Source organism: Peromyscus leucopus, chromosome 18, assembly GCF_004664715.2.
Source record: "Peromyscus leucopus breed LL Stock chromosome 18, UCI_PerLeu_2.1, whole genome shotgun sequence".
Taxonomy (NCBI): domain Eukaryota; kingdom Metazoa; phylum Chordata; class Mammalia; order Rodentia; family Cricetidae; genus Peromyscus; species Peromyscus leucopus.
In genome coordinates, this window is record NC_051078.1 from 33,217,928 (window position 1) to 33,339,823 (window position 121,896).

Consider the following 121,896-nt stretch of genomic DNA (forward strand, 5'->3'; position numbering starts at 1 on the left):
GCAGGGACTTGTGGAGGGAGTCTACGGTGTGATGGAGGCAGGCAGAACCTCTTCCGGCAGGCTTACGAGGAATACACAGCACGTCTGGGAATAGGACTGCACAGCTGAGGACGGCCACTGTGAACCTGACAGGATGCTTCCTGGTCTCTCTGCCCAGCTGGGGCTTCCCGACCAGAGGTTCTGGTCCATGAGACACAAAGGCTTCACAGTTGTGAACTGATCTTCATGCAAATTAGGGAGGGATGGGAAAGCATACAGGTAGCACTCTGTATTGACAGATGCAAAAATTGCCGAGACAAAGCTAACCCAGATAACACCAAGGTGAGCAGATCTGTAGGAAAACAATAAAAGACATATGCAAAGAGATAGGATGGTACAGAAATTTTCAGTGTTAAATCCTAGTCTAGGATGTTGCTGGGGAAAACCAAAGATGCCTGCTGAAAGAGATTACATTTAACTTCTAGAAATACAGTAGAGTTTTGAGTTTTCAGGTTCCTGTTTCAATATAAATCCAAATTAAATGCCAAAGCACACAGAATCCCCTTGAAGTCATTTGAAACAATCGTGAATTTTCATGTTAATCTGATGGATTATAGTCATTTGGGCAAATTTTAGTAGAAATATCCAGTAGTCAAAATGACTTTCAAGGTGCACAGTAATACGGCAAGATACTGTGTCTATTAAATGTTAAATGAATCCCTGCCTTTGACTTAGCCAATTTGATTTGCAATTTCTTTTTGCCTATATTTGATACATCATATATTAGCTGTGTTTTTATGTTCTATATTTTACTATGCTTTGACATCTTAGGGCCTTGCAGACCAGGTATGAATTTGTTCATTTCTGAGATCCTCAATAGTCTGGTTTTCAGCAAAAATCTTAAATGTGCAAACTGCCAATGCATACTGCATGACTCATGTGCCTCCCGGCATCAGACTCCCAAATGCTGCCCCTTCCTACAGCCTAGAGCCTGCCCGGAGAGTTCAAATTGCCTCTCTTACACACCATTTCCTATGAAAAGGTAAATAAGGCTGTTGCCCGTGGCTTTGCATGCCTCCTGAGAAACCCTGAGTCTTCCCATGTTCCCAGGCACAGCGTGCCTGATCTTGAGAAATGCAAGCAATAAACTCACCCTCCAAAGGCACTTGCCATCTTACCATAGTGAATAAAAATAAAATCCCGCGTATATTTTATTTTGTTATACTGCCAGGGACCGAACTCAGGCCCTGGAGCATGCTAGGCAGCCATTCCAGGCTGTCACTTAGTCACTGAGCTAAATCCCCAGCTCTTCCCATACACATTTTAGAATATACTCTGATGAAACTCAATAAACAAAAGCTTTGTTGGGTAAACAAATAAGGAAATCTCTCTTCTCAGAATATGTCTCCTTTTACCTTATTAAAACTGCCCCTCGTGTGGCTAAAAAACATAAGACTCTCGGGCAACTGAGGGCAGTGTTTGTGAGAAACCGGGGCTCAGAGTAACTCACACATTGCAAAAACAATACCAAGAAATTATGGCCTGTCAGACGGCGCTGTTTCTTGATTCCAGAAGAAATGAGGAGAGGGCTTTTGACCAGCCAACACACCTATTTTACTGTATCTTTCTGGGTAAAATGCTACCTTTGTTTGCCAGGGTGGATTAGCTGTTCTAATAAATAACTGTAAATTTCAATTACGTAAGATAATAAAAGTGTATTCCTTAATCACTGAAACAGAGTGCAGGCGTTCACAGCTGGACAGCTGTCGTAGCTACCTCCATGACTCAGGAATCAGATATTTTTTTTTTTTCCTCTTGTGATGCTGCCATTTTGAAAATATGCCTCTCAAGGTTGTTAGAAGACCAGGAAAACTGGAAATAATAGGACATAGACCCAAGTGCTAATTGGGTTTTCTATGTATGTTCTTTTTATCAGATGTAGTCACTACACACACACACACACACACACACACACACACACACACACAGATCCAATGGACTAGGAAAGGAGGTCTCTGTCATGTAGCACAAACTCTTCCCAAGGAAAAATAGCTAACCTCTGGCAGTCAAGCTTTCCAAACAGATCCACCTGTATCACCCAGGATTGCAGTCTAGGTGGTGATGGGGGGCAGGGGTGGTGGTGAGGGGGTGGAACAGGGACTGTGGGTTGGTCACGATGATAAGGTAAATCCATGCATCTTAATCTACTGGCGATCATAAATCTGATGTGCGAGCTGTCTCCTGCTACAGAAATTCTCATCTCCACCATTAGAAAGGTATTCTGTTGTCGTCCTGCTCTCTGGGTTCATCCAGGTCACAGCTACTTCACATGATGATCCAGAGTGACAGCTGAGGGAGCCACTTTGTTGTCTCATGTCTTCCTAGAGAGTTTTCCCCAGATACAGTCCCAAACCCTGTGATGGCAGCAAGTCCATGAGTGAACTGGCTCTTCCCAACTCTCACTTGGTGGCCTCTTGGTGTCTGTGTTCCCTCCCAGCTGGCCTTTCCTTGTCTCCTCACCCAGGAGACCTCTGCATGTGCCAGAAATGACTCCATTCTTCCTAGTCTGCTTTCCGGCCTCATATTTCTTCTATGTTCTCCAAGCCCTCTTGGAGCATCCTTCGTAATGTCCGTCAAGGGTTGTGACCAGATGTTTGTGTGATAACAACATTTGCCTGAGTCATTCCTATGAAAAGGTCCATCTGGGCAAGAACTTAGGGTGCCTAAGCCCTAGCTTAGCACCTGGCTTAGTTTGCCTAATAAGAAAGGGCACTGCGCTTTTATGTAAAACATGAATGATTGAATGCACGGATCTTGCATGTGCTTTCTCACGGTGCTGATGGAGAGATACATGACACCCAAATCACTTTCTCATTCTGGGAAATGAAGGCAGATGGAATAAATGAGTCAGGGTTTGGTTGCAGGCAGTGACTTCCCCTGGAGTATAGCTACCTTGCCCCTGAGATCATTCCCATCCAGTGGGAGAAGGAAGCTGTGAAACAGGTCACCATTCTCTTCCATTCTTGCAAGCAGAGCTGTTCCTGCATGGAGCACAGGGCTGGAGAAGGGAAGAATGGATGAGTATTATGGGGTAAATGCCCAAAGACTTCCTGGAGGACATCAGGTTTCGAGACATAATTTAAAGGTTTCTTCCTAACACTCATTTGAATTATATCAGCAGTCTTAAGTGCCAACAAAATACTGTGACCACAGATCTTGCTCCTTAGGTTTTGTGTGAGGATAAAGCTAATGAATTATGAGCTAGTCTGGAAGGGCTCAAGTTGGCCCAACATGTTAGTACTCCAGGGGAGAACAAGATATTAGACAGTGCATCTCATACGCTAACAAATTCCATTGCTTTCCAGAACATCTAGCATCTACAGTCTTATCAGCTGTAGACACATGATTTCCTTTGGCAAACGACTTGGGATTGAAGAGGAATGTCTAGAAGAGGCCTCTCTTCCCTCTGACGCAGGTTCATTTTATCCTTATTTAATTCCTCTGTCAACTAGATCTTAAAAGGAACAAGGAAAGTGGGCAAGGGAGAGAGCCACACCTAGCCTACAGTCAACGCGTGAACCAAGCAACACACCAGAGTTACTCTGGTGAGGTGTTGAGATATGAGGGTCATTTGTTACTGCAGCATAACCCAGCCTGATACACTTTGTTTCATGAAAAGTACATCTAGTTGGACTCACACTTTGAGCTAGAGACTTAGTGGAAAGAATGGCCCAATTCCATTCAAATATGTGAGTCCCCATGTTTATCCGATTGACGGGAAGGCATATCTGCAAGAATAAGGAGAAATGGGGAGAGACAAGCACCAAAGACAAGCAAACTCTGCATTCCTTGGCTGGAAAGAGGCAGGAATCACCTGCCTGGGAGTTTTCTTTGTTTCCTGTGGAGTCTGCCAAGAGAACTGCCTTACAAGGAAAACTAACTTTTAAAAAAATTCCTGTTATCTAGAAGGGATTTCCTTTTCTGGGAAGGAAAGTTCTAAGGAGAGCTCTATCTCACTATTTACACTAAAGTAAGATTAGGCAGAGCTCATGAGCGAATCATTTTGATAGTATCACCATATAGAGAAAATACAGAAGAAACTCACTGGAGACAAATATAGTTTACACAAACTATCTGTTAAGCCCATGATGGTGGGTTCATAAGATAGATTCTTTTTTTTTTTTTTTTTTTTTTTTTTTTTGGTTTTTCGAGACAGGATTTCTCTGCGTAGCTTTGTGCCTTTCCTGGAACTCACTTGGTAGCCCAGGCTGGCCTCGAACTCACAGAGATCCACCTGGCTCTGCCTCCCGAGTGCTGGGATTAAAGGCGTGTGCCACCACTGCCCGGCAGATAGATTCATTTTTAAAGATGTATTTATTTTCTATTTATTAAACAACAACAACAAATGAGTGTTTTGACCTGTGTGTGAATACAGTATTATGTAGCTGGTACCCTCCAAGGCCAGAAGAGGACTTTGGATCCCCTAGAACTGGAGTTACAGATAGTTGTGAGCTGCTTGTGGGTGCTGGGAACAGAACTCGGGTCCTCTGTAAGAGCATCAAGTGCTCTTAACTGATGAGCCCCTCTCCAGCCCCATAAGCTGTTCTTCCTTAGGCACCTACCTCTTCTGTTTCCTTTCTTCCTTGCCACAGATCTAGATCCTGACATTCTTTAGAAGATTTAGACATGATCGATATAGGTATAGATATCATCTATATTTATGTATGTAACACATTTATAACTGTATTTTATATTGTGAAAGATAATATAAATTAAACAGTTACTTCTGGGAGTTCCATTCATTCCTCTAAAATATCAAAAGGACTTGCTGAATGCCAAATCTTTAAATCTTGAAAAGTCTCTAAAAATTATTTAGAATTTGAAGGAGGTTCGACACTTTTTTTTAAAGCATTCTAAAGTATATTCCCATGTCCCCCAGGCTGCCTGGCCATCCACAAATTCAGTTCAACTTCACAAGCTTTCCTTCATGCCTGCAAGCATCATAAATTCTCCCATCATGTGCAACTCACAGCTTAAAAGTCTAGATTATCACACCGAAGAGGCTTTTTGTCATGGCCTTTCTATTCCAAGGTCAACCCCAGTTAAACGCTCCATTCTTCCTCCATATACTTGCATTCAAATCACAGCGTGCAGTATCAATTTTTATTATCTATTTTCAGGCAACATTTCTCTTCCCATAAATGTGCTGAATCTTTGAGATGTTCAGTAAAAGGTGTATGTACAAAAGCAGTCTTACTGTCTCATTCAAAACATCAGTTTTTGGATAGTTAAGCACTGATGCACAATTAGTCATCTAAGAGCTCCATTCGGAAACACACCTGGACAGGAAGTCAGAGCAGTGACAGTCACAGGTACGGTGTCTGAATCTGACAAGGTTTTCTGGAAATCTAAGGAGTTATATTGAGTTACTCTGCAGATAGCTATATATATATATATAAATATTACTTATACTGAGTATGTTTTATTTTATTACTGGTGTGTGTGTGTGTGTGTGTGTGTGTGTGTGTGTGTGTGTGTGCGTGTGAGTATAGATGCTCACAGAGGCCAGAAGTTTCAGATCCTCCAGATCTGGAGTTAAAAGCAGCTGTGAGTCACCTTGTATGGGTGCTGGGAATTGAACTGGGGTCCTCTGCAAGAGTAGCATGTGCTTTTAACCACTCATCCATCTCTCTGGCCACAGATTTAATCACAGGAAAGTGAGGGCCCTAAAATCAACTCAAAAGAAAAATCAAATGAGATCAGGGTTTGAGTCAGAGGTAATTTTACTCTAAGGCTTCTTTCTTTTGTGCCTTGCGTGTGGCCATCACCTCTAAAGAGTATTTAGAATGGGTGAAAGGAATGCCGGGGTGCTCTGAGTGGGGAATAATGTCTGGGGGTCTCTTGTTGTTTGATACATAAATAACAACTCAGTCTCCCTCCAGACACATCTTTTGACTTTGCAATCTGGTATCAGTAGACTCACAGAGATCATCTCTGCCTGATGCTGGATAAAGCATGCGCCAAAGGTAATAATGAATCTTAATTTAAAATAGTTAACCATCACTTAAGTATATACAGTGTGCATCTATAAAATACAAAATTGACTCTTGTAATCAGTATTAAGAAAATTCAGACATATAGAAGATGCAGTTTGGGTTGCCATACCTCATCACGCTATACATGGATGAAAAGGTGGCTTCCCCTTACCCCACAACTGCTTTGGTAGTTTTCTTTATGCTGTCTCAGGTCTAGAGCTGATTATGACTCCAGATATTTTTTATGTGTGTCACAAACCAGCAAAAGGCAAAGGTAATTCGAACCCAGGAGCTAATGCTAAATTAGAACAACAGCCACTTCACTGGGAAACCTACCTGTGAATGAAGTAGACGGTTGCAAGGGACCCGCCATCCTTTTTCTTAAATCACCCAGGAAACAGCTTGTCTGTAATCCTTTAAGAAAGAAGAATTCTCACAGATTAAGCACTTTTTGGCAACAGCTGCTACTGGTATTTCAACTTGATAAGCCATTCAACTTCAACAAATGAACCAAAATAATGACAGTAATAATGGCGTGAGAGTAGCCACGTGTCATTACCTATGGATGTCTCTCACTCAATGTTTTAACCGTGGTTTCTGACACACGAAATCTCTGTCTTCCCACCCCTACTCCTACGTTCCACCCACTCCGATAAGAAATCACGCTCAGTAACCCTGAGAACCGTCCAGTGGGATTACTTTGAAGGACATAATTGCAGGTACTGAGAATAAGACTCAGCATAATTAAAACTAAATTATGATCAAATTGTTTTCAGGAGATTGGTAATTGTACCTTAGGCCTTAAGATAACCAAGCATATGCCAAGTAGCCTCACCCAGACCAAAGGTAAGTTCATTTCCACCATGTGTCACCATGTGTTAGTTTATCTTGGACAGTGTCTAATAAGTTTTTTTTTTCACACTGACACACAATTGGATTTACCTATGACAGGTTATACGTTTGCCCATGACCAAAAAGTTTTACTGAGAAAACATAACTATGTGCCATTGTAGAAAATTCTGCCTTCTCACACTGGACTTCCTCCTCATTAAAACCAGTTAATCTTTCATGCTGTCTTTTAAACTCAACCCAAGCCATGTGCTTGTGCTCCTCAGCTGTCTACTGCCTTCTTCTTCCCTAGCATAGACCTTGAGTGCATTTCACAGTCTCCCTTACAGCTGGGTTGTATCTGCAACTAAGATGTGAACAGCAGAATATGGACAAAAGTAATGGATGCCACCCCCAGGCCTGGGCCAGCAAAACCTTCTCCCTGTGATCTTTATTTCCCCAGATGGCTGGTGAGGACCCTGGAATACACATTAGGTGGTAGACATGACAGATAGAAGGAAGACACTGAGTCCCTAGAAGACTGTAAGGATTGGGCACAATATTCTACCTTAAACTGTGATGTGAACAAGAAATAAGACCATAGTGTAGGAACCTGAAGATGGGTTTATGTTTTAGTCAGTGAGTTTGTTGAATAGAGTTGTTTTCCTGTTTGTTTGGTTTTTGTCGTTTCACATTTTGTTCCTTCATTTCCTCTTTCTTTCATTTCTTTTTCTTCTTTTTGCTTATTCTGCAGAGAACTGCTACACAGCCAGCATATGCTCTAAGAACCCACACAGAGCATGTTAACTACATCCAAAGCTGCCCAAGTGAGTGAGCAACCAAATTACAATAATTTAGTAATTCTTATATATCTTTATTTAAATGAGAAAGAAGTCAAGAGCTCTTTTCCAGGGTGAGAAGGCAGGATTTTCTACAATGGCACATAGTTACATTTTCTCAGTAGACCTTTTGGATCATGGGCAAACCTATCTGTCATAGGCAAATCCAATTATGTGTCAATGTGAAAAAAAAAAAAACTTATTAGACACTGTCCAAGATAAACTAAATAAATAGTAATTTAGATCTACGGATTCTGTGGAGCAGCATCAAGCTACATTCTGGCCTATTTTATAAACTGAGTAGTCTGGGAACTAAGCCATGCAGACAGACCCATTTACATCTCTCTTCCAGAATCGTTTTTTTTTTTTTTTTTTTTTTTTTTTTCCCGAGACAGGGTTTCTCTGTGTAGCTTTGCGCCTTTCCTGGATCTCGCTCTGTAGACCAGGCTGGCCTTGAACTCACAGAGATCCGCCTGGCTCTGCCTCCCGAGTGCTGGGATTAAAGGCGTGTGCCACCACTGCCCAGCATCTCTTCCAGAATCTTTCACATGGCAGCAGCCAGAGATATTTATTATCAGCCTTTTACTGAAATCTCTAAGATTTTGGAAAGGATTTTCAAAGGAGATGATACAGGAAGTGTGACCTGATGGAGTCCTCTGTCATAGAAACAGAGAACAAAGATGTTCTGAGGAGAGAGAGTAACAGCCAGAGCAAAAAGTGTGTGGTTCTCAAGGTTGCTCCAACAGCACTAAGAAAACAGAGATTATGACCCCGCCTCTCAGCTCACCAAGCTTCAGTGGGAATGAGCAACTGGAAGAACATCCAGAGAAGATGTTTTGAAATCTGCAGACGTGGTGGCCCAAGATCCTTAACTCTGCCTCGATGCCAAGTTTTAATGAACAGTGTTACATCAACACTAAATAGCACTAAATAACATCGACTTCAAATACAGGTAAATAAACTGTATTTCCTCCATCCCTCCACAGCTACACTAATGAGACACATTATAAAATGATGGATAGGTTCATCGTAGCCCTGGGAATGTCCCTCTGATGGTTTTAACCAGAAGCTCTCTATTCTAAAGAAGAAAAAATATGCAAAGAATATGAAAAAAGAAAACACACATGCTTATATGTCCCTTGCCCGAGTATCCTGAGCTTCTCTTAAACAAAAACAGACTGGATGGCTTAAACACAGGCATTTGTTTTCTTAAGGTTTTAGAGACTGGAAGACAGAAGTCTGCGTGCCAGCAGCGTCAGTTTTGTGGCTTATAGCTGGTCACTTTCTCAGTCTGTGTTCCCATGACAGGGAGATGCTGTGGATATTGCTCTGTATAAATAAAACACTGATTGGCCAGTAGCCAGGCAGGAAGTGTAGGTGGGACAAGGAGAGAGGAGAATTCTGGGAAGTGGAAGGCTGAGGCAGAGAGACGCTGCCAGCCGCCACCATGACAAGCAACATGTAAAGATACGGGTAAGCCACAAGCCATGTGGCAACTTATAGATTAATAGAAATGGGTTAATTTAAGATGCAAGAACTAGATAGCTGGAAGCCTGAGCCATTAGGCCAAAGAATTTAGATAATATAAGAGTCTGTGTGTTTATTTTATAAGTGGTCTGTGGGACTGCCAGGGCTTGGCGGGAGCTAGAGAGAAACTCTCCAGCTACAGAGAGAGACCTCTGCCTGCTCTTCATAATCTTAGAGTGTTAATTACACCATGAGGTACCACCCTTACAACCTCATCTGAACCTAACTATCTGCCCAGAGCCGGTCAACAAAAGACCTTCACTGTGGGTACTAGGGCTTTGACTTACAGGAATGTTGAGAGCAGAGAATGCTCTGATACAATGCTCATAATATAATAACACAAGATTCCAGCAAACATAAAATACTTACTCATTCAACCTATGCTTTCGACACCTGTCACGTAGTAGGTAGATATTTTCCTCAGCTTGGTGCTCTGCCAATGGCTGAAGCGAGGGGGGGTTTCTACTCTTGTGTAGTCTCAGAGACAGATGAGTAACTGACAAATAGGGAGCAGGGCTATAGCAGATTGGAAGAGGCATAAAGAAACAGACCAGTTTCCTTGGGTATAAAAACTGAGGAAAGATCTCACAACACGGTGGCATATGAAGTCACTCTGGAATCTTAGCAAGGAACCAAAGCTACAAAGGGTTGAACATAGAACACCCTAGGCCAAGGAGGCAACAGGGCTGGCTAGACATCCCTAAGCAAGAAAGAATTTCACACACTTGAGAAATATGGTCCATGTGTTTACAGCATCCAGTAGTCAGGGAAGGGTGGAGGTAAGAAAGCTAGTGAGGCAATAAGAGGGAACCATGCAAAGGGATTGTGGACATTAATTTGATGTTCAGTCTTATGATTTCAGGGGTAGGGAGATGCTTGCCATCCCCTGAGTTGGAGTCTCCAGAGCCTGCATGAAGCCAGACACAGTAGTGCACATGTCTATAACCCAAGTGCTCCATGGAAAGATGGGAGGTGGAGACCAGACGATCTCCAGATCTCCAGAAGGACTGCGGGCCAGCTAGCCTACTGTATGCAACAAAGAACAATAAGAGACATTGTTTGAAATGAGGGAGAAAGTGAGGACCAATGCCCAAGGTTGTCATCTGATTACCATATGCATGCTGTGGCACACGCACATGCATGCACATGCACACGCACACTCATGCACGCACACACACACACACACACACACACACGCACGCACACACACGCACACGCACACGCACACACGTACACGCACACGCACACACACACACACACACACACACGCCCATGTCCTGGAATATGCACACACAACACAACGATTTTTTTAAATGGCTTTTTTAAATGAATATAGCTTGAAGAAAAGCATATTTTCAATGCTATCATGATATGCATTGGTGGTACATGTTGGATAGATTTATAATGACTTCAGAATGTGACCCACACCCAACAATACTGTTCTAAGAAACTATTCTATGGAAATAATAAGTAACTTTCTTCTCCAATGGTGTTATTTACAAAGCTGTCTATTATAGATTTTGTAATAATTTTTAAATCAAAAATAAGCTTCAAAGGTGTAGATGCAACACTTGGAGACCTTGCAACATGGTAATAATAGTTCCCAGTGGATTAAGAAAATATGTCAAAGTCAAAGATTTAATCTATAGAAAGACTGTGGTTGTCACCTCAAAATTCATATATTAAAATTCTATAGCCAGTATGATTATGCCACGAGAGAAGGGTTTTTAGGAATTGGATTAGTAGAACAGAAAGAGTCTTGACATTCATACTGTGGAAAGCCATAAAAAAAAGGCAGCCATCCTTGGACCAGGAAGTGGATCTTTACCAAACATGGAGTCTGCTGGCTCCTGCCAGTCTTAGATATCTAAGACTCCAGCCCTCTGAGAAATAAATCGCTGTGTTCCTAAGTTATATATTATAACACAAAGAGGATAAGGACAAGCACAAAATGCCCTTACTCAAGGTCTGACAAGATAATAACTCCCACTACTTCCAGGTAAGTGGTCAGATAGACACACAGGACCTTTATGCCTGCAACAATACTAAGAAAAACCTAGGCAAAATAAAAGTCCTATGTTTCACTGGAACTAGCAAGATGTGGCAGATGAAAGCAGGCCTCAATGTGTTGAATTCCAGAGAAAAAAGACCTTTATTCCTTTTAAGATGAGTAGAGAGGAGGTATCTTCCCATGCCTGAAAGGGGGCTACCTTGTATGGACCCTGACATACACAAGTACCAGGGTGGGGTATCTTGAAAGGCTTGCAGAAGGAAGAAGTCAGCTCACCCATTTTCAACAGTGAAGACTAGAGTCTGGTAGGGCTCCAGGTGGAAAACAAATGCTCAGGCTGAGCCCCTCCCTCTACACTCCACCCTCCCCCATGATGACATAAGGAGAGAGTGGAGAGGAGGTTGAAGTAAAGATTGTTGTCACATGGTCTCTGGAAATCTTGACAGGCTTGAATTCCAAGGGCAGGTCAGATTTGCATTGTGCGATAGAAGTACAGCCTACCGCCTTCCCAGGTCAAGTATCATTGACATGATCACAAAGGGTGAAACCGGAGGGGGCAAGGTGAAACACGGGTACACTCCGTCTAATTACCTGTGCTCCAGCAGTGTCTCAGTGCCCCCGGGAGAGAGCTAATGATTAGTCTTTTACCCTAATCAAAGGTGGCATGATAAATCAAACTGAGATATGGATACTTCAGTCTTTGCCCTCTTGGTACATGATGTCCATAATGCAATAAACATATGAGACATGGACGGAATATCCAACCATGACCTTATTTAAGAGGAAGTACCGTCTGCAGAACTAGATCAGCAAACATCCTCACATTGCCCCCACCACCACCTCTGTGCAATGATTCACTTTTTGCAAATAACACTTTCTCTTCGGTCTGAATAAGACTTCCTCATTGTCCTGGAGTTTTATCAACTTAACCAGCATGTTTCTCACTACTGTTGGACTTACGTTGGTTCCTCTATGTACTTGCTGAATTTCTGGAGTCTTGGAGTCCATTTTAAATCAAATCTGAGAGTGTCTTGACATTGGTTCTCTGAATGTTTCCCCTCATCCTCTTCACCTGAGGGAGGCTTTAGTCACATCAGAACACTTGAGTTGACTTCTGGGGCCACTGAGGTACCTGCTGTTCTGTTTTCCTTCCTGTCAGCTTCCTCTCAGAGACACAGACAAGAAAATCTACTGCTTTCAAGTCCACTCATGCTCGCCTTTGATGTGCACAATCGTTCAGTAATAATTTGAATCCATCATGAAACAGGTGAAGAGCTGGGCAAATGTCTGTAACCCCAACTCTTGAGAGGCATCAGCATGAGGATCAGGAGTTCAAGTACACTCTGGGCTACATGAGAACCCTGTCTCAAAAAGGAGGAGGAGTGGGAGGAGAAGAAGAAAGAAGAGAAGAGAAGAGAAGAGAAGAGAAGAGAACAGAAGAGAACAGAACAGAACAGAACAGAACAGAACAGAACAGAACAGAAGAGAAGAGAGGGGTGAGGGATGAGGAAAGAGGAGGATGGGGGAGGAGGAGGAATATGAGGGGAGGAACGAGGGGAGGGAAGAGGGAAGGAAGGAGGAGGAAAAAGAAGGAGAAGGAGAAGAAAGGAAGGAATTAGACATCCAAAATATAAATTCAGGGTAATATTTGTAACAAGTAAAGATGAGAAAGCTGAACATAGTACACAGAACCCTCAAACCACGACTGAAGTTTGACATCCATCAAGAAAACCCAGGTCTATAAGTGTTGATTTGACAGATTTATTGGAATTTCTTAATCTAAAGCCACCTGCTGGAGAAATCTCACACAAATGTGTTTACATCAATACCCTGCCATGCTCAGCCATCATCTGGGAGCAGCCTAATAGAAGCTTGTTCTGGTTGTGAATGTTGGGATAAATCTAGAGAAGGAATAACTCGGCCTTCAGCTACTTCTGCTCCTCATTGCAGGAGACCAGAACAGTGCGTGTCCATGACTTACCAAATGCCACTAAGCCCATTTAATTGTTTTGAATTAGCTCCTATATTTAGTTTTGTAACTTCCCATAACTTTTCTCTTCATGTTATATTATGCTGTGCTCTGAAATATTAAAACATATTTACAATAACTGACATCAAACCTCTTAAGTGGCTTACAACATGTGGAAGTCAAATGCATGATATTCATGGCTTCCGTGGCTGGAGGGATAGGTGAAGATAGTCTTTGTGGGAGTGTCATTTTTATGTAAGGTGGTGGCCATGTCATTTCCAAAAAGGCCGTGGGAGAAACAGATGCATTCTGAACCATGAGAAAAATCAAACAAAATGTGTATTCAGCAAAAATAATAAACCACAATGCTGACTAACATTTTTTGGCCAGGATCCACAACAAGAAATATTTTGTATTGATACCCTGTACACTGTTCTCCACAAAACTTCCATTCATAGATGCACAACAAAAATTACTTAAAGAAATACTTACAATTACTAAATGCAATGAACATTCTCTGTTCCCAATTCCTTTTGCCATTACTTGGGACCCATAGACACCATTTACTAACAAGCGCCCACAGTAGATATCATCCACCCTTTGATAGCATTTGCTGTGTGTCTGGTCATTCCCTTTTTCAAATTTATTTTATTATTAGTTGATTTTCAGCAAAACATTCTATGCTGGTGTCATCCCTCATTTTAGAGATAAGGAAATGGACTTCGAAAATTGACCTGAAATTGTCAACCACGTGCTAGGGATCATGGCTTTGATCCTAGCACTCAGAAGCCTGAGGCAAAAGAAACATCATCAGTTCAATGTTATCTGAGACCTAGAGTGAGTTCTGGACCTAGGCTAGAGGGGACCCTGCCTAAATAAACAAGCAAATCAGTGGATATATATAAAATTCTTAGCGTGCTAAGACTAGAAGCAGAAAAGGGAAACTTTCATATAGATGTAAATATGAGGTCCAGCTAGTCTTCTCTCAAGCACTTAACACTGTACCTCCATTTTGACCACTACATTTGGAGCCCAGGCTGTTATAGATGGGGTTATGAACCTGCATACATTTTCTTGCAGTAAAAAGCTGGTTTTTCATCTGTAATCTGGAATACACTAAAGCATCATAGGGCTACAGTGTTCTGCCATAGCTTTATGTCCAAGTTTGTTTATTCAGATACTGTAACTAAGATCTGTTCATATAACCCAAGCAGATACTTTGAAAAACTCCGTTCATTTGACGGTGTTAGAACTCTGACCGTAAAGACTTCATATTCTACATGTTCTTTTGTATATGTAAACTATACAGTATACATATACAACTATATTAAGTAAACTATAGTAAGTAAAATCTAAAAACCATATAAATGAGAAACTTTAACCTAGTGTGGCTACTTTTTAGCTCTAAGCGTCTATAAACCTGTAATTCTAATCAAGGCCCCAGCCATCTACTATTCTATAACCAGGTCACATGACATGTGTCATTTAATTTGCTTAGAAACATACTAAGACAGGGGTCCTTTGTTTCTCTCTGTATCTACCCTGGAGTCTTGTGAGTGTTAATTAGAGAGTTTTGGATAATTTAACCATATTCCTTTTAGTTTATTGTCTGTCATAGAGATGGAACAATCATTTTGTCATTTACCCATTATAATTTAAGGTAACTATTCTCCATTCCACTCTTCTCTCTAGACTAAATAAACACGGTCCCTCTAATCTTTTCCCATTGGATTGGCTTCTCTGTAATCATTGGTGTAGTGCTTCTGGGGCGACCTGCCTAGTTTCTCTACATATATTACAGAGGGTAGAGATGCATCTTGATCACATACTGACCCTAATAGGGCCTGGCCAAGGCCAAGTATCTGAGGCTTTTGCTTGCTAAGTTTCTTTCAAGTGGAGAGTGAAGTGATTTGAAATGCCATGAGTCAATTTACCCAATACGGTAGATTTTTTTTCTTTTAAATTATCTCTTCATATGATGGGGAAAAGAGCATTAACAGGGCAGGAAGTTTAAGCAGGAAAAGGAGTGGCAGAGGGTAAGAGAGAGAAAGAGATAGGGAAGGATAGCTAAAATGAAGGACATTTGACACAGACAGATGGAAACCTACTATTTTATGAGCTTCATAGATAGATGATAGGTAGGTAGGTAGGTAGGTAGATAGATAGATAGATAGATAGATAGATAATACATAGATAGATAGATAGACAGATAGATAGATGATACATAGATAGATAGTAAGATAGATAGATAGATAGATAGATAGATAGATAGATAGATAGATAGATATTAATAGATGATAGATAGGTAGGTAAATAGAGATTGATACTTTCCACATAAGAGTTTAACTAGGGAAAATCCTCTTCTCAGAAAACATAGGTTGCCAAATAAAAAACCAATGCCAAGTGTTTGTACTGCCCCTCAAATCATTGGTCAGGGTGTCCCAGAGACCCCAAAACAACACAGTCTATTGTCATTGCTCTTGGCTGCCCACCAGAACTTGACAGTGAGACCCTATTCCTTAAGACACACGGACTTTGGCTGCAAAACATGGAGAAATCAAGTTGGTCCTAAACAGGAAGCTTTCTCCTGGTTGGTGAACTTGCATAGTACCAGAAGGGATTATGTAGACTATCATGGGGGGAGGGGAGTCACCAACAGTCTTACCCAGCTGAGCACTACAATAATGACTGGTGTGGAAGATATGCGTATGGGCACAATAGCGGTATGGATGTTATAGGGGTAACCAACCACTTTCTGTTTGAAGTTAAGGCCTGCTCAACAGGAGGAAATATATACCTGCTGCTGTAAATCTAGAACACATGACTGGGGAGCTCACAGGATGCAAGGGGAGCATCTGCTGTTATTACTCTGCTAAATAGACCTCGTATAAATTGCCCTCTAAATGTGTCTCTCTCTTCCCATAATGACCGCAGTTTTTTAACTCATCGGGAAGTTTTTGTGCAGCATCTGGTGGCGAGCACAGACACTCACCCCTGGTCACATTGCAGTGAGTATGTGTTAGTGGAGCGCTCGGGCACATAACGATGGGACATGTGTATCACGTAGAAACCCCCTAAGACTCAGAAACCATCATGGGAAAGGGGGCACAAAACGATTGTGAGAATCAGAAGTTATGGAAAACCAAGACATTGTCTTCTGGATGGGACAAGACTGTTGCACTCACGAAAAACTCACAGCAGCTACCATGCATGTCCTGCATCAGATCTGTACGAGATCAAGTAAGTCAACACTGCAGCGTGGCAGGACAAGGGGCTCACAGCCAACCCCCCACCCTGCTTCCCCTACTCCCCCCCATCCCCACTGAAGAACTACCAAAAGCTGATGGCTTCTGGGGAGACTCAGTTTTCGTTGATGATGAGGCCTCTGTTAGGTTGACTGTGCTCCTGTGGGTGGCCCACACCCACATCCACACCCACACCCACACCCACACCCACAGACACGGGCAGCACAAATTGAACTCGGCGCGTCATTAAACAAACGAACAAAAGCAGACATGAAGTTGGAGAGGGGATGAAAATATCAGGTGCTGGGCAGAAGAATGGCGGCAAAAAATCATCAAAATTCATTGTGTTAAAATGTTCAAAGAATGAATGAAATATTATATTAGAAACATCTCCTTACATGCTTTTGCAAATTAGGATTTCCCCTTTCATGACTTGAATTCACTTTCCTTTTAAAAAATCATATCATTCCTTTATCATGACTGTCAATTTCATTGATCTCAAAGGTCCCTTGTATTAAGGATTTCATCTCCACGGTGTTCATTAACGTTTTTTAAGTTCCTACACAACCCAATATATCAGCAATTGTTTCCACTGTCGTTTGTGTGGAAAGTCCTTTCCACTACAGCTCTGGTTTCATTTCTGTTGTGATAAAACACCCTGACCAAAAACAACGTAAGGAAGGAAAGGGTTTATTGGTCTTTTGATTTCGAAGTCACAGCCCATTATCGAGGTGACGTCAGAGCAGGAACTGGAGCAGCTGGTCACGGCACAGCCACAGTCAAGGGCAGGAAAAAAAAATCCACGCTGCCCACTTCTGCTTCCAGCCAGCTCTCTTCACTCACACAGTCCAGGACCCTGCTCACCCCACAGTGCCTCCCACAGTGGGCTGGGTGCCCCTCCATCAGTGAGGAGTTGGGACAATTACCCCAAAACATGCTCACGGGCCCACCTGATCTGGAGAACTCTTCATCGAGACTCTCTTCCCAGGTGATTCTAAGTCGTGTCGGTTAAAACTAACCTGGAGTAACCGTAGAAGCCAGGAAAGCAGACAGGGACTACGGCACTGGGGGGATGGGACAGGGGGCGGGGGAGGGGACTCAATAGAGCTAAAGGCACACAAGAGTCCTAAATGGAGAACAGCACCGAGGCAGGGGTCTTAACTGGGGAAAAGGAAGGGGGATGGTACAGGGGGAGACAGGAGAAAGGTAGGAGAGATGAATATCACTAAGGACATGTGAAAGAGACGTTAGGAAACATTTATAAACTTACTTTAAATATATATAATACGTTCGTGTGTATGTGTATGTGCGTGCGTGCGTGCGTGCGTGTGTGTGTGTGTGTGTGTGTGTGTGTGTGTCTGTAAAATTATGCCACACAGGGTGGTAATGCTTCCCCGAGGAACTATGGACTACCTAACAAGGGAGGGAAACCTTACTTTGAGCCGTTGGTCAGGTGGGTCCAAGGGATCCCAGTGTAGAGTCACTGCTCCGTTACCTCCAAAAGCCCAAAGTGAGGACTCCGCAGATGGAGACATCACAGCTTCAGAGACAGAACTTAGAGGACTAAGTGAAAGGCCTGCTGGTACCGACACAGAAGCCTCTTCCATGAGTGAGTCTGTAGCCACAACACTGACCGGCCCAGCAAGAGATCCCCAGTGGCACAGCAGCAATGGTGTGGACCGTTTCTTTCTGAGACTCTGTCCAGATGACCCCAGGTTGTGTCTCCCCATCCCTGTCAGTGTCCCAGTGCCTGCCTCTCAGGCCTCTCTGGAACGCCAAACTCCGCTGAAGCCTCTTTAACCACTTTACATGCACATGTACACACACACACACACACACACACACACACACACACACACACACACAATTAAGATTGGAATAAAACAGCCTGTGTGTGCCCCAGCCAGCTATCAAAGAAAACAGGGCTATTCAGCAAATGACTGCCAACTAAACCATGGTACCTTGTGACTTTATTGTTTCTCATTAATTCTGACATTGGGGAAAGACGTGAACATGTACCATGCTTTGGACATCAGTCATTTTCGTGATACCTTTCTACAGATGGATCATGCATTTATGTTTATCTGTTCTGCATGTTTAAACATGTAGAACAGAAGCATAGAAGGGCACCATAAAATTAGTATTTGTTTTTCAGAAGAATAAAAATGGTTTGCACATGATAAAGAAGATTATTAATGTTTTCTTTGTAAATTTTTGTGTATTTTAAACATGCTTATATTAGAAATTTCTGGAAGTAACACAAGAAATTGATAGATATCAATGTAGGCTGATCTTTGATTTTTCTTTCTAAGTGTAAAAACATAGAAACACTGTCAAATTAAAATGCCATATCAAATCACACTACATAAGAAGAACGATTGATTCATTTCAGGGGTTCCAGTTCACACTTGAGCGGTTTTTGTTACCGAAAGAATCAGGCATGTCTGGGCATGAGTAGCAGCTAGTAGGTCAGGTCCACTGGAGGCGGGTTTGAATGAGAGAAAGACTTACAGAGGTTCCTAAAAAAAAAAAAAAAAAATCTAATCTTAAACAGTTTAGAGTGAGGCCCAATCTTTTGACAAGAATATTGGAGAGAGGAGCTGGTTTTTGAGCACAATGTAGAAATAAACAGTAAACCACTCTAGTGTTTAATATTTTCTTACCCAGGCTCCATGTCTTCGGTCTAGAACCAGGGTCAGTAATGCTAGTGGAATTAACAGATTCCACCAAAAACAATAATATCAGAACAAAACAAACTAAAAACCTCTGTGATGTTGAAAAGTCAAGGGTTTGTGCTTCTGGGACCAGTTATGAGGCTTGTCATGAGAGGAATTCAGGTCCATGAACAGGACACTGTTCCAACAGCGGCAGTCACATACCTGGCGGTGGCTAAGGCAGCGTCATGATTGCCCTGGAAGCCATGTCAGGCATCCGCAGCTCTTTCATGTAGTCATGACATCAGAGGCGTTGGGGGGGATCCTCCACCTTCAGTTTCTGCAGTAGATGTTGTAGAAAGTGTTTCTCTACGTTCCCACAGTCTTCCTGACCTAACTTTAAAATGAATAAATAGTACTTTGTTATCATCATCATCATCATCACCATCATCACCACCATCACCATCATCACCGTCATCATCATCACCATTATCACCACCATCACCATCATCATCATTAGTATTATTATTATGATAGTTAAATAGTGTATGACATAAAGCATGTTATCTATTGTCTTAGTCCATTTTGACTACTACAACAGAATAACCTAGACTAAGTGCTGATAACAACCATAATTTTATATCTCACAGTTCTAGAAGCTAGGAAGTGGATGACCAGGCTCTAGCAGATTCAATGTCTGGTGAAGACACCCTTCCTGGTTCATATGTAGCTACATTTTCACTGTGGAGAGAGGGGAGGGTCTCCCTGGGGTCCCTGATTCTTTACTTTCTGTTGCTGTGACAAAATACCGTAACTAAGGCCACTTAAGGAAGAATGTTTATTTGTCTTATGGTCCTAAAGGGCTAAGAGTCCACCATGGCAGCAAGTCAATACACCAAGAAGCAGGCATGACATCATGAAGAGGAAGCTGAGAGCCCCCATCTTCAAATGCAAGCAGGAAGCAGAGAGAGTCACCTGGAAGATGCTCAAGGCTTCCAGTCCCCAGAGGCCACCTCCCTCAATGTACTTCCTCCTGCGATGGGACGTCTTTCAGCTGCACATTCTTGGCTGCTGTGAGGAGATGACTATTCTCTTCTCCTTTGCTGTGTGGACTGTTTATTCCCGCCTCTTTCCCCCATATATTAAATAAGCGTGTGATGGGAGGCTCCCGAGAGGCCTCCCAGCTACCGTTCTCTTTGAGTGGCTTTTTGAGTCCTGTATCATTGTCTTTAGAACCCACCATGCGAAGAACTTCAAGTTAACAAAGATCTGCCTGCTGCCAATCACAACTTCCCTGCGGCGTGCCCTCCATCTTCCCTGAAGTCTCCCGTGCCAGCAGAAACAGCCCATTTCCTCGTCAGAGACATTGAGTCTTGGGAAATGTTTCGCAATTCTTTCCAAATGCTGGCGTGTATCTGCGTGTGTCAGTAGCTCCTAAATCCTAGTGGTTCCACCTCCATAAACAAAGGTCTGGATGGCAACACTTGGATGTTCAGATTCCCCAGTCCCCAGGAAGTAGAGCGGCCAGCACCCTCTCCTTGTGCCCAGGGCGAGCAGCTGTTCCCACCTGGAGCTGGGCCTGCTCCATTCCTTCGGCACCAGCCATGTGGGAGAGTTTACCACCATGCTTGGCTCTTCTAGGAGCTTCCCCCACAGATGACAGCCCGGGTGTCACCTTAGATTTCATTCTCTCCCATCTGCTGGCCGAAGTTAGTTTGTTGGTCAAGTATTTACATTTTTTTTTTTTTGTAACTCAATCCGTCAATCTTTGTGTGTATGTGTGTGTGTGTGTGGTTCCTTCTGTCACTTCCAAGTTTAAAAGGAAAATGATGGCCTCGCCAAAGAGTTGATAATCGATCATATTTTCCCCCATGTTTCTAGTTATCTAATATTTCAGCCATCCAAAGTTTATTTTGGTCATGAAGTAGTAACTTGTGTTTAATTGAATTTTTCAAAAGAATTCAAGATAAGCATCTTAAATAATATCTACTAAATAGTTTCTTATCATTTTTTAGAAAATATCTAATGTTCATGTATGTGTGTGTATGAGAAAGAGAGAGAGAGAGAGAGAGAGAGAGAGAGAGAGAGAGAGTGTGTTTCCAGGGTGCTGAATCTCAAAGGGAAGCTAGAGGAAGGCTCCCAGGGTCCTATTCTATTGTCCTCTGCCTTAGTCCCCAGGCTGGTGGCCATCAAGCCCCGTGATCTTCTGTTCCCAATCTTCCCAGGTGTTTGGGATTATAGCTGCATGTGTGACCACACCTAGCATGTTACGTGGATTCTAGGGTTTACGTCCAGTCTCCACATTTCATAGCAAGAGCTCTTCCTGGCCCAGCCACCCTCCTCCCAATCTATGAAGCCTCCATATCTCTCCCATCCTTACGGAGTCATCCATGGGGATTAGTCCTGGACTCACTTCAGATAGCAAGATCTGCAAACGTTTGACTCCCTGGCACGGCACCATGTTTTCATGTAACCTATCAGAACCTGTGTGAACAGAATCATGGCCACAGATAAGGGTCTGTCTGCCGTGGTGACCTCTCTGCGCATCCTTCGGCTTTCCTTCCTCATGTACCGCCTGGAGGAGCTAAAACCTCCACTCAGTATATCTAGGAAGCACAACTTCAAGACAACAGCTTCCTCTGAAGGGGAGAGGTGGGATTTCAGCACAGAGGAAGGATGCAGAGGGACATGCAATGTGTTCACGCTGTTCTGGAGTCTGGTTTGGGGTGGCTTCCTAGGAGATTATTATTACTACCTTTTATAATACATATGTATATCAGTACCTTCTTTAGTGATACATCAAATTTTGAATAAAACATAAACTTTAAATAATAAAAAAATTCTCAGGGTCAATTTCAAAAAAACATAAGCATTCACTTATTAATTTCTGTTCTCTCTACCCAGTCTCATTCTTACAGTGACCAAAAAAATCCCTATCCAGCCCAGGCCACGCCTCCCCCAGCGATCAGATCTTGCCGGGAATAAGGTCTGGAGTTGGCAGATTCGTTTAGAGGAGTCTATTTGTGATGAAACTGTAACAAAGTGCCTTTCTGTAAGGGGTGGCCCTCCTTTTGTGAAAGCAAAGACGTAGGCAAATTCACAAAGCAGCCCATTTTCCGGCAGGTGCCTCATACACACGGCAAAGGACAAGGACCAAGCTCAGTTCTTTTTCCAATATCCTAAGGGAACCAATGCAAGCCCTTGTCCTTAGTAGGTGGACAAGAGATTGTAAATCAGTGTGTAAATGGAGAAGTCTGGCCTCACAGTTTCCATGAAGACTTGTAAATGTCACTCTTGAAATGGTAACATGATCCTCAACCTACTGAACATTTTATAATGAACCACCCACAGACACAGCCTTGTATGAATATCTCCTGTGTTCCCCAGATCCTTTGTGACCTATGGACACAATTGTTAAATGTGAGTCATGGTCCGACCACGGCTCCCACACAATGGATATTTTTAATGCTCCTGCATTTCCTGAAGTCAAGCTCTCAGGAAATGGTTTTTGCAATAATGACCTCACCCTCCCTCTGTTCCTTACCCCCACCACAGAATCCCAGAATAGCTGAACAGGTGTCCAGATACCTAGAATTACCCAAGAAACTTCACAACCTGCCTCCTGTTTCTGTCAAAGTCACAAAGCTAACTTGTTCTTTGGCGCTCAAGAGGAATGTGCCCATGAACCAGGCCCGCCCATATTTATGTGTTATTTATATCTAGATACAGTTTGTTCTCGATGCTGGCAGCATCTGCATAGAAGAGCTAAACAAGTAGAATAGTTAAACAGTAGGTTCCAGAATTCAACAGCGCAAGGAACCAAATTATGACTGTCACTGGGTACAGGGTCTTGGGCAAATAAACTAACCTTTCAGAGCCCCCATGGTCACATCTATAGGGTAGAAATATAGAAGACATTTCTTGAACCATGTGAATAGAGTGCATGTAAACCGCTGGCCTCCGGGTCTGGTACATAGTAGATGCTTGCTACTACTTACTGCAGTAGCTGTGTGTGTTGTGTGTCTCCCACCCACCCACACCTACCACCCACCCCACCCCCACACCCCACCCCACACCCACCCCACCCCACCCCCGCACTCCCAACCCAGTCACTCTCTGGGACATTGACAACCACACTGTGGACCCTGGGATTACTTAGCATGCTTTGGGGTGGGCAGCATGCCTTCAGAACCATCAGTTCCCAAGTCCAGTCTGGGGAGCACTACCTAGCCACTCTCTTAGAATCAAAACCCACAAGGAAGCCCAGATATGAGAGTTGGAGGAAGTATAGAATGACCAGGGCACATTCAGTTTCAAAGCAGAGGAGCCCCCACATGAGTGGAAAGAGGGGCATCTGTACCATGCCCTGAGCCCCCGGGTAAAAATCGTTAAAGCCTTAAACCACGAGGTCAAGTTAATTGGAAAGGATTATATTTTTCAGAGTTTTATTAACATGGGAGCCCAACAGCAAAGACTGTGCTAAAATGGCCATCTGCCTATGGGAAATGAAGTCCTGCCAGTCAACCAGGCCAACTGACAAGCTTCCCCGGGGTTTATCTGAGACCCTCCAGACAGCACAGGGAATAAGGTACTCAAGAGGAGCTCTGGGGTGCCCCCTCATCACAGTTTCCCTTGAAGTCAACCAGGGCACCTCAGCTCTCAGGGCAGAGGGTGTGATGTGTGCATCACAAGTGTCCCAAGTCACCAAGCATGAGCTCAACAGAGGAGGAGAAAGAAAGCTGTCAAGAACGCAGAGTGAGAGCCTCTGGGCAAGACCAGGGAACACAGTGGCCGTCATCATATAGGCTCTGACATTCACTGACCAGTTGGTCCAGGCTAACACAGACCTTTCTGCGGACAGGTCATAAAGGCAGACCCCTCGGGGCTCCGGCTTCATAAGATCTCAACTGCTGTTTCCTCTCCCTCCTCCCTCCCTATCTCCCCTCCTCCCCTCCCCTCCTCCCCCTACAATCCCTCTGCCCACCTCCCATCCATTCCTCCTCCATTTCTCTCCAGAAAAGGGAAAGGAAAAAAAAGTTAATGAAATGATTCCTAACAATATTCTGCTATACTCATAGATTGGTCCTAGTCCAATTGTCCTCAGAAAGGTTTCAGGCAGCAACTGATGGAAACAGATACAGAGACCCACAGCCAAATGTTAGGTGGAGCTCAGAATCCTGCGGAAGAGAGAAAGGATTGTAGGAGCCAGAGGGGTCAAGGACACCACACACACACACACACACACACACACACACACACACACACAATCTCACACAATCAACTAACCTGGCCTCACAGGGGCCCACAGAGACTGAACCAACAACCCACTCTTAAATATTTCACAACCATCAAATGGTCACCGCACGCAGTCTAGTCAAAAGAACAAAAGCCATCTACCTAGGCTGCTGAGAGATGCTTCCAGCCACGGCTGTCCCAGGGAGAGAACCATCTCTAAGTTCTCTCTCTAAAGGGCAGCACGCTACACAACAAATGTTCCATGCATAATCTTTACTTGGCTTTATACTTCCTGGGCCCAGTAGGGGGAACTGCCTTTTGCCCTAATTTAGGGGAAATAAAAAAATAAAGCAACTCATACTTCTACAAAACCACAAGGAGGGTTAGTGTGAAGTACAAGCCGTTCCCCACTTTTCATGAGGACACCTACGCTACATGACCCCCTGTGCATGGCACATTAACCATCGTGGCGCCACTTTCCTTACCCACAAGTCTTTCCTTGAATGAATGTTTTGTGGGGTTCTTTTTTTTTTTTTTTTTTTTTTTTTGATTTTTCAAGACAGGGTTTCTCTGTGTAGTTTTGCGCCTTTCCTGGGACTCACTTGGTAGCCCAGGCTGGCCTCGAACTCACAGAGATCCGCCTGGCTCTGCCTCCCGAGTGCTGGGATTAAAGGCGTGCGCCACCACCGCCTGGCTTGTGGGATTCTTTGAGTACCCCCACTCTAACTCACTGTTTATTCCTCCAAAACCGAGTGGTCGATGTTCAGCATGCTTGCTGTGAGTACCAAACGGGAATCACACTCTTCAATTTTTCAGGGGGAGAAAAAGAAAAGGGGTGCTGGTTCTCTCCTTGTGCCACTGCAGATTATCTAACAGAGAAACGGCAAGGGGATTCAAGGCAGAGAGAACACATGAGTCCTGCCATTCACATTAGAACCCCGAAGTCAAGACATGTGGTGTCTGATCATCGAGAGGGGCCTCAGAGTCTTCTACCCTGAGCTCATAAAGCAGCTCTTTCATGGTGAGGACAATGTTGCCTAGGTCAGGGAGGAAGAGGAAGGAATCACTGGTCTCTGAAGAGATGTTTAGGTCACCAGAAAATGCCTAGAAAAGATGGCACACAAATGTATCTGGGAAATAATAGTCTCCCTTTGGCCATTCAGGAGTGGCCATGATTGAATCCCTCTGACTTGTTGATGGCTGGCTGTGTGTCAGCATTTCATTAACTCCTCAAAATAAGCATAGAATGCATGATGGTATCATCCCACTTTTTAGAAAAGGCATCCGATTTTTAAAGACATGGAGCTACTTTCCCCAAGTTATAGACAAAATGGTTGAAAAGGGATTTGAACCCAAGCCTCCATGACTGAATAGAAAGGGAATGAAGGAAACACACAGAAAAGCTGGGGTCTGGGAGTCTGGGCTCTCCGATGGAGAAGTTGTAACACCCAGGAAGCTCCAAGTGTTTGTTGTATACAGTTGAACAGGAAGTAGGATTACACACAGATAAACAAGGAGGCTAGGTTATTATGTACACATATGAACAAAGAGCAAGGTAAACTGATCTCCATAGGCGTGGTCTCTGTGAGGGTCTTTGAGTCATAACCATCTGTAGGGGAGAGAGCTCCAGCGGGCATTTTCTGTCTTCGCCATCCTTCCGAGCAGCATCTGAGGAAGGCTTTGACACTCCCATGGGGCCGAGGCATTGAGCTCCTTGACATGGCTGTGTCCATGTAAACAAACACCAGCTTACTCCACGCCATTTTCAGCTTCCCATGAGCTCTTCTGCCCTCCTCTTCAGATGAAGTGCAGCTGTGCCCCCAAGATAGAGCACTTCATCCATGACTCTGAGGGTTAAACTTGAGACTGATGTGGTCATCACTTTTCACTATGTTCTCCAAACCTGTAAGACCCAAGATGCCAACTCTCTCATTTCCATCCACCTTGAAAACCCCTCTCCTCTGAATAAAAGTTGATATTCATCTCATTCATCTGGGGTCTTCATCATTGCTTTTAGATTTATTTTATATTCTGGACGTGACTATTTTGCCTGCATGTACATATGTGTGCACATGTGTGCCTGGTGTCTACAGAGGTCAGAAGAGATTGTCAAATCTTCTGGAACTGGAGTTAGAGATGACTGTGAGCCACAGTGTGGGTGCTGGGAACTGAACCCAGGTCTTCTGTAAGAGTAATAAAATTATATACAGTTGAACCAACTTTCCAGCCCCTTCATTTTTTTTAATGCATGTCTCACTTATTCATTCAATAATATATACATTGTCTTTTCTCCTCAAATATCAAAGGGCAGAAATCATGATGTCTATTTCTTCTGTGTTTCTCAAATGATCGTAGTGAAAACCTTATACAAAATATTAGTGTAAGTTTGAGCGACAGATATGAAAATGATTCCATTCCAGCTACACCCCACATTTGTAAACCACATTGTCCTCATTTATTTCCCAAGCATTTGCCCCGAGACAAATTAACCTTTGAAGGTTTTGTTTGGTTACATCTCCTAAGACTTTAGAATTTAGACTCTCCACTCTTTCTGTACTTGGACTCTGAAAACCATGTATCTATCTATACCTTAGCAGGTACGTGTCCATGTGTGGAAAACATGTGTTTTGATAAAGCACGGCCCACCAGACAAAAACCCACTGCAGTTTGGACAAAGCCAGCACCCAGTGCTGGGTTCCTGGTAACCTCTCCAGCACCCAGTGCTGGGTAACTGGCAACCTCTCCTGGGATGTGAGCAACATTCTCAGGCCACTGCTCAGCCCCGATGTGCTGACGGCCTTGGGAAAGCCAGCTTCGATTGCAGTCCTAGGGAAATCTCAGGGCCAATTCCCACTGGATGGCTTGTTTATCCTCTGAAGTGGCTGAGCTGGTTCTGCAGGATTTTCTCGTCCCTTCCCCGGGCTTCAAGCAAGAGTCCCAAGTTTGCTTGTGTGTAAACAGTTGCCTCCCCACGGTCACACTGGAGTGACTGCACAGCCACAGGAGGCAGAGGGATTAGGTTTCTGGATGTGACAACTGAGGGGAACTGTTCTGTCTATGCCGACATGCCCATTTTCACAGAACAAAAGGTGGCGAGAAATAACATTGTTATTTTCATGTTCAAACTCGATCACTTCCAGTTTTTTGGCAAACCACAAGATCAAGATCAACTTTTTGAAAAAAAAAATTTTTTTTTTTACTTCGGGCCCATGCCACTGCTACAAACCCCTAAAATCCTGCTGTCGTTGTACAAACATGAAATAACAAAAAAAAAAAAAAAGATGCATGGTCGGTAGGCTGCATACTAACAACAGGCACTTACGCGAGCTGATGAGCCAGTCAGGTTCACACTCCCTTGAAAGAAACCAGAAACCAGCTCGAAGGGCTCAGACTCCATATATCCCATCACCACCCATGGTGTGACCAAGCTTGCGCTCTGGGGGCAGGAGGTTTGCACGGATCTGTTATCATAACGCAACAGCAGCAGGTAAACAAAACCACGCCCTTAGAAAGATAACTCCAGCTCAACTCTTTCCATTTCAACAGCTCAAGCCAACTGTCGATGGGGTGAAGAGAACGTAAAAATGAACGCATTTTTAAGGAAGCTGCTGCTGTGGGCTGGAGAGAGGCTCTGCAGCCAGGGGCACACACTGCTCTTACACAGGACCTGAGTTCACCTTCCAGAACCAAAGTCCAGCGGCTCACAACTGCCTTTAAAGCTTGCTCTAGGGAAGTGGTTCTCAACCTGTGGGTCTTGACCCCTTGGGGGGATTCAACAACCCTTTCATAGGGGTCGCCTAAGGCCATTGGAAATCAGATCTTTATATTACAGTTCACAGCAGCAGCAAAATTACAGTTATGGAGCAGCAACAAAAATAATGTTATGGTTGGGGGTCACCACAACATGGGGAACTGTATTAAAGGGTCGCAGCGTTAGAAGGCTAGGAAGCACTGCTCTAGGGGATTTGATGTCCTCTTCTAGCCTCTGAGGGCATTGCATAAACACACACACACACACACACACACACACACACACACACACACTTTCAGAAAATTAAGATACCATTGTAGCTTTAAAAAATAGAAGTGAAAAATTCTCCCAATGCTTTTATACCTCCCTGGGTACATCCAGCCTGAATCTCTGGGCTTGGGGCCCTCACATCTGTATATTTAACAAGTTCTCAGATGGTTCTGAGGCAGTGCATTCTGGGAGGGTCAGCATTGAGCATCCAGGGTTGAGAATCAGGCTCTAGACAAACTGTCACACAGGGATTCGTGACACATAGAGAGCTAACTGTCATTTGGTTCCCATGTCTCCGTGTCTGTGACCCTCCACAGCCAAGTCAACACTGGGAACCTAGGACGTACTAGTAAATATTTAATACATTTAATTTAACTAAAAAGGGGCTCCTGGGTGATTTGATGCACGCGTGCGCAGACACACACACACACACAGAGAAGAGAGAGAGAGAGAGAGAGAGAGAGAGAGAGAGAGAGAGAGGAGAATTTGGGGTACCTGAGCTTGATCTTGAAAAAAAATAAGGATGAAACCTATATTCAGTCTTTTAAATAATACCAGCCTTCCCACACAGTTCACATATTTAAATGTTGCCTCAATCTGATTCTTAAAAAAAAAAAAGATCATGATTTTGAAATCCCAAGTCACGGCCGCTCCCTTAGCTACACTGAGGTTCACATAATTGTTTAAGTCTTTTTTTTTTTTTTTTTTTTTTTTTTCTTCTGGGAATAGATCTTTTGTGGCAGGCAGGCAGGGTGACTGCCCTATAAACCTACTTTCCGTCATTAGCGTTGACTGTTGACACTTGCAGTGATTAGACAGGGGCTGAGCCAAGGGTATTTTTGCAGTCTGTAGGGAAGAGCCTGGAACACAAACATTGCATCTCATTACAAAGTCCTGAATGTGCGGGACACGCTGGTCCAAGTGCTGTGATTAGATAAGTACCTGCCATGCCTATTAACTTCAAAGGGAAACTGAAGGCAAAATGGGGCCCATATGCCACCTGTCCTTGTACTTCAGAAAGCCACGTGACCTCGATTTCTGCATCAAGTTCATTTCTGGAGCAGTCTACATGATAGTTACTGCTACAGACTTAATAATTACCCCAGGCTGGCCTCCCTCAAGCGCATAATGAAATGCTTTGTACCTGCAGTTTCAAGAGGTTCTTGACCACACCTGAATGTGCCCTTCTGAAAGATAGGTCACTTGAAAAGACTCTGAGTGACAGTGTCGCATTGCCTCACAAAATGGTGAGGTGTGACGTTTACCCATCCAGTCACAAGCATGAAGATCCAGATGTTGATTCAGGTATTGTGTGTGGAACATGTTGCCAAACTGGCCAGAATTACAACCAAGGCTGACACTGGAGAATTGAAGAGATGAACCAGGACTCTCTGAAGAGAATATAGAAGCTGGGCTCCCCACTCAGACTGTGACACCCTGTTGGCAAACTCACAGCACTTTTCGTCCCGTGGCTGCAGAGGTCCATGGTAGGATCTCCGAGTCATTAGTCGCCAACCCAAGCCCCTTGTTTCTTCTGTCATTAGGAGGTTCCTTGTAGGTATAGTCTTTGTCAAAACAGAGACTTCTCGGCCAATGGAATGAGAGTTCCCTGACCGAATGTCAACCTGGGAAGAACGATGAAAACCCACATCAGAAAGCAAAGCAATTCACCAACAGACTCCAGGGAGACAGGCAAAGCTCGGGGGCTTCCTGGGAACCTTGTTCTTCAGCACCTCCTCAGGGCATGCATCAAGTTTTGATGAGTGCCTGAGGTTCACCAGTGAATAGGAGACCCTGTAACCCGCGTGAAACATCCTGCGTTTCGCCCTTTTGATAGGTTCTACGTTTTCTATGTGGGGCACCTGGGATCAGAGGGTAGCAACAGGCTCTCCACCAGGGTTTCAGGAAAGGCTGAGCCTGTGACTTGGAAAGTGAGACCTGAGACTGGATGTGGTCGTGAACCCCTGTAACCCTAGAGGTCAGGAGGTAGAGGCAGGAGGAACAGGATAGTCCAAGGCCAGCATGGTCAAGGGAGACCAACCAGGTCTCAAACATATAAACAAGAGATGCACTTGTAAATAAATAGATAGATGGATGGATGGATGGATGGATGGATGGATGGATGGACACACGGACAGATGGACAGTCAGTCTGCACACTGAGAAAGACTCTGCACATCACACAGAATATACAAAGAACATTTCAGGAAGAAAGAGGATTTTTATTTGGCAGAGATCCTACTGAGTGAGAACTCAGATCAGGCTGCAAGCCTCCGGGTGGCCTGGTGTCCTCCCAGAGCTGGGCCTACACCGCGAGGTGGGAATGAAGGTGCCCAGGGGTGTTTTAAGGAGAGAAGTTGTGGCAGGAACTGGGGATGGCATTGCAGGCAAATTTGTCTTAGCTATGATGGAGGGTGGAGGCTGGCTCTACTATTTTCAGCCAGTTGTATGGGTGACTTTCGGTTCCCATGCAAGCCCTAGCCAGCTCCCTCACAAATTCTCCACAGTCAAAAAGTTGACACTTTCTGCTCAGGCGTCTGCCTCATCCTCCCCTGACCCCTCCAAGATGACTAGTGTCTTAGTCAGGGTTTCTATTGCCGCAGAGAAACACCATGACCAAAAAGCTAGTTGAGTAAGGAAGGGTTTATTCGGCTTACACTCCCATATCACTGTTCATCATGAAAGGAAGTCAGGACAGGAACCCGAACAAGTCAGGATCCTAGAGGCAGGAGCTGATGGAGAGGCCATGGAGGGGTGCTGCTTACTGGCTTGCTCCCCATGACTTGCTCAACCCATTTTCCCTCGGAACCCAGGACCACCAGACCAGGGATGGCACCACCACAATGGGCTGGGCCCTCCCCCATCAATCACTAATTAAGAAAATGCCTTACGGCGGGACCTTTTGGAGGCATGTTCTCAACTGAGGTTCCCTCCTCTCAGATGACTCTAGTGTGCGTGTCCAGATGATATGAGACTATCTAGCACAGTCTTCTTGTTCAGCGCTAACATGGAAGCCACCACAGAAAGACTTCATCTTCTCCTTTCCAACTCCCTGTTTCTCTCCATCTTTACCCTCCATTCTCAAGGTAACTCCGCCTCTCCCCTCTGCAACTTGCTTCCTCCCTCACCCTGCCCCATCTATTACTAACCAAGGGTTACTCATGTCTCCCTCTCCTGAACATTTCAGCCTGGGTCCTGCTTCTCTTTTAAGTCAACTTCCAGCTCTCTGGGGTTTTACCTCAGAACTCCATTGTGGCAGGTCAGGAGGCTGCGTTTACTTCCCATGATCCCTTGCTGCTCCTGAAGCCTCAACCTCTACCTGGCTTTCAGATCTGCCTGTGGATATGCGGCTCCCTACACCCACTTCTTTCCATTCCAGAATAGCTCTTTCGCACCTCTGCTTGCTGTGGGGTGGTATACTTTCCATGTTTCTATGCCCAGCATCCCTCCTTTGGACTCTCTCCAGAAGCCCAATCCTACACAAACCTATGGAACCAATGCTGAGTCTCAGACAGCCGAGACTTGAAGGTAGTGAGCTCCACCCTCCCTCCGGGATGCAGCATTTGCATTGGCTTGGTCCAGGGCATCACTGTGTGAAACGATGTTCCCTCTCATGTACGAGCCCAGCTGGGGCTCCAGACTGGACGCTACATCCCATTTTCATGCACCCTACTTAGTGAGTGTATATCACGTGCCAGGCTCAGCAGCTCCCATCTCAACTCCTACCCATGGCCTCATTTCCTCCTCTCTGCTGATGAATGCTATAGACACCTTGTGCTACAGACGGTTCAAGAAACTTGCTCAAAAGCACATGAGTGTTCAATAAATAAGAGGACTGAAACAGGGCTTCTAACTCTAGAGTCTTTGCTTGGTAAGCAGCTATAACTTTTAGCAGAGGGGTGTGGGGGGTAAGGGGGGTGTGTCTGTGTGTGTGTGAGTGTGTGTATGTTTGGGGTGAAGGTGTGTGTGTGTATGTTTGGGGTGAGGGTGTGTGTGTGTGTGTATGTTTGGAGTGAGAATGGGTGTATGGGTAGGTGTGGGTGTGTTTGGGGTGAGGGTGTGTGTGTCTGTGTGTGTGTATATGTGTGTGTGAGTGTGTTTGGGGTGAGGGTGTGTGTGTGTCTGTGTATGTGTGTTTGGAGGGAGGACAGGTATGTGTGTGTGTGTGTGTGTGTGTGTGTGTGTGTGTGTGTGTGTGTATAAGGTAAGGAGTTATGGTAAGAAAGCTTTCTAAGACCTGACTTCTCGTGCTGGATTTTCTGTCTTGGTTAGCTGCTGCCTAGCTGCCAGGCACTGTTATTATCACACTCTCTCCTGGGCCTGTCAATAGGCCTGTGGGGACCTGCCCTTCCTTCCTGCTCCCTGTTGACAGCTACACTGGAAAATGACAGGCTGGCTGCCGCCATGCTCACCAGATGCACGCCGTCCATGCTGGTGCCGTACACGCCGGTGCCGTACACGCTGGTGCCGTACATGCTGACGTGCACTTCCTGAGGGATCCCCTCTGTCTGGTGCCTGGTTCTTCACAGGGACTGGTCTACTTCTAAGACAAGTTCTCAGTCTGTTTCATCTCTGTGTGGGCCACTGAGCCAGCTCTTCTCAGGAAGACTTCCCCCTGCTTTTTCTGACAGAACTCATCCTCACACACCGCTGCACTCCTTAACTCTGGGCTGATTCTCTGACTGATGCTCACTCTTCAGCCTAGGCTGTAGGGCTGCACTAAGTGTCCTGGAATACCTGTCACAGAACCTTCTAGTAAGACACTCATTCTTGAAAACCTTTAGATGTGTGCTATACTGAATTCAGTCATTAGAATACACTCTTCCAAAATAAAGATGATACCAGAAACCCAAACAAGTCTCTTAAGTAAATTCGTCCTTAGAAAGAGAAACTGGCCAACAGAATAAAAGCAATGATAACCAAAACAATGGACAGCAACCAGTATTTCCAACGTGCTTTACAGTCAGCAAATTCCCTGGCTCACCATTTCCTGTGGACAGATTTGAGGAAAGTCACACAGCAAGAATCTTGGGGACAGGACTCAACTTCCATGCTCTGACTTCAAAGCCTCTATTCCTCTCCAAATACTCTCTCTGGAGCGTCTGTCTCAATATCTGCTGGATCATTCAAAAACCACAAGCAGAAATTCCCCTGGTCGGTATTGGGCATTCTCTAAGAGCAAGCGTCTTCAAGCAGAAACCAAAACAGCGAAAATCAAGAACCAATGACTTCTGTCTTCCTTTAATGGCAGCAACTCTGAGTTCGTTCTCCTTCCTTTGTATGAAAAATTGTCATCCCCAGGAGGAGTTATGGGACTTCCAAGAAAGGAAGAAAATGAGGCACAGGAACCTCTGCTAAGTACTCCTCCATCTGCAACAATGCTAGGTGCACATCCATTTTCTTATCCTTTCTCTCTCAGGGCATCAAGGCTTTATTTAATACATGGCCTCCCTCTCCTACAACAAAACTAAATTCATGACACATAAACTCCTTATCAACCTTATCTCCGGTAAGAGAACTGGGTACATACTTTTTAAGACACTGGTTTATTGAGGACAATGAAACTGCTTGGGAAAATAATTTTCTGTTGACATTGAAGTCTATAGGACAAAAGGCATATAAATGTCGCATTTGTGACATGTTTATAAAAAGGTATAAATGATATAAACAGCAACATCAAGAAGTGGGAAATCATCCCTTTGTTGAACAGGCCTTACCTCTGGACAGCAGGCTAGCTGCCCTCTGATTTGAAGAAACATTTTGTTCCCAGGTTTTAGGAACAATGAGTCACATCCATTGCAAATTTTGAATAGCATTGTTCTTGGGGAAGAAGAAAACAGCTCATTTAAAGGCCAGAGTTGTCCATTCTAATGCATGATAGGTTGATGACTTTTTCCCCCTAAGAACTATTTGTCTGATGCTTCTGCGCATCAGGAACCACTCCAAGTTAAAATACATCCTTGCTTCCATTTTCCACAGGACAGTCAGTGCTCCTGCTGAAAGGCTAATTGCACCACATCGCGTCTCTCTCTCCCAACTCAAAGCTTTCCCTGGCTTCCCTCTGCATGTAGAGCATATTTCACCTCCTTTCTGTGGGGTAGGAGGCCATGTCTACTGCACTGGCTTCATCACTCACCCCTTTGTGCCACGAACCAGCCACACCCCACATTCAGTGAAGGCTCCATTTGAACCCCAGAGCTTCCCACTTGCTCCCTCCTCTGTATAACTCTCCTTCACAGGGCTGGGCCCTTTCTTTCTCCACCTGAGTACCATCTTCCCTCAGAAAATTAAAAATAGAATGACCGTATCTTCCAGCTGCTCCACTCCTGGTATGTGCCTAAGGAGATCAGTCAGCTCACGGCAGAGACACCTGCACACCAGTGTTTATCAAGACCCTATTCAAGACAGCCAGGCCGGGACATCAACTTAGGTGTCTATCAGCAGATTAGTGGGTAAAGAAAACATGGTGTATATGTAGACAATGGGATGGTATTCAGGGGTGAAGAATAATAAAATCATGCCATTTGCGTGAAAAGTAGATGGACTCTATCATGTTAACAGAAAAATCCCAGGTTCACAAAGACAGGAGTCACATGCTTTCTCTCCTATACGAAGTTTAGGGGAAGAAAATGACTCATGAAAGGGAAAGGGGAAAATAAGGTGTGGATGTGGAAGAGGATGTGATCAAAGCACATTACATGCTCAGGTGGAAATGTCATACGGAAACTCTTGACCTGCAACCCTTAATGCACATTAATAAAAATAATAAATAAATGGGGGGAAAGCCCAAACAAATGAAAAATAAACATCCGCTCCTGGAAGATGCTTCTTTCTCAAAAGTAGCATCTCTTTCATTACTTTCCAACTCCCTACCTCCTCTTTATGAACAGTTTTATCATTCCTGAGCATCATACCTATTGTTTTTTTTTATAGTTTATTTTCTCCTACTAGAAGATCTTTATGGGAATGTACTTCCAGAACTCAGTATCCAGAACCCAATGTCCTGATAAATACTCAGGATGCCACTTATAAGTCAAGTGCATTGGATTTCCTCTTTGCACGTTGAAAAGATCGGGGCATTTGGCGGTGTAAAGAGGGGACCACGCTGTTCTCATTGTTAAGTCTGTCTTATTTCAGACGCCACAGAGAAGGGTCTCTGCTCAGAGTTTTCTGTTTCCCTGGCATTCAACACCCAAACACAACATTTAAGTCAGGAAGAGGAGTTTAACAAGCATCCTATCTCAAATATTGAAGAAAGTAAAGCAAACATTTGTCCTGGCTCTGCTGAGGAGATTCCAATGAAGCCAAGGCCTCACACTCACCCTACGGACCGCTTCAAATGGTTGGGTTTGGTTAAGCCTTTTTCTAGAGCTAAGGGAGAAAGAAAGCTTCATTTATCCACTCAACAGACTGCTTGAATGCCTCACCCAGAGACGTTTTTCCCTCACAACGTTGTCTAAGGAGCCCCTGAGCCTCTTATCGCTTTCTAGTCCACTCTATTCTTTCTCTGTAGCGTTTATCTTTTTCTAAATACATACTTCTGTTAATGTTTGCCATAGCCATTGTCTAATTTGGGGAAGGGGTAGAATATAAGCCTGTGGACACAAGACACCTGCCTGTCTATACACCGTGGCTTCTCCTGGTACGTGTTCCTGGCACATGGGAAATCCCCACGTGTTGAATCTAGGAAGTCTCTGCTTCCCAGGAGTTAGCATGCAGCCCCTGCTCTCTGCAAATCTGCTTGGCTGTTGGAATGCTCTTTGCATCTATCAGCCCTGCCAGAAACAACCATTTTATCTTCCTGGGGTCCCTCCTCCAGCAGCCATGCAGCACCCCCAAACCCCTTGCTGCTCAGTTATACAAGGCTCACAGAAACGGCACGGACTTGTTCACAATGGCCACCACCACCCCACCTCACCCCCACTCCCACCCACCTAGCATTCAGACTTCATTTCCCCAGAGAAAGAATGTGTCCTAGGCCAGGGAATCAAGAAAGAGGAGACATTTTTGAATAATGAAGTGAGACTTCAGTACACTGAGTTTCAGATACCTACGGTATGTGTGGGTAGAAACATCCAAAGAAGAATTTATATATATATATATATATATATATATATGGATTTGAGTATCAGGAAAGGCTCAAGATGAACTCATTGGTTTGAACTCATTAACAGCTGGGTGCAGGCGCTCACACCTGGAGCAGAAAGAGACAGAGATAGCCCAGGCAGGTAAACAAGTGAAAAGGGCCAGCCAGCAGAATGCAGATGCTGAGAAATGACCATGTTAGTCAGTGTAAGAGAGCACCAGAAGGTTGTTGCTGTGGATACCAAGAAAGTTTAACACCCGCACCCCCCCCCACGCCCCGCAAAATAAATAAATAAATAAATAAATAAATAAATAAATAAATAAATAAATAAATAAAGACTGGCCAATGGGGGCAAATGTCAGAAAGAATCTGCATTTGAAAAGGCTAGACAAATACCCACTGGATTTGGCAGCTCAGCCTTAAAGAGCAGTTTCAACTGAGTAATGAGACTAGATGCCTGATTGAGAGGGATTGAAAACGGACTTTTAGAAGGTACGTAATTAAAGAGAGTTAAGGCAATGCCCCTGAGAGGCTCAGGTTGAAGAGAGAGGCAGACAGGCTCGTCCTCCCAAGTGGCTTCAAGTTGAAGCCTCAAGATTGGGTTCCCCACAGTAAACTCATAATAGATTCAGTTCATGGCATGCCAATTACATCACAATAAAGCAGTGTTTTTCAAGAGCACATTTTAGAGCTTCACAAGATATTAGAGCACATTCTCAGTTGAGAAAATCATGTTTCAATTTTATTATGACGCATTAAGACACTCCCAGTACATGAATGAGAAAAACCCAATATGAGGAAGAGTCAAAAACACACAAATCCACACTCTAGGTTGACAAAGAACTTTAACAAGAGCCATAGTAACCAGACAGCTTGTGCCTACTGTAGGAAGCAGGAAGACACCATGACTGGGATGTGGACCAGAGAAAAGGCACAGAGGGTCAAGGTTGGGGTGAATCTATTGCTGTATACTTCTTTGCAGAGTGTAGACATTGAGTAGGGTTAGGATCCACAGCAAGGCCAATGAAAATCAAATGAAGACTTCCAGGAAAGGTTCCAAGAATTCCCTGAACAGATGAATAGCTACAACTCCATCAGAACTTCACTTAGGGTCATAATGGAAAGCCATGTGGAGAGACACTGGGTGGAAGAGGAGAGGAACATCAAACTAAGTATCCATTCTACCAGTGTCCCATGAATTGAAGAGAATAAAATGCCACAACTCCTCAATGACTCAATGGTTGAGAAACCCAGAGACACAAGGAAAGTACTAACTTGGTAGAACCTGCTTATTCAAAATACAACCGCGTGGCATTTTCTCCATGGTGCCTAAACACTAATGTGTTCAATGCATTATGCTTTCTCACTGCGTGTTAAAATAATGAGAACAGTAAGCAGTATGTCGGGGTGTCTCTCCCACCTCTACCCCAGAGTGGAATTCGTCTTTGTGTCTGCATACAAGCATCACCAAAGAGGCAGAGTCTTTCCTTGGATTTGTCTGGCTTTCCACAACATTCTCCAGAGAAGTGGGTTCGTCCGTGGCTGAGAGTAGAACAGGGTGAACAAGGGAATGAGAGAAGGGCCATTTGATATCTGTTGAAACATGTATGGTCATCGTGTTCGTTACAAGAGGAAATGTAAGCATGAAGGGTGAGCAGTACGGTCACCCACCCACGAATGATGGAACTGAACAGAGAGGTTAAGGGATGTGGCCCTTAGCTCCAGGTGGCAAAGGTAAACACCTGTCATAGACTTGCTAAAGTCATTGCCATGTTCTCTCCACATGACCTCAGGTTGTGCAGTTGAAGTGACGGTCAAAGAATTATGGGATTGAGAGATGCCTCCAAGACAGTCGGCATCCATCAGGTATCCACTGCCGTCTTAAGTGTCCATCCCTTCCCCCACTGCCCTACCCCTCCTCCCCCGTCCAATCCTGTTTCCCTAGAATAGTAGGTAATATTTATAGAGGGCTCACTATGAATAATCGAGCAGCTCCACATCCTAAGTCATGTAATGCTCATGACCAAGCGAATAGGTAGGCGCTCTTCTGTTTATGGATGGGATAGCTATGACACAAACAGGCTTGGCCATGTATCCAGGCGACAGACACACAGCTGGTGAGTGTGAGGGCTGAAATCAAACCCAAGCCTTCGAGAATGAGAGCCTTTGTTCTCAGACCCTGGGAAATGCTGTCTCCCATCTTACTGCAGGTCAGCAATCTTCTCTCTCCTGGAATATGATAAGAGTGTTTATCTGGTCTCCATGAAATACTTACTGTGTTTTGTTTTTTTTTTTTAATTATAAGAATAGCATGGGAATACATTTTCTAAGGAAAATATAATAGCAGGAATAAAATTCCATTTGCTGTGAGCTGTGATTTCCCGGGTCCCTTCTCTGTCTGTGGTGCTTTTTCTTTCTAGACATTTTTTCTGCATGCATATAGACATTCAAAGACAGCACAATTTGGTAGATAGCTTCATGATATGGTATGTCAATCACCTGAAAACGTCACTCTAAACCCACCAGTACGTCTGAAATGAAATGAAGTGTAAGTGACATCTAGCAAAAACTCCTCAAAAGGAAGACTAAGAAGCGACTAAGCAGCCGCCTCAGGTCAGGTGGAACAGAAGAGGACAGCAACCTCCTCATCTGGGGCTTTGTCATGCTGTAAGGCCAGGCCAGTTCCTAATAATATACCTACACAGAGAACCACAATATTCAGCTCACCTGTTCATCTCATGTCTAGCCACCTGGAACTGGGTTCCACTGGGTCCCACTCACTGAATGTGACAGCTTGTCTCTTTCTTTGTGGAAAGAGTGAACAGAGGACGGTAAGGACAGTCAGCTCCAGGGTGCAAGTTCTCACAGACCGGAATCACATCTCTCTCAGCAGCTGAGGCAGGACCGGTCTTTTGCGAAATACCTCGCGGGTAACAACTGTGTGTTGAATGAATGAACAAATCTCACATGAGTGATTCTGGCTACCAGGGTCCCACAATGTCCTACAAAACAGGATGGTTCAATCAGCCATGACCGCGCAGAGTTAAGGTGACCTTTTACAGTTACAGAACAATAGCACTCACTAAGGGTGAGACATAGAAATAGTACCTACCTGTGATACACTAGCAACATTAGGTTTTAGTTAGACAACTGAGTTAAAAAAAAAAAAAATGTCTTCCCCATAGGCTTTTCGTGCAACCTGAGGTGATTTTCTTAATCTCTCTCTTCAGTTTCTTTACTTACAATAATGAAAAGAATAAAAACTTTGAGGCTTTAGTGAGGATTAAACGAAATAATGAACAAAAGCATCTAACAAAGTGTGAGATACACAGTGGAAGGGGAGTAAATGCCAACCACAAGCCTGTTTTTCCTCCTCCCACTCGCCGCCCCCTCACTAATAAGACTTTGGATTTATTGATGGTGATGAGCCTGTCTCTTTGCACATATCCACTTTCAGCAATCCAGGGAACAACTTCTTTCTATTGTCTGCAAGTCTTCGAGTCTCAGAAATACTCATGGATCTTTGGTCACATACGCACCCTAACAAGTCATCCGAGAGCAGTGGTTCTCAACCTTCCTAATGCTCCAGACCTTTAATATGTCTGTGGTGACATATTAAAGCTTCATGATATGGTATGTCAATCACCTGAAAACGTCACTCTAAACCCACCTGTACGTCTGTTGATGTGATGTGAACAGACATCATGCTGTGGTGACCCCCCAACCATGAAATTATTTCATTGCTATTTCCTAACTGTAGTTTTGCTACTGTTAGGAGTCACAGTGTAAATATCTGCTGGGCAGGAAATCTGACAGGTGACCCCCAAAAGGTTGTGACCCACAGGTTGAGAACCACTGCCCTGGAGGGTTAAAAATAATTTAAGGCAACATGACTAAACCAACCAACCCTCATCATTCCTCTGTGGTAACTCTGGCTTTTCCAGCAGTTAAAAATGGCCACCCACAGCAGCAAATACAATCAAAGATAAAGAGGCTATCAAACATGAGAGCGGGCAGCATGGGAGGGGCCTGAAGGGGGGCAGCGGGGAGGGAAAGCGATGTAAATGTATTTCAGTTAGAAAATTTAAAATCTTAAAAGAATGGCTACCCACAAACCACTGGGGCAGACCTATCGCCTGAGTGATTTAGCAGGTGGACACATCTTTAAAGGCGGCCTCCATTTCTTCCTATTCATCCCGAATTGCAAACTTGAGCAAGGTCCAGCCTGGTGAAGGCAGCGTTTCTGGGCTCTTTCTTGGGTATCTTATAAATCCTGTTTAAAAAAATAAATCCTTTCTTTGTTCTGAGGCCTCGGGAGCGTGAAGAATAATTGATGTATTTCTTCAGGTGCCCGTGGCCTGAAGATCACATCTTTCCATTCCAGACTTAGCAGGAGACACCCACTTAGAACTGTAGTCAACAGCATTAGCAAAACACACTACACCCAAAAGACAAACCACAGCTGCATTACTGGGGCCCAGCTCACCTACTGGTCAGTGCTGATCTCAGACTTCCTTATTCACACAAAGTTCATAACCCCGAGGAATCCACCAACTCAGGCATCACCTGGCCTCTGAAGTGGAAATGAACAGCCTTCAGGACCTTATGAGCAACCGTATTTTATAGACTCTCTATTCAGGATTCTTTTGTAGGGGCTCAGCCTGAAAGACTGGGCGAAGAGAGGCAGCTGGACCACATGGATTTCTGTGAGTTTTTACTGTGGTCCATAAACAACATGAGAGTTTCATGATGTCAATGGAGAGAAAGAAAAAAATGAGGCTTCCTTTAAGAGACTCGGTCGAACTACCCTGCTAATCGCAGACACATCACTGACCTCAGTCTCCTAGAAATAAGACACGTCTCTAAAGCTGACCTCCATATCTTCCTCTTCATCCCAAATTGTACACGTTAGCAATGCCCAGCTTGATGCTATGTATGCACACATAAGGCAAAGATGAAACTAGAAACATCTCAGACAAAATCCCAGCTAAGTTAAAGCTGCCAATTAAAATTTAGACTAATCTGATTCCTCCCTTCCCTGTTTCACGAAAGCAATTTTTCCCTAAGCCCAGCACTGGTTCGACCACTAAATCATCCAAATTACAGTGTCAAGACTTTGCTCTGCACATGAGGCATGTGAACCTAGCTTGCTGGAGGTCATGTGAACTCACACACCATGCAGGACGCTCACCTGCACCACTCAAGAGAGGTTTCTCCGTGAAAGCAAGTGGGAGCAGTCTGTTCTTCTCTCGCATCTGCTGTCCTGGTGGTGAGGAATAGACCGGGTGGGATGGGCCAGAGATTTGGAAATAGCAAGTGTAATAGTTTAATTTAAAAGATTAATTGGGCACGGCAGAGATACCAGGAATGCTAAAAAAAAAAAAAAAATTGTATCAAATTCTCATATCAAATGCTTAAGTTCAGGGGAGTGTGTGTGTGTGTGTGTGTGTGTGTGTGTGTGTATGTGTGTGTGTGTATGTGTGTGTGTGTGTGTGTGGTGTATGTGTGTGCATGGTGTGTATGTGTGTGTGTATGGTGTGTGTGCATATGTGTGAGTGGTGTGTGTGTCTGTGTATGGGGTCTATGTGTGTGTGCATGTGTATTGTGTGGTTTGTGTTTGACTATGTTATGTGGTGTGTGTGTGTGTGTGTTGTATGTGGTGTGTGTGCATATGTATGTGTGTCTGTGTATGTGATATATGTGTGTGCGGTGTGTGTGTGTCTGTATGTGTATGTGTGGTGTGTGTGTAGTGTGTATGTATGTGTGTGTATATGTGGGGTGTATGTGTATGTGTGTATCTGTGTATGTGTATATCTGTGTATGTGGTATATGTGTGTGTAGTGTGTATGCATGGTGTGTGTGTGTGTGATGTGTGTGTGTATGGTGTGTGTGTGTATATGTGTTGTGTGTGTTTGTGTATGGTGTGTGTAGTGTGTGTATGTGGTATGTGTGTATGTGTTGTATGTGTGTGTATATGTTGTGTGTGTGTATGTGTTGTGTGTGTTTGTGTGTGGTGTGTGTCTGTATGTATATGTGTGGTGTGTATGTGTGTGTGTGGTGTGTGTGTGTATGCATGTTCAGACCAGAGGACAACCTTGGGTGTTATCATCAAGGCACCACTGACTTCCTTGATGGTCTGGAGCTCACCAATGAGGTGATCTGGCCAGTGAGTCCCAGGAGTCGACCTCCTGGTTCTGGCTGAATTACCAGCACAGCAAGCATTGTGTTGACTGGGATATCCCCTCAGACCTCACTCGGAGTATTTAGATTTATTACTTGATAAAAGGAAACTAAAAGAACTCAGGGGTGGGGGAATCCAGACACTGCAAATCAGAACATCAGCAATTTTTCAAGGTTAAAAAAAAAAAATGAAACAACCACACAGAAGATGAAAATCTTCCCAGAAAGAAAAATCAGTAGGAAACAGTGCTGAGGGGCTAGGAGAGGGGTGCTCATGATAATTAACCCTAGAAATGCACCACAGCCATCGAGATCAGCAAAGCTTCATTCATCAGCTCCGTAGAAGCAACAAGATCCAGTTCTTCAGCTACTACAACTGACCAGGCACCCTACAGGACACCGAGGGCACCTCTCTTCCTAAGGGCACCCCTCTTCCTAAGGGCACCCACTAACCTAAGCAAACGCCATCTCTACCCAGAAGAACTGGGTCACACAGACAGCCTCACACTCCACAATGTCGTTATCACTGAGTTGTAAGGAAACAGGGTCCCCATAGGCCCGAAAGAGTTTCTTAAAGGTGACCTACATTCAAGCATAATTATCTTTCTTTCCCAACTGGCAAACAGACACTGCATGGCCTGTCATAAAATCCCATAATTAATACAGTTTTTGAATGCTGTAAGCCAAATTATCTGACCTAAAATGTGGCAAGATCTAGGAGACCGCAAAGCAATCAGAAGAGCAGGGCTGCACCTTAGCGCTTTGGAAATCGTAACTATCCTTTCTACAACAGGATGGATTTCATCTCCAGACGTCGTCCTCACCGTCCAGCGGCAGAAGATACAGCAGAGCCGCAACCATGCCAGGTATTCAGGGGCAGTCTTCACTAAAACACACCCAAGATTTAAACTAAAACATTCCCATGAACCCCCACCCCCACCCCGGGGGCAGTGGGAATTTATGCAGACAGATTAAATCATGCGTTTACGCTGTTGTATTTCTTAGATTTTATCAGTGGGGTAGTTCAGAGACGGTGCAGGATCAGACTAAAACGCACTGAAAGGTCGGCTCCAAGCAGCTCAGCACACCAGCTCCTTAAAATCTCCATTTCCCGCCTCAAATGAGACCGTGATAAGACCTCTGTCACAGTATTGTTATGAAGAACCAAAAATGATAATAATTGAAGTCTTTTCAACCTAACATGGATTAAACAGATGTTTGAGTTAGTATTATATATTCTGATATTAAGAAATCATCGGGGGGAAAAAAAAACCAGTTATGCCAAAAGGTGTCTTTGTTTTTTAATTGAGAATTTCACACATTCATAAAATGCATTTGCTCAAAACCACCCCATTTCTCTCCCATCCGGTTCTTCCCTCCCTACTCTGCTATCACCTCCCCTCCAAGTTCAATTGCTTTCAATTTTTTTAAAAAAAATATATATCTACATAGGGGTGTGTGTGTGTGTGTGTGTGTGTGTGTGTGTGTGTGTGTACCCACAACTTGTTGAGTCCATTTAGTGTTTGGGGCAGATCACCTGAGATGGAATAACCTATCAGGAGTCCACTTAGTGGAGTCTGTATAGACACATCTGTCCGACCATCTACTGGAGTTGGTCTCTAAAGCCTCACCCCTGAAGAGAACCAACTCTCCTGCCCCCCACAGTCCCTCCCCCATGCTGGGAACTGGGACAGCTTGCTCTTGTGCACATAGTCAGAGCTGATGTGTGTGCAACAGCCCTGTCATGTCTGGTACATACTGCTCCACTGAAGACACGGAATGCCTCTGAATCCTGTCATCTTTCTGTCTCCATCTGATCATCCCTAAGCCTTAGACCTGTGTTTGTGTGTGTGTGTGTGTGTGTGTGTGTGTGTGTGTGTATGTGTGTGTGTACATTTTTCAAAACGATGTGGGCTATGAATAATACTGACTACCTAGGTAGAAATTTCAGACAGAGACAAGGATGGTAGACTGTGCGTGTGTTTATGTTCTCTTCCAACCTGAAGCCCACTGAAGTGTTATGAAAGAACCCAGTGCCTGGGGAGCCGGCTCAGTGAATAAGCGTGCTCACTGAGCCAGCACCATGGCCTGGGTTTCAATCCCCAGCACTCACAAGAAGACAAGTGTGGCAGAGCATGTGCGTCACCCCAGCACTGAACGGGCAAATTTTAGGAGTTCAGTGGGTTGTCAGCTTAGCTGAAACACGGAGCCTCAAGTGAGATTGAATCTGTCTCATGGAACCAGGCAGAGAGGCATAGGGGACCCGACATACTCTTGTGACCTCTGTGGGCATGTATACAGGCACATGCATACACACAAACAACCCCCTGTGCACACACATGTGTACATTCACACACACACACACACACACACACACACACACACACACAGAGAGAGAGAGAGAAGAGAGAGAGAGAGAGAGAGAGAGAGAGAGAGATTGACCAGAATATAAATATAAGTAACAGCAGCAAGAGTCTCCTGTGAACTGTGTGAACATGCCCCACAGCAGCAGGAAGTGTCCTGTGGACTGTGTGAGCATGTCCCACAGCATCAAGAGTCTCCTGTGGACTGTGTGAGCATGCCCCACAGCAACAGGAAGTGTCCTGTGGACTGTGTGAGCATGGCATGTCCCACAGCTCATGAAGGACACAGGAAATGAGGATTGCAGAAGACAGACATGATCGATGAAGTCCAGGATGAGTCACTGTGGAGCAGTCACAGAGGATGATGACAGAGTGGGAAAGCGCTCATGCTCTTCTTAAAGCAGTCTCATCAGGAGAGAGATGGCTCAGTGGTTAAGAGCACTGACTGATGTTCCAGAGGAACCGAGTTCAATTCCCAGGTCGTCCAGTGTCTGATCACACCAGGATAAATAAATACATAAATACATACATACATACATACATACATACATACATAATAAATAAATAAATAAATGGAGAAGGAAGTAGTCTCAGATGAAATTTCCAGGAAAATAAAATCTTATAAACCAGATCTCTAACTGATGAATAGGGGGGAAAAAAGGAAAGGAAAGAAAAGAAAAGAAAAAAAATGTGGACATGAGAAAGACAAACAACATTTAGAAAAATAACAGGTGGGGAGCTGGCACAGTGGGTAAAGGGCTTGCTGTGCAGGTGTGAGGACCGTGCAAAAGAAGAAAAGACACGCGGCAGGGGCAGGAAGCAGGTCACGGAGCCAGTGTCAAGTTCTCTAACAACCCTCTCCAAGAGGAAGTAAGCAGTTCCCTACCTACAGCTTCGATCCCTGTCCTGTGAAATCATCACCTGGCTCTCACGACCCCTCTTTCTCTTAAAGGTGCCCATCTCCAGCATCACCACACTGAGGACCAAGCTTAACACATGAACCACGGGCAGCACGCTCATGCTGTCCCCAAACCATAGCAAATACCTAAAGGTAGGAGCTCAGAGAAGAGCGAGACAAGCCGACTAGTTCAGAGATGGAGAGAGGTGACTAAAAACACAACACGCTCCAAATTTAAAAGTTACACCTGAGCAGACCCTGGACGTTGGAGACATGTGGACTGGAACTGTGGGATGTCTGCTTAAGTGTGGTTTTCATTGTGAAACTATGTGGTTCCCACTTATACTTTGACATAAAAAGAAATTTAAAAAATAATTGCTATAAAAGTACCAAGTACTTAAATCACACTATAAAACATGCAATCCAATATTATAAACAAGCTGACCAGATGTGCATGGAAGTCGTGGGAAAATATTCCACAATATACCTGGACACGGAGCTGACACACTTCACTGTGACTAATTCTAAAGTGTTCAGGCCCAGTGAGCGGGAAAGACATCGAGGCTCATCCATTAGTGTGCAGGGAATGCCCGGTGGCTCTATGATGTCATTCGCTACTCCAGAAATTATTCATAATGCTCCCACAGCAGGCTGAGCTCCTGGGGGGCTGACACCTTGGTTCAGAATCCGAAACCTAAAGCGGTGTGAGCACTTGTGAAGTGTAGATGCGGATCCACCCCAACACCAGCGCCTTCACCCAGGTCCAGAGCATGCATTTCCCACCAGGAACGACAGGCGCGCTTTGCAGTGAGCATCCCTCCAAGCAGCCTGGAACAAAGGGAGATCTCTGCAGAAATGACGTTGGAGCACTCACTCATGCTGTCTGTCTCCCAGCGTCTGTCTGGAGCAGCCTTGCCCTTGGCTCAGACCCTTTTCACGTTGGAAAGACAGAGGCAGCCGGCTGCGTAGACGCTCTGACGGCGCCCTCTGCTGGGGGGATGGGATTTTATTTGCAAAAGCGCTTCATCTCAGGGACAACAGAGGGAGGTTTAAAAAATGGGGGAGGGAGGAGGGGGAGAGGGGGAGAGGAGGAAGAGGAGTGAGAGGAGGAAGAAGGGGGGGGAGAGAGGAGGAGGGAAGGAGGAAGAGGAGGAAGAGGAGGAAGTAGGAAGAGGGGGAGGAGAGGAAGAGAGGAAGAGGGGAAGGGGAAGAACAGGAGCAGGAGGAAGGGGAGGGGGAGGAAGAGAGGGAAGAGGAGGAGGGGGAGGAAGAGGAGCAGGAGAGGAGGGGAGGAAGAGGAGCAGGAGGAGGGGGAGGGGGGAAGAGGAGCAGGAGGAGGGGGAGAGGGAGGAAGAGGAGCAGGAGGAGGGGGAGAGGGAGGAAGAGGAGCAGGAGGGGGAGAGGGAGGAAGAGGAGCAGGAGGAGGAGGGGGAGGAAGAGGGTCAGGAGGAGGAGGAGCAGGAGGAGGAGACACAGTTGTAAATAAGGCAAGAAGAAGAAAGAAAGAAAGAAGAAGAAGAAACCCAGTGGGTTTTCTTTCTTTATAAAGAAACAGACACTGGAAGCATCTCACACAGAAGATGCTGATGAACTTTTTTAAATCCTAATGCGACCCTTGGCCCTCTCCAAAGCATAAGTAGCTTTTCAGCTCCTGTTCTTGGCTTTGCTAAGTGACTCATCACATGCTCCCCTGGGAGGGTCCCTGGTGCTCTGAATGTGTGACATCATACACACTCAGCCTTTGGGGAACATTAATTGTATCACACTAAAGTGTTTCTTTAGGTCACAGACCAGGGCTCTTACAGGGTCCCAGAAATGCCTGGGGCTGTTTGAGATATTTGTAAATATTTACGAAAAGTTTCGTGTTGATTTTTTTTTTTTTTTACTGTCCTGCTTCAATATAAGAAGTGGTTGCTCAAAGACAGCAAAATCAGCTGACTGAATGGAGGAAAAAATGAGTGAGGTGCATCCTTCACACCAGGGGATCTGGAGACATCCTCACACAATACATTGTTAGTCAATGGAGTAGCAAATCAAATTAGTTACAATATTTAGGAGAAAGCTAGTATTTTTTCATATCTTTCATTAAAAATCAGTTGGCTACCCGCCAGAGGAGTGGGATTCACAATGTAAAGTCTGTTCCGTTTTCAATAGGCATCTGCAGTAAACAATACAGAATGCTTATTTAAGAGATGTGATGGAGCCTCATAGACCGTAAGTCACGACACCTACACACGGTTGTTTTACTAAATGTAAGGGTTCCAAAAATATTGACTGAAGCAAAAGATTCCTGGATGACCAAAACTAAATTCAAAATAAAATGTGTAGTGAATCCAAGGGGTTTCAGGCTGTGCTCACGTGGTTTACATCATACAACTTCAGGGTAGCCTCGGCTCTAAACACACAGGTGTCTTGCACACCATACATGCCGTCACTCATCCCAACAAGTACCCCAAAACACCGTGCTCAGGTACACTGTATGCTGGGACTATGGTGTCTTTACTGTAAACACGGTTTTCTGCTCTTATAGAAAGTAATGGCTTAACTATAGAACACAAAGACGTTTCGTGTTTGCCTATCATCATGCCTCAGCTAGGGAGTGTCATATTAGTATGTACACTTGGACTACACTGTGTTTGAACATTTGATTGTAAGAACTGCTTATCTGAGCTGCTGAGAAGCTCATTAAAAAAAATAACCATTAAATTAATTTTAGCTTGGGATTGGGGCAGAATTTCCAACAATTTTTACAATGTCCTTACACAGATTTCTGCCATTTTGTACTGTATATTTATGCAACACGGCCTTCTCGGCATGGATGATTATAGATTCAAATTACCAATCAATTCTTAAAAACATCAAAGATCTTCTACGTCCTGCCCTATTCGATATTCAGACAAGGCTTAATTCTTGCCTTATTTACTATTGATATACAAATCCTTATGAAAGAGTCTGGGAACCCAAATAAGTCCTTGGAAATTAACGTTCTGGTGAGGTGTATAACCACACAGGCTTGAGTCCTCTTCTCAAGGCCAACGTGCACACCCTGTGTGCTGTCCACAGTTTCTTCTCCCGGTTCCCCTGCCTTCCTCCTTAGGACTGGGAAGCTTCCTCTGATGGTGACTTTATTGCTCTGGTCATGCCTCCCCAACCTGCTCCACGAAGCTAATACTAATATGTTTCTACTCTTTTTCCAACCAAGCACATGGCAAAACCAAAACAGATATTTATTGCTTCATCCAAAGTCTTTTTCTCTTTTACCATGAAGACAGTATCCATATCACTTATGTTCAGAATACACATAAATAAATAGGTCATGGTGATTGATTCTTGAGTGAGGGTAACAGCTTAACTCTTCTTGGGTGTAGCTGGATGTGCTTGGTTAATACTGTATACGCCCTGAGATTTGAGCTTTAGAGGGGGAAAGTCGCAGATTGAGTCCTTATAGATTATCGGGTCTGTGATGCTGGGAAAGGCCTGGGCCCTCTCAAAGTTTGCCTCTTTATTTAAAAAGTCAGGCTTCAAAGAGAGGACTGTAGATGATACAGCTTAGTCCTTACACAATACTTATGTGTCATGGGTGTTCAGTAAGTATTTGTCTTCATATGGACCTACAGCACTAATCAATGTTCTCACTCCTGACTTGCCCACACGTCCTCCATGTCCACTGGTGTGGCTTGGCAGATCTGACCCACGGAGTCCACTCTACACTTGGATCTCAGACAGCATCCTCCCACCCACCCCAACAGTAGCTGGACACAATGTGCTCTCATCTGTGGGAGAGATCAGGCCTAGGAGGGTTATACAACCCAATGTTTTCATGATGGAATTTGTTTTTAGGTCAGAAGGCTTTATTCCTGGCTGATATCTTTCTTGATCATGTCACTGACCTTAAACAACCCCGGGAGAAAGCTTGGGACTTATCTCTAGCCCCACAACGCTTCTCATAGGGAGCTATGATGAAGACAGAATGATGGGCAGCTCCTCTCTGGGGCAGGACATGTGACTCGTTGACACAGGATACCCTCCAAGGAGACAGGAAAACCTGTTTCATGGAAAGCAAGAAGGACTAGAGCCAGACCACCCGAGGCCAAGCTTTTCAACTTGTAGCTTAGCTGAGTCCTTAGCTTTGGCCTATAATACTGGGCTCATCATCTCTGCTTGGAAGATTGTTTTGAAAGCAGAAGGTATCCATGTGTGGGAAGAAACTAAGTCTGGAAGACAAGCTCACCGATGGTGGCTATAACGAAAGAGAATCAGGGCTTGGAACTCCTCCTCCGTCTCTACTTCCCCAAACACCTTCTATTTATTTAGTTCATACAAAATCGAACAAACCACACCCATTGGCATGATGTTCTGGAAAACGTAGGCTTTCAAACTTATAGTAGAAGAAATAGAGAATTCTTTGACAAGATAAGCCGGGCTTCGGATTCAGTGGCCGAATGAAGCTCAATGTCCCCTGTGGAATCCCTGCTCCATTGTTTGCAACTCTAGGGATACAGTTCTCATTCCTGCCCCATACTGTAACAACAACAGCAGGAAATCCCCTTTATTTATTTTTAACAAGCTGCTTGATCCTGCTGAGATGCTGAGCTGCCTCATTGGTCTGAATCATGTCCACCGTCACTTACCATTCCCTATCCACAGCATCCATGAGCCACACTGCAGGGCCCCTGAGGCTGGCTTGGGTACATGTCTGCCTTCACGACTTTAGTCTGATTTAACCATCTTACAGCCGTTGGCACACAGTAGTTGCTTACATCTGCCCACAAAAGGGACTCTTTGTAGCTGACGCAAGCACGAGAGGAATTTATTCCAAGGATGTTGAATAATTGCCAGAATCTCCAGGAAGCTTGAGGGGATTTGGCTTTTAAATCTATGTGTCTGGAAACCAGGCCCATGAAGAGCATTACAAGTGATACCCAAAGAGCATCCCACCTTCAGCTCGGTCATCACTGGAGAAGAGATGGTATTCTTGACAACAAACTCCTCATCCTTGGGTCCCTAAAAGCTGCCACTGCTCAGTTACTCCACTGTCCCCAGAAGCCAGCCTCGCTTCTCTGACGGAGTTTCTCCCTTTCTCAATCCACCCTTGAGCAACTACTCTGTAACCAGAAAACAGAGCATGTATCCAGGCCTGCCTGCAAAGGAGCCTGGGAAGTGTGCTCAACGAGACTTCTAAGATCACGAACCCCTCCATAGGACCAATTCTGAATTCCGGATGGTCCAAAGGATAACAACAGTTCCTGTACCTACGGATAGCGAGGACCTGAGTCCAAATCATCTCCTTCCGTTTGCTCAGATGTACACCTAACATCAGCAGCTGTTGAAATAACTAAACGAAAATGAAACCTCCTGTTAAGTAGCCCCGTTCGCTCTGGGTTCCTGGGACCTCCCTTTTGATTCTTCCTTTTGTTCTGAAGTTTTCACGGCCGCCAGACACAGGCACCCTCTGCCCTGCAGAATGGCTGCTAAGAGAGGCCATCTCTGTCATTCCAGGCCCTTCAGCCTGGCTGGCACCAGCCCTAGAGCTCTCTGGCTGCCCTCCCCCTCTCCCCCGTCCTTGGCTCTGACTTCTTTTCACCCTCCTCTTGCCCTTTGGACCGCTGACTGCACTTGGCTCACTTTACTTTTTGACCCTGGGCACTTTGTAGTGTTTCTCAACAGGGGCGCTATTAGCATTTGTTCAGAACTGGTTGTTTCTTTGTCTGGCGGGTTGCGAGGCCTTTTAACATCCCTGGCTAGGCTCATTCAGTGTCCCACTAGTTTGCCGGACACAGTGACAGCCCAAAATTGGATGTGTATTTCCAGATCGTTTTTTAGTTTCCAGTCAGGAGCAGGAAGAAGAGCCATCCCAGTGAGGAAGGAGCTCTTTCTGAAGAGGGCTCCGTTTTACCACCCGGCTCCTTGGTTATCAGCTCCCCCTTCCTGCTCTCTTGCTGGACTCGAACCCAGCTGCTGTCTATCCGGACATCTATCCTACACAGCCTTGGAGGGGGAAAACCGGGTGACCATGATTAGCATTGGGGGAAAACTTGGTGCCATAATGGAACAGAGTGGAGCACAGCTTATGTTTGCCGTAGGATGCAAAGCACCCAATCACTCTGCACGCTTGTTCTTGGTTGTCCAGTGAGGTATGTTTTACAGAACATGCCCCTGCGGGTAGAACCTGAGCTCATGAACTTGGGGTGGGTGACAGACTCTGAGAGTGAGCTCAAGAGATGTGGGATCGAGAGGCAGGATGGAACACGAGAGAAACCGAACAGAAGCATGGATCAGAGCAGAACCCATCCCACCTCAGGACCAGAAGCTGGCATCTGGGACCCTAGAGTCAGACAGGCCTTGGCTGAGGTCTGACGGGAGGGAGCTCCTCTTCCCACACAAAGGACGTGGGCGAGTTACCATCTGCCAATTGACACAGCTGCCAGGACATGGGTGGAGCAAGGAAGGAGGCCTGGGCAGGGTGCTCAAGCATCCGTGGCAGGGACCTGAGTTAGGGCAGAGCGTTTGCGGCACAGTAAGCAGCCACGGAGTGTCACAGAGTGAGTGTTTGCTATCCCTGAACGTTGACAGGAGAAGATGGCACTGTCCGTGTGCCCAGGAGCCAGAAGGAACTTCTCCAGATACTAGTCACTCTCAGGTGCTGTGGGATGTCGTTCTGTAGGCTGTGAATATGTGTGGCTCTGATTGGTTGATAAATAAAATGCTGATTGGCCAGTAGCCAGGCAGGCAGTCTAGGCGGGGTGAGCAGACAAGGAGAATTCTGGGAAGAGGAAGGGCTGAGTCAGGAGTCGCCAGCCAGACACAGAGGAAGCTAGATGTGAAGGCAGAACCGAGAATAGGTACCAAGCCACATGGCTAAACATAAATAAGAATTACGGCTTAAGTGTAAGAGCTAGTCAGTAATAAGCCTGAGCTAATGGCCAAGCAGTTATAATTAATATAAGCTTCTAAGTGATTATTTTATAAGCTGCCCATGGGACTGTGGGGACCTGGTGCAACAGGAGAAAACTTCCAGGCTACACACAGGAGCCTGCAGCTCCCCTGGCCATCATCCCCATTCTGAGGGGTGACCCAGCCTCTGCCATTGTCTCTTTTCAGAGTGAATAGAAGGACCAAGCCAGAACAGCAACATCAAAGTGAGGAGACATTGAAGGGAAGCATTCGTCCAGGCCCTGGTTAGAGATTTTTGGAGATCCAGGGTTACTGGGGTTGTACTCCAGGTACAGAGGAAGAAACTTGTAGTTGTTGGGAAACAGAGAAAAGGAAGGGGGGGAGAAGAAAAAGACAGGCAAAAGGGAAGAAGAAATGGAGGAGAAAATGGAGAGAAGAGAGGGAAGGAGGAAGGAGAAGGGAGGGAAGGAGAAAGACGTGGAGGGAGGATGGGAGAGAGGGAGGGAGAGGTGGAGGGAGGGAGGGAAGAGAGGTGGAGGGACAGAGGGAGAGGTGGAGTGGGGAGGGAAGGAGAGGGGGAGGAGGAGTCGGAGAAGAGTGAACAAGAGAGAGAACGAAAACCATCGTGGGACATTGAAAAAATCACCAGTTTATTGTCTAATTTCTTTGTTACAGAAAGAAAAGAAATTAGAGCCAATCGACACAGACTTGCAGAAGAACTACTTCCTCCGGGCTGGGCATTGTGTTCCTCCCTGAGGTTAGCAGCAAAGTGAGCCCTTCTGTCGGGCCACACGCTCTGACCAATGAGGAAAGAGAAATGCAGAATTAGTGAAAGTCGAGCCTGTTTTCCAAGGACTAACAGAATTCACAGAAGTTGGTGTTGTGTGGCAATCTTTTCCTGGGGAGGTACAGCACATGTCTACTCCCTCCAAATGGGGAACCCGGGACAGACCAATGTGTGGATACTACCAAAGTCCAATTTGGTGAGCCAATGGGGTTTTACTGGGGTTACTTACAGGAGTGTGGCTGAGGGGTCACTTACAGGAGCAGAAATGACTCACAACAGGACTAGCTGCATCACCTGACAGCCACAAAAACCCCTACAGACAATGTGGGCGAGGTCGACAACTTTGCTCCCCCGAAAAGCTACTGGGATAGAGCGCTCATGGAGCACACTGTGCATCACAGCCCTGCAGGCAGCTCACTCAACAGAGTCGGGAGAATGTGCCTTTCTTTTTTTTTTCTCCTGTTGCCTGCTAGGTGTTGGTCTAGAACTCCTCCAGGCAGCTCAGCTGGTTTCTGCTCCTCCCAGGCAGCTGGCTTGATCTCACACACTTCTTTGCAGCTCAGCTAGTCCAAGAGTCTTTTCTTTATATCTTAACTCTGCTTATCTTGGCAAGGAGGGGCCCGGGAATCTGGTCAGTTTCAGGGACTTCCTGAAGCTATTTTGAGTTGTTCACCATTGAGGGCTTCTTGCCGGTATTACCACCAGCAGGAAAGCAGACTGCAGAGAGATAAGCATGTGAACTCAGGATAGTGCCATTTTTGCAGGCACTGGGTCAAGACCTCCAGGGACTGACCCTGTGGTCTATTTTCCTTACACATTTAAACATAGTAGAATTTGTGACCTGTGACCTTTACAGTGTGAATGAATTTTATTGGTTGATAAACTGAGCTTGGAGCTAGGGCCTAGAGAAAAGTATAAGGATGGATTCTATTGGTGGAGGTTACAAAGTACATGGTGCCTGTTTTATAGGGATGAGTTCTATTTACTTGAGAGATGAGGCCCTAAACAATGCTCGGGATATTGGAGGATCCAGGAAGGCTGCTCATGAATAGTAAAAAGATCATGTGGGCGTGGGGTGGGGGTGGAGGGTGGGGTGGGGTGGGTGATTGGCCACTTTTCACTCTGACATTCCAGGTGAGTAGGTGCCAGTGACTTCCTCCCACTGAAGAAAAGAGGCCCACGCCACTGGTCACCTGGTTTCACCGTCCTGCTTAAAGAGTGTCCCTGCAGGATGGAATGTTTTGGTCTCCAAGGAAACCATTACACAACAGTCGATCTGCACTGTACAACAACATTGTAAGACATGAAGATGGTCTTGAAATTGAACTGTCTTATGTGTGGATGCAACGACAGAGGGAAGAACCAGGGTGCAGCTTTACCAAACTGGCTGGGAGCCTCTTACATGTGGCTGTCAACTACCCTTGCTTTCTGTTTCCCACCAGCAGGTGCCTTGCTTAGGACCAAAAGGATGCTGAGCTGCGGGTGAAGAAGCCTACCTGCCCTCAGCAAGCAGCTCCTGTTCACAATGCCCTAAATTTCTTTTTAAAAATTAAAGTTATATTTCGAAAAAAATATAAAAACAACAGCATAGATAGGAAAAAAAGAGGGGATAAACTTTTTACTGTTCCCAAATGACTATTAACATCGTGTGGTGCGTGCTGATGGACATATCCATCACACATGTGATACATACATGTAAACACATATGTATTGACACTACACATCCTAGTGGTCAATATGGACATATTTTTGGTAAACTCTCTGTTCACCAAAAATAGAAATGGCACCTTTTTTAAAAATTGATTCTTCGTGGATTTCACATCATGCATCCTGATCCCATTTATCTCCCTGATGCTTCATATCCACCCTCTGCCCTTGCATCCCCTCCCCCCAATACAATAAAATTTGAAAACAAAAACAAATCAGTGTACAAAAAGAAAAAAAAAAAGTTTTGGCATGGAAGCTGCAGTGTAGCCCAGTGAGTCACACAGTAAACCCTTCCTTCAGTCCACACATCTTTACTTACAAATGTTCATTGCAATGAGTCATTGGTCTGGTTGGAGGCCTCTGGCTTCTGCTGCTCCCTCAATCCTGGGCCCCCACTGGGACAACTGTCAAGTACTTCTTGTTGCCCTGTGTCGTGGAGATCCTGCAGCTTTGGGTCTGCAGGTCCAGTCCCTTCATCTGCTTCAGCCGATCATAGATGGGGTGGATGTTGGTGTGAGCCCCTTTGTATTCCTGGGTGGTAGGGATATGGGCCTGGGTGGTAGCTGGGTCAGTCAGCCTGCCAGCTGTCTGTGTGAGCTCTCCAGGCCTGCCCTGGCTAACTCCCTCACTACAGCAGGCAGCAGGGAGTTCGGCCAACTCTCCTGCTCTCACGCCCTCAGGGCCAGCTCACCCGCACCCACTCCACCAGGGCCAGCTCTACTGTAGAAATAGCATCTTTTACATTGATTCATATGGAATGGTGTACTCCCCATTTAATAGCAAGGTAGGATTCTATTATATGGTTATATCGTAACCTTCTGAATCTATTCTATTTGGCCCATGAGCTATTTTCAGCTTTTCTGTCATAAACAACACTGTGATGAACATCCTGAGCTTGAGCAACACGAAGCACATTCGTAATTAGTTTCCTGGGATTGATTCCTGGACGCGACCTTACTGAGTCAGGGGATCTTCACATTTGTAGTTTTATCCACATTGCTGAATGACCTTTCTGTGACATTTCTAAGCTCACAAACTCCACATGAAGGTACGGTTGGCACTTCTGACACGCTGCTCAACTGTAACCTTAGCAAACTTGGTAGCTGCAGTGGTCATTTTATGCTGCTATAACAGAACACCGTAGGCTGGGTAACTCATAAAGAAGAAAGGGGTTTTTTTTTGTTTTTGTTTTTTTTTTTTTAGATGATGAGAGCATAGCCTCTGTTAAGGGCATATTTTACACAGTATGCCAAGCTTCTAGTGCATCAGCTTGACATCTGGAACCAAGGCTGTCTACATCTGGGGCCTCCTCTGCCCTCAGGTGTGTAGGGACCTGTCTTGGCGTGCACTTCCGGCATGCGAAGTGCCTTTCCCTAACTGGTCAGCTGCAGGGCACAGTCTCCAGCATGGAGTGGAGCCCTGGAGGCTTCAGGAAAACATCACCGTGTCACATCTGGAACCTGACTTTGTCAAATAGCTCTTTATGTGTCTCCCTCCTAAAATGCCCATTACAACTAAAATCTGACAATGGTCCTGCTTACACCAGGAAACAATTCAAGGCATTTTGCAATTTATGTAACCACATGATTGGAACCCCTTACAAGCTACAAGGGCAAGCTATCGTGGAACAATGCCATCAAACACTTAAACAACAAATTTTAAAAATAAAAAGGGGGCATATACACCCACATAGCTCCCCGCATATTATGCCACATTTAACATAGTGGTTTTGTTTTTGTTTGTTTGTTTGTTTTTTAGTATTAGCATTTTTTTTAAAGCTAATGTTTCTGCTGCCCCACAGTATTTTGCCCTAAAGGAGACACAGCCTAAAGTATGTGTTAAACAGAAAGACACTAATGAATGGGAAGGGCCCAGCGTTCTTTTCATGTCAGGATGAAGTTATGCTTCTGTGTTCCCAGGAAATGAACAAAGTCCCAAATCGCTCCCGCTGGGCTGCATCTGACCAGGACAGCATCCCAGAGACCATCCGGCCAATGAAGCGTCAATAAGGGACAATAAACCCAAAGAGGAGAGGTCCCAAGAGGAAGAATAAACCAATGACTTAGGGAGACAGCAAGGACACAATACTGACCCAAAATGATGCTGTCATGTTTACTAACTATATTACACGTTAATTCTTAGCTTGTCGGTGCAGAACCCAAACGCTTTTTGTCAGGGGGCGTACAAGGCACCTGTGGTAGGAAGGAGACAATATCATGTTGTTTTGCCATCCTAAGGATTTTTTCCATTACCAGTCCCAGGAGTGATTACCGGTATACAAAGAGAGGTCTCAAAAATGGCCTGCATGATTAGTAAAACTACTAATATTACAGTAAAAATATTAGTAGAAATTAATCGGGAGATGGGCGAATTGAGAACTACAGTTTTACGAAATAAAGCGACTATAGATTATGTGTTGCTCAAGCATTAATCTTGGTTGTCAACAATTTCATGGTCTGTGTTGCATTAATGTGTCTGCCAGATTTCTGTCAGTGGCCAAATTAATAATCTGCATAAAGATATAGACAAAATCTCTCAGTGACCTTTGAATGGTCAGCACAGTTGAGATGGTTTTCCCTGTTCCTTGGTCCTTTGTTAACTAATCTTATAATTCTGTTATGCTTGCCTATACTAGTTAGACTAGCTTTGCATGCAATGTTTTCAACCTTGGCCTCTATTACATCCACAGTTTTCCCTTAAAAAAAATAAAAAAGGGGGAGATGTGGGAGTCCCGGAGGTCACTGGACTCGCAGATAAGCACTAGGGGAGCCAGGAATGTTAAACACACAGAGTTGTTCCTTCAAAGAAGTGGATACACAACCTGTTATCCAGCCAGAAGGCCGGGAGCAGATGTGGTTAATAGCCTGGTGACCTTTGCACCATCTGTGTCGACAAGACCACACCAGATCCTCCTCCAGACCTTTATCATGAGCTTGTTATTTTTTTTCCAGGCAATCTATAGAACCCATCTTTATGGAAGGTGCCACGTGTACTTTCTGATGTAGCACGAAGAGTTCTGATGTAGTCACATCTTATGCTTTATGGAACACATGGAACTGAGTCACCAGGAAAGTTTTCAGCAAATTGTGCGGTGCCTAAAATAAACCCTGCGGGGTTAGATTCCCGAAATTTGAACCAACACCAGCTACTTCATTGTATTGAACTGAACTACCTTCTTGCCTCCCACAGATATCACTCTGCTGACCATAGTGATGGCAGAGACCCCAGCCACAGTTACTTTTAAAAGCTGTAAGTCCTAGTCAGGGTAGCTACATATGATGGAAAGGCAAGCAGGTATGTGTGGAAGAACTGACGCATGGAATAGGTAAACTCCTTTTCTAGTAGCCTGCGCTGGCTAGAACTAACCTACTCCCATGATAACAGCATTAATTTGTTCCTGAGGGCTTCATCAAGTTACCCAGCACTTCCTATTAAATCCTAATGCCCAATAGGGCTCACTTAGGAATTCATCTCCCAATATATGGCTTCTGGGGGCGGAAACACTCAAACCAAACAGTAGTAAAACTGATGTATGATGTTATTATTAAATATTTCACTGCATAAAGTATCCCAACACATTTGCAAGTGACCATAATTTCTCCATGACTAGATTTTCTCCTATACTTATAACATTGATGAGCATAGACAGTCTGACAATATTGACCTAAAAATAAATTTAAAAACCAATACGCAATGTATCCTGTGTATAAATTTTGGGTCTATAAAATAAGTTTTTCAGAGTAAAAACAAACATCTATAGTATTTCCTGATGTTTAAGTTTGAACATGGCTTACTCAATATACAGATTGCCAATCCCATCTACTCATAAAGCTTGTTGACAAATGAGGAAAATTTAGTAAATGTTGAAAATTTGTTTGAGTAAATAGAACAGAAAGGAAGAAAATACCCTTGGTGAGGCAGTGATGGACTGAACACGTAAACAAGCAGCTTTGGTTTTGGGAAATACCAAGTTTGTCCCCAGCCACGGCAGTGATGTGCTGGCCTGTGAGGGGAACCAGAAGCGCAGCAACAGCTCCTGCCCTCCAAGTCTCCTCACCCCCCAAGTCTCCTCACCCCCCAAGTCTCCTCACCCTCCAAGCCTCCTCACCCTCCAAGTCTCCTCACCCTCCAAGCCTCCTCACCCTCCAAGTCTCCTCACCCTCCAAGTCTCCTCACCCTCCAAGTCTCCTCACCCTCCAAGCTGTTGTTTATAGATTTTCAAGTTTATTAGAAGCCAAATGCTAAGCCCTTTGAACTCCTTCTCGAGGGATACTTTATAAATAGAATTTGAGCCTGTAGGGTCCTGTGCCAGTGAAGCCAATTTCTCATGTTTCTTTAAAAAAAAAATTATTGCACAAGTGACCTAATTAATATGAGACAAACAGCAACTCAGATTCACAATCTATCGGTTTTGGGGAAGATTTCCCGGATTTATGCATGACTTAAAACATTTATGTTTTTTGTTTTTGTTTGTTTGTTTGTTTTTCCCAGTTAAGTGGACTAACTGCTCTACTGGAGGATCCAAATTCAGTTCCCAGAACCCATGATGGGCAGCCTATAACTCCACCTCTAAGGAACCTGCTGCCCTCATCCAGTCTCGTTAGACACTTGCACACGCGTGGTGTGTGTGCAAATACACACACATATGTAAAAATAATAAAAACAATCTTTAAAAGGCAAAATAAAATAGGTGACCCTGTAAGAAACAGTTCCTGAAGAAACAGTTTTCTTTAAAGCACTGTTCATTTATGCTAATTCAGAGACACTGGTGTCTCTAGAATTTGTCCTTAATTTAATGGTAGTTAAGGGAGACACTACAACAGCTGTCCACAGAGAAGAAATCTGCCAACCATTTAGTGAGCAAAGGACACAATCCAAACTATTGTTGCTGTACCAGGCGACATCGTGAGACCCAGCTCAGCGGAAGTCTCTGGACGCCAGGCCAGGGTCTTAGGCCCTGAGCTCAGCTCCCCAGTACCTAGTGAAGGTCCCATTCCGGAACCACCACTCTGCCTTCATCCAGGCCACCCACGGGAAGGCCGGACTTGAGGGTCCTGACTGTTCCAGGATGGCCCTCCAGCAGCCACGTTCCCTCTGCTCAGTCTGTCAGCCACCTCATCTCAGTGACGGGGTAGCATCTCAGTGAGGGGGTAGCATCTGAGAGTTGTCAAAAAAAGAACCCGCTTGTAGTACACTGCTGGGTGAACTGTCAGAGAACGTGAGCCACACCCACAGCTGGATTCACTGGTTCATTCTGTGTGTCTGTCCCTCTCCTGGAATAACACGATGGGCATCCATGCCAATTGCCATCAGTCTGTTAAAGACAAACAGACGGATGCAGTGTATTCAATACACAACGGGTGTCTTAGCCTTGTCAGGCAGACTAGGCAAAGCCTTGATGGAGAAAACAGCATCTAAAAGGTGATGAGGAGGGGTGGACCTGTGTGCACTAAAGGCACGGAGGTAACTCAGAAGAGGGAGCAGAACCTGGGAACGGCCAAAGGTGAAAAAGAAGTCAACACGAGTGCCCCATGGTCTCAGAGCACTGCGCAGGTGCATGCCCTCCCTGGGAGCAAGGTTTCCTGTCAACAGTCGCCCTATCTTTTCTCTTCTCCCCTTCTCAGCAACAGCGGTAACCACCACCACCTGCAGGGAAGGCTCACCACGCCCTGGGCTGTGTTCCAAGCTGCACCTGTTGACTCTCATTTCCGGGAGGTAGGAATTGTGGATCAGTACGTTTTACAGACTTGTGAACTAAAGAGGAGATCCTGGACCCCGTTAGTGAGTAGAGAGTTGGATTGGAACATTTTGTTTATTACTGTTCTCGCGAATGGACCCTAGGGTCCCTCTTTCAGCAGGCAAGAGTTCTACTACCCGGTGAGCTGTGTCCAGCGCTGTGCCCATTTTTAACCAGTGCTCCATCCTGCCTCCATACAAGGCCTTCCTGTGACGACTGTCATGTGTGTTACACCTGCTAGCAGATGACAAGCTCTGAGAGAAGCAACTAAGGGAAATAACTCGTCCATTCAGTCACTATCATTCGCTTCATGACTATTGTCTGCCAAGTATTGTACCCCTTCACACACACACACACACACACACACACACACACACACACACAGGCCAGTGCACTGCAGGATGAACAAATGAATGGTCATTGGAGGACCTTCTCAGAGGTGGGCGGAGCTCACGGAGTCATTAATGGGGGTCAGAAACACAAAAAGGCAGACCTCACCTGTATCTCCAGACAGCCCCTCTAGCAAGAAGTTCCATTGCTCGGCCACCTGACAATAAATGTTCGGGGTGGTGGTTACCTCACACCCCATAAAGAGCACTGTGGGCAGAGGCTGTTATCTCAAGCTGCGTAACAAGGAGATTACATACAGGCTGCAAGAAATCCACACAGCTAGGAGAGAAAAAGGCAGGTAGCTGCCCAGACTCGAGTAGCCTTCAACTGCCCTTCCATGCCGACTCCCCACTTTCTGCCGTGGTCTTCATCTGTGAAGCTGATTTAGGGTAAAATGCAGAAGTAAGCGCATAAACTCCAATGTTTATTAATAAGTTACCAACACACACAAAGGTGTATACAAAGAAAGAGACAGACAGACAGACAGACAACAAAGACACACAGAGAGAGAGAGAGAGAGAGAGAGAGAGAGAGAGAGAGAGAGAGAGAGAGAGAGGGAGAGAGAGAGAGGGAGAGAGAGAACATCCCCAAGCAATTTGGATAGGGACTATCTCTAGAGAAAAAGACCCTCTAGGGACATCATCTGGGGCATTTTCCATCTTGTATTCTTTGCCCGGAGTGGTAATAGCATTGAGCAACTCATTTCTTTAGTACACCTCCCTGTACTTGTGTGGTGTTATGCTGTGGATATCACTCTATGTAAATAAAACACTGATGGCCAATGACCAGGCAGGAGGTAGGTGGGACAAGGAGAGAGGAGAATTCTGGGAAGCGGAAGGCTGGGGGAGAGAGACTGCAGCCACCGCGAGGAGAAGAGCATGTAGAGACGCCGGTAAGCCACCAGCCACGTGGCAAGCTATAGATTTATAAAAATGGGTTAATTTAAGATAAAAGAACAGTTAGCGAGAAGCCTGCCACGGTCATACAGTGTATAAGTGATATAAGCGTCTGAGTGATTATTTTATAAGTGGATTGTGGGGCTGCGGGGCTTGGGGAACCTGGAGAGAAGCCCTCCAGCTACAGTGTTATGTCACCATATAAAGGTTTTCTATATTTCACCATTTCTTCCAGCAACACATAGTCCGCCATACTTTACAGTGGTCCTGGTGAGAGAGGAGTTCACGTGGATTAGTTTTCTTCAAGACCCAAAGGACAAATTCTTGAGAAAGTGGCTTGAAGGAGATAAGATCATCTTCTCCCTGGCCCTAGGTCTAGGACACTACGCTCCCTTTAACCAGTCCTTGTTTGAGCTCAGAATGCAGGAAAGAGGGAACCGAGATCTAGGCAGTGGTCGCAGTCAGGGGTCCGGCAGTAAGGGAGGCTTCACCCAGGGAATTGACCCTTCTGGAAAGTCACCAAGGATCTAAGGCACACTGGCAACGTCACCACGGTCTGCTGCCAGGTGCTCTTGCAAGTAACACCTCTGTGCCCAACCCCATGGGCTATTTCCTGGAGCCATTGCTCTGGGAGGGGGGGATGGTGTTAGGAGCCTTCTTTACATCAGTCAGGCAAGACAGCAGGGGGAGGCAGCCAAGAGTGAGGAAAGGACTGTACACACTACAAGAGGAGACCCAGGGGAGAGCAAGCAGGCCAGACCGTTGAAAGGCCACTGAAATAAAACATACTGTTGTCCATACGTCTCCATTTTCTTCTTTTTTTTTTTTGGTTTTTCGAGACAGGGTTTCTCTGCGTAGCTTTGCACCTTTCCTGGAGCTCACTTGGTAGCCCAGGCTGGCCTCGAACTCACAGCGATCCACCTGGCTCTGCCTCCCGAGTGCTGGGGTTAAAGGCGTGTGCCACCACTGCCCGGCTTACGTCTCCATTTTCCAAATGTCCTTATATTTCAGCATCATTATATTTGGTTCTCAGGCCTATTCTGGTTTCCCCAAAGCAACACATCTGTCACCTTAGTCCAGGTGCACCTGTTCACTGTTTTGTGACAATATAGACATTGACCCTGTATAGTACAGACCTGAAATGTGCAGAAGGCGTGGATTTTAACATCATTGCCCGAGTACCACATACACACTCACAGATACGCATACACAGACATAACCACACACTTAAACTCATACTCAGTCTTATATGCTCATATACACACTCGCACATGCTCACATACACTCAGACATAATCACACATACACACACACACACACACACACACACACACATCTTATTCTTCCTGAAAAATGTGATGTGTGCTATGACATACATCCCAGAAGGAGACATGAACTGTTTTATTTCCTTTTAGAGTTAATTTTCCTCTTTGCCACCTAAATTGCTTCTGTAATTGCTGCCAATGTTCTCACCGAACAAGCAGCAAAATTTCTATTTTTTCCAAAATTACTATTGAACTTTCCCACTTTCTTTACTGTCTTTAAAAAAAAAAAAAGGAATCAAACTCTCAGCATATCTAAGTGTTTCAAAAGGCTGGGCCGTTCTAGACAGGAGAGACCTAGACAAACAAATTAATCTCTCTCAGCCTCAGTTTCCCTGTTTGAACACAGAAACAGTGACATGTGGTTCATAAGACGTTAGAAGAAGTAAGTGAGTGGAAATACGGGAAGCCATGCATGGAAAATAAAGGTGACGATCCACACGAACCCCTTCACCTTGTTTCTCAGTTGGCTGACATCACTGGAGGTCATGGCAGACACACAAACGACACCCTGGATTTAAAGCGTGGCTTCTGAAAGCACAGAGTGTTCCAGTTTCTAAAATATCCACCACACATCCCAGGACAGCTCCATTTACAGCCATGTTTTCTCCATTTGGGCCCACCCAACCTTCAATGTATCAGAAAGTCTCTCACGTTGTTCAAATTTCACTTCCCCAAGGAAGACTTCCCCGGTCCTTCGGCTCACCATGATCTTGGCCTCATAACAGCCATCCTAAACCCAACTTCACTGTGTCTATGTTTGGATGTGTATATTTTTCCTTGTCGAGTTGTACACTTCTAAGGATGTAACCAGTGCTCATTGGTCTTCCCAGAGCCCAGCACAGCTTCCTGTGTCCACTCAGATAATAAACTTATTGGTGGATTGACAGACTGAAGGATAGCCGCTAGGTAGACAAAGACTTAAGTCCTTTCTTGTGATGGTGTCACAAGCCTGGGTGACCTGTAGCCTCTGGGGGTGGGAGTGGGGCGCAGAATTTCCCTCAGGAATCTAGGAAGACATTCTCCAGCTGCCCCAAAGGCTCCCACTTGGAGTAACTAAAGGGAGATCACTCAGACCCGGTGAGTCGATCTGGTGTGAGAGCCAAAGACTTCAGCTGCTCCCCAACCCCCCAGCTAAGCAGTGAGCCGGGTTCCTCCTCCACTGAAAACAAAAACATTTGCCAGGTTTAGCAAATGTCAGCCCAAGCAGCACGAAGAACAAAATATTGAGTGTCATTTCCATGAAGTAAAGTGACTGGGCCAGCAGCAGATGCATCCGCTGGCACTGACTGATGCCCATTATGTTGGCAGCCAGAGCACCAGAGATCAAGAGCGCACAAAGCCGGAGCTTTCAGGGCTGTGAAAAAAAAAACCATCTATTGTCTCTGGCAGACAGTGCTGGAGAGAAAGGATCCCAGAGACTCCCAGAAAGCAGCCTGAAAATGCCTGTGCCCAGCCAAAACGAAAAGAGCGGCCGCACAATGGTCGCTGCTGAAGGAGCAGCTGGTCTTGGTGGCACCAGACTGAGTCTTTCAATCCATGTCATCAACAGTTGTCCACACAGTAAACACTTTCTGAAGGGGTGGCTGTCAGTTTTCATTTATTTATAAATAAGTAGATGAATAGCATCCAACTTACATTTTTCATGGTCATTTTTTTCCCCTCTTTAAATTCCAAAAGCAGAGGAGAAAGGACACCACACAGCAACGTGGTAACACAAGGAGACTTCAGCTCTGTCCAGGAAGCAGATCTGACGGCTGACAGTCGATGCTGCTGGGCCAGGGCTCTGGGGCAGTTGGAGACTATTGTCGGGACAAAAGAAGGTCAAGTTTTATTCTTTTCTCCTGCTGGGACACAAAGAGTTGGTCACAACTTGTCTTTTAAAAGAAGGAGAAGAATGCATTCCTAAATCAAGGCAAGCCAGGGCTGCAAGTGCACCCTAACACTCCTTAGCTACAGGAATTGGTTTGTGTACAAACACTTCTGTCTTTTTAAGTTGGGCTCCCCATCTTCTCTGCCAGCTGCTGGGCTAACAAGGTTCTTTTGAATGCAAATGAGTTGTAATCATCTCATGGATCCACCACCTCTTAGAAATAACAGAAGGACCATCTTTATATTATCCTCTGTGGAGTTTCATTAAGTTCAGTGGTGACCAAGCAAGTTCCTATCATTAAGAAAATGATAATAATTGTCTTGGACTTCTTCCCTCCATCATTTCCATCAAGTTCATTTGTCTAAAGAAAAGTAAAATTTTAAATTATAAATATGTATATAAATTGAGTCCATCTTAGACCAGAGGGTAAGTTGGGAACAAATTCAAAGACTTGGAATATTAAATAAATGTATCTTGTTTGAAACCAATGGGAGCATATGCAGCATAATTCACAGCAAAGACTTGGAATATGAAATAAATGTATCTTGTTTGAAACCAATGGGAGCATATGCAGCATAATTCACAGCAAAGGCCTGTCAGGGTGTCGGGCTCCAATTTCAGTTGACATCTGCTAGCCAAGGGTAGATACAATATGCTGTTCCTCAGTTCTTCACATACCTGCACCCCAAATTCAAGTTCAGAGTCCAGTCTCAGCCATAGGCTTTTCTCTAGCCTGCTGGACATTGCCAGACAGACTGCACACAAACAGTAGAAGAAATGTTTGAATTGCGAATAAGCAAAGGCTAGCCCACCAGAAGATGAGAAGTAAGAGGAACACAGTCAAGGTCGTCCACTTCCCTCAGCCAAAGCTATTCTAACCTGCAGAGACCCCAGTCAAGTGTGTAAGGAGCCCAGCCTACTTGAAAGAGCTACCCAGCAGAGCCCCATCCATATCACCAGCCCCCAGACTTAGAAGCCACATAAATACTATTCTAAGGAACTACGTTTTGTGGCTATTTGTTATAAGGCATTATTGTGGCAAAAGATACTTGATATGGTAGATGTTATATAATATTGTACAAATCCCTTTCCTTGACAAGATTTCATTGTCTGCAGTATTTTTTACAAGCAAACTGCACATACAATAGTTTCTTCATGAGGTGTTTGTCACGATTAAATTCATGAAATTAGACAAGGTATGGGGAATCATTCGGCGCTGTCCCTAGCACATGATTAACACATGGTCATTACTAGTTCCTCCCATGCCTCAGATGCGGCTTTTACATCTGACCTTTTAGAGAGGGACTTTCTGGATTTTCTCCCTGTTGGACTCTATCCACGGGAGGAGCTGTGGGCTGTGAGGAGCACCGTGGTTAGAAGATTGAGTGCTTCTCCAGTCATACAAGCACACCCTGTAACAGCAAGAAGATCCCATCCATGGGCCTAAAATCCCCCAGAAGATCATTGGCTTCTCCCTACCTGAGTCTTTTCCTACAGGTCCAAGTCCTCACTACCTGAACTGTGCAGATCTCCAGTAATAGCAAAATTGTCGCTCAACAGGAACCTTTCCCCCTAACCCAAGCTAATTTTCGATTCTGGTCTCTACTGTCTTCCAGAGATCCAGGAATGGACTCTCCCTGGTCCACAGCAGTGAGCCTGCCTCCAATGCTGTGAGACTTGGGAGGCTGAGAGATAAAGGTTCTAAGTTCATGGTCTTCATCGAGTATGTTCAAGGCAGGTGTGGTGGTTTAAAAAGACAATGCCCCCTCCCTCAAAAAAAAGTGGCACTATTAGAAGGTGTGGCCTCATTGGAGGAAGTGTGTCACTGTGGGGGCGGGCTTTGTGGTCTCTTTTCTCAAGCTTCCCTCAGGGTGACAGTCAATCGACTTCCTGTTATCTGCAAGACGTAACACTCTCTGCTCCAGCACCATGTCTGCCTGCACGCTACTGTGCTCATGATGATAATGGACTGAATCTCTGAAACTGTAAGCCAGCCACCAGTTTGTCAGAGTCGCCATGGTCATGGTGTCTCTTCACAGCAATAAAGACCCTAACTAAGACAGCCGACTTCCTTTCATAAGTACCTCCCTTCGCTGTTCGCTCTCCACTTCCTTAGGGACACTTCCTAGTCACAAAGAGACTGTGGGAAGCTCAAACTTAAATAACCCCCAAAGAGCCATATTTGTACGGGATCCATCTACAAAACCCAGATTCCAAGAGACAGCCCTACAAGATGTAAGACCAGAATCACCCCCTCATAATTAGTGTCTCCTTTCTGGGACTTCTGTAGCCTAGGTTCAAGTAATCTCACTCATTTCAGAGTTTTCCCACCTGACCCCACCCCCATCCATCCATCCATCCATCCATCCATCCATCCATCCATCCATCCACCCACCCACCCACCCATCCATCCAGAATCCATTTTCTGTACACCAACCACGCAGCTCTTCAGTCATCCTCAACTGTCTTTGCGTTGAGTCTACTAGTCCTAGAACGGCATTTAAGACCTTTGATGAGCATCCCGCCTACATCTTCTACTTCACTCCCTAGCGTCCCTGTATCTTCTACTTCGGCCACAATAAACAACTGGCAAATCCTGACTCTTATGGGATGTTAACAAGCAGTCATATACACTGTCTCGCCTCTCTGGATTTCATTCCTCAGATTTGCTTCTCCTTCTTCGCCTCCTCCTTCCCCATTTCCCTGCTATCTTCTCTCCTCCCCCTCCCTCCTTCATTCCTTTCCCCTTCTTCTCTCTTTCTAGTTCTGGAGATCAGGTTTAGGGCTTTGCACATACTAGGCAAGCATCATTCTGTCACTAAACAGTCCTCAATCTTCTTTTGACTTTTTTTTTTTCTTTCTGGAGCCAGACTTTCACTATGTAGCCTAAGCTGGCGTGGAAGTCCCTAGGTAGACCAAGCTGGCCTTGAATTTATGCACATCTGCCTGTCTCTGCCGGGCTGAGTTCTAGGATTAAAGGAGCGTGCCACCATGCCCAGCTTGACCTTTTGGAGGCAGGGGCTCACTAAGTTGCCCAGGCTGGCTGTGTACTCACTCTGTAGTCAAAGTCCTGAGCTTATAACCCTGATGTCTCAGTCTCCCACGTAACTCAGATTAAGGGTCTATACCATCAGGTCCAACTCAGATCTCTTCAAGACAATTCTTCCAAAACATTTTGCAAATCCATTTCTCCACCACTCTTGTCTGATCCCCCCTCACAGTACCACGTACCTGCCTTTATTATGCTTGGAGAGCTTTAATTATGTTGTATGTCAGTTTTATTGAAGTTCATGTGCAATTTTCATTTATCGTTATATGTGGAAATTTACCCAAGACTATTTTAGGCACTATGAACGAAGTTCCTCATATGGATTGTATCTTCCTATAGGATGATATTCGACAAGTATTAGTCAAAGCATTTAGTAAAACCCTCCCCTCTATTTACAAAATGTTATCTTAAAATCACTTACATTATTTTTCAGCTAACACTATGATAACATATTTGCTCACATGCCAGTTTCTCCCAACATAACTGTGAAATGTGGGGCCCATGGACTTTATAGTGTGCCCCATAAGAATGGACTGAGATACTTACTCAATTGAAGATGGAGAGTTGCCTGATGTGGGTGCTGGGAACCAAACCTGGATCCTTGGCAGCAAGCGCTCTAAACTGTTGAGTCCCCTCTCCAGCTCCTGATGCAAGGATTCTTAAACTTTCTCCACTCGTGACTGCTTTTCACCAGAGAAATTTTGACATAACACCAGGTATACAGGTATATAAAACACATATACAAAGGAAACACTTACTACTAATAAACCGAATTTTATTTTAAAACAATTTTTGTATATATCCATCATTTACCACTTATTAAAGATAAAAGTCAGTTTGCATGCTATTGAGATAGGTGTACATGTTTTTTTTTTGTTTTTTTTTTTGCATAGAGAGTCAAATTATGTCTGAATATTTAATACTCAGACATAGAGCACTTTCAGGTTTTCAGAGTTGATCAATATTTCTATTTATATTATATAAGCATGCATATATATATATATATACATATATATGTATACCCTCAATGTTAAGAGTGTCATTTTGCATAAGTAGATAACACAACATGTCAGAAGTATGTTTAGGACCATTTCAGAAATTGTTGGAAATTCTATCCTAATCCCAAGCTAAAATTCACTGAACATTTTTTTATGAGGCTCAAAGAAAGAGGAAGAGATCAAAAGGCGGAGACATTTGTATTTTTTTATAACAATCATTATTACAACTATATGTTATAACGTAAAGGAAAATAAGCACACGGTATAAATGCAGCAATGATATATGCCTCAATCATGTCTAGTCAGAGTAAACTTGACAATGATTCTGTGATAATAGCAAAACCCTCGGGATTCAGAAGCAGCCGTTGGTCTAAGAGCCCATCAACACTCGGATGTAGTCTAAGCAGCCTAGTTCGTCTGAATGCCTGAGCAATAAGAGCTTCCTACCACATCCCTGCACAAGGCTGGAAGTAACGGAACACGTCTGAGTGTTGCGCTGAAATTTGCTTCACGGCAGCTTTGACTTAGCTTCTAATTCCCCACTTTAGGCTCAAAGACAACTGGTTCTTTTCCCATGCAGCCCCTTCCTGGATTTTGACTCCAGTTGCTGGCAAAACTACACCTTATCTTTTCCAAAGTAAACATGTCTATGTCCTCTGACCGTGTGATGCTAAAAGAAAGACGGGAAATCGATGAGTCACCGTGGGGACTGGACGAGGCTGGAACGTGCGCTCTGAACAATGCTAACAGTAAAGGCTACTGGACAGAGTTGAGATGGTATCTGGAGAGATAAAGCCAAGATTTCAAGAATAAGCAAATATGTTAAGTGAAGAGAACTGAGCATTGTCTACCCAGAAGAGTGTTGGTGGGGTGGAGAGGAATATTTGTATATAAGAAAAAATATATGAAGTACCCAGGCAGAGAGAGGCTAAGCAAAACAGAGGGGTGACCACGTAGAGTTGTAAGGGGGATAAATAACTCAATGATGACAATCCTTCCCAGGTAAACTGACCACCTACCATGGCATCTTGTATTGCAGAATTGGAAAAGCATGTTACAAATACCACAGTGCAGCTGGGAAGGGGCATCAGTGGATAAGGCATTTGTTGGACAAGTATGAGGATCTGAGTTCAAACCCCCAGAACTCAGGTACATCTGACCACAGTCTATAATCCCAGTATTCCTACAACAAGATGGGAGTCAGGGACAGGAGTTGCCCAACACCCTGCAGGCCAGATACCCAGCACGTGTAATGGCAAACAGACAGATCCTCCCTCAAACACTAACAAATGATGACCTATTGCTTATTGTTTGACTTCTTTCCACATGCTGTGGCGCCTGCACACATGTATGCGCAGACACACACACACACCTTTATGTCACACGGGAAATAGAAGAGAGAGGCAGCAGGGTTAAGGACTCCAGTGAGAGCTGAATGCAAGAGAGAGAGCTGAGATTCCCTGACAACACTGAACATCTCAGTGTTTCTTCCCTCATATCTCCCTCACCCTGCCACCAAACATGTGACCAGAGTAATTCCAGGCTTGGTTGTTGGTGAGTGACCTAGCAGGCCACTCACAGAGCATAGCAGTGGCTCTTCTGTCCCCATTTCCCAGGGTGTGTGAACCCGGATGACTGCTGGTCTACAAGGCCCTGCCCCTCTGGGCACTGATTAGAGTCACTATGCCTCCCCAGGTCACCTGGGGTATAAAAGGCCCAGCCCTTCGAAGTGCAAACTGCCAGACTGATCAGTCAGTCACAATAGGAAATATATTTAAAGAGTTGCATTTCCTTGTTTTTAAAGTATTATACTTCCCATGGCATTTGAGTGAACTGATTGAAAACATAGTTCGGTGGGTTTTTCCTCCCTCCATAGACTATTGTATTTGAGAATGTGCTGTGGGATGGTCTGTATGTCAAATTGCTCTGACTGGTCAATAAATAAAACACTGATTGGCCAGTGGCCAGGCAGGAAGTATAGGTGGGACTAACAGAGAGGAAAAAAGAAAGAACAGGAAGATGGGAGGAGACACTGCCAGCCGCCGCCATGACAAGCATCATGTGAAGATGCCAGTAAGCCACGAACCATGTGGCAAGGTATAGATTTATGGAAATGGATTAATTTAAGCTATAAGAACAGTTAGCAAGAAGTCTGCCATGGCCATACAGTTTGTAAGCAATATAAGTCTCTGTGTTTACTTGGTTGGGTCTGAGCAGCTGTGGGACTGGCGGGTGACAAAGATTTGTCCTGACTGTGGGCAAGGCAGGAAAACTCTAGCTACAAGAATGTTTTTGTTGTTCTTGTTGTTTTGTTTTGTTTTATCAAAAGTGGAATGGATGGATTCTCTGGAAGTGCATTCCCTACACAGAGGAAGCTGAGTGTTCTAAGAGCTGGGACAGAGATGCTAATGGCCACATAGAACTCGGCCATTTTCCTGTGTCTTTCTGGATGGGCTCTTGATTTATCACCCCACCCCCATGTCTACTCTTCCAATACTGGTCCAAGTTCCTGCCTCTCTCTCTCCAACCCACATACTCTCTAGCTATTCACTTTCAGTCTCCTGAGCTAGGACATCCCAACCCATCCCTAGGCTTTTCAGCAGTTCTGACCCTTTGGAGAATGGACCCCTGCTGAAGAAAACAAGAACTGGTCAGAATCGAGACACCCAGAGTTACTATTGGACATGGTGGTATCCTGAGCATCGTGGGAATTATAATTAGCCTCATCTCTCCAAGCATCAGCCTAGACATTCTCACCGAGATTTGTATGCACAGGGAAACACATTTTCTCATCCTGCAATCATGAGCTTCTCTTTCAAGTGTGTTTTGAGTCATCTCCTGCTATTTCCTTCCTAAAACTCTTTCCAGTATTTGACATCAACCTCAACATCTTGCAACATGGGTCCAAGAACAACCAAGAGATGAGTAACAGTAAAACGATACCATGATAGTGATCTTGCCAAAGTGTTCTGAAACTTATTTAAATCATGAATTCGAAGACCCTAGTTAGTCCTTCACTGACTCACCTTAGAACGTTCCCTAGAATTTCTAGTTCTTGGTATGAGTTTAGTAATATGGCCAAGTCACATACTTAATATGTGGTCATTACTATTTCTTTGTGGAGGCTTTTTTTTTTTTTGTTAGAGATATGAAAAAGGATAATAAAATCGTCATGCAAAGAAATTATGAAGATAAGGCTGAGCGGAAACTAGTATAACTCTCACAACTAAAAGGATTCCAGCCTCCTTACTGCTCCTCTGTTTATAAATTATGCCCACCATCCTTATCAACAGTGTATGCATTCCAAGGTCACTATAGGGACAATAGAAAGCGTCCAAACTTAGGTAGATGTGTGTGTGTGTGTGTGTGTGTGTGTGTGTGTGCGCGCGCGTGTGTGTGCGCGTGCGTGCGTGCGTGCGTGGGGGGGGCGTATGCGTGCGCGCTGGAACTTGTCCAATAGTTACTGTGACACATTCTCAGTCTATAATGGTAGTGGTCAGCCTAGCCCTCATGGGTCAGAGGACAGATAGCAAAGCGAGCTATGTGGATGGTTCTCTCCTCTTTGTAGAAGTGCTTTATAAATTTCAAAAACAATTGCAATAGAATCAGATCTGACAGGAGGTCAGCCCTCCCCCACTCAAAAATAGGATTTGGAATGTGGATTCACATGCATCTTTCGTAACAGTGAATTTCACCCTCATTGTGTACTGAAATGTTAACTACATGGTTTAGAAAGATTCAAAGCAGAATGCTAACATTTTTAATGGGAGAAAAATCTAAATCAAAACATATTTGAAATATAGCTTATTTCACTTTATTTTGTCCTTTTCAGTGTCCACTTTAATTTTTATGCTGTAAAAAGTTATTAATATAGACATCCATGTATATAATCCAGAGACACGCATAGGTCAGCAGACCTTGCTCAAACATCGTGGGCTACGTATCAAAAGCTGGGAGAACACAGGTCCCAGTGACCCCAGCTGTTCGTCTCCCTTTGGGATTCTGCTGAAGGTTTGCTCATTCAGGCTGCTACGACACTGTCCCACTGACTGGGTGCTTCCAGCAGCAAACACTGACCCCTCCCAGTTTTGGACAGTGAGCAGTTCACGATCAAGATGCTCAAAGAGTTTGGTGAGGAGCTGCTTCCCAGTCCGCAGATGGCTGTGCTCTCACTGTGGGCTAACGAGCTTGCTGTGAATCTCTCTTGTCAGGACACACATTCTGTTCACGAGGGCCCCAGTTCTGTTCACTTTTAATTCTTCAATATACAGACCAAGCAGTAAGATATTTGGATATCTCAAACTTAGTTTATCTTGGTTGATTTCCAACCACGGGTCTTCCCCACCCCCCACCCTCACCCTCTCTTGTACCCCTCCACCTTCAGTAACTTCCTTATTAATATCACACGTGTTCGATTACACCCTGTGCCCTTTCCAGTTCTGTGACCTGTATCTCCACATACATGCCCGTATACACATACACATAAATAGTCAAAGTGAGGATCTGCATATGAGAACGGGTGGCATTTGTCTTTCTGAGTCTGGGTTACCCCACCAGCTTAAGATAGACTAACTTTTATGTCTATCATTTTCCTGCAAATTTCATTTTTTCTTTCAGGTGGAATACAAATCTAACATGCACATGTTAAATTTTCATTTCCCCTTGATCTGTTGTCTGTCGAGGGCCATTGAGGCTGGTTTTATTTTCTTGCTCTTGTGAATAGAACATCAGTAGACATGGATATACAAGCATCTCTGTGGTGGTCTGTAGAATCCTTTGCCTGTTCCCCAAAAGCTGAGGCATGTGGTCGTTCTATTTTTGAGAGACGTCTATGCTAATTTCCATAGTGGCTGCATTAGTTTGCACTCTGACCAGCCATGGATAAGGGCTCTCCTCCAACCCCATGGGTGCCTCCATTTCTCTTTGTTTTCTTGATGACAACTATTCTGACTGGTCAGATGGAATCTCAGAATGGTTTTAATTTGTAGTTTTCTGATGGCTAATGATGTTTCTGCGGGCTAGTGTTTTGTCAACTTGACAAAGTTGAGGTCATCTGGGAAGGGGGAACCTTAATTGAGAAAATGCCTCTGTGGGCAAGTCTGCAAGGCATTTTCTTGATGTGAGAGGCCCCTGCCCACTGTGGGTGGTGGCACCCCCCGGGCAGGGATCCTGGGTGGTATGAGAAAGCAGGCAGGCTGAACAAAACCATGAGAAGCAAGCCAGTCAGCAATGCTCCTCCATGGCCTCTGCGTCAGTTTCTGCCTCCAGGTTCTTTCCTTGAATTCCTGCCCCGGCTACCCTCAGTGGTGAAGTGTGACCTGAAAGTTGGAAGATGAAATAAACACTTTCCTCTACAAATTGCTTTCAGTCACGATGTTTTATCATGGCAATAGAAATTTTAACTAAGATCACGTTGACCACTTTTTAAAGAAGCACACGATTGCAGTATGAGAAAATGTGTTTCCCTGTGCATACAAATCTTGGTGTGAATGTCTATGTTGATGCTTGGAAAGATGCGGCTAATTATAATTCCCAGGATGCTCAGGATACCATCATGTCCAATAGTATCTCTGGGTGTCTCGATTCTGACCAGTTCTTGTCTTCTTCAACAGAGATCAGTTCTTCAAAGGGTCAGAACTGCTGAAAAGCCTAGGGGTAGATTGGGATGTCCATTGTTGGCCATTTATGTGTCCTCTTTTGAGACCCACCTGTTCCTTTAATTACCATAATTATTAATTAGAAGCTTTGCTCTTTGATTATTACATTTTTTTTGCAGCCATTTCTATATTCTGCATGGGAACCCCTTGTCTGACATACAACAGGCAGATGTTTTCTCCCATCCTGCAGTCTGTCTGTTCACTCTGCTGGTAGCTCCCTTTACTCTGCAGAAACCCCATTCTTCCCAGCATCCCCACTTGTCAGTCTTTGGGATTCCTTCCTATGTCGCTGCAGTTCTTCTCAGAAAGTTCTTGCCTATCCCTGCATCTTGACAGGCTTTACACAGCTCTGTTTTTATGAGGCTCCACTTTCCACCTTCAGTCCACAGTGCCTACAGCAAGGTCCGGCTTCAGCACATCTTCTTTGAATAATGCATATCATCAGTCTAAGATCCTGTACATGGAAAGCTCTTGATCAACTGCTCCCAGCTCCCCCCCTTCTATTTTTCTGACCCTGGCAGTTAATAGATTGGCCTAGCCTAATAGAGGTTCACCAGGCTACACAGACAAAGGAAGAATATAGAACGACCACAAGGTATAGAAATATGGAAAGATAGAATGTCAGACCTGGCACCTGAAAGTATTGAAAAAGAAGATTGCAGAGGATATAAGGACCCACTCCTTGTGGAGACCTTCAGAGAAGGATGCAGCTGTCTGGAGGCCACTGTGGACAATGCCTCTCCCCCTTACCTCTGCGATCAGCCAACAGCAGCGGAATGGAAAGATCGATACGGTTCATACACGACACAGAATTATATGGAGAAGGGTGGAAACTTGTTCAGGGGAAAACAGTAGAAGATGTTAAAGCCAATTTCTTTCCAAACTTTTAATTCACTCATTGATTTCACTTTTGATTCACCAACTTCTATGGAACGTACTATCAGGGACTGATGTGGTTGCTAGGGAGGTAAAAGGAACAAGACAGCTTTGCTCACATCATAAACTACCTGCCAGAGAGTCAGGAGCAGTTAGAATGGATACAGGCCACAGGGCACGCCTTATGATGTGTACTATGCTAGGAATAGCAGAGTTCCTGCTTCAGGGGAAATAACCATGAACGACTTTGATGAGAAGGTAAAACCTACAAAGAGGGAACGTGTAGAGGCAGCTAACTTGGGCTTCTAAGAGCTCACAGAGTCTGCACCAACAGCCAACAAGCCTGCATGGGGCCAACCTAGACCCTCTACATACATGTGACAGTTGTGTAGCTTGGTCTACTTGTGGCACTCCTGGAAGTGGGCACAGAGGCTGTCCCTAATGTTTTGACAGGCTTTGGGGAACCTATTCCTCATACTGGGTTGCCTCGCCCAGCCTTAATACAAGGGGAGGAGCTTAGTCCTACAGCAACTTGATATGCCATGCTTTGTTGACATCCATGGGAGGCCCCTCCCCTCTCTGAACAGAAACAGAGGAGGAGTGAATTGTGGGGAGGATGGGAGATCGGAGAAGGGAATGAAAGGAGAGGAGGAAAGGGAAACTGTGGTCAAGATGTAAAATAAATGAATAAATTTAATTAATAATAACAATAAACATTAAAAAAAAAAAACCCACACATAGAAAGGAAGAGCCAGACAAACGTTGAAGAATGTTCAGAATGTTCCAGAAACAGTCAGTAAGCATAAAACAGCTCCTTGGTAGAAGCATTTTGTCTGATCTAGGAGCAAAATGGAGTCAATGAGGCTGGGCTGTGAGCAAGAGACAAGCTTGGAAGAGTGGGTAGGGCCACTTGGTGTGAAGTTCTGACAGAGGGGATGAGGAAGCGGGGCCGTGGCGTATACACCTTCAGACGGCCCTAGTACTGTGTCCATGGGCTGTGCCTCCAAGCCTTTGTACGTGCAGTTCCACGAGGAACTCACCCCTTCGTCAACCTGGTAAACAGTGACTCATCTCTCTTGACCCGGTTTCTGTGTCATTTCCTGTGTGAGGCTTTCTGGGATCTCTAGCCCCCATAGTCACTTCCTCTTCTGTGGTCACCTAGCACTTTGTGCATCTCTTAGTACTTTGTCACTGTTTACAGATCCTCCCTCTCAAGGAGGTGAGGGCTTTGAAGGCAAGGGACAGTTTACGTTTCTTTGCGTCTCTGCTCTACCGCACCTGCCACCCCTAAAGCCTCCTAAGAGCTGAGAGCATGCTGTGCTCATGTTTGCGTTCTCGCCCTATTCCTCCAGCCCCAGTACATCTAGGACAGGACACACCATGTCAGTCACACCCCCCAAACGCACAAGGAATGGATGAAACTGCAAACAACAGAGTTTCCATTAACTCTGGCCTTCACTGATAAGCGGAGCTGACCCAGAAGAGATGTCAATGATTGGAAACATCCTGGAGTTCCCATGCATGGAAAAAAAAAAAAAAAAAAAGACAGTTGCTGGGTTCGCTTAATTAATAATAACAATAAACATTTTTTTTTTAAAAAAACCCACACATAGAAAGGAAGAGCCGGACAAACGTTGAAGAATGTTCAGAATGTTCCAGAAATAGGCAGTAAGCGTAAAACAGCTCCTTGGTAGAAGCATTTTGTCTGATCTAGGAGCAAAATGGAGTCATATAGCTTAACAGCTGGTGTTTTGCTGGAGTTTAAAGGATGTTTTCGTCCATGTCAGGATGGTAGCAGCTGCCATTTATTAAATACTTGCTGTATACCAGGCTATTGCAGAAGCTGCACATACCCATCCGTTTGGTCTTCAGAACAACATCGACCTGCTTGCGTATTAACCCACTAGACAGATGAGGAGTGGGGCTCTGTGAGTAGCCTTGACTCAGTGTGGTTCCCATAGCCAGTTAGTAGTGTGGCTGGAAGTCACACTCAGAAAAGTTCAACTGCAGAGTCTAATATTCTGCCTTTTTAAAGATTAAAAAAATTACTAATTCAGTCTTTAAGGATGAAACTAATAACAATCAAGCTTGTCTTCTTCGTCCTTTTCATATATGGTACATCATCTGACCAAGAGAGATGGACTAGGGCAGATCCATTGTATTTCTTATATCTCACATGTGCCCAGTGGCCATCTATAACTGAATAAATCAGTGGTCATTCGTCTGTAATGAGTGATTGGAGCACAGGTCATCTAGTCCTCATCTGGATAGCATTTGAGCTACTGAGCAATACTGGCTATACTTTCTTCACTGTTGTAACCACATGCCAGTCAAGAACAACTGAAGGGAAGAAGGATCCACATGGACTCAGCATTGGAGGGTTCAGTCCGTCACAGATGGGATGGCAAAGGTCAGAGAAGTTTGAGACTATAATAGGGGGAATGTAGGTTCTTTCCCGCATCTTTGTGGACTGGGAAATAGACACAGGACCGGAAGCAAGACAGAGCTGTCAACTCAAGTCCTGCCTCTTCGAGGTCTGCTTCTTCCAGACAGACCCCATCCCAAAGGCTTCACCACTCCCCAAAACAATGTCAAACAAGGTCAATAGTTGGAAATCAAGTGAATGTTTGAAGACGTGATTCTGGTAGGGTGGGTATTTTACATCCTAACCATAATATAAGCCAAGCTGTATCTGATTGTAAAGACAAAGCAAATGATGGGCCATGGCTATGATCATAGCCAACACCTCTGGTCATAATGAACTCTCATCACAAAGCATAGTCACCTCTACTCTCCTAGATGCAAAGAAGAGCAATTTGGTCATGGTGTTTCATCACAGCAATAGTAACATTAACTAAGACAGCAGCTGACAAGCGATGCTTTTAGATTGTCAGATCTCTCCTGTAACCTGGGTATATGGTGAGGTGTGCCTGCAATCTCTGCACTTGGAAGCTGGGGACAAGAAGGTCAGGGGTTCAGGGCCATCCTCAGCTGTAGAGCAAGTCTGAGGTCTGTATCAAAAGTAACAAAGTCTATCCTGCAAAGGATGTCAAGATCTCAACTCTCAAAGGAGCCTTTATGGTCCTCTGCTGTCTGCTTTTCCACATTAATAGAAACTCTCTCTCTCTCTCTCTCTCTCTCTCTCTCTCTCTCTCTCTCTCTCTCTCTCTTTCTCTCTCTCTCTCTCATAAACACACACACACACACACACACAACACACACGGGTGTTTTGCACTCTAGGACACTCAGTACACATCCCTTCAAGTCAATCAACCACAAAATGAGTGGGACAAGCAATAGATCTTGAGCGAGAAGGACTAAGATCATTCCCCAAGCGCTGATTCACTGTAGACCCAGCTCGTTACCAATCTGGGCATCAGCTTCCTCATCTGTAAGAAAAACAAATGAGTAAGAAATTCTCTGAAACTCTATGCAGCTCTGAAATTGTGGGGAAGTTAGAAACAAGCATCCATCTACAACTAGCCCTTCTTTTACTCAGGCTGCGATAAGCTTGTGCTTTAGGAGTATCTACCTAGCCACACAGGCCTTCAGATACCACAAACAGGGTAAGAGGATTAATCATTTATCAAAGGCCAGGCATGAAAACAGTTCTGAAAAAAAAGAGGAGCAGAGTTCAAAACAATCTGAGGTCTATCAAGAGCGTCACATGACTCTTGTCCCTTGGCCAGAGAATACAGTAAAGATGGTATGACCTATTTTCCGCATGTCGATGGTAGACTTGAGCCCTTGCTCATGGGTCACTTTGGAAGCAGCCACCCCACTGTGGGCCTTGCCAAGAAGATGCAGCTGGTGTTCCCTTTGTGCTAGCTTTGGCATGCGAAGTCAGATGTGGCTTCTTGAAACTACTCCAGAGAATTGCCATGGTGGAGGCAGTCTACTAATGGAGCCCTGAAGGCATGAGACCGCGAAGGGTCAGAGGCCAGCGAGGAAAGTGACAGGATCACCACTCCCTTGCTAGGAGTAGCTTAGAGTCATCACCCCATAGCAAGCTGGTCCAGGCCAGATCTCTTCATCTCCTACTAATGAAATGAGAAGTTACCCACAGGTGGTGGCATCGGTAAACCCAGCACCGAGAGGGGTAGCCTGAGCATCATAACAAGATCAAGGCTAGCTTGAGCTATGTAGCAAGGTCCTGACCCCCCCAATCCAAAATGAATTAATAAAGGTATAAATAAGAGAAGGCTTGATCCAATCAGTAGCTATCAAACTGAGTCTTAAAACATGGGTGTCTTATTAAAAAACAAAACAAAACAAAACACAATTAGGAGATGAGCTGCAAAAGGAAAATTGACCTGGCTCCTGGCTCTCCGGATCCTACACAACCGTCTCTGTTTTAAAATGGGTTGTGGCGGCGCACGCCTTTAATCCCAGCACTCGGGAGGCAGAGACAGGCGGATCTCTGTGAGTTCGAGGCCAGCCTGGTCTACAGAGCGAGATCCAGGACAGGCACCAAAATTACACAGAGAAACCCTGTCTCAAAAAAACAAAAACAAAAACAAAACAAAAAAAAGAAAAAGAAATAAAGTGGGTTGTAGTGGAGTTCAACAACACACTATTCTCAAAGCAGGGATGCTGGTCTAAAGAATAGAAATGGGAAATACAGATTACATGACTTCCAACATCTCCAGTCTCTCAGGGTAAAGTGTTTTCTCCATACAAGCAGGAGGGCCTGAGTTCAGATCCCCACAACTCCCATAAAGCTGGGTGCAATATCACACATCGACAACCCAAGTGCGCCTGTGGTGAGATGGGAAGTAGAGATGGTAATGTTACTAGAAATTCCATGGCCGGCCAGCCTGGTCCACCCAGCAGCCAAGACCAGTCTGGTCCTGTCTCAAACAGCCAGCGTGGAGGGCCAGGACTGACCAACGCCTAAGATTTGTCCTCTACCTCCACACATGCCCTGTGGCAAGCCCCACCCACATAGACTCCCTCTCTCTCCCCCTCCCATCTCCTTCTCCCCTCCTCCCTCTCTCCCTCTCTCTCCTTCTCTGTCTCCCTCTCTCCCTCACCCTCTCCCCTTCCTCTCTCTCTCCCTCTCCCTCTCTCTCTCCGTCTCTCTCTCTGTCACACACATACACACATATGTACACCCCTAATTCTGAACCCACAAAAATATTAACAGATAAATGGGCATAAACGTGCTCTCTCGAGTTATTACGCAAACACCCCGAAAATGTTGTAGAATGAATTCAAAATAATTCTTCCCTCCTTGGCCCCTTTTTCTTTTTGTCCAGCATTCCATGCTGAAGCTCTTTGGCAAAATGATCTAAATCATAAAAAAAAATAAAAAAAAAATCACCTGTGGTCTCCCTTTGCTGGAAACTAAGGGTGACTTTCAGGCAGGACACGGATGTGACTTATCCATTTCCCCGATCATCAACCCCTCTGCTTCATCATGATAGGAATGGCCTTCGTCAGTTTTCACGGGGCTTGACAGAGTCCTCAGCTCGTCATTCTCATGTCAGACAGAAGCCTTCTCGTCTTACCGCCCGTGTGCGGCTTTGGTAGCACCCACCCCCGCCCCAGCCCCATATTCAGCAAACCCAGCCTGGTCGGCACCTTTCAGGCTTTACACAGTCACCCGAATCTTCTGGAGGGTCAGAAGCAGAAGCTCCCGTTCACTGGGAAAACCTCAGAGGTGGTTGGAAATGACAGCGTCTAACCCACTGAAATGAAATAAACAGAAGCAAATGGTCTTTGTGTACGGAATAAGAGGGAAGAAGTTGAGAATGGGCTAATACTACTACCAAATACAGCCACGTGATCTACCTCATGACCGCTGTCCCAGTCAGACCTCTAGAATCTGCTCAGTCTTTTTTTTTTTTTTTTTTTTTTTTTTTTTTTTTTTTTTTTTTTTTTTTTCCGAGACAGGGTTTTCTCTGTGTAGTTTTGGTGCCTGTCCTGGATCTTGCTCTGTAAACCAGGCTGGCCTTGAACTCACAGAGATCCGCTTGTCTCTGCCTCCCGAGGGCTGGGATTAAAGACATGTGCCACCACCGCCCGGCTAGCATTTGCTCAAACTTAATGGGACTGTTTCCCTATACCTCATGGGTTTAAGAACAAACCCACCTTGATAGCTCAGACAGCTTTATCTGTCAAGTTTGGCTTAAGCATCACAGTCAAGGTTAGAAACACTGACCATGTTGTTTCAGCTCTTGGACTCTGCGTTCCAGGTTCTCATCACACACACAGTCCCTTCAAAGCTTAGTGTTTGTCCATTTTGCAAGGTTTGAAGTGATATGCCCCATGCCACACACGCTAAAGCATTTGGTTAATTTGCTTTCTATTCCTGAAAGGGGCAATGCCAGCAAATACTACCAGGGTTTCTCCATGGCACCTAAGGGAGACCTGAAGGTCAGTGCCTGCCATCTTTCCACCAAATCCAGATGTAGTCTCTGAACAGTTCGCTGAGAACCTGCAGAAGTTCATCAGAGCTGTGAGCTAACATAAAACTCATTCCCACTCTGAATGCACCCTTAATACTCATGCGTATAGCATGTATCATTTCTATTATTCAGAAGTGCCCGCCAAGACATTGTGCATGCAGCTGAGTCACTCAATGAAAACATCCCTCAGCTGAAGAGTCTACTCCCCTCAGAATCTCGATCGCAACACACTGTTGAGGGTGTATTTCTATGTTTAAAAATAAAAACATTTTTATAGGTGAAAATGTCAAGTTTGTGTTACAGATTAAATGTCCTACTTCCAATTAATTTGGAGAGTTAAAAAAAAAAAATGTGTCTCTCCAGACGCCTGCCTAAAGTTTCCAATTATTTAAAACCACTGATGGTCACGGCCCCACCTCCTCAGTCGTGACTCCACCCACTCTCCTCTGTCACACTGCGGTCTGAGCACACCTCCCTTTGCATGCACAGTTCTAGCTTTTGTCATTGGGACAAAATACTGATGGAAACAGCTAAAGAGAAGAAGGGCTTAGTTTCGTTCTCAGCCTCATGGTGGGACAGGCATGATGGGGACCGCACAAGGCTCATGGGGACAGGGCTGACGCCTAGACTGGCCAGGAAGCAGAGAGGTAAATAGCTTAGGAACCAGGTCTGCCTATAATGCATAAAGCCCATCCCAAACAACTCACTCCCTCTAGTGAAGAGGGAGGCCATGCCTTCGAAAACCTGTCAACCACTCAAAAGAGCACAAGCAGGCGGTGACCAACTATTGTCCAAACCGTAACAAATCTCTTTGGGATCCCAGATATAAGCATACGGATGTAGGGGCAGCCACCCTCACTTCCCTGTGCCCTAGACACTGTGGGGGACTCCCGGACCCTGATTTTATAATTGAATGAGTCTTTCAGACCCTCTTTCCCTGACCACTTATGTGGAGCAGCCTCTTCATTCTCTACCAACGCCTGTTTTCTGATTTAGCAGCAGGATTTTCATCTGCAGATACACAGCGACGTACATGTCCACTTGATGGTGTTCCATTTCCATCACAATCCTGGGGCCTCTGTGGAAATAAAGTCTTCCTAGGTCTCTCCAACCTCACTGCTTTGTGGCACAGCATCCCCCTTAAGCAGTTACTGGTAGATAATTAGTTTTACTGTTTTAGATTTATTTTACTTTACGTATATGAGTGTTTCACTTACATGTGTGTCTGTACACCATGTACGTGCCTGAGCCCTTGAAGGTCAGAAGAGAGCATTGGATCCCCTGGAACTGGAGGTACCCATGGTTGTGAGCTGCCATGTAGGTACGGTGACTTTAATCCAGGTCCTCTGTAGGTGCAACCGGTGTTTTTAGCCGCTAAGACATCTCTCCAGTCCCCTAGATAGAGAGTTTAAAAAACAAACAAACAAACAAACCAGGAACTACCATGATAGCTTTCCAAAGTACACATGGGCTCCTTCAAAGCTGCCCAGAGCAAAAAATCTGACAAAGAATCGTACCCGACGGCTTGGGTTGCCTAATCTATAAGGCCACATTGTCTCTCTTTTTTTTTAATAGCTACAGTATGTCACAGGCAGTTTACTAATCTCATCATTGTTATTCTCCCTCTTAGACATAATCAAAAATAGTTATAAACATATCCCAAGCAGGGGAACACCCAGGCCACGCCCAGACCACGCCCAGACCACGCCGACCTTGCCTTTACAGAGCTCACAGTTCAACAAAAGAACAAAATGAACCAAGGCGTAAACATGAACGTCTGTGAGGCGAGCGCCGTTTCCGGCATCTAAACCAGGCACAGTGAGGCTGGAATGTACACAAGATAAAAAAGATAAGGAAAATAATCAGGGGACAGATAGCGTGTGGTGCCGTGGAATGTGAACCTTCCCCTTTCACGAGGAAAAGCAGCAGGCCCCGTCCACCTCTCATCCCCTAACCGCTTACCTAGAAATCACTGACTGCGGCACTTGGCATGGGATGATCAAAAAATACCTGTTCGATATTTATCACTGCGTGCCTGTTTAAAGAATACGAAGCAAGGAAGGGAGAAAATGAGATGATATTAGCACCAGGGAAAGAAAAATTTTAGAAAGGGCACCGATATACTCTGCGGCTCGGCTATGAGCCCAGTCAAAATTAAAAGGGATTTAATTAAATATGTTATACACATAAACTTGAAAGATTCCTAAGTAGTCAAGAGACATTATCTAAAATTTAAGACTCTAGAAATATCTAGGCATTATTTAGGATGATGACGAAGGTAAAGTCGTGCAAGATTCATAAGCACAAACTTTGGAAGCAAAGAGAGAGAGGGAATGGGTTGGGTCTAGGAAGGGTTGGTTCCTGTTTTTCCCCTCCCTTGAAACCTTGTATGTGAGTTATTTTGTTATGATTTGTTTGTATGATTGCAAGCCATAAGGATATGGTTTGGAATGAACTTGCACTGGCGTGCATGCATGCATGCATGCATGCATGCGCGAATGCGCGCGCGCACACACACGTGTGCGCGCACACACATACACACTCCTCACAGTCTCTGTTGTTAGGTGAATAGAAAGCAACAGAGGGGGGAGTCGGGAAGTCCCTCCCCACGATGGCCCCACTGACAGGTCTCACTGCACAGCCCATATCTCCCTCCATGTCTGCCCAGGACACCTCAGTGTCTGATTTCTCAGAGTCCTAAGCTGGACGGCTGAGCAACCTCCCCAGTGCTGAGGAGTTGAGAACCTGAGCACGTCCCCAGCCGCAGCGAGCAGAGCCACTGGGAAATTGAGGGTTTTCAAGCTTAAGTTCCAATTGCAGGGGAGATGCCGAGGACTGCTCTTTGATCTGACTGAAGCATTCGCCGATGGGAAGCAGCTGATCACAGAGGCCGGACTGTTAGCGTAAAAGGCTTTGGGTGCCTCGGGTCCCATTACCAGGAGCCCACTCCTGGGCGGCGTGCGGTGTGCGGTACTTGACAGGGACCTTCCTTACGAACTGCCTCTTACTACCCGGCAAGACAGAGTGCTGAGAGGGAGAGGCTGTAGGGGAAGCAATCCACCAAAGAGGGGACGTTGTTTTCAAGCATTTTCAAGGGCTTTAGGAGGCTCCTTTTTTTAAATTCAAGACATTAATTAAAAATCGTTATTATTTATTACAGCCATTCCTCTCACTTTCTCTACCAGATAAAAATTTTATAGGGCACTGCCAGTCACATAGATACATTTTAAAGCCAAGAAGAAGAGGAGAAGGAGGAGGAGGAGGAAAAGACTGATCAGCTGTTTTATAAATGGGAATTTTTCCTTCATTGGAACAAGTTTTACATGTAAAGAATTTTTAAACGTCAAAGTGTTACATATCCTAACACAACGGAGTCCTATCTAAAGTCAGTGAGGAAATTTACTTTTTTCCCCTGTGTTGGGTATTTGATTTTGTGTGTGCATGTGTTATTTTGTTTACTAAAAACAGGATGTTTCACAGCTATTTTCTCATTACAATTTAGAAGAATAGCTTCCATGTAAGTTGATGTTCATGCTAAATGCTATTAAACACAAACAGCATAACAACTAAAAATAGTTCAAAATCTCTTGCTACATTTTGCTAGCAATCCTTGCTGCAGCCAAGTTCCCCATTAATTGCACAATTTATATTTGAGGAAAGGCAGAACTTAATTGTTTCCAAACAAAATTTCAGACCTGGTACATTTCCTTCCCTCTGTCAATTTCAGTTAAATGAATTATTCTTCCGAAAGGAGGAATGAGGAAAGGAAGGCTTCTCCAAGAGTCCTCATTTAATGTGTGTGTTTCATCAAGGCTCTAATTACCCAGTTGAGACGGATGGCGGCTTTATAGCCATCACCGGAGAGCTTTCTGGTTTCGGAGGCTTGCTTTCATCCTCTTCTCCAACACACTTTGTACCAACACCAACAAGACGGCTCATGCCAGAGAGATGAAAAATGCTTAATCCCATGAAAGCATAAAAGCAAAGACAAGATTCTTTTTTTCTGATCTACTTCAGGCTATAATACATTAAAAAATTATCAATTGCCTCTTCTAAGTAAAAGAGGGCGATGAATTCATCTAGGACACCAAGTCAGCTTTCCCCAGGTTGTGGGCGTTACTACGTGAACTCCTCCAAAGTCAGCTCACTTCATCTAAGTTTCAAAGCTCAAAGCATAGGATGTGGGTGGAAAGGGAGCATGAACAAGATACAGTTCTTGTTCCCCGTGCGGTCAAATTCTTCCCAGGAAAGTGGTCTTCTGCTGGGTGTTGTCTTGGCACAGATGGACTGTTAGTAAACCATATGCACTTCAGAGATGCCGACGCTGACCAGAAGAATTAAAAGCACAAGGTGGAGTAGCAGAGAAAGATTAGAAGTGGGAATAGACCCATACTCCATCCCAATATCTCCCCATTTGCCAAGGTCCTTAAAGGGCTAGGGAGATGGCTCGGTAGGTAAAAATCCTATCTGAGCAAGCAAGAAAGGCTGAGTTCAGGTCCCCAGGACAAAATCCAGACATGGCAGCATGTCCCTATAATCCCAACATTTCAGCATGGAGACCAATGGATCCCAGGGAGCCTGCTGGCCATCCCACTCAAGCTATAATGGTGAGCCCTCAGTTTAATGAGAGATTGTATCTCAAAAAACAAGGAAGAGTGGCAGAGATAGACACCCAAAATCAACCCCCGGCCTCCACACACACTCACAGGCATCTATACCCTGAATCCACACACCATACACACACATACACCCAAGAGTCCTTAACGTGAAATCCTTGGAAGATGATTCCTACATAGTGATGTCTATTGTAGGGAGTGGGGAAAGCCCTGAGTGAGTGAAGTCCTAAGTGGACTTTTATCTTGACATGGGCATGGCCTCTGAGACCACTCGGCCCATGGGAAATTGGCAAAGTCATTACCCATATGGGCCAGGCTCAAGGAGGAATGATAAATCTCTTCTTCGGAGCCTGAGCACACACATTTGTAAAGGACTGGCCAGTGTATGTGAAGGCTGGATACAGCAACTTCTTCCCTCCAAAGTTTACAACCCGAGAATCTCACCTCCAGAGATCAGCTGACCCCTGTGGTGGTATTGTGTTCCCCAAAATATTGTGTGCCCTAATAAACTTATCTGGGGTCAGGAACAGAAAAGCCACTAGATACTTAGGATAGGCAGTGGTAGCACACGCCTTTAATCCTAGCATTCCAGAGGCAGAAATCCATCTGTTCAAGGATACAGCCAGGCATGGTGACTCACACCTTTAATCCCAGAAAGCGAGCCTTTAATCCCAGGGAGTGAGGGCAGATAGCAGAAAGGTATATAAGGCGTGAAGAGCAGGAACTAGAAGCATTTGGCTGGTTAAGCTTTTGGCTGGTTAGGCATTTAGGCTTTTGAGCAGCAGTTCAGCTGGCACCCATTCTGGATGAAGACTCAGAGGCTTCCAGTCTGAGGAGACAGGATCACTTGAGGAACTGGCGAGGTGAGGAAGCTGTGGCTTGTTCTGATTCTCTGACCCAGCATTCACCCCAATAACTGGCCTCAGGTTTGATTTTATTAATAAGACTCTTTAAGATTCCTGCTACAGACCCTACCCACTGTGCTATGCCTATAAACATGCTGAGGTCCCAGGTTGTAGTAGCAGTGACATCAGAGAAGCCACCTGGTCCCGGCTCCATCTTAAGTGTGTCAGTGTCTGACCCTTCCAGGGGCCCGAGCTGTCTGGGATGTGGTAATCTATCATAAAGTGTGTTTGCACTTCAGAAGAATTCAAAGTCCGTCCCTCACAGCACTTGGTAGAAATCACCGAGTTGCTCCCCACTTGGCAGACACAGACACTGACAGTCATTTGTATGAAGACGTAGGTTCTGAATGGCCAAATCAAAACTTAAACCAAGGAATACGAAACATAGCTAGAATCATTAATCTTACGGTGGTTTAAATGAGATTATGCATCATAGATGCATATTTACAGGGAAAATGCTTCCTTTTATATATGGAGGGGTTGATATAGTGAAGACAGATGATACTTGGGGGTAAGATTGAGCCTTTTCTATGTCTTATTGTGTGTACTGATAACTTGTAACTAGAGGGACTATGTCTTGTTCCTATAATAAAGAAGAGAATAAAAAAGAAGTTATTTTAAAAAATAAAGTTAAATTTTAATAATTAAATTGATTTAATGACAAAATGAAGACAGTGAGTTCTATTCTTCTGCTATTAATAGCCAAGTGTTTAAAAAAGATTGCTAAGTGTTTTAGAGCATTTGTTTGATAGAACATCATGTCAGGTCCCATACCTCACTTAATCCACCCCAATTTTCTTATCATAGTGATGGGATTTATTATCCCTTCCACAGACTGTGAAAGCAGAGCACAGAAAGTTCACATGATTTGTCTGGGTCACATGACTGGAGTCATCCCAAACCAACCTCCAGAGCTGGAGCCTGACTCTCTGGAAACACTGTGATTTCCAGGGAGGAAGTGGTCTAGATCTGAAGACAGATGGGTCCATCCTCCATGGCTGGGAGAGTCTCTCCTCAGGGCTGGACACTCATGGCCCTTCTCTCACTTCAAGTTGAAAACTGATTATAAAGACATTTTAGTAGTCCCTCTATATAGAAAGAAGGTATTCAATAGCCTTTGGTATTTTATACACATAATGCTTTTGGAGTTAAATATGCACCAATGGTATAAATTTCATATTTAAAAAAACACCACAGACTTCAAATATATACTTCTATGATGTCAGTGATTCTATATCTGAATTATGAATTTTTATTCTACTTGCCAAGACAGAATTTAAATTATGATATTTTTGTATTTGAGGCAGCCATTTAAGCTACCTGAGTGTTCAATAAGAAAATGTGATTTTCTAATCAGCCAAAGGTAGGACTTTAAATTGAGCAAATTTTTTTTATTACCTGAAGAGATAATTATGGAAGTTTAGATGTGTGATTTCAAGTGAATTTCTAAGTAAATTATTAGAAGACATTAATTAATTCTCAAATCTAAGAAATGGCTCATGAGACACAATGTGTATATAAAGTTCTGATGCTTTGCAATTAACCTGATACTAACAGATTCTCAGGTTCTGCCAATAACACTCTTCAAGTGTTGCTGGGGGATGTCTTTCTATAAGCTGTGAATACATATTGTTCCCATTGGTTAATAAACAAGCTACTTTGGCCTACAGCAAGGCAGCTTAGAGGCAGGTGGGAAATCAAAGGAGAGAAACAGGAAAGAAAAAGGCAGAGTGGAGAGATGCCAGCCTGCCGCCCAAGAGAAAGAAAGCAAGATGCCAGGAGACTGGTAACACCATGGCCACATGGCAAAAGCATAGATGAATAGAAATGGGTTAATTTAAGATGATACATCTAGCTAGCCAGACGTTTGAGCCATTAGGTCATACAGTTTGTACATAATATAAGCCTCTGTGTGTTTACTTGGGTCCAAGCAGCTACAGGACACTAGTGGGAGAGTATTGTTCTACAGGTGTCCCGGGGAGCTGTGTTGGACAGTGTTGCTGTTCCATCTGATTTTGAAGAGGCTGGGTCAAAGGGTTAGTAGAATTTACCAGCAGCTGTGGAAGATTAGTGGTGTTTGACACATTCTCGTGTGTTTTGTGTCTCTTACTCCTACATCGGTTTTATGACATAATAACCAATGCCCGAGGAAAGCAACTGAAGTGAAAAAAGCTTCCGAGTTGAGTCTGTGGTCACCTGGCTCCTTCGCTTTTATGCCTGCAAGATACAAGCATGACAGCAGAAGGCTGTGGTAGAAGAGAGATGCTCACCTCAAGTCGGCCAGGAAGCAAAGAGACAAAAGGAACATGATTGGGGACAAGATGTACTTGTCTTGTCGGCAGAGACATGCTCCCTGTCTCCTACTTCCTCCAACCAGGACTCACTCACTACTTTCCACCACCTTCCAGTAGTAGCGCCATCAGACTATGAATCCCCCAGTGGGTGAATCCGTTGCTTAGGTCAGAGCCCTCCATGTTCACTCACCTCTCAATGATTGGCTCCACCAACTGGGCATCTGCCTCCTCCCCATGAGCCTTGGCAGTGACTCTTTAGAGCAGAGGCTCTCAACCTTCCTATTGGTGTGACCTTCTAATACAGTTCCTCACGCGGTGGTGACCTCTGACCATAACATGATCTCATTGCTACTTCATAACTGTAATTTTGCTACTGTTCTGAGTCGTAATGCAAATATCTGATATGGGACACCGCCAAGGGGTCACAACCCACAGGTTGAGAACCATTGCTTTAGAGACCCAGGACGGGAGACGTCAGGAAGGCATTTTAGTTTCTGCTGACTTCTGTTAGGAAGAGAGGAGGCGTTGATATGTTTGTCCTATATAGAAATCTCTTCAAAATCAAGAAAAAGGCCAATAGAATCTGCAAGAGAAGTCTTCAGTGGATTTAAGTGAAGCCCAAACATTTTCTTTTATTTCTTCATTTCCAAATGTCTCCTCCAAAGCCTGACCTCATAACGATAACTTTGAAATACTGTTTACAGATGTTTTTTTCAGCTTTATGGGGGGAGGGGGTTTATGTAAACTATTATTCTGTCAGGTGATTGTCTTGCAGGGGATGTTGGTCTGACACACAGTTCCTGACTGCCCTGGAAGGCCGTGACTTCCCGGCCCTCCTTGAGCCAAGTCCACAACAACTCTCTTCACTGCCTTGGGGAAACACAGGAAGCTTTGGTCTAATATCAGCCATGTTTTTCTCAGTGCATTTTCCAGTGTGAAACTTAACCTTCACTGAATTGAAAGTGCCGTTGGGGAGAGAATTTCATCATCTTTGCGGGGCGGGGGTTGGGGAGGGGACAAAATTATGTGTTGTCTCGCAGATTTTTTACAAGCTGTCTTGAGGATCAGTTTATTCAAGCTCACCAGGTTTTAATCACTGAGAGAGTCTAGCAAGGAAGTTGAAATTCACAGTCAACCAGAAACACCTAGAAGACTTCTAAAATTTGAAGACAATAAAAGCCCTTGGGTGGCGGCATGTTAGTCCTTAGTAGCCTTAGGAGACAGTTTAATATGACAGTTCCAAGAACTTGTAAATTGAACTTCCCAACCAGACATCCCTGGAGGATGTCAGCCCCAACAGCTTGCAACTGGGTGATGTAGGTTAGGCCAGCTCTGGGAATATGTCCAATGTTAAAAAAAGGAGCCCCAGGGGACCAAACAGAGAATGCGGTAAGAGGCCCCGTGGCCTAGATTGTTTTTCTAGTTATCATCTTCTTGAAATGAAATGGACGTTTTTTCCCCCAGTGCAAGCTGGGAAGAGCCACGGCCCTTCCTGCCATCCCAGTCAGGCCCAAGATAAAAGCAAGGACTTGTGAGTCAGGATGCGATGACCCCACACAAACCACTCCCAGGAGAAGGAACACTCTGGGTGTCATCAAAACAAAGACTTGATCAAAGCTCACACCTCAGCAGAGACCCAGCTAAACACTTTCCAAACAAAAGGCCCCCATGAAGGACTCAAAACAGAGATGGCCAGAAGAGAGAGACAGGGAACAGACTTCTTTCTGCAACCAGGAGTGAAATTCATGCTAGTAAAAACAAACAAGGGGCAGAAAAGAAAGTCAACTACAAAAGAGAAATATAAAATGATTATGATATGTGTGCCAGGAAGGCAGGATGGCAGTATTTTCTCCTAAGAAGATATTCTGCTTCATCACCATATGCTATGGGAAAATCCAATATGTTCCTGACAGACTCCTAACATTTTCCGCAAGATGCTTAAAGCGTCAGAGAATATGTCAGAAATACTTAGTACCCACTGCATTTTTTGAATATTACACACCGGAAATTCTCTGGTTCATGAATTTTAATAAGACCACTGTAATTCAGTCTGCCAATCATTCTCCCAAGAACTTGCTCATGGAAACATGCAACAGATTCTGTTTTGGTTTTATTCTTGTGTATTCCTGCATCTGCAAAAGGAATACATGCACACCCACATATGTGCACATGCAGAGCACACACATGAAACAGTATGTTAAGATAAAATACTATTGGAAGAATTACTTCAAATCATCGGCTGACAATATTTCAAAGTACAGTTCTTCTGCTTGAAGAGAAAGCTGTATGCATTAAAGATCTACCGAATTCAGTTATAATGTAGAACTTCAAACTAACAGGCATGAGAGCTGATGGGTAGCCTGGCTTACTTCCTGTTGCTTGTGACGAAGCGCTGACCACCACATGCTGTGGAATAATGCTCTTGTACACTGGTTTAATAAAACGCTAATTGGCCAGTAGCCAGGCAGGAAGTATAGGTGGGATAAACAGACAAGGAGAATTCTGGGAAGAGGAAGGCTGAGTCAGGAGACGTCAGCATTCCGTCCAGAGATCAACATGTAATGGCACACAGGTAAAGCCATGGAAAACATGGTGACATATAGATTAACAGAAATAGGCTGAGATTAAGTGTAAGAGCTAGTCAGTAGTTAGCCTGAGCTGACGGCCGAGCAGTTTTAATTAATATAAGCCTCTGTATGTTTACTTAGGTCTGAGCAGCTGCAGACTGGGCACAACACAGGAAAGCTTCCAGCTACAGCCAAATAAAGGGAAGATAGGGTTTGTTTCATTTACACTTCCAGGTCATAGGGCATAGTCCCTCACAAAGGAAAGTCAGGGCAGGAACGCAACAGGAAACTGGAGGCAGAAGCTGAAGCAGAGACCATGGAGGAATGCTGCCTCCTGGCGTGGTCCTCATGACTTACTCAGCTTCCTTTTTATATACCTAGGACTCCCAGTCCAGGGGCGATACTCCCCAGAGTGGACAGGGCCCTCCCACATCAATCATTAATCAATAAAATGCCCTACAAACTTACCTACAGGCCAATCTGGGGGTGAGGTTCCCTTTTTCCCAGAAGACTCTGGTTTGTATCAAGTTGATAAAAAAAAAAAAAAAAACCTCGCACCATGGGTAAATGGAATATATCGGTATATGCTGCTTGTTCTGGAAGCTTCCACCTGAAGGCCTTCCAAGGTCTTCCTCTAGCCTTACTCTTATTCTAGCTGTGATTACAGGTCTCTAACCACGTATGGCTTTCCAGTGGACTATTCTAGCCTCAGTGTCAGTGGCATACGCCTGAGAATGTGCCCAGGGAACTACTTGCATAAGATGGGCCTTGGTCTATGGTGCTCAGCTGGCCAATTACATCCTCATTTGGTGATGCCGTTAATGCATGTTAACTGCTACACCGCATGGCTTAGCTTAGATTCCTTTAAACACATCCGGAACACCTACATTTTTGGCAGGTTCTTTCTGTGTCCAGGGCGCTGGTATCAGTACCCAAAGAGAGAAGGTTCCACATTTTTTGGTATCCTATGACAAGGACAGAACAGTGAATGTCAGGGCTGTCTGGTGTACACTTTGAGTGAGTTGGTTTCCATAATTTTCTACTATAAAATGATTACAATTTACCTGTCAGAAATAAATCCCCAAACTTCCTTTTCAGAGTAGGGTAGACATGCAGTTAACAAAGTCAGTAGCTCAGCACTCACCTCTGTCCTTCCATTCTGCTACTGTAGCTGCTGAACCCTTCCCTAGAGAAATCTTTAGAAGTACAGTCTCCCTCGTGACTCTCTGCTTTATTTCTCCCCGTGGCAGTCGATGTGGTCACTATTCTACACAGATATTCTGCAGGTCACATGCTCACCATTGGAGCTTGTTTCCTACGACGAAAATGCAGGTAACACAAGGGCAGAGGTCTCCAAGACAGCACCTGACAGCGAGGGAAAGCAATAAATAATCACCGGATGATCAACAGCAGGTGCTTGGCAGTCATCTACAGTGAATAAGGGAATGAAGAGAGTTATTTACAGAAGTTAGTTTTCCGGAAACGTCATGGGCTTGTCCCTCTAATCCAACTCTTAGGTACCTGGCCGCACAGGGATGCCTTCGGGGCAGTGGTTCTCAGCCTTCCCGATGCTGCAACCCTTTAATACAGTTCCTCACACTGCAGTGACCCCCAACCATAAAATTATTGGAGTTGCTACTTCATAACTGTGATTTTGCTGCTGTTATGAATCATAATGTAACTATCTGTGTTTTTTTTTTTCTTTTCTTTTCTTTCTTTTGTTTTTGTTTTTGTTTTTCGAGGCAGGGTTTCTCGGTGTAGTTTTGGTGCCTATCCTGGATCTTGCTCTGTTAAACAAAGGATGGATTAGGGCTGGCTGCTGCTCTCTGGAGCCAGGCCTGGAGGAGCTCAGCAGGAATGCAGCCATGAGTTCTCACATAGCTCCACACAGCCAGTCAACAATTAGCTGAACCTTGAGCATCAGGGTGCCTGCAGAAAGGGAGCTACTGCAAGGACCATGTCTTGAGGTAAACAGCCTGGCCTTGATTCAGCAATAAACAACACCTGGGAATTAGTCTTTGCTTATATTCTGTAGGGGCAGCTAGTCTGCATTGGACTAGTTCTAAGGTCTTTGCAAAATGTGTAAAAGGCTGTCTTTGAGGCTGAGAATACTGCTGCTTTCCTGTGTCAGTAAAGAAGAACATTCTGGTAATATTTCTGTTCATCAGAATTATACAGCTTAAACAGAAATCCACAGCTAAATGTGTGCCCAGAGATGTAAAATACATTACCAAAGGGCCATGGAAAGCACCCCACAGCTGTTCTTATAGGGAGGTATAATGGTGGTGTTATGGCCAGATTGCGGGAACCCCCAAAAGACCACCACAGAGACCAAATGGAGACCAAATCCCACATGTAAAAGCAAAAAGCCTTTATTATCTTTAAGCTCTGAGCTTGGTCTCTCTGTCTGTCTGATGCAGTGGTGAGAGCAGAGATCCATGAGCCCAGGCAGGGTGGGGGTTTTATCGTAGTAGACGTTGGGGTGAGGGGATTTCCAGGGTTCAGGACCCTGATTGGCTGACATTTGACTAGGGGTATAGGGAATGTTTGGAACGTCAGGCATTTCCTCTTAGATGCAGGCCCCACTGGGTGGGGTCAGCTCATGGCTCCTCCTGGGTCCAGGTGTTGCCCGCCAGAAGCCGCATCTGGGCCTCTAAGCCTGTCATGGCAGCTGTGTGGTCAAGCTGTTTCGGGGGCCCTTCTACAGTGGCACATGAGAAAGTTACAGACAGAAAACAACTGGTTTCCACAGCCAGTGACCCCACAGCCTTGCCAGGTAGGGCTCCCCATCAGGGAATTATGCATCTGGTGGGTCGACTTGTCAAACATCAGTTGTCACCTGCTGTATACTCGCACGGCCCTCCACATTCTAGGGTCCATCAAGGCTGACAGAAATCGAGTGTTTTCTTAATGCACTTCCTGTCCCCTTTCTCTTCTCTCAGTCTTCCTTGTCTGCTTCCTTTGTTCCTATTCTTGCCAAGCTCTTTTCTAACCTGTATGTCCAATGTCGGGCTTTTTAAGGTCATAAGAAATCAGTCTATTGGCCCTGACGGACAACTCGAGGATTCTGCTCGGATTCAGAGTCTAACAGGCGAGTACCCAGCCAATCCAGCCAATGCTTCTTCGGCTCAGAGGTCATTCTGCTTATTGTCATGTTTTGCCGTGCAGACAACTCAAGAGCCAGGACAAATGATCATACGAACACTCGGGAGAAATGTGATTAATGAAATCTGGGCTAAGATGCGTGAATATATACGCCTAGTGGTATACTTCGTACATGAAACGCCAATCTTCTTCAACATAAAAGGAAATGTGAAAATCTGGACTTCTGTGGCTGTTAAATTACCCTTGAAAGAAAATAATATATTAAAATCTCCCAAAGGTTCTTTAATGACATAACTCATTCATACTTATTAAATTCACTATTTGCCTTCCCTCTGATTCAAATGTAACAGAAAAAAATGGTGATTTACTTTTCAAAAGGTCAGAATAATTTTAATTGCTTTTTAGAATATGATGATCTTAGCTCAATCAAGTGGCATTAATTCTGTCTCTCCGTGCAACTGATTTCATAACCCTTTCAGGCTGCAAGTGCAGAAAGTAGTTCAGTGCCTTTGAAGATGTGGAACCAGACCCCTTTGGTCCCGGGGATGACCTGATTAGGGTGATTAAAGCTCTCCAGAGGCCTTCCCCATTTTGCCTCAGAGCGGTCACTATACAGCTTCCCAGAGTGCTCAGATGTGCCTGGCCTCGTTTCCCAACCTCAGACTAGAGCCACATTGCTTAGTGACACAGGATTCCTGTTCTGTTGTTTTGTTTTATTACACTCTATTTGTGGTGGAGAAAGCAAACCATCGCTTCAAAGAAAGAAGCATCTCGTCTCCCTGGACTGATTTTCTTTCTGGTGCTTTGGAACACCTGTTCCTACCCCGGTCTCCTAACTGTGACGTTCTTCTTTGCTACCTGCATTCTGTCGTATCAGTTCTTTAAAACAGTTTAAATCACTAAGTTTGGATCATATCACTTGAATATTATGCCCCTAAATTTTATAATTTGAAGTCCTAACCCTTGGAGGCCCAGACTATGACTGCATTGGGAAGTAGGACCTTTAAAGGTAACTACACTATTACGGGAACCAGAGAGATGGCTCGGTGGATAAGGATTCTTCTTGGCAAGCCCGATGAGCTGAGTTTAACCCCTGGATGCACATGGGGGAAGGAAAGCAACCACATTGTCCTCTGACCTCTATGTGCCTGCTATGACCTGTGTGCCTCCTCCCCACACAAAACAAACATGAAAAAAAAAAGAAAAGAAAACTAAAGGTAACTAAGACAAAATGAAGTCATCTAGCTTGCTCTAACCCAATATTACCAGTGTTTTCAGATGAAGATATCGTGACACAGATATGAGTCCACAGGCCTCAGAAAGTTTGCCAACAACTTGATCTTGGGCTTGCAGCCTCCAGACTTGTGGGAAAATCAATTTGTGTCGCTTAAGCTAAGAACCTGTGGCTCTTGGTTCTAACAGTCCAACCAACTAGTACACATCACTTTGCCACTTTGTAAGGAGATGGGTTCTCTATGCTGGTAAAGAGTCTGCCTACATGGAAGAATTATTTGGAGACTAAGAAAACATGAAGTTCTAGATTGCTCTACATAAAGCATTGTACAAAAAAAAAGTCAAAGTTTAAAGATGGTACGTCATTATGACGTATCCCCTAAGTGGGTCTCCATAGAGTAATAAGTGTACTACAAAAATGATGAAATTTATATTCTGTTTAGAAAATAACCTTCCTCATAGATTTCTAAAAGTTTACACATGTTCTAAAATTGTGTTCTTTGCTTCGGCAATGAAATCACAGTCAACTGGCTTAAAGTCAATATGTCCAATTAAGGCTAAAATGTCCTCATTTTGGGCATCTTGATTATTTCCATCTTTTTCTAAATTGAATTAAGTTTATGAACCCAAGCTACTTATCACTAAAATCAGCACTCTTGTGCTTTCGTTTTCCATTCCACGAATTTTATCAAGTAAATTCAGAAATGCAATAAAACTCAAATGATTGCAAAAAAACCCAACTCTATAAAGATTAACAGAGAGGGCGCTGCCAGAACTGGACTCACAGCTGAGAAACACGACCAGATGGAAAACATCCATTTGTTATTGCATGTCTAAAGGTCTAAATTCAGCCCGGGAGAGACAATTAGGAAGGTCCAATCTAGGAGTCCGACTTGTTTGCAAGCAAATAATGACTCTTCCTTAGCTGAGTTCCTCATTCTGGGTGAGTAGTAACTACCATTCCCCCCCACATTGTTTTCATGTGTTCAGTGATGTCCACTGCTAAGGATACTCTGACTGTGACATAGACATAAATGTCACAAAGGCTCTCAGTCTATCCAACAAGACTCAACAAATACTGACTTTATACAGGCACAGGACTAGTCACAGCAATGTGAAAACGAGCATCCCCAAGCCACTTGCTCAGCTCATACTCCAAAGAATCACATGAGCAGGTCAACCCCAGGGTGTGGAAACAATCTATGTCGATATCTAGATAAACAAGTCCAGAGTCTCCAGCCATCATCAGCTATATACCTTCTAGCATAAGAACAGAGCCAAGAAGACTGAAACCTGAACAGTCATAAAGGTCATAGTGTCCCTCTTCCCTCACGGTGTGATGGGAAGTTCTTCTGTGACCCTCACGTTTGTGGTACGTATGTCCAGAAGTGGCCATTGAGAAGGAATAATCCACCACAACCATTCTGGATTAGGATATATGTCCCCGCATACATACCAGGTGTCATTTAAACTTGACAGGTGTCATGAGCCTTGGTGTCTTTCCTTAAAAATGGGAGTAAGAATAACAATTCTAAGAAATGAAGGGCTGAAGTAACAGAAGTGTTTTGTGTTTGACCACCTAATATTCTAAATATTTCTGCTGCACTCTGCACAGCTTCCAGGATTGACTTAACTAGGTTAAGTGGGGAATGAAGACAGGACAGACACACAGACACACATAAAGAAAAGCTGAGATCAGGGGTATTGTGCTTGCTCTGATGGGGGACACCAACTGCAACAGCAACCTAGTACCTCGGCGCATGTTTGTTTTATACATCTGAATGGGGGAGTGTAGCCTCCTGGATAAGAAGATTGGCTTATGGTAAACCGATGAACAAGGAGGCGCATTTTGCTAATCTTGGTAGGAAGTCTCTGTAGAGGAGCCGACTCAGGCTGCAGTCATCCCCCAGGAGGAAGCTGTGGTTGATGATTTCTGAAATGAGTAGTCAATCATTTGTAAACACTTGGACTTACACCAGAAGATGGGTGGTTTGGCCATGTCTCTGAGCCTCTCCCTGTGAAGGTTTGGCCACTCCCATGGGTCTGAGGCATTGGAGTCCTTGACACACCGTGCCCAAGTCAACAACTCACATTCAATTGGGACTTAATCCACCCCTTACACATTGAACTCGGGACTTCTTCCACTCCCCGCATACTCCAGGAAAAGAAAACAGCAAGTTCACCTTCATATTATTGCTCAGTACAAATGCTGTGTAGATAATACAACACATGATACATTGGTGCCATGCTGCTATAAAGGTCCCCTTGTTAGTTCCAGGGGAGGATTGTGCACTAGTATTTCAGAGAGCAAAAACTACAGCCTTGAGGGACTCCCCTTGGGGTTACTATCCTAAGTTTCAAACATTTAAAGACAAAAATCCTTGGCGACAATATAAACCAGTGCTCAACACAGAATGCCCTACCAGCCAAGCTAGCGTCACCTCTAGACAGGCATTGCTATTGAAACCTTCCTAATTTAATATCCGTGGACTAGTAAATCTGAACATTTGAAACAGAAGCAAACATCCTAGGTTTCTCTGTATAATTCTGCTCACCTTTTACAAGTTAAGATGGTCAAGGGTAGATATATTTTTGCTAGTATGCTACAACCACATAATTATAATCCCCTTTTTACTGCTCTGAGGAGCCATATTTCTGACAGTGCCAGAGCAAACAAGCAACTTTATTTTTAAACTACCATTGTTTTAGTCCCCTTGTCCCACAAACCATAATGAGACACATACAGAATTTCTAATTTTAGATTCCTTGTACTACCAGGATATTTTCTTCCAGAAAGAAAAAATAAACATTAATCGCACCCCCTGATGACAATGTTGAAGAGCACAGACAATAAATACACTTCAGTCGTCCTGTGACTTTGTCCCAGAAGCCACCACACATGCAGTGGCCTGTGAAGCTGCTATGCATTTCTCACGACCTTCTCAAACAGATGGATCTGGTTTAAATGACTTAGAGAAGCAAAGAGACATTTCTCAGGCACCACAGCGCTTACAATCTGAGTTACTATTTTTCTTAACTCAGAATTTTGACAGGAGTCAAACCCTCTGAGAATCTACATGGAGAAATCTCTGACAGTAATTAAAGTCAACTGAGAGGTGACCCCGAAATCTCAGGGTAAAGAATATGAAGGTGAGAAACACAACACGGGTCAACTTTTAAGGCATTCTTGACTCTTGACAATGAAGTCTATAATTTCACGTCCTATTTTTAACTTGCATAAGTGTGGAAAGGTCCTATTCATCGGGAAATTATATGCATATACACTTTTAAATTTTATATACCTGTCTATGTCAGATAGAAAGATTAGAGGCTATGAAACCATCTTTAGTCCATTGATAAGGCACAAGTAAGTTTCCAGGCACGTAAAAATAAAATTCAAGGGGAAAATTATTAGTAAGAGAATTCAATTCTTCTTTCCCTTTGGTTTCTTAAACTAGTATACAGGGTCACTCTCTTCTCTGGGGCCTCTAGAATATTCACACGCTTGCACCTATGAGAATTTTTCAAATGCACATAGTCTTTAGAGATTCTCATATCATCCTAGAACATCATCAGAGGGAATCATTCATGGACCACGGGCTCTGCTGGGCAAAGCTCACCTGATTCTTCTTAGCTAGGCTTTGAAGAAGGCCCCTGTACGCCCGCCCCTGCAGTAACAAGCTGAGCTTGAGGGAGACTGAGTGACTCACTCTGCACCTTGGGGTGCTGTTGTGGACTGAACAAGAGGAGGCTCTGTTGGGATGTCCAGACCCCTTGAGATAGAACCCATCAGGTTTCAGGCTTCCCACCACCACTCCAGCCCTTAGAAACACCACAGTTATAACTCATCTTTTAATTGCAGGGAAAAGGGGAGGAGAACCAGGAAACAGAATCTCTGACCTTCTAATGCTGTGGGTTTGGGAAGGTTGCCAAGCTGCCCAAGGAGCCATGAAGAAAATAAGGATAGTCCCTCCAAAGAAATCTCTTTCATTGGGGAAAAAAGGAGGTTATAAAAAGTGTGTTCTCCTGTTCCCAACCTCCAGAGGGCTAGAGTGATTTTCCTCCAGGAAGACTATCATGGAACTGATCAAACTGCAATTTTCCCCTGGGCCCCTGGCAATCATAGAAACACCTTTGCGGTTTGTTTACATTAACCTTAAAGCTACCTCTGGTCTAAATACTAATTCTAGCTCTTCACCTGACCTTCCCTTTATATATATTCATATATCCTCAAGCACTGTTTTCAACACTTCTACATTAGCTTGTAAATTATGTATGTGTTCTAATGGACCAAATTCCCTTGTAATCCACAGGTAAAGCAAATAATTATTTCGTTTATTGGGGACTGTCGTTAGCACCCGATATGGCTGTTGGTATATCTTAATTTTTATAGCTTTCTTTGCTCTGTGGGTTTTGTTCACTGGATTCAAGTTATTTTTTTCTTTATTCAGTCAACAAATATTTACCGAGTGTCTACCCATGTGCCAGGGTACAAGTGGGACTCCCCGCAAAAGTGGCTTACACATTGCATCTGCTTTCAGGAAGGACAGGCAACTGTCATGCCATATACAAAGATGCATGCAGGCTATCTTCCCAGAGGACAAGGACAAAGGACAGGATGGTAGAGATGCCCATAACAAGGACTGAGTCAACAGAGAACATATGCACAAGACCTCAATGGAAGCGGCTTCTTTCAAACTTGGGAAATGCTGATGTGTCTGGAACTCTGAGAACAGAAGGAACTGACCTTGGAGCAGACAGGTAAGCCACGACAAGGTCCATGTCTTAGGAACATTGATGGGGATACTCAATGGCTTGCTCACAGTCATCTGGACAATAAAGACGAGTATGATACTAATAAAGTCAAAAGTGAAACAGCTTGTACCCCAAATTCCATGCTAAAGGAAAGTCTGAAATAGCCGTTACTTTAACGCTTTCACATAGAGGTTGCCATCAAAATGTAAAAGTCCTCTTAAATACTTCTAAGCTTATTATCACATTCCCTAGTTGACAGATAAGAAAATGGATGCTAACAGGACATAGAAAAATTATGTTAGTTGACAGAAACGTGTAGAAACAGGGGAGAGAAATTTGTCTAGCCAGTGGAAGTCTTGGTTGTCTCCATAAAGTGTGCCCTGTGTGTGCTCAAGGGATCCCTCAAAGTCATTTCAGGGCTGGGTACAGGGGGACATCAGCAGATAGACACCTTTCTGTCAAATCGTCCTTGAGCTCCACTCTTGAGGCATGTAATTGACAGCAGAGGAGAATGCACCAGGCAGACTTTATAAATTATTCTAATAAGCAGAAGTCCATTGCCTAGATTATCCATGCACATGCATAGTTAACCTTGGATGTTTACAAGGAGGAGAAAACAAATCAGCCTTCACCACAGAAAGGCAATTTGAAATTTGTAATACTCAAGGTCTAGGCATAAGATGTAGGTGACCCTTCTGTTTACATGCTCTGACTTCAAAAAGATATCGTTTCCAGGTAGAATTGAATGGTCTCATTTCTCTCTTCAATGGAGGAAGAGAAAAAGGGAAGACTGTTTTTCAAATGTTTCTGGGTCAGCAAGGTGGCTCAGTGGGTCAAGAAGCTTGCTGCCAAGCCTGATGAACTGAGTTCAATCCCTAGGACCCACATGATGGAAAGAAAAAACCTTGACACCACACACATACACACACACACACACACACACACACACACACACACATACAGAGAGAGAGAAAAAAAAAGAGAGAGAGAGATGCACAAGAGTATGCACATGCAAACACACAAAAATGATTTTTTTTTCAAAAAGAAACTTTTTTCACGTAAATGCTGAACTTTGCTTTGTTTCCCTCTGCCAAAAAAGAACTTTTATTGAAATAATATTTTCTTGATAGTATATGAGAAGGAAATCTGATGTGGGGGTGTACAGAGAGAGGGACTTTCCACTGAAATTCACTTGTCTCTAGATTCTAGGCAACCTTCTCAATTCCTTGGGAGAGTTCTAGAAATGCCCTCAGATAGGCTGCCAAGAACAGAACCCAGACACTTTGCTGTGGAGTGTTTTCCTCCTATCCAAAACATCCTAGCCTTAGTAGAGTGACTTCCTGGGCATCCGGGACTAAACCATAAAACTAAATGGGGTCTCTATATTCTTGCCCCTAGAATTCACCTGAGCTGTCTTCTCACACCCTCCGCCATGACAATCTACTTTGTTATATTCTCTGTCTTTTCTTTGTGCACCTCAGCTGATGCTCTTGGCTGATAATTCATTTCTCTCCTTCACAACCCCTTCTAGAGCTCCATGCTGCTATGGCCTCAGTTCAGACAAATTCAGGCCATATGATTTCAGGTGTCCACTCTTTTCTCTGAATTCTACTATGTTCTTTGTAACCTACCTAATGACCTCTGTCCTGGTTTGGCACGGCTGTTTCTGCCACTCCATTGACTGCTGTCAGAGCTATGGGTTTGCTACCCATAGTTCAAGCAGTCACAACTCTAATAAGATTTGATGAAGAACGCCACATGGAGAGTCATGTGGCTCTGTGATATGGCCACCTGGATTCAAACCCAAGCTCTGATACTTGCCAGTCTAGGGACTTAGGACTAAATTAATTCCTTAACATTTCTTTGTAAAAGGAAGGTATTTATAACATCCTATTTCCTTGATTTGTTGTGATATTGTGGTTAATATTGATTATTGATTGACTAGATTGGGAGAACCCCAGGAGGTGTGTTAAGTACACTTCTGGGTGTGTCTTGAGGGCATTTTCAGAGATAATTAGGTCATGAGAGCCCTTACCTAGTCAATAGTCTGCTTGCTGATAGATTCAGAATTGGGATAGATTACTGAGAAGTGGTAGATGGTGGGAAGGTAGCCGTGATGTGTTCTTGAAGAGCATATCTTGGCCCCTGATCCTAGCCTTTTCTTGTTATTCTCTCTGCCTCCTGGCTACCATGAGGTGGGCAGGCTCTGCCGGCAACTCTCGTCACTATGGCACGTCAGGCTCAAAGCCGTGGATCCAGCAAACCGTGGACTGAACCCCCTTGAACTGAGAGCCAAAGCCAGTGCTTCCTCCTCCCTCAGTTGATGTTCTCAGGCATTTCATCAGGATGACAGAAATTCTAACAAATGTAGGAAATCGGTAGCCGAGAATTGGGGTCAATGCTGTGATTCTTCACAACAGTGTGGTCCAAACACCTTTGAAATGAGTCTTAAAGATGAACTTGGGGAGATTTGGGCATGTGAGCTAGAAAATCCCTGGAATGCTGTAAACTTAGCTTGATAGGCAATTCTTGCAGAACTCAGAAGATGAAAATGTTGACAGGATATAGATGTAAGGAGGGGTGCCTCTAAGGATTCTGGTGTGAATGAATACTCTATTGAGAATCTTACTACGGGCCATGCTGAATTCTGAACTGCAGCAAAGAACTTGGCTATATTTCATTTATTCTCCCAAGGCTTTTTGGGGGCTAAAGGTGACAAACTAAAGATATAGCAAAGGAAATCTCAAGGCAGACCAGGATTGGGTATTTGCATGGCCATTGCTAGCTGCTTTTAGTCAGGTTTAATTGATAATGGGAACAAAAAGCAGAGCAGAAAGGTTTCTAAATCTTGCAGCTTGAACAGAAAAGTCAAAATCAAGTTGGGTCTAAAGGACAATGTGGTTTCTGAAGAGATTAGCATCATTAACAAAAGTCTCATTCTTTGGGAGAACCAGAAATGAGTTGGTGTGTCAGTAGTAAACAAGACCCCACCCACATGCAGCCTCAAAGGCAGAAAAGCATAAACTCATTTAAAAGACACCCTTGAGAAGAGAGCCCCATTGGTACGCCGCTGGCATAAGACTACCCAGGAAGTTGTTTCTTTGTGATTTATTTCACCACGTTCAACTGCTTAGGAACCCAGAGGCCATAACAGCCATAGTCCAAGTAGGGGCAGGCTAGTGCTCATGGTAGTGGCTGGTCCATGGGATGCTTGCTTTAGAGAACGCAGAATTCAGGAGTTATGGGTCATGGAGGTTTCTATTCAGGTGTCAATGGAAAACTTGGGAGACTAGGCAAAGAACATGGAGTAGGCCAGTATCTGTGCTGGCTTCCCCTGAGTGGACAATGAATGAAACTATGACTGTGAGGTTGAAGCTGTAATAGAGACTCTGGATATTAGAAAGATCAGAAACACAGAACATGTATGGAGAAAGCCCTGGTCAATGAGAGGAGCCAGCCTTGGAGAGAGGCTGTGTGTTAAATGGTAAGACTGGGACAGAGGGGTTGCCTAAGTAGATTGCAGCTCACACCATCATGTGCCCTGGATATCAATATAAAGTTAAAGGATTAAATGTTTTTGCTGCTGTTGGTTCTTACTTCTGTCTCCAATTCTCCTTCCTGTGCCCATGTCTTCTGTTCAGAGTGGGGTGCTCACTCTGCACCATCTTATATGAACTTGGAAGCATATAATTTTCTTTTATCCAGAGACTCCCAGTTAGGAGTTGATCTTAAGTTTCAGGGGAGATTCAAATGGCATAAGTGATCTGGGAATGTGACATCACTGGTAAAGGGATCGCCTGGCATGGCCTGGGCTCTAGGCCAGCACTGCATTACCTGGCATGGTAGTACATGCCTATACAGGAGGATTAGGTGTTCAAGGTCAGTCTTGGCTACATAATGGATTTGAGGCCAGTGTAGGCCATATGAGGTGCTGTTTATATATTTTTGGTCGTATGTAACACATATATATGACATATGTATATGCTCATATATAACATATATATCATATTTACATGATATACTATATATATGACATAAAGTCTAAGTTTTTCCAGGAAAGGGATATAGCCCTAAATTTGAAGGGGTATTGCTGCTCTAAACACCAAGTTTTCCACTTCTGGCAAGACTGCCCAGCATCAAGTATTTGTGAGAATGGGGCGCCTCACGCTCCTTTCTTCTTCTTCAAGGTGACCCAATTACCTCCCAAAGTCTGCACCCCCTTACTAATAACAATACATTGGTGGTTAGGATTGCAGTTGCATGAATTTGACATTCAATCGCAGCACATGGCACAGAAGACTTCTTACAATATGGCCTCAGATTACCTTTCAATCACACTGCTTGCAACTCTCCTAACAATTCTTTTAGAGTTTTTAGAGAACAATTAGTAAGAGTCACCACACAAAATTAAGCAACTGGACACAATAACAATAACCTAAATGAAGCAATTGTTGACTTCGGGGGAAAGTTGTCCAAGAAAAAGACCTATTCATATTTCTTGGAATTAATCATAGGAATATTACTTGGCTCAAGTATGAATTTTTTAAACAAAACTATTGTGCAAAAAAGCATTAGCATAACAAGCCAACTATTCTGCTTATAATGTCTGCCCCTTGGCTTCTGGCTGGCATGTTGGCTTGCAGGCTAAGTTCTGAGCGATTTACGATGCCTAAAACTGTACCACCAATATGGTTTGCCCTGAACACCTGTTTCTGGTTTAGAAGCCTAGAACTGCATGTATACTAAATAAATATACACAACATCTGTGCCCCCCGGAGAGAACTCTGGGAACTTGTGGCTGCCTCCTCTGAACTTCACTGGGAATTCCTTTCCCTGCTGCTGATCTGGCCATGCATCCTTTTGCTACTAAAACTCAATACTTAGCCAGGCACGGTGGTACTCACTTACAATCCCAGTACTCGGGAAGATGAGGCAAGAAGATCACCGTGAGTTCAATGCTGGTCTGGGGCTACCTCAAAACAAAAATCACGAGAAAGGAAAGAAGAAAGGCAATGCTTAGCCAGAAAGCTATGGCTTGGCTGTGTTCACTAATGTTTATGTTTTGAAACCTTTAGCTCCAATGCAGTGGTTAGGAGGTGACACTTTAAGACCTGACTATGTGACAGAGCTCTGCTTGCATGGGTAGCTTAATACTGTTGTTTTGGGAGTAGGCTTCCCATATAACGCAAGTCCATCTTGTACTCTCCGGCTCATGGTACTCACTGCCTGCCAATACTGCTTTTGCTGCCCACCCTACCTCTACCCTGCCCCTTTGCCTTCTCCCCTGGAATGACCGAGCACAAAGGCCTTCCCCTGGATTTGGGATTTCACAGCTCCAGAATTATACACCAGCAAATGTCTGTTCATTGTAAACTGCACAGACTCCGGCACCTTGTTACAGCGGCACAAGGCAGATGAAAACTCGTGAGCACCGTTATCACGAGACTTGAAAAGCTTCCTGTCAGTCACCAAACCTGGAGGTGGAGTGGAGCTGAGGCTGAGTTACCAAGTGTTTCTATTACTTCAAAAAGATAAATCAAGAAACATAAGCGTGCTGTCTAGCAATGAACTATGAAGCAGCAGAAGAAATAACAGAAAGTAAAGGGAGATGACCTGAGACACAGACAGAGGGCAAGAAGGGTGAATCTGGAGATGGCTATTTCTCTGTAGAAGCTGTGTGGTCATTTTGGAATGGTGTTGCATACTACTTTGATAAAAAAAAAAAAAAAATTTTAATGAATATACAAATCCTTGTCAGGAAATTTTCATTACCTTTCTGCTATTAATAGTGACTCTTGGTGAGAGACAGAATGCTTCTAACTTCATGGAATTAACCTTTAATTTTTTTTTTTTTTTGAGAATTTCACACAGGAGCACACTGTAATTATATCATTTCAACTCCTCCTTCTGAATCCCCCCATATCTTCCCAACTCCCTCTTGGATTCTCTTCTTCTATAATTACTGTTCACACACACACACACACACACACACACACACACACACACACGTGCACACATACGCATGCACACGCACATACACGCACATACACACACATAACTACCATCTATATATACACAAACCATTTTTCAATTTCATTTAGTGTTGCTCCTATGTACATGTGTTTAGGTCTGATACTTGGGGCTGGGTAACCTATCAGTGGACCGGTCAGAGTCTGTCAGAATCAGAGAACTGATTCTCTACCCCACAGCGCGAATACACCCAAAGTCAATTAACTACACATAGCTCTTCATTTAGGAATGGGGACTTGTCCATCCGTGTTAGGATGCCGACTGATATGGTCTTGTTTAGGCAGCCATATTGTTGTGATTTCATGGGTGCAGCATGCCTTCTTAACTCTCTCTCTTTATGCATAGATTTTGGTACTTTATCTTCATGGCATAATGTTCTTATTTGGATGCCTTCCAGAAAACTGAGGATGAGTACACCCCTTGCTCTAAATCACCCCACATTACCTCAGAAGAGCAAGAAACAAGAACAAATGAAGCTCATTGAAACCCACAGCCTTAGCAGAAACAGAGAGCAGAATACCCAAATCTCAAATTCAGTTGAAAGTTGAAAATGCAGCATCAAGTCTTAGGGGTCTCCCAGGCTCCCCCACAAGCCTCAGCTGGGTGTAAGGCCTGATAACCTAGAACTGCAGAAGTGAGGAGAGAGGACCTAGGGGTGAGGTACGGCCTGGGCTAACCTCATCTCCAGAAAGAGACCACCCACCCAGCACATCAGAGAGTAACCAGAAGGGTTTAGGATGTAGAATTCTAGGTGGAAATGCTCAAAAACCACAGCTTCTGGGGAAGAAAAAAGGAAGAGTAATAAAGAAGCATAATTAATTATATTAATTTGCATATTTTAAAACATGCAAATAAGAGAAGCCAGATTTCTAACTGTCCAAACATGCAAAAGGGAATGGCCTACATGAGCCGAAGGGCATGTGCCGTAATTAGAGACCTCATGTTTTTTTTTTTCTATAGGCAGATAGAAGGGAATAGAAAATGGCATGTGGGCTGAGTGTGCGAATATCTGATTCTGGAAGAGCCTAGAAGCAGCCAGCCATAGGAACAACAAACACTCCAGGTACTCACATATCAATTTCTACACTCTTTCTCCACTAAAAGAAGTCCAAGTTCTTTGGAGAAACGGCTGGCTCCAGAGCTGGAGAACTACGAATGTGGAATAGTTCTCAGCAGCTTTTGCTCACCTGAGAGTGAGGGAGTATTTAAGAACGGGGGAGGGGCATGTCAAAATAACACAGGTGCAGAGTAAAGAAGGTACTTCTGGCCAGATGTGGAATGATTTGAGCAAAAATAATGACACAATAGACTACAACAGACATTGCCGTGATGGGAAGGTCCTATCCTGCAGTAAAGCGCATCAGTGAACCTGGAAAGAGCAAAGAGAAGTTAGAACAGTATCACATGGCAACCTTCACAATGATAACTGGGTGCTATACATCATTGAAGGATCCTAAAATCAGTGAGTGAATTTTGTTGAAAAATAAGGTGTTTAGGTAAAAGTTCCCATAATAGCTCACCACAAGACACTAAACCTTTGTAGAAAGAAAAATGGTGGTTTTATATAGAATGCCCTGGCAGATGTGTGATGAAGTGTATCCTAGTAACAGGACAGACTGCCACGGGCAGAAAGACTCAGAAGAACACAGTGCGAAAACTCAATAATCCAGTTGCAAGGAAACAAACCTCAGAGCGTCCCAAACTGAGAGCCATTCCATCAAGTTACGCCAGGGTCAGAAAAGCAAAGAACTCCTGAGAAGTTATGGCAGAGAAAAGAATACTAAAGATAAAAGTGACTCCCATCATTACTGGGGCAACTGGCAAATCTGAATACGATCTGTATGTAGATTAGGGTTTCATCGGTGTTCATGACCTGCTTTCAGGCATTATTCTGTGGTTATGGACAACAAATGTGTCTTGAGGAAATACACACTGGCACACGTAGGGATAAAGACGCATCTGCAAATCATTTTCAAATGGTGCAAGAAATAGAGGCAGAGGGAGAGAGATGGAGGGAGACAGAAGGGGATGGAGGGAGATGGAGAGAATGAATTCTCACAATTGGAACGCACATAGGGAAGGACACAGGGGTCTTTGTCCTAGTCTTTCAACTTAGCTATAAAACTCAGATGACTGCAGAATTTAAGAAGCTTTGAATGAAGGGAAGTGGAAAAATCCTCATGTGGCGAGTGAAGAAACTAGAGATGAGCTTGAGTTCTGTTGGAGGTTGCGTGGGTAAGAGGCAGGCAAGCAAGGAGGAGAGTCCGACTCTGCCCCTCGTCCAGTCCCCACAGCATACTGCCTGCCCAATGACTCAGTCACATGTGAAATGCTCCAAACATTCGAATCTTTCTTTTTTTTTTTTTTCAAAGCTAAGGACCGAACCCAGGGCCTTGTGCTTGCTAGGCAAGCACTCTACCACTGAGCTAAATCCCCAGCCCTCAAACATTCGAATCTTACAGAGGCAGAAGTCACATGGTTGACTGCCTAGAGGTGGGAGCTGAGGGTAGGGGGTCATAAAGTGCAGAGGTTATTTAAGGGGTAATTAAAAAGGATTCTAAAATTGATCACTATGCTAGCTGCAACTAAAAACCCATTGAATTACATGTCATTTAATGTGTGGTCAGATTGTACAGGTCTGTGTAACATTCTTTACTATTGTAGGTGTCAACAGAATGTGCTCTGTTGTGCTATAAGTGCGCACGTCAATAGAGTTATTCTTAATGGGCCCCAAAATTTACCAGTGAAATCTAAGCTCAAAGCTTTAGTTTCTAAATGGCACTCTGGCTATAACTCTATTTTATTCACAAATAACTTCTCAAGAGTTAGGAACACTCTCCCTGACACCACAGATAACAGCGAGGGCGGGGTAGTTGCTCATTAAAGCCCTAGCCTGCACTTGGTTGAGGCTTAAGACCAGCAAACCCAATTAGAGGGAGGATGATACACTGCTTGCCCAGAGGGTCAGCCCTACATAGAGAGCTCAGCCTATTGAGGAGCTCAGGCTAGCACAGACTAAGGAGGGAAATGGACCATTTGCATTGGAAACAAAAGAACAAGGATCCAGAGGAGAGTGAACTTTCCCCTCTCTTCCTGGTCAATGCTTAATGTTGGAAAGCACTGAAATGTCCAAGTCTGTCCTAAAAGAACTCTGACTTCCTCACGGTGTCTATTTCTGCACCATTCAAACACTGGCAAAGCAATTTTCAAACATCTGTCTGTTCTTCTCACTACAAATGCTTTCTCCTTAGATAGGTGGGAGACATCTTAAGTGGGGATCAAACCTTGGTGCTTTGTAGGGTAATAACAACTTGAATTAAACTAAAACAACCACTTAGAGTCTGGATTCTTAGAACTTGTTTCAGAAAAGGTCCACCCTTTTTAGTGTTAGGTAAAACTACCATGGAATTATGTGAAGTCTTTTCTAGATTGATATAGTATAGTCAGACTTTCTCTGTCCCTCCAGCCAGCTCCCAAATCACAACACGGAGACTTATTAATCATAAATGTTTGGCCAATAGCTTAGGCTTGTTTCTAGCTAGCTCCTATAACTTAAATTAACCCATTTATGTTCATCTATGCGCTGCCCAGGAACTCATTTACCTCATCTACAAACTGTCCATCCTGCTTCCCTGCTTCCTCTGTCTCTGGCTGCTGAGTGTTCTCTCTGCGCCCCAAATCCTGCCTAGCTATTGGTCACCTAGCTTTTCATTAAACATTTCAGTCACAGTGGCATATCTTCACACGGTGTAAGGGAATATTCCACAACAACATGACAGTCTAATTTTTTTTTTTCTGGAATGAGATAAGATATTGGTCAAATAAACTACCAATAGGATCCGGTGTAACAGAAAAGATGGGGACCCATCCTCCAACAGACTTGTGTCTTGAAGCCAAGTTTTGATTAAGTCCTGTTTGATTTTTTTCTTGCATTTCCTGCAGGCAAAGAACAGAGCATCCTGATTTTGACTCTCATCTCACACTCCATGAATGAAAAGCTTATGCCCAAGACGTGAACCTAAAAATACTAGAAGAACATAATGATGCTGATCTGGGTAATGATTTGGAAATATTACCCAAAAGCATGGTTAATAAAAGAAAAAGTAGACAAACATACATCAAACAATTAATGGCCTCTGAACAACCAAGAAAACAAGCAATAAAGACAACCTACAGAACAGAGAACCTGTAGAATGGAACAATGTGTATACACATCATACATTTGAAGATGCTGCCAGTAGTAAGTGCCAGGAAGCCTGGGGGGAGAGAGGGCAGAGGCCTTTATGTAGCGTTTCCACATTCTTATTACCATCTGGGAAAGAATTTGGAGACATGCAAAGTGAGACATCTAGAGAGGTTTTATTACAAAATACAAGTACATACTCAGAGTAAGTGCAGACATCCCCAGAGGAAGTCACGCCCACTGGAGGTTGGGAAGCCCATCTCTGGTCAGGCTAATAGGAGGAGTAAAGGCAGGGAACTTCTGGAATGGGTCAGGCATTTTCCCAGAATTGACACCTTGCCCTTTTCTCTCCTTATGTGGGGTTTTCAGATGCGTTGTGGGAACATGGTGGGAACAGCCAACTCTGCAAGACTAATGAGCTAGCCTCGGCTAATGAAGGTAAGGACAGTTAGCAGCCAGCCCTTAGCCCAGGTGGTTCTGATAGACTTGTTTTTCACTGGTTAAGTGGTCACATGACATCCTTATGTCGCACAGTTCTGCCTCTGCGTCCCTGCCCTCCCCTCTTTCTTCAGGCTATCTAGCCTGCTCCATACTATCTCTGGATGTAAGAGCTAGGAAAATGTAGGATTTACATCTCAGGATGTAAAGAGTTAGCATCCAAATTAGATGAGGAAGTCAGACAATGCAAGAGTAAGAAAAGCAAGAACATGATTAAAATCTGGAATTAAATAGACATTTCTCCAAAAGGTAAACAAACGGCCACAGGAAAACGAACAGCCCTGGGAAACACTAATCAATGGGACAGTGCCCTGTGCTTGTTAGAGGGCTATTATCAAAATGACAGAAGGGAATAGGCTTTGGTAGGGATGAGGGAAAAAAAGAGCCCTACATACTGTTAGAGAGGGTGTGTGTCAATTATTTTTCAGGAAAACTATATGGAGGTTCCTCAAGAACTAAAAGATAGAACTACCATATGATCCAGTAACCCCACTACAGGCTACAGATGCAGAGGAAATGAAAACAGCGTGCCAAAGCACTTCTGAATTTTCATTGCAGCGTTATTCATAATTGCCAAGAGATGGGACTAATCCGAGGGCCCATGAGCTGATGAACAGACAAAGAAAAATGACAGCAAACACAATGGGATCATGTTCAACCTTGGCGAAAACTGGAATCCGTCCCTGTAAATGATTTGGAGGAACCTGGAGGACATTATGTTAAATGAAACAAGCAAGGAGCAGAGATGGATGATGACACATTCTCGACCATACATGAAGATAAGAAAGTGAAATTCACAGAATCAGAGAGAAATGGTACTTTTCAGAGGCTAGGGGGTGATAGGATTGGGAAGCTGTTGATCAGAAGACCCCAAGTCTATTTTGACAAGAGGAGTAATTTCAAAAGAGCTATTATTGATCATCATGGTGGTTACAGCTAATAGCCAAATATTATGAGCTTGAAAGCTGACAAGAGTGTATTTTAAGTGTTCATGTCACACAAAAATGCAAGTATGTGAGACAACATGCATGCTAAGTGCTGATTTGGGCATTCTGCAGTGTATCTGTGCACACATCAAATCATCCTGCTATGTACCATAACTTCAATTTTTGTAATACACCAATGTACATCTGAATCCTGGCTTATTACATCCTGAGATTGTGTCGACATTGGCAAGTTACCTCCTCTTTGTGAGACAGTCACCAAAGCTGCACAATCCAAATAGCAACATTTCATTTCCTACCTTTTAGAGTTATTTGGTAGATAGTGAGACACAGAACACACCTGGTACAGTGCCTGCCACATAAAAGACAACCATTTGTACCCTCCACCCTTGCTACTCATTGTTTCTCAAGAATTGTTTGAATTCTGTGATGCTTCCCCAAATTCATATGGCCAGTGGCAAAGGTGTAAACTCCTGAACCTGTTTCCCAATGTAAAAGAATTAAGAAAATATATGTGAAATAGTTTGTGACTTACACGCGGTGCTTTATTTACTGTGCCGGCCATGTAACTAATGATATTTGTGCTACAGTGTTCCAAACAGCATTGACCATTGTCACATTCTCATGAAGACAGACTACATTTCTTTCCTAACAAACACATATGTGCTCATGTGCACACGCGTGTATACACACACACACACACACACACACACACACACACACACACACACCAGAAGGTAATAATTACTAGGAAATGAAATGTTGTGTGTTCTCTGTTTGCTTGCTTGCTTGCTTGCTTGCTTGCTTGCTTGCTTGCTTGCTTGCAGAGACTCTCACTTAATGCTCCTTCCTGTTGTTGGCAGTAAAAGTCAATAGCTAAAAGTCAAACATTTGCAGGAACACAGATACAGAAACATTCCAATCCACAGACACACAGAAAGAAGATTCCAAATCCTAATGGCTTCTCTATGGGCAAAATATGAGATAACAGTACAAATATAGATAAGACCATCAGGGGAAAAAAAAGGAAGGAAGGAAGGAAGGAAGGAAGAAAGGAAGGAAGGAAGGAAGGAGGAGGGAAGGGAGGAGGAAGGAAGGAAGGAAAGAAGGAAAGAAGGAAGGAAGGAAAGAAGGAAAGAAGGAAAAATAAGCATTTTGATCTGGATAACTGGGTTCCTGGAAATATGCATTTCCTCTGGTCAGTAGTGATGTTTTGAGGCTAGAGGAAAAAGTGTCAGATTTGAGAATCATCATCCAAAGCCTTGTTAAATACAAACCACTGGATGCTACTCCCTCAGAATCCCAGACTCAGTAGGTTCAGGTGGGGTGCTGAGATCTGCCTTTCTAACAAGCTCCCAGGAGACACAGTCTGGAAGCCACGGTCTAGACACCGATGGGGATTTCTGTAATCATTCTCAGCTCCGTGGGGATGGCTAGGAAGACGGCAGTAGGCTACTTCATCTTAAACATGAGCGTTCCTCTGAAGGGGAAGAAATAGGAAGCCGGAGGATCAAAATTGTGATCAAGAAACACCATGGTTTGCCAAAACATCTTTTCTGGAACCCATGGAGACCAGACTCTCTGCCCTCAGTGTCCTGCTGAAGCATCATTCAGAGTGTCCGCAGGTGGCCAGTTGGTCACCAGGAAAGCAGTGTAACTGCAAGACCAGGCCCAGAGCTAGAGCCCTGAAGGGACATGCCCCAACTTCTGCTGGAACGCCAAACCAAATCAGTCCTCTCTTTTGTCTGCTGTTCTTTGAGCAGTATCTAGCATGGCCTGGCCCCTAAAAAGCAGCCCTGCCATCATAAGGAAGCACATTTATTAAGAATAACCAGTATTTACAAGGGCCAACTATATGCCAGCTTTTACAAAAATCGTCCATCAACCAGTAAAATGGGACCTGCTGTGATTGTCCCTATTTTTTAGATTGGAATACTTAGGTTGAGGAACCAGCCTTCTGAGATGGGTCCAGCTTCTTGACATTGTTACATGACCTTCTCATCCATAATGTTCATTCTCACGAAATACACAATGAAATTGTGTATTTTTTTTTTGTAAAAAATCTCATGTTTTAAGTAAGTTCATAATTTGGTGCTGGGTCACATTTAGTTACCCTGGGATGCGTGTGGCCCATGGAGTGTGGGTGGGAGACAGCTGTAGGGCCTAAATCGTCAAGCCAGGGACTAGCTGGCTGGGTTTCAAATGAAAGCATGCATACTCTTTATGCTGGGCTGTGTGCAGGCAGTTCAGGCAGCTGGGAAGAAGGAGCTTTTGTGGCTCTCTTCATCTCTAAAACTTTAACTGGTCCTGAAGATTCTTTAGAAGTCAAGCTGTTACAAGTGTGAGCCAAGCCACTTATCTGGAAAAAAAAAAAAAAAAAAAAACAAAACATGATTCTCTCTGGTCACCATCTACTCCAAAATGACTAAGAAAGATACAAACCAAAGCATCTCCGTTCCCTCAGCCTTATGCACGGACAAGAATCTTCTTCGTCTGTAGATCAGATGCTGGCTTCAGCCCTAGCTGTCAGGTCCTCCTGCCTCTTGTCAGATGGAAGGATCTCGGCCTTTTTCTTAGTTGGAAGTAAAGAAAGCAAGCTGCTGAAGAAACCACTTCCCTGACCAAGCGTCTAAAGATTCACCCTAACTTCACAGCTCAGTCTACGTCACAGCCTCCAAGTCAAGCACTGGCTAAGCTGTCCCACGCATAAGGAACTGTGTCAGGGATGCTGGGTACTGTGGTTAACGCCATGCAGCCAGAGAGCTCCTGGGACCCTTGTGCTCTCTGAAGCCAAGGCCCACCCTCTTCCTTTCCCCTTATCTGTCTTGCTGGCTCTTTCCTTCTGTACTTTTAGACAAACTCCCTCACACAGAAAGCCTGAAGAGGGAGGGCTGGGAGAGCCAGTTAGAGAATATTTGGAAAGGGATAGCCTCACAGCCTCGCACTCCCTGGGTTTGAGGAGATCTTGATGGAGTGCTCACCATGCTGTGGTATTAGAATTTAATCCCCAGCACTCGGGAGGCAGAGACAGGCGGATCTCTGTGAGTTCGAGGCCAGCCTGGGCTACAAAGCGAGTTCCAGGAAAGGCGCAAAGCTACACAGAGAAACCCTGTCTCAAAAAACCAAAAAAAAAAAAAAGAAGAAGAAGAATTACCACTGTGGTTGGGCGTGGGGTCTCTGGAATCTTTACCTCTGGGAGTAGCTGGTGGGAATGCATTCCGCCAAGTGCCTGCACCTAGGAAGTAAGGTCAGTCTGATTAAGGCCAGACTGACTCTCCATGTTCGTCTGTCAGACTTGGGTCTGGCCTACCTAGTATAGTGGGAAGAAGTGTTTGGTTTATTTTTTCCCCCTTCATGTTTGAACTGCGTGAGGTTACACTGCCACCATGTGGATCCTCCAATGTGAACTCGGAAAAGAAAACTGTGGTCACTAAAGCAGTCTCAGGTACCCTGGGAGACTTGGAGCAGGGACAGGAAGAGAAACTCAGGTTTTGAACAGATATCTTGATGTTTTTGGGGTGGGGAAACAGACGTCACATTGATCAAAAAGACAAATGGCATTCATGAGCACAACTTGGAGCCAAACAGACGCCAGTTGAAACTTAGCAAATGAGTAGTTCTTTTTCCAGCCTCAGTTCCTTGTCTGTATAATGGGCACACTGGTAGTTCCTTCAGGCTTCTGCTAGAATTGATAGGCAGTGTGCACACAGTGCTCTCGGGCTGTCGTCTGGTGATTCTGGTTGTTGTAGTGGAGCTGAGACAGGAGCTTCACAGCCTTACACAAAGCCTCAGTCCCTTGCTGGGACTCTATCCCCATTTTCTCCGTTTCTTCTCCTTGGTTTGAGCCTTAACCATTTCACCTTTCCTGGCCCTCAAAATGTGAGCTTTGGAGCATCCAACAGTGCATTTCAAATCTCATCTCCAATGTCATGTAGCTTTGTGGCCTTGGGGCATTTAAACCTCCTGAGTCGTAGAGCTGTGTGTGGTGTCACAGGCCTGTTATCCCAGCATTTGGGGTTTGGAGGCAAGAGGACAGAGTTCAAGTATATCCTCCACTAGATAGCCAGTTAGAGGCCAGCATGGACTCATGAGACCCTGTCTCAAGAAAATAAAAATAGATGACAAAATAAACTTCTGAAGCCTGGTTTCCACATCTGGAAAATGGGGCTGATGACCCCTAGGTCTCCCAGATACAGGAGGAACTGGAGTTGATAGCGTCACAGCTTCAGGGGCAGTGGCGGTCACGAGTCCATGGCAATCACTGTTATTGTCATGACTCACTACAGGACAGTACAAGTCCTCAGTTCTTACCTCATCCTCCAACCAGTACCAAAACCTTTGAGCTCACCTCAGCAATCCAAGACCTATTGAGTGATAGGAAGCAACTCTGTGGTCTGTTCACTTAAACAACTCAGAAAGCTGAGTTTCTGTGATTCTATTATATGTTTATCTTCTCAAGCCTAACAGTGCATCTATTCACAACGTACATCTCAGCGTTTCTAATATTAAAGTGCATTTTATAGTCAAGGCTAATACTCATGTATTTTTAGTTTATTTTACATGTCTTCATCTTCCAAGACTCAAAAACTAGTGTCCTCTAATCACTGGAAACCTTGGAACTGATGACAGATTTAGAAGTGATGCAGATAAGAACTCAGCACTATCAGTCACCACCAACTCTGAAAGTCTAGATTTATAGTGACACCTGGATGTTCCTCCTGACTACTGCCAACTCTCGCAACCACAGTGACCTTATCTATATGCCTTAAAGTCTCCAGTTCTTGGGGGGGGATCCTCAGAATGTTTCATACAGCCTAGAGGGGAGAGCACGGGCTGTGAGCCTCCTCCACACCTAACCCCCACTACCGTGGATTAATCACATCACAGCCTCATAGCTACCTTCCCAGACTCTGACACCAACCTGCTGCACTTTTTCCAGTAGGCTCTAAGCAGCCTTCTAACCAGTAGAGAGACCACTGGCACCTCCCACCCTGCCCCTTTTCCCTGTCTCTCTCCTTAAACATCCCCCTCCTCAGCAACTCACCTCCTTTCTCTTTCCATGAAGTTATAAAAATGGTGAGCCCCTAGCATTGGAGTCTTGGTTAGATTTAGCTATATAATCTCTAATAATATATGCCTATACATGTATAATAAAGAGATGCACATATATATTTAGAGAGAGAGAGAGAATCATCTCTTTCTTCCAAAACTATCTCATAGGATTTCCTTAAGTGACAGATTTTTCCAGGGCAAAATGTCATTTAGAAGAGAAAATGGGAGTTGACAGATTACGGTATCTAAGACAAGCTGCAGCCGCACAAGGCTACAGTACTCACACTGCTCATTCAACCCAAGGATATACACAGACTGCCCAGAGACATGGGCAACAGAGCTATGGAACCTATGGGCAACCTACTGATGCCAACTATACTCAGGCTCAGACCACCGCCACCTATGGACAGATATGACCTCTACGGACAGCCTCCTGGAGCTTAATCTACTCAGTGGCTCATAGGCAATGCAGCCAGGCTGTCCAGGTATGACACTGCTGTTTATGACACCATCACCACTACTGTCACCACAGCCCAGGCCCAAGGTGGCTTAGTCTGCATATGGTACCCAGCCTGCTTACCCAACGGACGGACAGAGGACAGCAGCCACCATACATGCAAAACCATAGGATGTTAACAAGGCCACCAAGACTGGTCAACCCCAAACTATCACAGAGGGTAACAACCAGCTGCTGTGGGAGGTTCTGTATGTCAAATGTGTTGCTCTGATTGGTTATTAATAAAACACTGATTGGCCAGTAGCCAGGCAGGAGGAAGTATAGGCGGGACAAGGAGAGAGGAGAATTCTGGCAACAGGAAGGCTGAGGGAGAGAGATGCTGCCAGCCACCGCCATGACAAGCAAGATATAAGGTACCGGTAAGCCACGAGCCACGTGGCAACTTTAGATTAATAAAAATGGGTTAATTTAAGGTAGAAGAACTAGTTAGCAAGAAGCCTGCCACGGCCATACAGTTTATAAGTAATATAAGTCTCTGTGTGTTTACTCGGTTGGGTCTGAGCTGCTGCAGGACTGGGACTGGTGGGTGAGAAAGATTTGTCCTGACCGAGGGCCAGGCAGGACTGGAGAAAACTCTAGCTATAACCAGCCCAGCCTGGGATATGAAGAGAGTGTTCCTCTCTTCAGGCACCTAGGAACTACCCATACAGCCAGTCACCATACCTCCATCCTACCCTCCTACCAGCTACTACTCCTCCTCACAGCCGGCTAGTTATGATCAGAGCAGTCACCCTCAGCAGAGCATGAATGAGCAACCTGGCAGCTATGGATAGCGGAGTAGCTTTGGTCAACAAAGCAGCTATGGGTAGCAGCCTCTTGCTGGCTCACCCACCGCCCTCTTCCCCAGACTGGATCTTAAAGCCTGACTTCAAGTCAATATAGCCAATGAACAGCAGCCAAGCACAGCAGAGTTAACTCTGACAAGACCATCGCAGTAGTGTGGGTCTTTACAGGCAGATGTCTGGAGGGTGGATCAGAGCATGGGTGGCCATGATAACTGAGGCAGGAGAGGAGGGGGATTTGATCATGGATACGTGACTAGGGATGGGCCAGGAGAGGACGCAGTGGACTAGGGATCTAAAGTGGTTGCAATAAGCCTGGTGGACCCATGGATGATGGCCCAGATCTGGATCCAGGTATTCTTATAGATCTGGATGAAGACTCGGAGAACAGTGCAATTTACGGGATGACCTCTTTAAGCAGTGCGGGGTTGTGAAGGTGAACAAGAGAAGTGGACAACCCGTGGTCCACATCTGCCTGGATAAGGAAACAGGAAATCCTTCATGGTGTCCTATGAAGATCCGCCAACCGCCAGGGCTGTCTTCTGTAGCATGACTTGATAGGAAAGATTTTCAAAGAAGCAAACTCAGTTTCTTTGGCTCCCAAAAAAAGAGTCTCCAATGAATAGTATTTGAGGTGACATTCTACCGTGTGGGGACAGAGGGATGCCATTACCACCCCATGGAGGTCCTGGATGCTCAGGAGGTCCTGGAGGACCCATGAGTTACATTGGAGGCCAAAGAGGAGAGAGGGGGCTTCCTCATGAGAGGGTCCCGAAGCGCCTTAGGGAATCGCTCTGGAGGAGGAAGAAATGAGGCGGAGTCTGGCAATTTCCCAATCCAGGCTGTGGAAACCTGGAGAAGAGAATGCAATACCAGTGTAAGCCCCTAAGCTCAAGGGCTTCCTCCCCAACCTTTCCCACCTCTGGGTGGTGACAGAGGCCGAAGGTCCCTGGGAGTATTCAGGGAGGAAGAGGTGGACGTGTGGACCAAAACTGTCCCGGAAGAAGGTTCAGAGGTGGCCAAAATGGAGACCAAGGTGGCTTTGGTGGGGATGATGAGGTGTTCCTGGGGCCCAAAGAGGGAGAAGAGGCGAATGTAGAGAACCTGGAAAAATGCCAAGTCGAACCCGGGCAGGAACCCAGAAACCAGCCCCACTAAATAGACCTGCAGGGCTGCATTGACAGCCACCACGTTTATGTTTACGTCAGAAAATGTTTTCAGTTTCGAATGCCATATTTATAATGTTGGCCACACCTTGGCTATTCCTTATCTATACTTTATTATTTTCATGTATGTGTTGATCATTTGTGAAGAAGACTAAATTAAACGGTGGTGTGCCGAGGTTTCTCCCTTCTTTTGAGATGGCTGTGGAGAGCCACGAGGACCTCTAAATGTAACATGGTTGTAATTTTTAAATAAAATTCCAAATGTTTAAGAAAATATAATTTAATAGAAGACCCACATTCATTTCAAACTCGCATATGTACGTGTATAATATATATGCAATTTACTTTTACATTGTACTTACGAATATAGATCGCCATTGAATGCATTATCTCTAATGAAATTATATTCTATAAACACTTTCATGTGTCACAGCCCTTAATGCATTTAACCATGACAGCCAGGCTCTGAAGCAAACGCTGATGTGAATTTCTTTCGCAGGCAGGGAAACCCAAGCACAATACGGCAGACAGTTCATGGAGCTGGCGTAGAGACGCTGGCTTTGGCTCGGCTCGGCATGGCATCCTTAGGATCTTCTACACCTTTGCCCTCTGGGCCCAAGCGCGGATCAGAGGATCTGGGGACACAAATGTGCTTTGACTGATGGCTACAGCAATGAAGTGCCGGGAACCCACAGCCTCCTCACAACCACCACACTGTCCCCATCACACTGTCCCCCACCATCACTGTCCCCATCACACTGTCCCACACACTGTCCCCATCACAC

The 121,896-nt window shown here is 44.5% G+C and overlaps 2 long non-coding RNA genes and 1 pseudogene across 2 annotated transcripts; 2 read left to right on the forward strand and 1 right to left on the reverse strand.

Annotated features, from left to right (window-relative positions):
- Nucleotides 1-37,148: 37,148 nt before the first annotated feature.
- Nucleotides 37,149-39,426, reverse strand: LOC119086201. The gene is made up of 3 exons (XR_005089440.1): nt 39,156-39,426; nt 38,404-38,657; nt 37,149-38,021 (listed from the first exon to the last, which is right to left on the reverse strand). It is a non-coding gene; the product is annotated as an uncharacterized LOC119086201 (long non-coding RNA).
- A 13,246-nt stretch (nt 39,427-52,672) lies between these two features.
- LOC119089266 lies at nt 52,673-55,408 on the forward strand. The gene is made up of 4 exons (XR_005093134.1): nt 52,673-52,711; nt 52,971-53,092; nt 53,439-53,746; nt 54,685-55,408. It is a non-coding gene; the product is annotated as an uncharacterized LOC119089266 (long non-coding RNA).
- A 5,135-nt stretch (nt 55,409-60,543) lies between these two features.
- On the forward strand, nt 60,544-121,103 carry LOC114701192 (annotated as a pseudogene).
- Nucleotides 121,104-121,896: the final 793 nt, after the last annotated feature.